Source organism: Lissotriton vulgaris, chromosome 4_1 (assembly GCF_964263255.1).
Source record: "Lissotriton vulgaris chromosome 4_1, aLisVul1.2, whole genome shotgun sequence".
Classification (NCBI taxonomy): domain Eukaryota; kingdom Metazoa; phylum Chordata; class Amphibia; order Caudata; family Salamandridae; genus Lissotriton; species Lissotriton vulgaris.
The window spans coordinates 963,494,533-963,638,711 of NC_141691.1; the positions used below are offsets into that span (position 1 = coordinate 963,494,533).

Here is a 144,179-nt window from a genome sequence, read left to right on the forward strand (position 1 = left end):
CCCAGGCACAGGAACAGGATACCTCTCTGACTCTAGCACCACCTCCTCTAGACGAGGCTCTAACAGTGAAAGCAATTTGAGTGGTGATGAGTGGCAACCAGGACCCCGCAAGGGGAACAGAGGGTCTAGACGGGGCCAAGCCCTCTACCCACATCCCCCATATCAGGGGCCGCCAATGTGGCAATATCCACATTTCCAACACCCCATGACACCGTTCGTACCCCAATACCCCCCTCGTTTTGCCCCACATGGCATCAACCAGCAACATTTTTTAGACAGAGGCTGGGGCAGAGGGTGCGGGCGCAGGCGAGGAAACGCTCCAGAAAAGAGGGTGCAGTGGGAGGATGCACAGGCCCAAGGGATGGAACCCAGGAGCAAGACAGGACGAAAGTAAGTTTGGTAGTGAACCTTTCATCACGTCAACTTACAGCACCTGAGGAAAAAGTCCTACAGAAAGGGCTGGGCTTTGTCTCGACTCCCAAAGTAGACAATTTCGAACTAAACTGCGAAATTCAAACTTTTTTCAGAAAGATCAGATTGAGATCGTTCTTTGACGGCAGACCAATTGAGACCCCTACTGACTCAGGTCTCCACAACCCCTCTACCTTCACGCTACACAGCGGGATGGTTCCAAATGAAATCCTGACGTTTGAGCAGGCAGTACTGAAGGACATTGGAACATTAAGACCTGTCCAGAGACATCAGAACCTGTCCAAAACAGAAATGCAGCTGCTGAACTCCCTGGCTAATGATGGAACCATCACCAGTAAACAGGCAGACAAGGGTGGGGCTACAGTGATAATGGACACCACAGATTACGAAACAGAGTGTCTAAGGCAACTAGGAGATACACCCTAATTCCATCTAACCCTTCTGAACGAATCAAAACCGCAATCACTGGAATTGTTGAATCCGCAGAATGCCAGGAATGGATCTCGAAGAAAGAGGCTGAGTTCCTTGTGCAAAAAGATACGAGAGTGCCCTACTTCTACACTCTGCCTAAAATTCACAAGGGGACCACCCCAGTGCCTGGACGCCCTATTGTGTCAGGCATAGGCTCTGTGCTAGAGCCCATCTCGCAATTTTGTGATCACTTCCTACAACCACTGGTGAAGAGAATCCCGTCCTACGTCCAAGATACTAAGGATGTTCTCTGCCTCCTTGATAATCTGCAAGACAATGTCCAAATTGACTTCTTGATCACCCTCGATGTGGAGGCCCTCTACACCAACATCCCACAGAGGGCCACTCTCGGGGTGATTGAGGAAATACTCAACAATGAGGAATGGACCTCGCCCACACCGCCCTCCTTCATTATGGAGTGCGCTAACCTTGCCCTAACAGAAAATTTCTTCGAATTCAAAGGGCAACATTACCATCAGACCCAGGGAACTTCTATGGGCAGTACTTTTGCCCCCTCGGTGGCCTGCCTCTACATGGCTGACTTCGAGGATAAACACATCAATGGCCCTATGAACCCCTACCATTCCAACATCCAACTTTGGAGGCGGTTCATTGATGACATCCTCATACTCTGGAAATGGACCTCTATCTAGAGTTATTTAATTGGTTGAATACCTTGAACAACTACCTCACCTTTACCATCACTGCCTCTAACTCCAAGATAGCGTTCCTGGACTTGACTATCAGACTAGAGGGGGGTAAAATTGATACTACTATGTATCGTAAACCTACGGACCGAAACAGCCTACTCCTGTTCACGAGCCACCACCCCAGAGCCCTCAGGCTTAACCTTCCCTTTGGTCAATTTCTGCGAGTTAGGCGCAAATGCACCCATCTCAGAGATTACAAAAACGAGTCCAAAATCCTATCTCGTAACCTGAGAGAGAGAGGTTACCCAGCTAGAGAGGTCTATAAAGCACAAAAACGAGTACAGAACAACCACAGAGGGGCCCTCTTGGAGATCAATACCCCTACTCCACAAGACAAGGATCTGCTGACCTGTGTTACAACTTTCTCACCAGCCTCTACAGAAATCAAGAAAATAATAAAGAGACACTGGCAGATCCTCAACACAGGAGACCTCAACCTTGCAACCCCTAGGTTTGCCTTCAAAATGTCCAAAAATGTTAAAGACTTCTTGGTCCACACCAGGCCAAAACAAGCAGATACAGACAGACAAAACACACTCTGGCAACTTCCACCAGTGAAAGGTCACTACCCCTGCGGGTCTTGTAGTGTATGTCCTTTTACCAGTATCACTAAATCCATTCAACTAACAGAGACATTCCTGTGGGAACTTCGATGTCACACTAATTGCAATACCCCCAATTGCATCTACTTACTTAGATGCCCCTGTGACCTCCAATACGTGGGCATGACCACGCGCCCTATCAAGATCCGCATCGCGGAACACAGAAGCAACTTCCGCTGCAAGAAAACCAACACAAAGATGTGCAAGCACTTTGTAGACCTTAATCACACTGCTGACTCACTGAGATGGCTTATCTTAGAGACACCAAGTAACAAATCCAAACAGAACCTGTTCCAGAAGGAACAGAGGTGGATTCACAGGCTTTCTTCTGACAGGTGGGGTCTCAATGAGGACATTCCGTGGAGTGCACTGTAAGAACGACTACTATATCAACATACTATATAAACATAACACTAACCTTAGTGGTTTGCCCCCTTGGCCGTTTATGGTATAAGATATATGAAACATTGATTATACATTAGTTGTTACTCTTGTGAATTGTTTTATTCAACAAAGGATCTATCCATAAACCCACCCTCCATGTAACTGCATTGTGCTCATCGAAATTGGGTCCCTTCCAAGATGGCCCTCTTGGTAACTCCCATTCACACATGACCTCCTAGGAGAATTGACCACGCCCCCAACAAATCACTCATTAAGGTGCCTGCCCGTTGTCTCGGAGCTATCCGGATCCCGGTAGGATGGGTAGGCAGACGGCGCTGACCAAGGCAGCAGGAAGTAAGTGACTCCCCCTTTAGCCGCTTCTACCCCCGCGCTGATGCGACAATTTACACCGCGCTTAGCTCCCTAGCGCTTTAACATTGTGCCCCGGAGCTTAAATATGTCAGTTTTGCTACTCGCTTAACCTTTCACATAGGTCCTACACCGTGCTTAACTCCCTAGCCCTATGATATTGCGCCCCGTAGCTGGCCATTTCACATAACAATAACATGGCAATGCGTCCGCATTACCAACAACACTTGATAACTACAAAAGCATCGAGCTAAGACCGGCGTGTGCTATTACACCTGGCAAACCACCACAGAACACTTTGGCAGAGCTTCCAACTCGTCGGCATTTGAGCGCCTTCCATGCCGTCCGGGGATTGCTATGGGAAAGCGTTTAACTGGGCAATGTGTCCAACCCTGCAACGCGCTATTAAATAACGAGGACATTCCTCGAGCCCCATCATTTTATTTCCTTCAAATCGTTAACATGTACGATCTAGTTCATGGTATGTGGGCATTATAAAAGGATTTGATAACACTCGAATACGGGCACAATGAGGAGGAACTTTAATTGACCCATGTCCTCTGTTTAAGTTACTGTTGTTAGTATGATCACTACTAAGTGGTCGAAGGGACACAAAGACAGCCAAACATGATGGGCAGAGAGAGGTAGCCATAAAATGAACCCTCTTTAACATGGGGCTGCTAAGATCTGACTGTAACCTATGCAAGTTTAACCAGAGCTTATACCATTTGTTACTATGGGCTATAGTAGGGCTGGAGTCACAGCCGACCTACTTAATTTTCCCCACACCTCTGACACCATTAGGCGACTGTGTGATAAGATGACTACTGGAAATGATTCATACAGTTTGCTGTTGTGCTTGTTCCTCCTTTTTAGCCTTAAACCCCTATGGTTCTTTCCCCTTGAAGTAAAACCTACCGGGTACTGTTGACACCTAGACACTTTGACTATTAGGTGAGTAAACATGTTACCCTGTCCACAGGTTTTAGACGGAAGATGTTCTTTAATTGCTGCTGTTTTTAAATGTTACCTTTTGTTTTTAGTTAGTAGTGCGGTGCAAAGTAGCCATGTGATATGTAGTCAAATGCATACTGGTCACCAATGTTTCACTGGTATGTCACTACCTTTATGTCACTGCACCCATCACAGCACTGGGTGTTCACGGTCACCACAAGGCGTTTGTTGTAACGTAACCATGGTATTGATCTCTTTTGTCTCCATAGGCAAGAGCTGTCCCATACAGGTAGTACAACCTTTAAACTGACACTTAACTAGGTCATGTTTGTTTGAGGATAGATGTAAACCACTAGCTCCTGAAGAATCGCAGCCAGAGGGCTAAAGCGAGAAACATGTTGACCTCACGATAAAATCTGTAGCCCTGGATTGTCACGTGGAATCCTAATTTCCAGCGATCATAGGCTACCCACTGTTTTTAACTGTGACAGGGGACCACCAGAATAAATTGATCTCAGGTACCTCATGTCACATTTTAACTCACATACATACACTATCCGTTCCTTTCTGGCCCCTCACCCGCACTTCACCCGAGGCAGTTGGTAAAAAGATCTCCGCTAAAGAGCCCCTCTTTGAGGTGAGCCCGTGGGGCATTACACCACCTGCCCGACGAGGAGCAACCGTCAATGATGAAGCATGACACTCGCAAGGGTGTGTGAGGCCATTAATACCAACATATTGGATGCCCAGGGAAGCCCTCCACTGAGCACTACCTTCTCTCCCCTTGTGACCGTATCTTTACTTCCTATAACTCACTAGTCTATAGGAACAGCCTAGTCTGTCTTTGCCTTACATTGTCCCTTTGGGCTCCGACTGTGGCTGGACCTTCCATTCTGAGGTTTCCTGAATGGTAAACTGAGCCCTAGGATCTTGACGTGATCCGCCCTTTCCCCCTTTTTTGATACACAGTGTTTTCTGTAAGATCACGTAGTCTTTCTATACCTTTCAAGGTGTTTGATAATTCCTGCGACATGATACTGATTTGTGTTTGAATCTCGAGAATTTTTCTCATGACCTTAGGTGACTGAGTGTGATTATTCCTCCGTATGATTCGATCTTCACGTTTTCTGTTCCTGAGTTTCCGTTCGGACCCATGTCTCATTTTCTTCTTATTTCTCTCCTTTGGTCTGTTTTCTCCTCGGACCTTAATTGCTGAGTTGGAAGTTCTGTCTAGGCTTGGCGATCCACTGTTGTTGAAGTTGTTTGTATTTCGCGTTCTTTCGTCTTCATTCCTGGCCAGCGTACTTTCTGTTCCGCATAAAGCTCCTGGTTGATTTGGTCTGTTCCTGGAGGTCTCTAGATGGAGTGCTGATTTGTTCAGGTTCCTGTTGGTCCCTGGTTGGGGTACTAATTGTGGAGATAGCGTCGGATGAGACTGTGATGTTTTCTGACGGACTCTGGAGTTGTAAAGGCCTATTGACTCTTGATTGCATGACTTGAACAGGTTCCTGGCGGACCCAAGTTGCGGTGCTTATTATATTGGTGTAGTTGGGTGTGACCAGGTTGACTTCTGTGTTTCTCCGGTGTATTAGTGGCTTTGTGGCCTCTATGTTTCTTTTTAAGGATGCAAAAAAGTTGTCGAATTTTTCCAGGTCGTTGTTAGATGCTTGGATCATCACTATCCCAGTCTTGAAGATAGTAATGCAGAGGTCCGCTCTCAGGTTGGGTGATGCTTTTGTCATATATTTTGTACCATGAGGGATGTTAGTTGTGGATTTTATATAGAGCAACGTTGTAAAGGCAATGCACCATTTCGCCCTTTTTCTGATGAAGAATATCATATCTTTCGTGATGACTCCTTTGGCCATGCACACAGAAGTGTCACATATTAATGTGTCAGGGTTTTTCCTCATGATGTTATGCTTAAATGTTTTGGCTGCATTCTTAGAAAAATAGGTTGGGTATTTTATGATGTAGGCGTTCCCACTTATTAGTTTCAGGTAGTTTTTCTCCATATTTGTGGTTAATTAAATACCTTTTCTTCTTTTGTTGTGCTTTATATTTAATTGTGAGGACTTTTCAAGATGTCCGCCGTGATTGTATCACTTTTGTGCTGATGCCTTCCTCTGTTTCTGTAGTTTTAATCCTCTTTCACTTCCCATGGCTTGGTTTAGACCAAGGGATAAGCTCCTTTCTTTGTTTTTGTAGTTTTGGTCCTTTTCACTTTCCATAGATTTGTTTGGACCATGGGATTTGCTCCTTTCTCCTTGCCCCTGTTAGGAGTCCTCTTTTACTTTCTCCTGTTGTAGATGGTTTACACTCTTTATATGCCCACTTTCGTTATCTATGAGTTGTTTTCCGCCATTTTGGGATCTATTTTCAATTATTTTTGGTCCCTGGTCGTACTAGACAGAAGGAACTGCACTATGCTTATGTATTTCGACTGAGTGTCTGTTGCGGCCGCCATCTTAAGGTCAGGCACGCCACTTCGTGGTTTCACCTCGTCTACAGCGAAGCAACAATTCCTCAGTGATTCTCCAATGCATCATGTATCTTGAAGGCACATCATGGATCTTGTCTCTGGCCACTTCTGATGGATGCCTCTTGATATCGCCACGATCCCTCACCTCTGCTCACTACAGCCTCTCCTCTATTTCCATCATCGCCCTACGCCTCCGCGCTGTGCTGCGGACTTCATTCCATTCCGGTTCCTACTTTGCAGCCTCTCCAGCCGCCTCGTGTCCACCGAACCACGGTTCCAAGTTGGCGCGCTCTCCCGCCTCACTCCGTATCGCGAAGCTGGTCCGGCTCCACGTCGTTCCTCCACTCCTCCGCACCTCGGACCCCCAACTCGGTGATCTCGTCGCTGGACCTATGTCTCCGCATCAGTTGCTTCTCGCTGAGTTCCGGTAAGCCGCTTCGCCCCTGTGGCAGATTCCTGATCGTTTCAGTCGCCGCAGGGCTCTCACGCCTCACCATAACCCACCGTGCACGTGACTTATGAAAATCATGTATTCACAATGAATATAACAAGAAAGCCACAACGAGCACTTGAAACACTCCATTACACCATATTAAGAGCACGACGTGCCCTAAAATAAGCATGTGAATTCCACCATGAGAAATGTTATAAACACCAATTACCGGTTACAGTTATGAGCACCAATGAACAGTATAGCATAATCACCTCACGCTGATAAGGCATGAGAATGGATGAGTTGACGCCTGAAATGAGAGTGATTCTGCGCTAAGTATTGCCATTTTACAGTTTCTTTATTCGAAATCAAGCAAGTTTGAATGTGTACATATTTGTACCTTACCAAGTTCTTTTCTCCCCCTTCCCCTATTCTCCCATTTGGTTTGTATTTTGTGTGTATGTTTTTCATTTACAGGTACAATGAGACCTCTCAACACTTGAAGAATCAGGTTAAAATGTACCTATTCCTTCACTTATTCTTTATCACTTTCACTCCCTGGTCCTGAAAAAAGCTGTCTGACAAATTGTCGCCTATAGCTGAAACATGTCGACCATTTTAGCAGACCATTAAGTGCGCTAGAATTCATAACAAATTCCAGAGCTGCAGGAACTTACCTCTTTTTAACAATAACCCGATTCCAAATTTAATAAATTTTTCGTTCTTGGATATCTGGACTATTTTGTAAACCACTTATCACCAGCCTAATCACTTTTTTCCACGATCACTACTGCCTTAAAACTTAAGGTAAAACCTCCTGGTGGAGGGTGCACACAAATGACTTGACCCTGTGATTACGCACGCACGTGTGATACAAGCGGGTACACCTCATATACCGCTAACGAAAACAAACAAGAGAGAAACACACGTGTATGAGGGTCATTTTATTGGGAGACACCCAGTTGCCAACCTGCAGACCTGAGTTTTTCGCAGGACAAGTGATCCTTTCCCCCTTTTTGATGAAATACAATATTGTACTCCAGCAGGTGCCTCTTGCTTCTCCAGTGTCACACCCTGTTGTTTTGGAATCATACAGATTATTTTTAACAATGTGAAACAGGCCTGATAAATGTCAGTCCTAGGGGTCGATTACAATCTCGGTCGAAACGGAAGCTTTCCGACCGAGATGGTTGGTTTCACTATTGACCCCCTAAATACAATTTCGGTTGTCGGAAATGAAACTGGCCAGTCATTCCAGCTGGCCCGTAATTCATATGGATGCATTTTTATACTGTCCATATTATGATTAGGGTTCCCTGATTTCCGCTTTGTCTGATTTTTACAGATAAACGCAGACAGAAAACACTGTCTCCCCTGTCTGTATTTATTTTTGAAAGTTGAAAAATACAGATAATTTAGCTTCTTTTGAGTGATTCATCATGCTGAGATTAATCACTTTCAGGCCAGTAGCTGTACATAATGACAGGAAGCTACAAAACTCAATGATATGTCCTTTAATTACTGCATATCTCAACATGTATATGTGTTATTACACTATTTCTTTAATGTGGGTTTATTATGTTTATATTTTTTACTGTGTAATGTGCTAGAACCTGACAGGCATTTAAGTATGAGGCCACATTTATCTGTTAAATAAATGCAGAAATACACGAGTTATTACCTCATCTATTTAAACAACACAAATTAAATATGGATAAATACCAATCAGCTGGCCAAAAAATAAATATGGACAAATACAGACGGAAATGTTCAAATAATAAATACCATAAAACCGTGAGACCTAATTATGATGCACGATTTCCGGGGCATACTTTCCATGCCAGCTTCCGACATGGAAAGCCTGTTGGAAAGCGTGTTTGGGGGTCTCTAGCTGGGCCCCTTCTGTTGCGGCCTCCGGTTGGGGTCCAATGGGGCACTTTGATCCCAGCACTGTGTGGCAGGCACCTTGAGGTGCCTGCCACAAGGTGCCGGGAGGAACACGGCCTCCCATTTCTCTATGGGAGTTTGTGCAACAGCTGATTTATAGCCACAACACATGCTCTCATCCGGAAATGTAAGTATGTGACCGCACCATGTGTGGTTGCATCATAATTAGGCGGTCGGGACTGCCAACTAGAGGTCAGTCGGTCCATGTTTCCATGACAGTGTTGGGCGGACTCAAGGGGGCAGATAACGATGCTTACTCATGGCCCCCCCCTTTGCATCTGTACCACATTTGCAGAATTATTTTGCTCTTCTGTGCAATCACAAAGCATCCATAGAGGAATTACAGCCACGCTCTTGGTGGCTTTATTCTCACATGATGAATCTCTGAATTGGTAAAGTAGTTCTCTTCTAAAAGGTTTTACACCCAGTCTTCCCCAAAATAGAGGTGTTTCTTTTATGATGATGAGTGCTTTGGACAACCCTACCCCGAAATCTCTCCTCCTCCAGCACCAATAGGATGTGATCGCTCAGTCTCGCTAGTTCCATTGTTGGTTACATATTTCCCTAGGCTCTTGAAAACCTATGTATTTCGTTCCTTTTCAACCCTCATAACTGTAATGTAATTTAAAACAGTAACCAAAGGCCTTATATTAGAAGTGGCTCTGGAATTATGAGACTAAGAAGGGCCGATTGTACTCTTGAACGTCTAGTACAAGAATATTGTGGTACAGTAATACTGTGGACAAAATATCGAGGGACAAAATATTAAAGGGTAAATGCACAAAGGGACATATGCATTTGCCATTCTTAACTCCAAATAAATAAAGATATATGTATATGTATTTTGGTACACATAAGTTGAATTAGGTACAGAAAATCGTTACATACTTACCTTTTGATATTTTGTCCGTTGATTTTTTTATCAATGATATTAGTGTCCCACAATATTGTTATTCATGAGACACATAGGAAGGCCAAATTATGGAACACAATGCAAATTATGCAGCATAATGTAGTACATTCTGTGACAATACTTTTTTGCTTTTTTATCAAATATTAATGTTGTTCTCGCAAAATGTTTTGCCTCTCTAGTACCAGTATAACACATGGGTGATAAATTCAGGTGAGTAGTTAACGTTTGCCACAGAGCAACACCATGTGTAATTTGATTCTTCTAAACTAGCAAAACATTTATTTGTAAAAAAAATGTAAACTATGTAGCATAGGGTGGGTTGTTTGGTAAGTATAGTAAACCCATTATTGTATGGAAGAAGTGCCTTGGGACCCTCACGGGTGACAAGCAGCTCTCTACAGATCCACCCTACATTTACATTACATTCCAGTGACCCCCATCGATAAGTGATGGTTTGTTGTGTGATCCTTTTAGTCTGATAGTACTCACACTCTCACATTGACAGGAAAAAAGCATCAAAATCTTACCTCACCCTACTTAGAAAGTATGAACTCGCACAACCTGAGCGTGCTTTTCATCATTTGGATCATGTCCTCAAGCTGGTAGATAGAGAGAATGGAAACAAGAAGGCTATTTAGACATGACAACATGTATAACAGTTGACTTATTTTTCTCAAAAAATGCAAATAGTGGGCATTGCCAGTAAATGGTTGACCCCAAGGAATAGGAGCTTTTTTCTCTATTGATTAAAGCCAAGGCCAGCCAAATTCTTTGTCTAGTCTAGAAGTGAGGATAGAAAAAGCTAAATTTGCTCCTATTGTGAAAGGGAATTTTTAGCCCATAGATCCTTGCTCGCCCACAAATTGGATCAACCCCAGTGTATTTTGTTTTGCAGAAGAGGTTAGTCTTGTAGTCAGAAGGGTAATTGTTTAAAATAATCTATTTTTCCTTTAGGAGATAAATTCCACCTCTGTACATTTACACTATGCACTAAAACCAGTTTTGAAGTTAAGAAATCAGCTCTAGCTCTCTAAGGGTACCAGTGGATGAGAGACGGATTGAGTTGCTACACCATTCACTCCTTGTTAATAACGTAAAGAATTCCTTGATTTTCTGAGAATGGAGTATAGTTTCCATGGGAAGTTATTCGTGTGATATCATGTGGATGTACTTTGTTTGTGAAGATGGTATGGAAGAAACAGAATTTGAGAGAGAAGGCACATGAACATGATGGTATTGTATTTTAAAGAAAACTCACATGTTTCTCAGGTGAAAAGTTGGGGATCTGGAAGTCATCCCTGTATTCTGGTAGTGGTACTTCTTCAAGCAGATTGTCTGGATCCTGAAAATATAATATAAAAGATCAGCATTACCAAGACCGTTGTAAACAAATATAGACTGTCATGAGTCTTGAAGATGAAAGGCTGCACACCTCAAACAAATAAAAAACATATGTACAAGAAACAGCATACTATGTTCACTCCTATTTTGGCATTTCACATCCTTAGCACCTTGTACTCATCACCTAAAAGCCGAACATATGTGTGAGTGAAGTATTGCTTTTGTGAGTAATGGATCAAACATGCAGTAACAGTGAATAATAGTGATTTGGCAGTGTATACGTGTGCTGCTACCATACGTGCTCACTCTGCTCTTTACCTAAGAAATCTTGTATGGCTCTTTCAAAACAATACAGTTTCTACCTAATCTGATAAATACCATCCTGGCTCCCAAAGGGTTCGCCTACCATTGACAGATCACTCACCTCCACTACATTGTAAAGAAATCAAGAAAGAAATTACTGAGGGGTGTGGCCAAGCAGCCTTAGATGGGAGCCGCATTTTGAGCGAGCTACATGCCAGCTCCTAGAACCTTGCTGAATCCGAACCTTAGGTGACCTATTTTCAGTTGCAGGCACCAGTGCAGTGGCCCTATAATCACCCCCTTTGGCCCACCCGAACCTATCCAGGGAGCCCTGGATGGGAGAGCCAATTTCTGCAATCGACGACCTGTAGATGGGCCTGCCAGAGGCAAACACCACCTGGAGCTGTGAACCCACAGTGGCAAACCCTCTCTGTATCGACTCCTGGAGCGTGAGAGGAAGAGAAGACAGGCTCGTGGCTGAGGTGTGGCACATTGCTGCTTTCACTTCCAGGTGGTGGCCCGTAACAATGTTAGAGTGGAGGAGATGGACTGGTTACCACACATGGCTAGGACTGAAACTGCAGCCTGGTTGAGCCAACTATGGGGCAACCTTTTCTTGGATGCAAACATCCATGTGGTGCCCACTACACTTGTCCCCTTTGGCCAACCTAAGCCCATGTAGGGAGTCGGGGATGAGAGAAACTTATGAGGCAAACAACGACCTGCCGGGAGATGGACATTCCGCCAACAGACACAACCTGGAGCTACAATCTCACTGCAGCGACTTACCTCTACCTCTGCATTGACTCTTGACTCTCAATGGAGAGGATACAGCCAAATGGGAGGGGAGTGATAGGGACCACCTTTCATTTTAAGCAACCCCCCATGGGCTTGTGACAGCCCAGCTGATTTGGTGGCCCAGAGTAGAAAAGAGGGGGTGGGCAACATGAGAGAAATTGCCCACAGAATACTTCAGAACCTGCATCATGGATTGTGAGCTATCCTCCTACTTCATTCTGGAAAGGGTGCACAGGGCACTGGCCCTAAGGCCACAGCCAGGAAGACCGCCTAGAGGCATTACCATCAGTATACTATACCTTATGTACAGACTATATCCTGCGGCAGGCACAACAACGTCCATTGCACCAACGCTCTGACCCGATTACGCAGGTAAAGTGCAGCCCCTTCTTACATCTTTCTTAGAGGTTAAGTGAAAAGTTAGGGCTAAGGACATTCAATATATGCTGATGTACCCTGCCAAACTGAAAGTAATGTATCAGTGGAGAACCATTTTGTTTAAGAGTCCGGAAGAGCTCTGGGACTGAGCGGCGGAGAGGAAATAACTGCCCATATCAACTAAGGAGCCAATGACAATTTGGGAGGCCGAAGGGGGTCAACCATCCCACTCTAGGAGGAAACTCAGCAGACTGGTAGGAGGCCAACTGTGGTCACAACTGGAGGACAGACATAGGGCATCCTACTTAGAGAGCTCTGGTGATCATGGGGGAGGGGACGCTACCAGTGGATGATGAGATGTTATTCAGTGGTATAGAGTTTGGTCCCTTTCCTTCCTTTCTTCCATGTAGAGCTACAAGTTTATTCTCATTCACTGACAAAGAAGAGACGCATTGCATCTGTAAAAAGGGGCTGTCTTGGGGCAAATCACTCCCTGCTACACAAGACTATGGTGATTACTTTATTTTGATAGAGTACTATGTTGTATTGTATGTTGTTCCTATTCAGGTTGCTTGTTTTTGGGGCAACAGATGCTTCCTCTTTAGTTAGGTCACAATACTACGTCTCATGCAAGACATATTGCACAGGCCTTAGTCAAACGGGCTCTTTTTAGTCTTTATTTATTTACAGCACTATTAGAAAGTAGACATTGCACTTACTGCTTTTTGTGCGTGACAGCCCGTCTCTAATATACGTCTGGGGTGGGTGACAGCGACACTTTGTGCATTCAAGCAAGACCGCCACAACACATAAAGGATAGATGGATCTGAGTACCCATCTAAATATATCTGCATTCTGATGGTCTTGCTTGGGCGGGGTGGAAGGGAGGTTCTAACACGTCACTTGAATAGGCAGTGTCCTGTCTTCACAAAAAGGACAGATTATCCCTGATGGCCAGGACTGAGTTGAAAGGAGAACCTATGCACTTCAGAGGGCTGCTTTGAAGTCACACCCTCAGATCAAAGGCACTTTTGGGTATAAGTACTGGGTCTTTGACCCCCACCCCGAAAATCAGACACTTCTAGATCTTGAACTGAATCTATCAGAAGGACTGTTGTGGTGCTGAAATGACTCATTTTTAGACTGCAAGCTTGAAAGGCCTGCTTCTATCTTGCGTTGCCCTGCTGTCTCTGTCTTACCGCCAAGTGATCTCCAGGTGCTTGTGGCTTGCCTCCTGTTGCTTGAAACTCAGGGATATCAAAGTCCTTACCCCTGCTCCTGTGCCTTAACTTACTGAAAGTGGTCCGGTTAGAGGCTACACGCAGGTATCGAACGGGTGCCAGGCGTTGCGGGCGGTGTGCCATTTTTGCCTCCACCCCCCTCCCAAGACCTAGTAAATTGTAAAAAAAAATTGATACTTGTATAGCGCACTACTCACCCGCAAGGGTCTCAAGGCGCTTGTACGAATACCGCTGTGGAACCCATCCTGGCTTTCCCTGTGAGGCATCCACTCCTGGGCACCCCCAAGGTGGAGGCCAGGCATCCTTAGCGTTGTGGGGGCCGTTGTGGAGATTAAGCAAGCTATTGCCCGGAGTTGCAGAGTGGGACTCTATGATTGGAATAGGCACCGAGGCGAGAATGATCAGGTCCGTGGAATTTTGAGCCCAAGACCCACCGAGGCAGGGAATTGAACTCTGGTCCTGGGCTAGACCTCTGCATCAGGGTCTGCCGCTCTAACCATTGAGCCACACTTCTAGTGGATCTTTTATTTTTCAAACTATACAGGTTCCTCTGATTATGAGGTAATTTTCCCACAACTTGTTGGTTTGTTCATTTTGCACCTTTTTTTACACTGATTTTTACCTTTCACGTGGGGTGGGCCTTAGCGTGCCCATACAGCTGAGGTACACTCCCCATGGTCCTGACAAATGCCCAGTAAATCACACATCAAGGGCAGAAACATGTTGACCCCACTTTAAGTGGAAATAGCCAAACAATTAACTTGGTAGTTTCCTAAACACATTGCTTTTAATATGTCAGATTGGCCACAGAATAAAGTTTTTATGTGAGACACAATCTGGACATTTTTAAACCCTTTTCACATTTACATAATCTTCACAACTATCCAGCTCCGCAGTAATCCTGGCGTTGTAGCACACCGTGGAGGCATTCGGGTTTTCCCGGTGGGCCCGATGATGAAGCATGTCACCAACCAGGGTGGTGAGTGAGGGCTTCCTATACAAATATAATAAGACTTGCATACTCATCTTCTCTCCTTTTGTGCTTCTATACATTTATTGATTTACACTCTTTCATTGTTTGAAGCTTACTGGAAGTGGCCCAGATACTTGCAACATGGAATTTGGCGCATCTCTTGTCTGTGTGTAATAGAACCGGCGATCAACACTGTTGCTGGAGTTTAATTGCCACATCATATTTGAACCAGCACTTTGCCTCTAGAGATTAATGCATCGGACAGCGCATCTCCGCCACTGCAGCTTGGTGAGATTGAGGCATCCCTGCGACTGTGTGGCAGAATCTGGTGAGGCACATCACTCAACACCTCTCGACTCAAGCACCCATCTTCCGAACTGACACATCGCCATCACTACGTGGAACAGATCGACCCATCTCACTGTTTGTGACCAGGAAAGGTACTTTGATCACTTGGTCCTGCATGGGTCCTGTAGCTGGCCTGCCCTTCCACGCGGTCAGCCTGAACGTTGACCCGGTCCAGCACGATGTAAAGTAACTTTTTTAATGCTACTTGCTTCTAAGCGCTTCACTGCATGTATTCCTTTAACATTTAATATCTCAACATCTATACATTGGATTTTTGTCATTCTGGTCTTGTTTTGTTTATAATAGTGTTAGTATTTCTAAACCTGTATGGAGTCTTTTTGTGGAGTATTATTTCTGTTGGTGTGTGTTGCCTCTTTATATAAGCCTCACTGCTCTGTGCCAAGCTACCAGAGGGTGAACACAGGTTATCTTTTAGTGTGGATCTAGCTTACCCTGGCTAGGATTACCGCTTCTGCTTGGACCGGCTGCATTCTTTTGCCAACCAGACACCCAATTTCTAACACATGAGACCAATAGGAAAGCTGGGACAGGAATATGACCCCGTTGACATGCAAAATTAAGGGAAATATGGTGGGATAGATCTCCCCCCGATCATGATGGAGTATAGAGCCAGTCAAGTCAAGAATAACTTTATTTCAGCTCAGAGAACCATGAAAAGATTTACAAATTAATATGATTAAAATACAATATATCTAATCAACAAGAGAGACAGGGTCAGGACGTTACTCTTTTACCCTTGGGATAATCATTTTCAACAACAAAAGAGAAACAATGAAAGATGCATAACAGAGACAGATAAAAGGTTTTAAATACTTATATCCCAAATAATTAGTGCGAAATGGTGGTGGAAAAGACTATGACACAGAAAAGAACCCTCATCTACCAACAAAGTTGGCGATTGGTTTCATCATTGGGTTCTGTCCGGTCAGAGAAGGCATAGTGAATGTGCCTAAAGAAAAAAGTGCCAGTGAAGTTAAAAGGAAGCCAACAATTCTCTATACCAATTTTAATAGAGGACCGGGGGGACCCAGCCACGAAACTTAAGCAGACTCCCTTTACCGGGTAAGCAACAGGGTTAGGCTGTATGGGGAGTTTCTCCTGCCCACTGTTCCAGCCATTTTAGCAGTTCCAGCCATTCCATTGATTAACTGGAGGTTGCCTACTAGGAAGAAGCTGTTGTACCGGGTACATGCCCAACGGAGACGGTAGGGCTGCAGGGCACTGAGATAAGTTTGGGATCTGTAAATAGGGAGACATCTGGCAGACATACCATATGATGTTCTATGACCAACTTGAAGCTAAAGAGGATTTACAGAGATCCCAGTTGTTTATTTACCTACTGTGCGGACATGCACTGGTTAGGCACACAGGCCACATAACAGCGCTCACAAGAGTACAGTCCATTAGAAATCTGACTCATGATGTTAGCTATTGGTAGGAAAGGCAGATCTTGCTTATACAGAATTCTGGTGCTAAATGTCCCAGACCGGCTAAACAAATTGCAGGAAAGATATGAGTCAGACCTGCAGCCCTTGGATGATGATAAATGGATTAAGGTAAACAATGGCAGCCGAAAATGGGTAATATTGCCTCACCTGAGATTAGACCAGGTTAAAGAATATATTAAACCCCTGAGAGGCTATGAAGGATGGGGTGGGACAGCTGCCCTGAATATTTTCGTTATGGACAGGCCAGAAGCTCCTTCATGCATGTGATGTGGAAATGCCAGGTGATTCAGGTGTATTGGATCCTGCTATAGCCTAACCTACAAAGGGTATGCCAATTTCTGATAGAACACAATCCCACGTTGGCTATCATGGAAGTATTTCTGGGATGGGATGGGTAAGGGGACAAAAACTGATGATTGGGACCGGTTGTGTTTTGCTAAACGTCACAAAGCAGGCCCTTGGAGATGCTGGCCCCCACAATCTCAAAGTAGCCAAGAGGGATGGTATAACTGCTCGTTAGCTGCGGAAGCAGTGTACAGATCCAGAGGGTAACCACAAAAGTATGATAGAATCTGGGCACAGTGGAAAGTACAGCACAAAACACCCAGAGCTGGCCACCCATAGGAAGTTCTTGGTGGAAAGTGCACAGTTGTCCATGGCACATATCCATCTATAGTGAACCGGATTGGTAGCAGCAGACTTAACTGACGTCTACTTCATGGTATTCCAGAACTAAATGGGATATTGTGCAAGGGGGGAATGGGATGGAGTGCTATGGAGTGATACAGTAGTGTGATCTTAAATGTGTTGAAAACTCAATATTTTTTTTAAAAAAAAATAAAGAAATTACTATCCAGCTACAGGAAAACTCAACAAGAATTTCCTCTTGTGCAATAACTGCTCTTGAACCAGTGTGAAATTGCAGCAATGAAACTCAACCAATCTCTTCACTTTGCTGTCAAAGCTGAACCTGCAGTTGTGCCAGCTGGACTTTTCCCCAACTTTTAATATTATTGACTGAAGTCCTACAACCTATCATGGGATTTTCAGGCTGTCAGAAATCCCTCAATACGGTGAGCTGTATGGCTACCAGGTCAGTGGAGTACATGCTTCCACTGCCCAGCCCAAATGGAGTTCATTATTTGATGGGCTGGCCCATCTATCAACACTCCAATATTTCTGAAGTTCAGATTATACAAATATCTATGCAAACATACATGCAATACCAGTGTAAAATGTTAGAGTAACTAGCTAGAGCTGGGACTGCTGTTGGTGCTGTTGCATTTCTCTAAGCTATTCATCTAATCTGAGCCTTTCTTTGTCTTGCTTTTGTTAGCCACTGATCATCTTAATCACCATTGTCATACCCCCAGCCAATGAGCAGAGACCTTCACATATATTAGCTTGCATGATTTTACAATAGGTCTCGAATTTGCAAGGGTTAGAGCTATAGACGTAAATGGCAATTTCTTTTACTTATGTTTTTTGGTTTGGAGTGTAGTGGATGTGTGTGGTGTCCAGTGGAATTATGTTGGTTGTATTCAAGTTGTTAGTTTTGAAATTGTGTGGGGTGGAAGTGTGTGGTGTATTTGTGTAGTGGAATTGTGGTGTATTGTGAATAGATAGGGGTGAGAGCTGCACAAAATAGATAGAAATGGATGATAGTTAGAGAGGGATAGGTAGTTTGTGCAGGAAATGGTGATTGAATTTGAGAGAGAAGAGCAGAAAGAGTATGTGAGAAAGAAGGGGAGAGCAGGCCACAGATGCATAAAAGGGAGCACATGTGTATGCGGAAAACACCTGAAGAATAAGAGGAGAGTGTGGGTTTGAGCAACAGAAATTTGAGATAGAGGAGCAGAAAGTGTATGTGAGAAAGAAGGGGAGAGGAGGCCATAGATGCATAAAGTGGGGGCACATATGTATACAGGAAAGTAAAACACTTAAAGAATAAGAGGAGAGTGTGGGTTTGAGTGACAGAAATTTGTGAAAAGGCATGGTATGGAAACAGTGCTTGAGAACTCAAGTGAACCGTATGAGAGAGGCGGGAAGAGTGCATGAGAGAGCGAGAGAGAGCAGTGAGAGAGAGTAAGAGAGAGAGAGATAGAGGTACAAGTGGAAGGGGCACTAATAATAGGGGGGAGGCGAGAGGTGGACCAGTGAAGAGCGTGAGGAGGTACAGGAAGGTAGCGGATGTGAGCAGGCAGTATAGAGAGAAGACAGGGAGCGTGAGGGAGGGATGGGAGAGATCAGCGGTATTGTAAGATGAGAGGGGGTACTGGGAGTCTGAGGGAGAGATGAGAGAGGCAGTGGGTGCGTAGGGAAGTGATGACAGGGTTGATGATAGTGCAAGGGAGTGAGTGATGTGTTAGATTGGAATTGTTTGTTGTGGAATTGTATGGCATGGTGTGAAGTTGTGTAGAGGAAATATGTGGCATGGTGTGCTCTGGAATATGTGGATATAACTGAAGAGTGATGATGGTGGCAGCAAATGGGAAGCCCATGGGCTGGCTAAAGCCCTTCCAGTAGATGCAGCATGTCTCGGTTTGAGACAACCCATATGCTCCGTCTAGAGCTGAGGCCTAAAAAACATGACTTTATCCAGCTGCGTGTTTACCATCAGAGAGATACTAAATAGTGCTGCAATGCTTTGCCTGTACAAGGGCATATGTGTTCTCTTCCGTGTTCTCAGAGTGAGACAGAGAGCAAGATTGAATGAGCAAGCAGACATTGTAGTTTATGAATAGGTCGTAGCAGCATTCCCGACAAACAAAATGGCTGTGTGTGTTTTGACCACGGTGTGGGGGCAGTTGACAGATTTGTAGATGCAGAAAATATGGGTGTCACTAAATATTCTATATGTCATCCTGCCCTTGGAAGAATGCCCACAAAGGTAATCCTAGAAAAATCACATGTACATGCAATTACGGTATAATCGATATAATAACAGAAACATATGTAACAGGTTTCATTGGATCAGATAATGAGTGTAAAATGACTTTGACAGTTACCAAAATGTTTATTGTGTAGCACCTTACAGTTTGCCACTGATTTCCATACACATACTAACTGTTTGACCTACATTTACTTTCTGAGAAAAATAGGCAATGTTCATGTTTTATTGACCAGGCAGTGCACAGAGTGGGAGGCCACTTCAGTGCGGGCCACACTTTGCAGGAAAAGGCCCTACCTGCAGAGCCCAGGTGGGCGGTGTAAAGGGACAATTAAATGCTCACACTTTCAATTCCACTACAGTGTGAGGGGTGCAAGGCCAGAGGAGTTAGAATCATAGAATAATGAACAAGACTAGCCTCAAAAGAATTGAAACAAAGATTCCAGCAATTTGCGGCAGCCCCGGCTGCCAGGGCGTGTTATACACATTTCCAACATGATACAACTAATGCTGAATTACCATAAACATAAAAGTCTACCACAGTTGGCAGCTCATCATGCTCAGAAAGAAAAAAAATCAATGTAGAAAGTTACTGTTTGTAGCATGCTTCATTAAATAAACCCTGGCCTACGACGAAAGGCCTATGCAGGGCTTCAAGTGGTATAAAAAAACTGGTGGGTCCCTCAAAGGGGCATGGCAAGAAGATTATGGATGTGGCTTAAAACATGTAAGCTAAAAATATGTGCTTATGTATAGTGTGCCTCCCCACTAGTATTTTGGAGCTGCTGTCATTGTACCCAGATATATAATACAGCAAGTTACATGGCTAATACAACAAGCCCAGGTTGTCAGCTTTGTCAATGGTGTGTATTTCCATTGGCTATATCTGAGGGGGAACATTTCCATGCCCTTTTCAAATAATGTGTTTCCTTTTAAGTCTTTTCTCTCTCAATGGGGGCTGGTTATCAAAGGGAGGATTTGAAAAGGTTAGTTTAAATAGGCCATCTTCTGTTTTTCCTGAGTTTAACGCAGGATATCCAAGTAAAGCCCTTGCCTTTCTCTCAAAACTTTTTTTCCTGCACAACTTATTTTTAACAACCTTGGTGTTTAACAAAATATATGCTTCAATACCTCGATTACACACTCAAAGCATTTCTTCCTGCAAAACAGTTGTCATGTAAAAATATATGGTTTACATGTAAAGCCCTTTAGTGCCCTAGGGCCAAGTTTACACTATTTAAACTGCCAGAAAAAAAAGAAAGAAAAAAGCATAACGTGACTTTGGTGTGGCCTGGCAAGTCATATGTCCTTTTGTGCAACAACAGCATGTAAGCATAATCGTTGCCTTAATTGCAGAAGTATACAAGCACATGAAGGGCAGAAACCTTCCCTAGTAGAGGACAATGACAGTTAATGTCATTTGTAGTGAACACTGTATAATGCACTCTGCATTATATTGCTGTTCTGCAGAGTATGTTGCAATGGTAAAAGACCCATGCTTCCCTGTAGCAAGGAACTTCCCCTAAGCAGCGGGATCAGAGCAGACATTCCAGTTAAAAAGAGGAATCAGACAAAACAGAGGTTTCTGCCTGGAGGGTGCGGGCAAAAATGGAGACTCCGTTAAGGACCAGTCCCAGCACTTGCTTTTTAGACCTGCTGGTGCACCAGCAAGACCCAGCCCACTTAAAGCCATCGGCCTATGTGATATCTATTTGTGCCTGGGTTGTTAAAAACATTATCTGCAAGACGTGCGGCAATGCTATGAAACTACAAAAATGCAGTTACATGAGCTATAAATGAAAACATACAATATTAATATTACGGTGTTCTGGCTGTTAAACATGAACATGTGCGCAGAGTCAGAAGGAGGAGAGCAGAAAGAAAGTATACGAGTAAACTGAATGTTTCTGCTGGGTGAGAACGAAACCTGCAGAGAAGACTGCAGCCCTATGTAGCGTGTACCCCATGTTTTCACATCTTGCTTGGTCCCATCTATGATCTTACTACCAGGTCATATAGGCAGGCTTGCTTCCAATATGATCTGACTGAGCGCTCCTATTTGATTTTCACAACTTAGAAGCGGTGTTTTAGCCAACACAGCATTGGGCATTGTCAGAATTATGCTCTCACTACAGAAAAACAGCTTTTTACACGACAGGCATTGTGCTGTTGAAATTCCAATTTCTTTGCGATACCCCTTAGATCAATGAAGCAGCGGCCATAAAGGGGCACCTGCTGAACAACGGAAACACCACAAACGGAAAACAAACCTGAGCCAATAATGTGTTGAGATAAAAGCACAAGATAACAATAAAAAAGAAGCATTTGCAAGATCAACGAGAGAGTGCGCCTGTAACCACCGTGCACAGTAGCTCTAACCAATGGAAAAAGTATTCCCAAAATGAGTACCTAAATTGGCCACTGTGTTAACACATAAGTAATTGGCTGGTGCTTTCAGGGGGGGTTCAATACAGGAAGAGGCATGATGTATTCATGCCACGGACGAATGGAGTGACGATTGGGGCAGCTAAAGGGAGGCCTATGGGCAGGCTGGTTAGAGCAGTGCACACGCGCTGTCTAGAGCAAAGACCTATGAAGTAACCACTTTTGTAAGTTAAGAGCTTTGCAAGAAAGCGGATCTTTAACCTGTCGGAAAAAGTAATTTCATCCATCTAGTGACGGCTTCATGCAGCTTCTGGGCACTGCTAAACTTCAAATGAAAAACCTAAATTTCATCACACTTAATATCATTTATGAACTTATACAGCTTATTTTTATTTCATTTAAAGGGTGCAGCTCATAGGTTTCATGCCTTAACAAACACATTTTTTGTCATAGCTATTGGCGCATTTATTGGAGTGCAGCTTCCACTTGCCCTGGTACGCAATGTACTGTGAAATAAGTGAGGGATGTGTAATGGCTGTTGGTTATGATAAAGTTTAAACACAATTCTTTTTCTGTGCTAGACAATTGTGGTGGCGCAGGAAACATAAATTATTCACTCAAAGTTGAATTATGGTGTCAAAGAACTTTTGGGCAGCACTACCTTATTGCCCTTGTCTGCTCAAAAGACTCTTGTCCCCTGCCAGTGGTATTTAGGTTAAAATTTAGAAATTAAATATTGAGGAAAAAAAAATTGAGGAAAAAAAAAAAGAAAAGTGAGAAACTGATATTTCAAATGTTAATGCTGTATAAGTATCTGAAAATGATTTTATAGGATTTTATTCTTGTTGTAAGGTACACAAATCCAAAATCCTATGCCTAACCATAATGCTATCACTATCACTTGCCCATTACTATTATGTACTATAACCGAAACCCAAACCCCCTAACACTAGGAGGATAATATTCCCACCACTTTTCATAGACCGGAACCTACTTCATTCCAGCAAAGTATGCTGAACAAAATTGTTTACCCTAACCCTGTATCATGCCCATACTTCATCTCTAGCCATAAAGTTATCCCTCAGACTAACATTAAACAAGAACTGTTCAGTAACTGGCACAATATGCGCAGCCTGAAGTCAATCTCTATCCTTTATGCTTACATTAACTCTACACCTAACTTTAATGTGTACCATTACCCTAACCCTAACTCTTATTCACACACACACACACACACACACACACACAACTTCAAAGGCGGCAGGAAGGCCACGAAGAAAATGCCCATCAAAACCAATGATCCAGTGAATATTGCCTTACCCGGCTGCCTAAATCAACCCTGGCCTCAGTGTCACCCAGCCCCCAAATACAATGATCCTCCCTGGCCTTGTCCTAGGCATAGGGGATATGTGTGGTTCTCTGCCCCTACAATGCAATCACACTGCCGTGTGTCAGGGTGGGTTGTTCACGTTGGCCTCATGAAGGCCCATCCTCAGACAGGAGAGGTAGTCCTGTAACACAACACAACAGTGCTGGTGCCGGTTGCCTCCTGGCCCAGGCCAGTCACCATTTCAGTAGGAGTTTAGAATACAGTAAGCTGTGCTATAGAATATGGACTCAGCTGTATACCTTTCCTCAATGTAACTGTATTCTGTAGATACAGAGCCCAGCCTTTACCCAGGCCTGTTGTTTGATATCGAGTACCACTCCCCCCTTGAGTCCAGGGCCTGGTCTTAGACCCGGTCTTGTATTGAACACCCACATTCCTAAATGTAAGTTGTCTTGGAGGGTGGCATTTCCGTTGGTGCTCTATTACTTCTGAAGTCATGAGTAAATCAAAGGAGAAAGTAAAGGTTGAATGGCTTGTTTTTATGGTAAATTTAAGAGATTCTTGCATTTGGTATCATTAGCCCCTTCAAAATAAATTTTCTAAACAAATTTCTAAATTTCTTCAACAAATGTTATATACACATGAGGAATGGAAGCTGCACTGGCCATTTATTTGATACAGTTTTGTTTTCGGAATTGTAGACTGCCTACGTCTTTAGACATATTTTAGCTTTTCTTTCTCGTAAACTTTTATCTAATTGTAAAATACATTTAATAAATGTGAACCGCCGCTGCTGAGAAAAGTTTGAAATATGAGACAGAAAGAGATGCATGGTTCTTACCAGCTCAATATCAGAAAGACAACCCTTGTACGCTTCAAGTACCTGTCGGCATGCAAAAGGATGAACCTTGGCACATGTTTGGAAACCAATTACTATGCCCTGCAAATAGGGAAAGACAACTCTCAGCCTCAGGGAGACAATAGACATTAACCAAACACAGACATTTAGTACAAGAGATTTCAGCTTGTATTGGTGAATGATTGTCAACTAGTAAAGCAAATATATTCAGTGGCCTGAAAGCATGATTTAAGGATACCTTTATACAGCTATGCTGGAGGGCCATTACCATGCTACTTAAAAAGCATCTTTGGACAATAAGATGAGAGTTTCGTCACTATTTGTTTTCTGTCACTTTGTTCTCTCTGGTGTTTCACATAAAGGAACTGCAAGGACAGTTCAATACACAAGCCTTCTTTACAACAAAGGAGTGCGATTTCTTTAGAAGTGGTGCTTATCCTTTCTTCCTCATGTCTACTGTTGTCTATTTTGAAGGCCTTTCTGAGAGAGTCATTTCAAAGCCATCACATAGCTTTATGTCTTTCACCGCTTTATCTGCTACATTGATTAAACTTGATTTATCTTGTTCAAACACTGGCTTCTATCAAGAGAGATCACCTAAAGAGGCTCCTAACTATTTCTGATGAAATGCATTATTAGTCACCTGAAAAAAGGAGCTCTACATTCAGTTTCTGCTAACTTAGTCCTCATCTACTCTGTAGAGGGGTTTCACTCTACTATAATTTGCCTATGCACGGAGTACAAAATCACACTTTTGGGTGAGAGGAAGTACTGAGTGAGGAATGTTTCACCGGTCATCAATAATTTACCATCAAGCTCTATGAATGAAGTTACAAATCTACACAATGTCCATCCAAATGCTCCACAGCCCCATATGACTACCTTCTCAACTTGTTTTTGTTGTGGTCGTACAGGGTGAAAAACCCTAGGGAAATAAATCTATGATAATTGTAAGAATTGCACTTGGTACTCACTGCATGGTAAGGCGTAGCGATGAACCTAGTAGATTCGAACATGCCTCGAAGGCAGGGTAAGATCAGTGCAGTATCATCACAGCTGGCCATGCACTTACCAAGGCACTGGAAAATAAAACCCTAATATGGGAGTGAATTAAAGACAGTCTGAGTTAAAAATAAACAGCATCTCCTGCTCACTCTATAAAAGTCTTACTTATCTTGGAGTATTCATCTTTGATTCACTCCATGCACATATTTGTCTCACACTTTCAAATAGCACTTAATAAGTTGAGTGAAATGTTTGTTATCTTATATATAGTATAGTTATATTTTCTGGACATTGTAGAGATTTGTATATGGTCCTGAATATGACTCAAAACAAGGAAGTGAGGGGTAATGTGAGCCAATGAAGGTCCATTACCTAGGCTCTGAAAGTGCTAATGCAGAAACCAGTGGAAATACTGCTCCTTTCAGAAAGCAAAGTAGAAAGAAAGGCGGACAAAGAAAGGGGAATCCTAAGGATTTTTTCTTGCTGCCTTCACAAATCCATGAGCATGTAATGTCTCATCATCAAGGGTGTTCTTCATAGGGCTGGCAATGCAATGCCCTGTGGGCCCCACGAAGGGTCGCTTTAGCAGAGATCTTTTTATTTTTGCCATCTGATGAAAGTGCCAGTGTGAGGGCGTTTTGAATGTGTGAGGTTGAGTGAATGTGTATAGTGAAATGAAGAGAGACTAAAAAGAGGTATTCAACTGGACTTTAAACTGATGGTTTCCTTGGCAGGTTTAAATAAAACATAATTTGGTACGGGAGACTACAGGGAGGTTATGTATCCAAGTAGCCTAAATCTGTGAATGTGGTCAGGTCAACGTGTTTCTTGCCTGTTAGCCCAAAAAGTATCTGTACCACATCTTCAGGACCTAAAAAAGGGAGAGCTAACCCTACCCCACATCTAAGATGTGATATAAAGTGTAGGTAATCCCCTAAAAGAAAATACCTTTGTTCAAAAAGTTTAAAATTGATCGTCCAACTTAGAAAAAAAATGAGAAAATGAAGAAAACACACAGTAAACAAATGTTTTGCATGTATGGGTCAATGTGTCTCCAGGATCGCTTTTCCGGGACACTGTATGTGCATGCTATTGTTATGGCTGATCAGTCGCCACAATGTGAAGGAAGTAAAAACACACTAGTACATGCAATATAACAGAACAGGCAAGTGGACATACCGGTAACAGACAACATAAAACCAATCTGTGTTGATGTTACACAGTGTATCACAAGTCGTCCTCAGGAGTGAGTGAAGGGTCTTACCCTTTGGATCAGTGACCTATAGGTCAAAAGAAGAGTGTAGTACTCAGCTGCTAACTGTGGAAAGAACAATAAAGAAACAGCAAGTCAAGGGGACCCAAATTGCCTTGGGGTGAGAAAAAAAAGAAAAAACAGAGAGTTTTCAAGAGATGCAACCATACTCATGTGGTTTCTGTACAGAGAGCGCAGTAGACCTACCATCCTCTGTTCATCTGGATTGAGACTGAGCAGGGGAGAAGACCCGTCTTTTAAGGTGCAGGTAATTGTAGTGATTGTCCTTGGGTGGGGTGCATGCGACCGTGGGAAGGAGTGATGACGCACTGGGCCCCTTGAGATTCCAGAGCCATGATTCGCTTTTAAGTGTATCCAGAAACTGAAGGACCTCCTGGTAAACACCAGACCTCATATTCAACAGTCTCACATGCCGAACACCTTGTGGGCCTTACCACCTGTCACAGGGCACTATCCCTGTGGGTCCTACGGGGTATGCCCACTGACTAAACATTCCTAAGAGGTCAGGTTGGGTCCCTAATTCACCTGGAAACAGAAAAGTCACAGTAACTGCAGTACAAAAAACTGTGTTTACCTGATCACCTGCCTTTGTGGCCTTCATTACGCGGGAATGACCACGAGCGCTATCGAACCAAGAATAATGGAGCACTGGGGCAATATATGCTGCAGACACAGCACTACAAAAATGTGCCATCACTTTTCCAACTCTAACCACTCTCCAGATGACCTCCGGCAGATAATTTTGGAAGCAATTAATTCATGAAGCCCTTTAAACCTTTTCAGAATGGAGCAAGGGTGGATTTTATGCCTCTCCACCAACAGCAAAGGTTTGAAAGTTGAAATCCTCTAGTGCGAGGTGTAATTCAGTCCCCTGTGAAATCAGATACTCTCTTACTATAGCTGGATTGACATTTTCTTCATACATGGGATACTGGTATACCATATCACCATTGACACCACGTCACATATGTAATGCCTGGCTATGGAGTCCCAGACACCACACTAAGCAGTGCTTATGATAAGCATTTTGCGACTTGGCATTGGTATCTTCTTCAGTAACACAAATGATTCTGTTGATACCAATGAGGTGGTACCCTCCAATAAGAAACCATTTAACTGTCTTAGTCTACTGTTTGAGATGAACAAGTTACTTACCTTCGGTAACGCTTTTTCTGGTGGATACAGTATCTGCCTGTGGATTCCTCACCTTGTGAATATCCCCCTACGTCAGCAACGTTCGGAAAATTCTTGGTAGCTCGCCGGCGTAGACAACGTCACAGGAACGCATAACATCGCGCGCGGCTCCGCTGACGTCACCGACTCCATAATAGGCCTACGCCGGCGTGATGACATCAGTTCCGCCCTTTTTTCCGTGCCTTCGAGGCACACGGACGGACCAAAACAATAGATATATACACAGTATACACAGTACAAACTAGTCAAGTTAACACACATAGTGTGAATATAACATAGTAAATCATGTACAAGAACACACTTCCTTTGAGGATAACATGTATACATTAAAAAAACATTACCAGAAATTCAGGTATGGAAGAGTGGACAACGGGGAGGCGGGTGGGCCTGTGAGGAATACACAGGCAGATACTGTATCCACCAGAAAAAGCGTTACCGAAGGTAAGTAACTTGTTCTTCTGATGGATACATCTGACAGTGGATTCCTCACCTTGTGAATGGATTCCCACAGCAGTCCCCACTCCCGGAGGAGGGTGTCCACTCCTCTATACCAGAAAGTCCTGAAGGACAGTACGCGCAAAGTGGCCGTCCCTCCTCACTTCGGTATCCAAGCAGTAATGCTTTGCGAAAGTGTGGAGGGAGGCCCAAGTTGCCTCTCTACAAATGTCCTCTACAGCAACACCCCTAGACAAAGCAGATGTTGATGACTTTGCTCTAGTAGAGTGAGCTCTTATACCCTCTGGAGGTTCCTTACCAGCCAGGTTGTAGCAGATCTTGATGCATAGAATAATCCATCTTGAAAGTGTGCGCTTGTGCACAGCTCTTCCTTTTCTACAGCCATCAAATCCAACAAACAACTGGTCATCCACTCGATAGTCCTTTGTCTTATCAAGATAAAACCTCACCGCCCACTTAGGGTCCAGACAGGGAAGCCGTTCCTCCTCCTTGGAAGGGTGAGAGGGAGGATAGAAGGTAGGAAGGGTAATAGACTGTACTAGATGGAAGGGAGTTACCACCTTAGGCAGAAAAGCAACCCTGGTCCTAAGAACCATTCGTTCAGCATGAATGGTCAAGAATGGGGGCTTCGAACTAAGAGCTTGAAGCTCACTTACCCTCCTTGCCGAGGTAATAGCAACCAGGAAGACCGTCTTAAAAGACAAAAGTCTCAAGGGACTATTGTGCAAAGGTTCGAAAGGAGAACCCAGTAAGCACCAGATTCAAGTCCCATTGAGGTACAATAAAGGGAGTAGGAGGAAATGTATTCGTAAGGCCCTTTAGAAATCTTAAAACAACAGGAGACTTAAATAAGGATGGCTAATCCGGCAGGCAGAGAAATGCCGACAAAGCCGAAAGATAACAATTGACTGTAGCAACAGCAAACCCTTGCTGCGCTAAAGAAAGAGCAAATTGAAGTATAGCTGATAAACGAGCCCTCAAAGGATCGATGGATTTCTCCCCACACCAGGAAACAAACCGAGACCACCTATAAGAATAGATAGACTTGGTGGAGTCACGTCTGGCCGATAGAATGACATCCACCTCATCATGTGGGAGAGAAAAGGAATTCAGGTTGCCCCGTTCAATCTCCAGGCATGAAGGTGTAATGTCTGGAGGTGGGGGTGTAGAACCTGCCCCTCCATCTGAGAGAGGAGATCTGCCCTGAGAGGGAGACGGAGCGGCGGGCACGAGGAGATGTGGAGAAGATCTGTGTACCACACTCTTCTTCGCCAATCTGGGGCGATCAATATGACTTGGGCCCGGTCTTGGCGAATCTTTCTCAGAACCCGAGGAATCAAGGGTATGGGAGGAAACTTGCAAAGGAGTTGTGAGCCCCAACTCAACTGAAACGCGTCCCCCAAAGCTCCGGGCATCGGATACTGGAGACTGCAGAATGACGGGCAGTGAGCATTCTCGTGGGTAGTGAACAGGTCCACCTGAGGACTTCCCCACGTCCGAAAGACGTGACAAACTACCTCTGGATGAAGCCTCCACTCGTGGTCGGCCTAGAACTGCAGACTGAGACTGTCTGCACGCACGTTCAGAACTCCGGCCAGATGATTTGCCATCAGACAAATCTGATGGTCCTGAACCCAGGACCAGTGACGCAGAGCCTCTCTGCAGAGACACTGCGACCCGACTCCTCCCTGTTTGTTGACATACCACATCGCGGTGGTGTTGTCCGTCAGGACTTGAACCGACCACCCACGAAGGGCAGGGAGAAAGGCCTTGAGTGCTAAACGTATCACCCGCAATTCTAGAAGGTTGATGTGAAGCAACCTTTCCTCTGGAGACCAAAGACCCTTGATCTCCAGATCCCCCATATGAGCACCCCACCGTAGAGTGGATGCATCCGTTATCACCGTGGCAACCGATGGAGGTAGATGGAAAGGCTTTCCTTGAGACAGATTGCCTTCCACGCTCCACCAAGATACATCCGCTGCAGCTTCTCTGTAGATCCTCACAGACTCCCTGGGCCCGATTCACAGAACTAACTTAAGAGAAAATCCTAAACTTAGTACTTTTGGTATTCACAGAAGTTAGGACTTTGTCTTAAGTTTGTCTTAAGACAGACTTAAGACTGACTTAAGACAAAATCCTAACTTAAGTCTGTCTTAAGTCTGTCCTAAGTCTCTCTTAAGACAAACTTAAGACAAAATCCTAACTTCTGTGAACACCAAAAGTAGTACGTTTAGGATTTTGTCTTAAGTTAGTTCTGTGAATCGGTCCCCCTGAGATCTCTGTTGTGTTGATACCACTGCCTGCGGAGACACAACTGGAGGGCCCTCATGTGCCAGCGTGCATGGTTGACCAACAGTATGCAGGAAGGCATCAGACCGAGCAGGCGAAGGACCTTCAGGACTGGAACGACTGCTCCATTGTGAAAAAAAGGAATCATTCCCTGTATGTCGAGAATCCTTTGAGGTGGAGGGAATGCTCGACATACAGTTGTGTCCAGTACCGCACCTATGAACAGGTTGCGCTGGGAGGGCACCAGGTGAGATTTGGGTACATTCATTGAAAAACCCAACCTGTACAACAACTGAGTTGTGACTTGCAGATGATGGAGCACTGTCTCTGGAGATTCTGCTTTGATCAATCAATCGTCCAGATACGGGAATACAGGTATCCCCGACCTTCTGAGATGTGCTGCCACCACAGCCATGACCTTGGTGAAAACTCGAGGTGCAGTAGTAAGACCAAACGGAAGGACCGCAAACTGGTAATGTTGCGATCCCACCGTGAAACGGAGATACTTTCTGTGCGACTTCAGGATAGGAATATGGAAATAAGCATCCTGCAAGTCGATCGACACCATTCAGTCCTCTTCCAGCAACGCCTGAAGAACCTGAGCAAGGGTGAGCATCTTGAACTTCTCCTGTTTGAGGTAAAGGTTCAAGATACTAAGATCCAAGATTGGACGAAGTCTGCCACCCTTCTTGGGAATCAGGAAATACTGGGAGTAGCATCCCTGACCCCTTTCCTGCTCCGGAACCACCTCTATCGTACCCTTTCGTAACAGTGACAGGACTTCCTCCTGCAGGAGAAGTAGGTGGTCCTCTGAGCAAAATCCTTGGCAAGGAGGGTAATCTGGAGGAAATTCCCGAAAGGGAAGAGCATACCTATTCTCTACAAGATTGAGAACCCAAAGATGTAACCGATTCCCAATCCCGTAGAAAATGGTAAGCCGACCCCCTGCAGGACCCGCATGATCCAGAATGGCGGATCTCGGGCTGCTTTGCTGATGGTAAAGGGGGTTGGGCAGAGGAGGAGGAAGATTGACGTCCTCGAGGACGAGCTCTTTGTTTGCCCCTGTAGTATTTATATAGTGGATTTTGCTGTTGCTGCTACTGTTGAGTTTGACGGTAGGGATGAAAGGACGAACGTCCAAAACCTCTATACCTCTTAGTCGCAGAGCCTCTGGACTGCAGCCCCAAAGATCTGGCAGTAGCCCTACTGTCCTTAAATCTTTCCAAAGCTGCATCAGATTTTTTGCCAAATAGTCCAGCACCATCAAATGGCAAATCCAACAAGGCTGCCTGAACGTCCACAGAAAAGTCAGATGACTTCAGCCAGGCAGCTCTTCTAGAGGCAACAGAAATTCACATAATGCGAGCAACTGAATCAGCAGTGTCAAGACCACTTTGAATCACTTGACGTGCAGCCGCCTGTGTATCGGCCAACACCTCATTAAATTCCTTCCTGCTGTCCTCAGGAATTTTAGGATCCAATTGCCGTACAGAGTCCATCAGGGCATGTATATATCTCCCCAAGAGACATGTGGCATTGGTCGATTTTAGAGCCATACTTGCCGAAGAGAAAATCTTCTTCGCAGTCTGATCCTGTTTCTTGGACTCCTTATCCCCAGGCACTTGAGGGAAAGCACCAACAGTCTTCTTCGAACAGGCTGCCTGTATAACCAGACTTTCAGGCAAATGATGCGAGGATAGAAACTCAGTATCACCAGGTGCTACCCTATACCTCCTTGCAACACCCTTAGCCACTGCAGGGGCTGTAAGAGACCTGTTCCAAACCTCCAATATAGGCTCAGTCAAAGCCTCATTAAAAGGAAGCAATGGTTCCACAACTGAAGATGGGGCATGGAGGACCTAAGTCAAAAGATTAAACTTGTATTCAGCTGTAGGCAAAGTCAAATTTAAAAGATCCGCAGCTCTTTTGATGACCACATGGTATGGTGCAACGTCCTTTGAAGGGGCATCGGATACAGAGGACAGCTCCCATTCAGGGGAAAGCTCCAAACCACTAGCATCCCTAAAATCATCAAAATAGTCCTCCTGAAGCTCACCTTCTTCCACCTCAGCCTCAGCCTCTCTAAATCTTTGCTCCTCTATAAGGCGCTGAGCTTCTCGCCTCGATCTCTCCTTCCAGAGTTGCGCCGTCGGATCCGTGACCGACTCCGACGGAGCCGGTGCCGAAGTTGAGATCGGATCCGGAAGCCCAGGTCGCTGCTCACGAGGTCGAGCCGGAGCCGGCGACGATGGAATTGGCATCGACGACCTCGGAGGCGCCGAGAAATGCCAAGGCGGAGCCGGCACCGGCATAAATGGCATAAAAGGAGCTGGAGCATAGGAGTGGGGAACTACTAAATCATATGCCAATGGACCCATGGGACCCGGAGGTGCACCATAGGGGTACAAAGCTCTCGAGTAGACTCCATACATTGTGTTTAAAAACGAAGTAGGGTCTTGACCTGGAGCTGGGAAGGGTGGGTAAGGACCCACAGGATGCTCTCTCGGAGGTTCCAGATTCGCCTCCTCTTCCACAGGCGGATGGACTGGAGTCATCGAGCCCTCAGGTAATGGAGCCTCTTCTTCCTCTCGAGCCGGGGACGGCGCGGAGAGGGATCCGATACCGGAGCCAGAGAATGCACTGGCGACTCCAAGGGCGAAGCCTCACCTTCTGGAACACCAGGTGAAGGAGACACCTCATCTTTTCTATGCCTCCTCTTAGGCAACTTCGGTCTCGACTCCAAGACCTTACTGGAGTGATGTGATCCATGCCTTCGCTTCTTATGCTTCTTCTTCGTTGACCTCGAAGCATGACCAGATGATGACCTCGAAGGCGACGCCTTGCGGGACCTCGACCTCGACTTCGACCTCGCCCTACTCGAACGCGATCTCGAAGTCTTCTTTTCCTTTCTACCTTTCAACTTCGCCACCAGAAGTTTTGCTTCCCTCTCTCGAAGAGCCTTCAGGTTCATCTTCTTACACGAAGAACAGCCTTTGACATTGTGGTCCGAACTCAGGCACCAGATACAATCCTCGCACGGGTCCGTAATCGACATCATCTTGCTTCACTCCCCACATGGCTTGAACCCGGTCTTCTTGGACGACATCTTCAGCGAGAAACAAAGAAGCAAGAAGACACCAAACAGAGAAAACAGTAACAAAGTTACTAACAGCTACAGAGGTTCCCCGAAACCGTTAGCATCGACGATGTGGAAAAAAGGGAACTGATGTCATCACGCCGGCGTAGGCCTATAATGGAGTCGGTGACGTCAGCTGAGCCGCGCGCAATGTCGTGCGTTCTTGTAACGTCGTCCACGCCGGCGAGCTACAAAGAATTTTCTGAACATTGCTGATGCAGGGGGATATTCACAAGGTGAGGAATCCACTGGCAGTTGTATCCATCAGAAGCCGCCTTACTAATACCATTGACAACTTTGGTCGGCATGCATTTGACCGCTACACACTCCAAGATGTCCACCACGGAGGGATGATACTTTTGCTACACAAGCACATGAGGGGCTTGCTCCAATTGGCTCCAGCCTACCTCTTCTCTTTCCTCTTCTCCTCATTTGACATTTCCCAATAGTGCTCACCAAGCATCCTAATCTATTGGGAATAGACCACTTGGCCGCCTCATGTTACTTACTACATGAGGTGGCCTAGATTTCCAACATGAACACAGATGCCAATATGCCTAGATTCCACCATGAGGGATCGCTAGGAGTTATGTGCACCTGATTTGCTCTCCATCACTGTATATGCAAGAGTACTTAGGTTAACTATACTTTTCTCTTACCATTACCCTTGATTAACAAAACATTCAACTGTCTTAGTTTACTACTTAGAGGCCACCTTACAAAAACCATGGATGACTTTGGGATGCCCACCTTTTAACCATTGCACACTCTGGGATAGGCGCCACTGAGGCATGATACCTCTGTTACATCAGCACGTGAGAAGCTTACTCCTTTTGGCTCAAGCTCGCCCCTCCCCTCCTCTCCTCATTGTCCACTAGGTCATCACTCCTTCCAGCTGCTGTCCACACCACACCTGAGGACAATCGCTCCAATTTCCCGTACCTTCAATGACAGGTCTTCTCCTCTGCTCAGTCTCGAGCCAGGTGAGCAGAGGAGGGTAGGCCTCTTGTGCTCTCCGTGCAGAAACCTTGTGAGTATGGTTGCTTCTCTTTAAAACTTTTTCTTTTTCTTTTAACACTAAGTCATTTGGGTCCCCTTGATTTACTGTTTCTCTTTACTGACCATCATAGCTCTTTCCACTGCCAGCAGCTGAGCACTACCCTCTGCTTTTGACCTATAGGGCATAATTAATTGATCCAAAGGGTAAGACCCGTCACTCACAATGGAGGACAACCAATAACTTATGATACGCTGAGTAACGCAAACACAGATTGGTTTATTTTGTCTGTTCCATGTATGTTCACTTGCTTATTCTGTTATATTATATGTACTTGTGTGTTTTTCACTTCTTTCACGTTGTGGTGACTGGTCAGCATGCACATGTCTACCTTTAGAGACACTATGATACAGTGAGTTGGAAAATCGATTCTGGTGACACATTGAACCAAACATACAAAACATTTGTTTACTGAGTGTTTTCTTTATTTTTTCATTTATTTTCTAGGTTAGATGATCAATTCTAAACATTTTTAACCAGGTATTTTCTTCTAAAGGAATACCTTAGCAGCATATCATGTCTTAGGTGTGGGGTCGGACTATCCCCCATATTTTTGGTCCTGACCAATCATTGTGGAACCTTTTTAGGCCATCGAAACCTGACCATGCTCACAGATTTAGTCTACTTGGGTACATCACGCCCCTGTCTTAGCCCCAACCAAATTATATTTTTTTAATCCTACCAAGGGAACCATTACATTACACTTCAGTTCGGTATCTCTTAGATAGTTTTAGTCTCCCTTTACTTCACTGTACACATTTACTCCACCCCTCACATTCAAAATGCCCTTGCACAAGCACTTCTCATCAGACAGGAAAAATAAAAAGATCTCCCTTAAAGTGACCCTTCGTGGGGCCTGTAGGGCATTATAGCGCTAGACCTATGAGAAGCAAGCCAACTATGAAGCATTACATCCTCAGTGATGTGTGAGGGCACCAAGAAATAATCCTTAAGATTCCCCCTTCTTTGCCCGCCTTCCTTTCTTCTTTGCTTTTTGATAGGAACAATATCTCCACTGCTTTTTGCATGAATATGGCCTCACATCCCCTGAATGGGGATTGACTCTAACATGAAGGCTACTTATTGGCAAAAGGAGATCCATTAGGGAAATGACTATAGCCCTGAAATGTTGTGGCTTTTATTGATTCAAGTGGAGAGGATTACCTCAGGGAGTTAATCTCCATCTTCTTCTTAGTAGGTCAGTCCTTCCAGGGAGTGGGAGAACCATCCCTGATTTTCCCAACAGGCTAAGCCCAATGCTGTGTACCCATATTATAAAAATTACCTTTACTAATGGAATATACAGTTCTACCCTTCTCCGACTTTGTGTTAAATTGACTTCCCCAATGGTTCAGTACTGACCCTTGAGAGCACTAACCTCCTCATTCACATGATGGGCAAAACTGTCAATCTGTTCGGTGAGTTCTTCCATAAAAGAGACATGCCATTCTCTGTTTGGGGCTTGTTTTAGGATAGTCCCCAGGAACTGCAAGGAAAACAGTGAGAGACTTTAATGCAGTAATAGAAACGTAAATGCAGTATCCACGGCTGGCGTCTGCAGTGATTTTGAGAAGATACATTTGTAGCCCTGTGCAACAACAGTCAGATTTATGAGTAATGCAATGATCACTGTAGAGCCTGTAATTTCCCTGGGTAAAACATGCAGATAAACTCTGATACATGTAGGACTAGGTGTCGTAAGCATGCAATTTCCAGTTTTATGAATGTCAACTTGGGCCAATAAGGTTTTTAATGCTTCTGGTAAATATTGCATATTATGGAAATGTTATGTACCGAGTACGGCTGCTTCCCCTCTGTGCCCAATCATAATCAACACCATAGTAACAATCATAATCCATAGAAATAATAGGGATATGGGGCGAATAGTGCAACCTCATAGCAGAACAGCACTATGATGGGGTGAATTTAATATCTGCATATATTCACGCTGAATGAGTGGCTATGGAAAACAAAGAGACAAGCGTCATGTGTGACATTCATTAGCAATTCATCCTTACTGAAACAAGCGTGCATTTCCACTTTGCCAAGTCAAAGGTTCTTTCCGTGGAAGCTGAAATAGTAGTTGGTAAAAAAGAAATATATGTAAGTAAAAGTGAATAGCAAGCAACATTTCAAAGGCAATGTGCTTACATACCAAGCACTAGCAGAAGTAGATTTACACAGTTCAAAGTGTGAAAAATGTGTTTGTTGGCTCAGCCTGTCCTGGGAATTGAGTTCAAGGTCATTAGTTGCTCATGTGCCCTTGATGTCATTCTTAGCTCCTTATATCTGGTTGTAATTTTAGGTTTATATATTCTGGTTTCCTTTCTTATATAACAGGAAGGTCACCACACCACTTGTTTGCAGAAAATCAGTTTATTACAGAGCTACTGCCAATAAGCATTTCAGCTGTCAGATGAAGCCTTGATCACATAGGGGATCGCCGTTGTGGTTCAGAGTAAAAAGGTGCATATGTGCTCTAAAATTACATACACATAGAAAAATACTCCTTTATTATATCAAAGACCAAAATATTTGGAACACTTCTTAATTTGCTATAATACCCAATGTACCCCAATATTGTCCTAGGTCGTCGAACAAGCTTTTACCGACATTTGTCCTACCTTGCTCTACATAACAGTTCTGGCCCTGACCTTTTACCTAGTTAGGTGCTGCATAAATGTTGTGTAGTTTTCTCAAAAAACTAGCCTAATTTATTATGCATGAGGATTCTTAGTATCACAGCAGGATTACAATCTTGTGCATAATAACTCTGTATAAGGGTCACCACTATCGTCATCTTTGGCTGACATGCCCACAGTACCATGGAACATCTAGGTAGAACCCCTGATGGTACCTTTCAGGTATATAAGTAGAACATCTTTGCTGGGCAAGCCGGAGGAGAAAAAGATTCTATGCTGACATGCTGACACGAGACGCTGAAGTCCCTGCATGCAGATACTCCAGTTAGCAGTCGTCTGACATTACTTGTGGGTTGTCCACTCGAGACCAAGATAGGGTCCTTTGCTTTCTCACATCAGGTATTGGGTTTTGCTCTTTCCTAGGAGGTTCTTGGCTATACACCAACATACATGCTAGGTACACTTAGGTACATCTAGTTAGGGTTTGCATCGTAGGAGTACACACTATTAACTTCATGTATTTATATGTCTGCATATATTCACTATTTTAGCACCATGGTAGAATTCTACTTTTTATTTACTCTATTGGTGCTTGTAATCGTCTATATCTGTTTCTGTCTCGTGGTTGTTGCAGCACATGTATTTTATGCTAGATGACTCTGGTTCAATAAATACTTATTGAAAACGCCCCCACCATTTAGTCTGTGTATCTCTCTGAGATAAAGTGAGCACAAGTGACCAAGCAAAAAGTATTGTACTGTTTCCATGATCCCCGAGGGGTCAGGGTTCTCATGTTCGATAGTTGCCAGAAACTATTTTCTCCTTGGTAAGGTTGTGGGGCTTATAGTGGCACTGTGAGCTAGCTGGTCTACATACTAACATATCCTTTGGGGGTGTCTGGAATCAGTCTGGACACCGATCCCTTAGTTTATGTTGTCTAAAACGTGGAGATCCTTTATAGATTTGTAGGAACTACCCGACTAATTCACATAAGTGACATTATAATTTGCAATTAATTCTACCTTAAAAACACAATAAAACACTTCCGCATGATATCTGCTACACAGGCTGAAATATAAATCTTGTTTTTCAGAAAACAAGGGTGTCCAACCTTACAGAAATATGTATCAATCAATTTATTAACAACATAATATCACCAACTTTTCTAAATGTTCCTCCATGTGAACTTCTCACATAGTAGGATTCAATTATGCAACATTTAAAACATTACTTTTAACTGCAACATATGGTTGTACCAGAGTTCTAACATTTTATTTCATATTAATTGCTGTGAAATACCCTGTTCATCCTTAGTCATCACACAAACAACTGAGTAGACTAATCTAACCTACCATGTACCCTACCATGTACCCGGACTCAGCCTCGGGCTCAGGACTTAGGGTCCAGGCTGGGTAGAGAGAGCGGGTGCAGCTGGGTGCGGCGTGGTGCGAGTGAGGACCTGGCTTCCCAGCCTCTAAGTCTGCTCCTAAGCCTGCCCAGTCTGCCCAGTCTGCTCAGTTGGGGGGTGCGGCTGCACAAACCAGTGGCATAATTCAGCGACACCCCGTGCAGTGGTCAGGCAGGGGCCAGTAACTTGGGGGTGAGGCCCCAGGGGCTGTGCGCGCCCCAATTGCTGCCAAGAGTACAAGCAGATAAGTGGCCCATCAACTGTCCAGCAGAGCATCAACAGCGGCCCATAATCGCAGGACACTTAACATCAACAACAAGCTCAACTGTGATTCCTGCAATCATCTACCTACGCACCTAGTTAACCACCGAACAATCATAGGCAACCTATCCATCTTATCTATCCTTGACCCGGAGTGTGACCCAAAGAGTGAGTGGGCCAGCGGCAAGTGACCGCAAGAAGTGTAAGAAGTGTGAGCGCTGAACGCCCACGGATGCGAAAGGATAGCGCTGTGACAACACTTCCACCTACTCCCTTACATACATTCTAACTGCTGTTTCATCAGTCGCTGTGGCTCCAGGCTGCAGGTAGTGTGAGCGCTGGTTCCAACAGGAAGCGCTGTGATAACAACACTCCTGCATGCGATCTGAACGCCGCCCCTGCTACCAAAGTCACCACCACTCTCAGCGGGGAGAGAGTACGAAAACACGAACAACAGCCCTAACCCATAAGAACAACAAAGTTATCCACCCGGGTCCACCCGTGGGGTAAAATGAGATCAGGGAGGCTGAGAGTAAATTCTCCCAGGAAAATTAGGAAGAAGACCAAGGCCAAGACAAATTTGCCTGCGCAGATCCAGCCATCCGACCAACCTCCTAGTCTAATACCTCCCATCTATTCGATCTTTGGAGCAGCGAAACCCTTGGGGAAGTTCACTTTTATGAAAGATCCGATGTCAGTAATTTACTCAACGCCGGCGAGCCTAACCGGCCTACAGAAGCCGATGACTCCGAATAACTGTAGCACAACGACGGAGACAAAGGTATTATCAGGAGATCGATTAACCCAATCACTCACATCTACAACGTCAAACGGAATTGAGATGAATTACAACTATACAGAAGAAGCTCACAATCCAACAAAACACACCATGCAATGTCAAGCCCAAGTTCACAGGGACAGCAATACGCATAAACTCCCAGTACGAGCTGATGTAGAGGAACATCCACCAGCAACACGAGCTCTAAGCCCAGTCCCAGACATTACGCCTGAAGGCCTAACAAACAACGTACTACCAAACGCTAGCGAACCGAACTCAATTACGCCTACAAACCAGCGATCAGACTGTAAAAGTGACAGTCCCATTAATAACAACCAACGTGACCCATTGGACAAAGCTCACCTAAATAATCACTCAACTCCTAGACCGGTTTCACGTTCAAATAAAAGCCTAGATTTGAAAACCGCCAAATCAAAAGACTCACACCTGGTTCGGAAAATGGAAACTGTCACAACAATTACCAACGACAAGTCCATAAGATATAGGGATCGCCTATCCATTAACACAACTCAAAGTACTACGGATCAACCTAATACAAGTGACAAAATATTGCTTGCAGCGCTGGAGGATCTAGTCATAACAATCCATGACTCACAGCCTGATATCCTTCCCATTTCGCCAATCATAGGCCCATTGACCAACAGTTTGGCGAAGATCCTTGGCACAACAAAACCTGGACAAGGGAACGAACCCTTCACTCATTCAAGTAACTGTGGCAAGGATAAGGGGAATGCAAAGGAAATGTCCATATTAGAGATCGCAAGCTCCCTGACACCTGATAAAGTAACCACCGAAAGAAACTCCAACATCAAACAAAAATCATTTCAAGAACAGATTGACAGCATATTATCCAGCGATCAGATCACACTGGAGCCGGCAACCGCTCCTAACAACAACATTGAACAAAGTACGCAACTAGACGTCGAGCCGGACATCAAAATCAACTTAGAATCAATAATCACATTACACAAAGCACTGGGAGGCATACTGGAAACATCGATAAAAACTTTAAACATGCAGTCGGACAAGCTTGACGTACAAATATACTTAATGGGATCAATGGCCGAACATATAGCCGGCATAAACAAAAAACTTGACACAATGGCTGGCTTCTTTAACATCTTAACGGAACAAATTGGCTCAAGTCTGCCGGTACACTCCTGCACCTGCCATCCAATACTGGAAAAACTCCAGGATTTGCCACTCATCTTGAAAGACATTCTGCAGGAATGTAAGCAGACCAATTCAACTGCCACTAGAATTCAACTGAACGACGATTTGATTTCCTTTGACGACAACGCAATTCAGATAAGCAACACCTGCAAATCTATGATTCTAGAGGCAGTAAACATAACCGTTCCCCACCAACAGCCGGCAGAAGGTAACGATATACACACCAACCTGAGCATTATTTTAAAATCTGATATCGCCTTGACCACTCAACAGAACAGTGCTAAACCTGTTACCACGCTCCAACCACCAGACGCAGAGAATGGAACAAAATTAACCAAACGTCAGAAAAAAAGGGCCAGAAAAAACAGAAATCAACGCCCAAGTAGTAAACTTGAGCACAAGCAGACGTCATCACTCTTCCCTATTTTCACACAAGTCAAAGCTAAAAACAAGAGTGTCACAACGACCGACTCAACCCAGATGGCGACACCCAAAGACAGAAAAACCAAGGACCCGACGACACTCGCAAAAACAAAGGCTCGAACAGTGAGAACAGATCCATCCAATAAGCAACAGCGTTAAATCTCGCCAAATAAATCACTCCACCTACAGGAGGTCACTCCTGCAAAAGCCCTGTGCAAAGGGCTCCCGGTGGGTGCAGAACTCCGCAACCAAACGGAACCAAACATTTCCATTGATCAAGATGACTTTATTGACGGCTATTCAAACAAGCCGTTAGTAATCAGTCAACCTACATTGAGAAAATTCGATCTTTCCCCTAAACAGATATTAAGCATACAGAATCGGAGCAAGCATCCCACAACAACTGGGAAAGAACTAATAAACGAAAACCATGGAAAAAAAGGACTCACTAGCCAGGTCGTGGAAATGACAATCATTAACGACACAGCACCCCCATCCTCAATCACCATCCCCAGTCTGGCCACTGACCCCGATAGACGCTCGGCAACAGTCGCGACTAGGGAAAACCTTGACCTCATTAGAATAACCTTCCAAACTGACTATAAGGGCCCCAACCCGGAAACCAGTAGGAAAGCAGGGGGTAGTCGCCGCCCGGAGAACTCGTACGATGCAAAAGAGTCCCCGCCAGTAATGAGGCAAACAAGTAAATTACGAAAAGAGAATCTACCAATCGTACCACACAAGGGTCCCTTGCATAGCGTGCAATCTCCCGCTGGAAATCGCAACTCTAGCAACATGAATGTTTTAGGGTCTTGGAACCAAACGCACCTTCGCCAAATCGTCAAATTTGGTGACAATTTTCCAATGGCAAAGGAGGGTGCCCCCAACACAGGGAAACTTCTTTTTGTCCCCGAATTTGAGCAACAAGGTCCGCAAGACCACCTAAACCGTGGGAACATACTCCGTCTAACCTCAGCCATCCCTAGTCTTGGTTACCTCACCTCAGCAGACCTCCTGTCGGTTGAGTTCACAACATCGGAGGATTATCCAAAAAAAGAATGTACAGTTACGACATGGAGGGAGGCTGGAATGGTAACCCACATCCTCTCTGAAATGACTAAATTTAACGAATGGGGAATCCTCTTGAAGGAAATAGTCAAGGCAGCGTACCCATCCCCTCTCCGGAAAAGGCAGACCAAGAGCGTAAACTTACCATCAAGGAGTGCACCAACGCACTCGGTCCTACAAGGAGCAAGGAGAGCTGGAGCAGCAGATCACGAGCACCCTCAGTCGCAATTGCTACTTCCAAATTGAAAGCCCAGCAAGACAACTAATACTGCAAGCCACGTTATAAACATTTTGTCTTGGAATATTGCGGGTGCTAAAGACATCATGAACAAAAATGGCAAAGCTGCCAACTGGGATTCCTACGCAATTATAGCCTTACAGGAAACGTGGCAAACCGACCCAATTGACATACCTGGCCGCCTGGGCTATCATGTAAGCGCGACACGCCTCCAGCGCTTTGGGCGCGCCCGCGGGGGCCTCTCTGTCTACATATCAACATCTTTAAATGTCAGAGCAACCCAATCCCCAGACTCAACTGCGGACATGCAAATCGTAAAAATAGAGAGTATAACAACGGCCATAACCAGAACCCTAATTCTAATGAACATATATGCAAACCCAAAAAAATCTTCCAAAAAATTACTATTCCAACGTATTACCCTGGTAATCACCAACATGCGTTCAGAACACCCAGACTGGGAGATAATCCTCACGGGCGACTTCAACGCAAACCTCCTACAAGCACCGGAGGCCGAAGTCAACATCAACGCCGCAAATGAAGTCTGGAATGTCCTGCCGCAAGCAATTCCTCAAGTAGTGAAAAAGGACAAGGAGGGTAAACAACTCATGTGGGACCTCGAAAACCTCGGTCTCCGAGCACTAAATGGAAGAACCAATCAAGATAACCCCCCTTCAATGACCTACATCGGCCACAAATCCTGTTCGGTACTGGATTATACATTCGTTACCTTACCCCTGCTCAGCCAAATGCAAAGCTTCCACATCATCTGTTCTTTGGATAGCGATTACTCCAAACAACATCTTGAGATCGCAACGGAAATACCCGAGCTCGAACTAGCTCCTGCGCTAAAAGGCAACCTTATGACGACTAACTTGAAGCGACTCAAGTGGACAAGTGAATCCCTCCCACAAGTAGCTAATGACGCTAAAAAACTATTAGAAGATCTTCTGACTGAGAATGTCCTGAGCCCGATCATCTGGAATAACTACTTGATGCAGCTCCCCAGGGCCAACTTAAGCAGCGTAACAAGATCCACTGCTAAGTTTAGGAACCAATTTAACAGATCAGCACTACCTTTAAAGAGACACCTGAAAAAACTCATACGCCAGGCACGCGAACACACAAAAAACGCTAGCGTTTGGACAGCCGTACGCAAGGTCAGGACCCAATACAAGAAACTAATATGGACCGAAAAACAAACCCTCCAAAATGAGTTCTGGTCTAAGTTATTGCATAACATCAAGAAAGCTGACTCGCGGGCCTTCTGGCTGCAAGTTAACTCTGTAAACCGGACAGCCCAACTAATAGGCATGGCCTGCATAACCGAATCCCAATGGTCCCAACATCTAACGGACACATTCTCAATTAACAACAAGAGCGCAGTTACCTTCTTGCCCCCCGAAGCAACAGACAACACAGTGTGGGAAGTCACCTCTTCAGTCCATCAAGGGACCAGTATAAAGGCAAATGGTCCAATAGCTTCACGGCCTAGGCATGATGGCGAACAAAGTATCTTAAAAATAATTGGGAAAAGCAAGCAAGACAGCGCCCCAGGCCCAAATGGAGTTCCACAAGCCATCTACAAAACTGACCCGCAGTATTGGGCTAGCAAATTCAGCTCACTGTTTCGAACAGTAATCAATACAGGCAGTATTCCTGAGAGCTGGAGGGGAGCTATTATATCCCCAATCTATAAAGGTGGTGAGCGCAAGGACCCAAATAACTATCGCCTGATTGCTCTCCTCGACGCAGAATCAAAATATTACGCGTCACGGATACTTGAGGACCTGACCGAATGGTCAGAAACAAACAGCAAAATACCATTGAACCAAACCGGCTTCCGGCGCGGCATGGGTACAACGACGAATGCTATGGCCCTATGCCTTATTGCTGAGAAAAGCCTACAGAACTCCCACGATCTCCATACCTGTTTTGTAGACTTTAAAGCGGCATTTGACCGTGTCAACAGGCAAATGCTTTGGGCGAAATTAAAGCACCAGGGCCTACCGGACTCAATTCTTTTACCTATTGTTAACCTTTACACTGAAACCTGGATGCAGGTAAAAGTCGACAATGGACGACGTCTGACTAGGAAGATCTACACCAATGACGGACTAAAGCAAGGATGCGTCTTGGCCCCACACCTATTTAATTTATTTATGAGCGATTTGACAGAAAGTCTAGATAAGGTTAACGCACATCCTCCCAAGTTAGGCACTCTTCGCCTAACGCACTTATCGTATGCGGACGATGTGGTACTCCTGAGTCAGACAAGAATCGGCCTCCAACGTCTGTTAGACGACTTGTCTGCCTATACAAAAAGGAACCTGCTAACCATAAACATTAAGAAAACAAAGACAATGCTCATATCACGCCGACGCAAAACCCCGCCAATCTTTCAAATAAACAACGACCAGCTGGAATCCGTCAACGACTATAGATACCTGGGGGTACACCTAGACAAGCATTTAAATTTCATGGTGCACTTCAAAGCCATGGAAAGAAAGGGGGCAGCATTATTGCACGCCTTCACCATCTTGGCAGCTGAGCTAAAGGGCCCTCTTGTCTCCCCCCTGCTAATTGTAATGAAAGCCAAACTACTGCCTACAATAGCGTACGGGAGCATTTTGCACCATGGGAAAAGTGCCACCCTCTTGGAGAAAATACAAACTAAAGTTTATAAGCGAGTCTTCTTCTTACCGAACAACTCTTCCCCAGCACAAGTCAGACTTGAATTTGGTCTACAATCTCAAGTCTTACTGAAAAAGTATGAGGTCATCAAATTCTGGTACCACGTCTGGAGGAACAAGGAGAATAAAATGAATGATGCACTTTGGGGAGCGATCCAGACAAGCCCGAACTCTGAGTACTCAAAATATTTAAAGCTCTCACTAGAGGAAACTGAGCTCGGCGCATTGTGGGAAACAAAACTCCAAGCCCCTTCATTTAACCAGGTAGTCAAAAGGACTGCCAAGAAGCATTCTTTCCTCAACGACAAAATAATTTTCAGTTCCCGGTCCCACGCCTGGATGACTATTAAATCGTATACAAAGCCAGCGCCAGCCCCTTATCTAGACACGGCATTCTCGTTGAACCTTAAACGCAAATTCCTCCATTTAAGGCTGGGCATTTTACCTACACGACTAGACCAACCTAGATGGAGACCACAAGCAACAACTGAATGCGATCTCTGCGGTGCAGTTAACCAAGACTTTACACATATAGTCTGCATCTGCCCAGCTATGCACTACGGACGGCAGCACTGGCTCAAGGACAAATTCAACGAGCTAGGAGTCCGTACCTGCCGGTCCGCGATAGTCAAGGCTTTAGGCTCAGCGGACGCTCAATTGATCTGCAGACTGGTAAAATTCCTGGACAGCTTCGCGGAGAAAACAAGGCACGCTGCCGCTTGCCGGACCCCCATCGAGGCTTAAGATCACTGTTGATAGATAAATCTGTCTTATAGCAAATCCTGCTACGACTGGTCGGACTCTTTTGTATCGCAAACCTTTTACAATGTAAACCCTCCTTTTACCTTCTTCCTTTTCCTTTTCTTATTTATTTCCTTGCTAATATTTTAAGAATTCTGTTTTAAATGCTGTAGCATGTCACAAATTGTAATGGTTTTAATTAACCGAACAATAAAGAAATTTACTTACTTACTTACTTATAATACAAACGCAGAGAGAGCGTTTGGTGTTTATGAATGTGTGTGCAAAATCTCTTCTGTATTGAGGCCACCAGGGGTCTTTGTTTCAAGTTTAGTCATTAGAAGAGTTGGTGCTACTTAGTTGTTACAATAAGTCACAATTGAAATAAAAGAAAAGGTGCCAAAACAGGTAGTGCTCTAAAATAATGTTGACCTTGGATATACTGAAGACATTTTTTCTATGTTTATGGAGTTTTTTGGCACATATGTACTTTAAAACACTGAATCAAGATGCCGCATTCTTATGTGATCAAGGCTGCGTCTGACAGATGAAGCGCTTCATGGCTGAAGCTTTGTATTAAACGGATTTTTTCGGCAAACCAATGTGTCAACTGCCTTTCTGTTATATGCGGAAGTAACCCAGAACTTGCAAGAAGATACCTGACTCCGTTTCTGTTATTGCCTCATTCGGTTTGGAGTATGGCATCGGCCAGCTACAAAGAAAGACTGTGACTATTTATTTTTTTGCTTACTTATACAAGCCTTCAGCCAGACCTCCTCATCTGCTGGTCTAACGTGTCCTATCATTCACATTCTCTTTTGTCCTCCGCAGCATACATCATGGGCCAATTCTGCCGTTGGCTAACTTCACTGTGAACAATGACGTTCTACTTTTTCACAAGAAGCACCTCCACACACAAATTATTTTCATTTAGTTCCAGGGACAACAATAAGAATGTGACCTTTTGAGACCAAAACACTATTTTTTATCTTGGTATGTACCTGGCATCACCTCCCACAATACAAGTTTATAAAAACCGTGAAAAAAACATGAGTGGACAAGGTTTAAAAGCTACGAGCCAACACCAGACTTAATGGCTTTGTCATTGGTCAATGGTTGTTTGAAATGCCATTAATACTTGTTTAAATTGTGTGCTCACTGGTTCATGCTTTGGGGTCTCACCTTCTAAATATGTTATCAGCGGTGGGATCTTCATTTTGAGGAGTTTTGCTAGAAATGGGTAATTTGCAGGAATCAGGCGCTTGAGAAAAGCCAAGACTGAAGTTCCCCTTTCGACATCCCAGCGAGGATATGAAGAAATTACCTGAAAACCCACAACAAAGAATTCAGAAATTGATTCTTTCATGAGTTCCTATTCTCTAGCCTTTAAAACTTCTGGAAATACTACCTTGTCCTCTACACAGTACTTAGTAGCAACCACATTTTGGCTGTTTCTGTACAATGTAAGTAGCATGTCGTACTGATAACCAATTTACTGGAAATAAAACCATCAAATTAAAAAGGATAAAAGCGTTGAATTTAAGATCTCTATTAGTAGGTTGCTTAGAAATGGCAGCAAACAACTTGGGAAGAGGGATCTGGTGGAATATGATGGGGGTGGAATGTGATACTCACCAGCAATCTTATGAAGAGTCTGTGTATTGGAATTTCTTTAGCTGTTTAGGTACAAAAGAACGAAGACATGTCATACTCAATCCATAAATTACTGAGCAATACTTGCCAAAGAAAGACATATGGCTGACACACACACTTAAGACACCCAGTAGTACCTGTAAAGAAGATGATGGGTGGCATTTCAATGAGCCTCTAGCGGTCATGAGGATGCTTTGAAATTCCTGCAAATACTGGCAAAGGCACCCCTACCACTAAGGAGCACCCAGGGGTGTACAGTACCTTGACAGCCTATGCTGCAATTCTCTTCCTCCCTCCCTTAGCGGTTGCTGTCAAGAAATGAAAGCTGGAGGAGGAGCTACCTAAGCTGCCATGCACAGGTTCCTGCTACAGCTTTCATTGAGGGATAGAAGACTCCAGTGGGATAAGAGAGGATGCGTCATGAGCCGTGGACGTGCTTTACACCCTGAAGGACCATGGAAAAATAGGAGCCATTTTCTGACAGCGGAAACCCCAGAAGAAAAGATGACTCCAGAACATGTTCTTGCATATCTCTTTTCTAATAAGGTTAACGACCTGGGGCAAGCAAGAACGAGCACATATTTTGCCTGTTCGATTCTGCTCAGGATCCTAACATGAGTGACAAATAAATAGACTATGATACCACCTGCCCAGGTCACTTGCACTTTATCAACACATCCACTGGAAAGTTGAGCGGGGAGAGCTAATTGGATCCCTGGAATTATAGCAATTACAGGTATTCACCACCAGATGCGAATATCCTTCGTAACCTTGGAGTCAGTCAAAATATTTATTTTCACTTACCATCATTGAGCATGCATCCCTGCTTACAAGTGAGGGCCAATAACTAGCATTTTATTATGGAGCTGAAGTACAAAATGTTGAACCAGAAACATTGCAGAGACAAGTATCCTAGCTAAAAGTAACTCCATGGAGAAATAAAATACATCCCTGTAGCGGTCTGCAAAAGTAACAACACATAAATAGGTACCATACCCAGCACGGCATGATCAACTTACTAGACAGAAGTAACATCACGGAGAGCAAGAATACTCCATGGTTTGAAGAGGAGCGTTAGAGCCCTGAGTAGCCTCATGGTGTGTGGAAACCTGGGACAGTTAGTACATTGCATTTAGGGGGTAGGAGCATTAACCAGACTAAGAGCTGAAACAAACAGGAAAGTCACTTTATGTCTGTCAAACTACAAAAAGTATATAGGGACTATTTACAAGCCCCTTGTGCCACCCGTGCATCACATTTTGAGACACACCAGCAGTGCAACCTGCTGCTCCATATTTACAAGGACAGGTAAAGCCACCCTGCGTGGCTTTTAATGCCCTTGTAAATATGGCCCCTTTACACGCAACACTTTGTGTGGAACAGTTGTGCCATGGGTTTTGCTGTGAGATTTCCTGCCCAACACCCAAGGCTTCTGTCGCATTTCCAGATTTACAAGAAATAGTACACCTGGAAATGTGTCAGAATGCTACACCTCCCCAGGGGGAGGTATAGGGAGGTGCAACAAGAACAAATATTTTTTTTTCTCCTCGTTGCTTACCTCTTTTTTAGCGTACTTCATACTGCAGCACATTTAGGAAGAGGAAATTACCTGTTGTGATTGTTTTTGTGCACAAAGGTATGCCTAACTGCATAAAAACAAAGATATGCCTTACTGCACAAAAACAATCATCCCTGTGACGCAGCCACCCTTCCACCATGGTACAAGGGTGCCTTCATAGGTGTATGGCAGCTAATTATGCACCAGCACTGGGAGAGCAAAGGGATCCATTATTTCATTGAAGATATGAAGCATCCCGGTGGTTCGGAATTAACACAGTCTGGCACAGCCAAATGGCTTGAGACACAGCAATTAGTTAATTCCTTGTGAATAAGGCTCACCGCGAGCAGCAACATCAGCACAGACACATATATCTCTAAAAGGATAGCAATAAATGTTATTTGAAATATTGACACCCACATTCTATAGTAACTCAACCATAACATCCTGAGCTAATGGACTGGTTCTTCAACTCATGCCTGATCATGACAAAGTAAGAGGGGATCTGGGGAGTGGAGGAGGAAGCATTAACCGCCTTCAATGGTAGATCCCACTGTGTCAATGAGTAGGATGCTTAAGACTCACCACATTCATGAAAGTTGATGCTTGCTCTCTTATCTACAACAAGTAGCATCTGGCACAGTGCTGGCACGGATGAAGTATAGTCATCTTCCAGCATGTAGCTCAAAATCTCTTTCCAAAATCCCTGCAAGAAAGAGCAGCGAATGTGGTATTAGTAACATTAGCATTCAATAAGGCTGCATTCCCACAGATAAACTGTCATAGCCGGTGGGAGGGTTTCTGGTGGGTCTTCTGGAGATGGGGCTACATTTGTATTATCCCCTTCCTGATACCATTCCTTGCTGATGGGGTCCAAGACAGATTGCTGGTATTACACTGATGTACCACCAACCCTGTTCAATGCTACAATCCGTGATTCTATATCCGAGCAATTATTTGCAGAGAATGAGTGAAACATTTATTCTCCAAAAACCCTCTGAGTGAGCTGCATTGTAAATTATCTCATTATCTGCTGTTATGCTCATAACAATCACAAAACAGAACTATCTTTATAAATGTGCCAGAGTGTGTAAAGCTATGGCTGGGAATGAACGACCCTGTTGATATCAAATATTGGTGCTCGATGTATCATCGGGCAAGTAGCAAACTGGAGATGCAGATTGAGTAGCTATGTTTTGCAATGCGACATATGTGCCATTCAATCTCGTTTCAAAGTGGCTATTTAGAATAATTTGGAAAACCTCTTGCCTCATTAAAAAAAGTGAGGTAGGATTCGACAATCTTCTATGAATGCCGGAAATGCTGGGAATGAGGACTGCATGTGACAGCAGACCTCTATCCCTGCAGCAGAGGAAACAGACTTTACATCGCGTCTCAAATCACGCTGTGCCTTAACAAGATGGTCCAAACCACTAATAATAACAATAATAATGAGATTTATAAAGCACATAGCTGCGTCAGCTGCGTGTCCCAGCACTGGGGTATCAGTCCTATTATACAGAGTAAGAATATGAATTCCCCTAATCTAAGTTAGCGTGAAAAAACATGTTTTTAAATTCTTGCGATATCGCATTTCACATTTTTCTTGCCTAAGCCAAAGTGGTAGGGAGTTCCACATCTTGCCTGCCAAGTAGTTGAAGGAATGGCCTCCAATGTGAGCACTTTTGATTCTGGGGATAGATGCAAGAGAGGCATCAGCTGATCTCAGATTTCTTTTAGGAAGATAAGGTGTGATCAGAGGTGAAGATATTTAGGGCCTTTATGATTGAGAATCTTCTGACAGTAGCACATGGCTTCGAAATATACCCAAAGCCTTAACGGAAGCCAGAGCAGCCTTGGTAGAGCTGGGGCTGATGGTGAGTGTCTAGGCAGATGAAATAGCAGCCAAGCTGCCATATTCTGCACCCACTGTCGCCTTCTTCATCATGTCTGTGACACTCCGAGATACAGAACAATGCAGTAATACAGTCTCAACATGATTAAAGACTGGACCACTGTCTTTCTGGCAGCTTCTGGCAGGAAGACAAGATGTTTTTAAGGTATTTAAGATCCCAAAAAATTGCCCTGCAAGACTCGTAATTGCTGTACGTGCCCTAGTGTGTCTTTTCAATGCATTCCTTTATCAAGCAAGCCAATACAACCACTTCCCTGAAGGAAAGCGTTGTTGGACTAATGTTGTACTTTAAGTCCAACTCTTTCCCTACAGTTGCACAGACTGGAGTTGGAATAGTAAATACTATTCCAAAGTCCAGTGCTTTCCCGAAGGCAAATCATGGTATTTTTTATTTATTTTTATTTCAGAAGTTTTCTATAGCGCTGGCCAGACCCGAGGGTGTTGGAGCGCTTTACAACAAGATGAGGAGGTGACAAAAATAAATGATAAGGCAAGGAAAGAGGGTGGAAAAGGAATGCATTTTAAACATGCATTCATGGTTCAGATCAATATGTGCATATTTCCCACATACAAACCTGCAGCAGAGAGAGCTTTACTAAAACATGCTATTATGTGAGTTAGAGGATAATGAAGATAACCTGGGAATTGAGGAGTCTTTGGACATTCTGCAATTTATATTTTGTACACTTCTAGTTTATTGACCCACCTTATTTCACATTCTTCTCACTTACCTCATCAGTATTTTTATGGCGTAATGCAATTTTATTGAGGAGCTGAGAGATTTGGATGTGGATGGTCTCTTCTTCAACATCAGATTTAGGATCCATGTGACTAGTGCCCTGTGAAAATGTGGAAAAGCAAGAGAAGTAAAGTAGCATATATTTTCGCATCATTTTCACTGTGTTTTCTCTCCTCATGGAGGGTCAAGAGATTTGAGAGTGAAAACATCACAATTTTCAGCACAGAGAGAACCTCTTGGCTCAAATCCAAATGTGAAATTAAAACCACTAGCCGCAAACATGTAAATAAAAATGTATACATGAGGTTATGCACCCATGCTCCGCTCTACAGAGAATAAAAGTATATGGTCATTTGGCGTAGAAGTGTATAGCATTCATATACAGTCAAAATACCGGTGGACTAACTTATCATATGTAAGGTTCTGATGCACTGGACACTACATCTGAGACATTGCACCTCTGGCACCACAAGGTAGTCTCTCTTGCTCACTACAAAGATTGTGATGCCCCATGAGCCCTCCCCTTGCTGCTTGATGGGGAAGTATGTGCTACATTATGGTACTTCTTACACTCAATAAGACAAAACCGGGAACTGCATTTTTGGGAGGCAGTGTTGATATGAAAAACTGATTTGAAGTATGTTTGTGCTACTTTGTGTAGGATTTGGTAGTTTGCTAACTCAGACCCCACAATAGTAAGGGTATTCTAGGTTAAACTTTTCACAATAATGGAAAAACCATAGACTGGGTGTACTGGAAGAATAACTCTTAAGGTGAAAGCTAGAAGTAAATTCGCTTGAGGGGTTTGGTTCACATCATGGGCACCCTGGAATAACAAGACATGAAGAAAAGGCATGTACAGTGTTGGCACTGATGGGCAGCTGCTGAATTTCAGGTGCAAATGTAAGCAGACAAATGGATAAGGGACACCCATAAAAGTGACGGAGGGAGAAAGACGCACTGGAGTGGAAGTAGGGAACATCAAGCTCAAATGAAGAACATAGAATGTCAAGGTGAGACTATGGGAACTAACGAGAGGGACATGAGGTCTATATTCCACCACCAGGGGCAAATATGTGACACTGCCGATGTATATTATATGGCAAAGTAACTACATTGGGACACAAGGGGGCTAAAAGGTCCACTTATTTCTTGTGTGCTGACTACTGTTGCTGTTCCCTAACACATTCACCTACCCAAATATGTACCTCTGCCACTTACCTGCTCTTTGATAAGGAGGTTGGTTTTTTTAAGCACATAATCCATCACAGCTCTTCCGTTCACATCATAAAAACCTTTGGCTGTTAAACTGGACATTAAACTTAAAGTGGCAAGAATAACCTATAATTGAGAAAAAAGGTAAGCATGGTTAGTGAGAAAACCTTTTGGTGTATGAATAGGAGAAAATCACACATTCCAGTGAGAAAGTAGCAAGGGAGTGTGAGAAAACCATGCATTCTCTCCTTCCTTTTGTCCACAGAGTAGACAGATATACATTTTTATGTGTGGAAAGCCAGTACCTGGATACAACCTTTTAAAGTATGTTGCAAAAAGGGCTATTATGACAATCTGAGAATGAAACTAGAGTCAATTTAATTAAACTGTTTTTACAGAGTGTCTGACTGAAGTGTGATTGAGGGAATATTCAAATATTCCAGGTGGGCTACACCTTCTATAGGTGCCTGAGATTTGATAAAATATTTACAAAAAACATTGCAAAATATGCCTAGGTAGGTTACAACCAACAAAAAAGCTCTCAGGACCTGATATTGATTACATACACGCAAATGAGAATTCAATAGGCTGTGGATTCCACTGCTGAGGGAATAAAAAAAAAACTAGAGTCGTCTGTGGGAAGAATGATGGCCGCTGTCTAACTCCACCTGTAAGATTGAGCAGACAGACATCCCCACACGCACAGCAGATAACAAATGGGATGCAGTACTTAGAGTTCATTGTCCCACACCTTCTTGTTTGGTTGATCCATATCACTTTCAAGAAGTCGTTTTGGCTCAAGACCGTAAATAGTCACAGTCTCCTGTATCCAGTATTGAGTTAAAATTGACATCCCTAACATGGTTCTGTACGCTGTATATTTGCACAATCTGGCCACTATGGCTTCAACTACCAAAGAATATATCCATGCTTGATTTCTGTGATTCTAGCATTCCTAGCAGAGTCCTGTCTCTGATGTTCCTGGTTTAATCTGAAAAATATCTAAGGATAACTTGGTTTATATCGTGCCCTGAGGTTAAAAATGACAAACCCAATACACCTCTCAAAGAGAATCCAATAGAGACAAAGTTATGGCAATACAGCCTTTTGTTCGTTATCAAAAGAAAACAGCTTTGTTGAATTTCCTTTGTGCCTATGTCCTGTGCTTGCTAAAATGCTGAACATGGTGATTCTGATACTGAGTTACTTGCTTTCTCCATGGCACTGAAGTCAGGCACCTTGTGGACATACATGGCATCAAGAAATTCACATATATTCCAATTTCTACATAAAATACATCTTTTATATCACAATCAGACTTTTCAAACGTGCACATTGAATATTATCTTGTATCATCGATCCACGTTTGGTGAGATTTCGCTGAGACATAGCCCAAATATTATTCTTGGTAGAGACATTTGAAATACCTTACACCACGGTTGTTAAAGATTTGAAGAGATATTAATATTCTGAACTTCAAAACCCCTTATTTGATCATCAACATTCTCCTCCTCAGTGAGGGGTATTACAGATCAATTCAATGTGAAATACAGACCAAATATGTTAACAGCATACATAAACTTTCTTTTAACACACATTTATTAAACAATTAGGGATCAGCAACCTCTGGGATTGGGTCTGAAAATAATGCATTGACACAGACTAAGGCAGGAAAATTGGGATATGTCTACTTGGATAGGGAAACAATGGAACACAAGACACACTGAACTGACAGAAATGGCTGGAGGTTGCATGACCCAACACCTTCACTGAAGACTTGCCTTGGGGAAAGTCAACAGATTGTGGTGTGCAAACCACAGCTCTGAGTCCATGTAAGTAGGACTACTGCACTATGCAAAAAACTGCATAACTTTAATTAGATTGAGTTGCTAATTATGAAAGTGCTTTAACACACGTATAATAGCTTGATGGTACCTTGCGATTGTCATCCTCAAGCACGTGACGGACAGCATCCAGATAAAAGGCACCTTCTGAATCTATTAAATAAAGCCATACACCAAATGTTCATAACACATAGATATTGACTTTGTCTAGTAAGATCAAGATTAATACATAAGTAGTGAAGTTTCCACTATCAACTGTGATTACCACCCTGACGGTCCTGTCTTTCAGTTTTGGTTTGTGAGTCTGTGACTGTGAGCCCCATGGGGCTATCAATGCCTTCCTGTTTTGCCGTGCATGTCTGTGTCATCATGTACCACTGAGCGTGTCTGTCTCGACCTGCTCCATATTTTATTTCCCTTTTTGTTCCTGTCCAGTGTCTATGTCCGGATCGGTTTTCACAGTGTCCCTGTCCCATCAATGGCTCACAATGGGAACAAATAACCGAAAAGAAAACAGTGGCACTCCTTTATTTCTTCACCATGATTCACATAATTGAAGTTGATGTAAGCAAGACTTTATTCGTAAATTGCAGTGCTCTACCAGGAAAAGTTGGCAGTTAATGTAGCTGAAGAATATAAAATTGAAGAATTCTGCTTATAGCTGCACCATGTTGGACAAGTAAGGGAGTACGTTGGGAATACAACTTAGGGCTCCCGATTCTATGACAAGCATTATATCCCTTTAACTATTTTCCCTGCCTAAATCACACACTGCCACCCACCCACTGACAGTCTTACCAGTTTCCGAAAGGAGCTTGCAGAGCAGCTGTAATGTTGTGGCACGGGACTCTGCACCTATCTGCATCAAGCTACTTTCGAAATATTTAAGGACCTCACTAGAGTGAGAATGGGCTGCAAGAGTAAAGTGAAAAGATAAAATAGACATAATTGAAAAATAACACAACATAAAATTATGCAAGAAGGAACTCAACGCTAGGGAGCAGCCCATCAAGGCCATTCTTCAACGCATGTCCAGGAGGTATATTATCAATGGTCTGCAACATTTAATGATGATCTTACGAGCACATGGTACTCACGTGACTACTATAGCTGTATATAGTAAACTGGGCACCATATTCCAGTAGCAAGCCAACCAATGTACTGGGGGGGAGATAAATACTGAAGCAATAGTAGCTTTTTAGACGATCAAGTTACGTGCAGGGCAGTGTACAGAAATTAATGTTACGGAGGACCTGATCCCTAGTAAAGGCCGATATATACTTGCAGTATCACAAATATATACATACATACATTTATGACCAACTCACCCAGTGACAGGATAATATCCGTGGACAACTTGAGTGGCTCTTCTGTTTCATCGGAAACCCCACTTGAGGGTGTGCAGATCTGCCAATAACAAAGCCATAATAAATAATAATGGAAGCTAGGCTATCTGAAAGCCAATCCCATACATCCAGACAGCAAATAACTTCCAGTGGGGGAATGAGAGCATAGGAGTTTGTCAGGACTTATGGGGCCAAGATCCATACCACACGACAGAAAAATTAATTGTGTGGAATACAGCATATTCAGGGTGCCTGATATTGGTGGAAGTGCAAATTCTCAGTTACCGCTCTAAGATGGATGCCTTAGTTTCCTATGTTTTTTGGATAGTTTGTAGACTCAGAAGTCTGGCAAGATAGCAGAAGGTAGTGGTTCTTAATGCTTTTAACAAAACTGGCACTAGTGGCAGCTATTCAACGTAATCAAGACGAAGGCTGTTGTTACACTTCATCTTGGTTTATCTCTGGGGACGGTAAAGCTGTTCCCCTTTTGCGTCCTACGGTGTCTGGCCAGCATAGTGGGTTGCATGATTTTCAGAGCAGGCCTTTTTTGCTTCACTTTTTGCCCATTTAGCGTCCCAGTTCTCTAGTCAGCAGAGTGGGGAGCGATTGTTTCTGTCGGTGGCTTCATTAGGGCCTTTTTCTGTTCTCACCGCCACTCGCTGTTTCTGCTGTACCACTTCATTTTTTTTTCTGTACCGGCATTCAGTTCTAGCACTTTGGTCCTCATCAGAGATGCTTGTCTTTTGTTTCCCATTCATTCCAGATTCCACGTGCCAGCATTGCTATTTGGAATTTCATGCTTATGGCCATCAAGTTGTGCACCTGTTTTCAGAGGGCCTTCTTATATGTGGACTGGGGTCTTGAATGCTTCAAGTTTGGATTGTAAGGATATTCCAGAAATGTTGTGTTTTTGGATTATTTGAACTAAATTGTGGGGTAGTTTCGGCACATATTGACTTTAGGAACCTTAGTGGTATAAATACTGAATTTCCCTTGATTGATGGCATTATTCAAATGTATATGATATAGCCTTATTATTATTAAATATAAAGATTTAAGATTGGGTGTACTGTTGTTTGGAATGTCATGAAGATTCCAGTATATGTTATATAGTAAAGTCTAACTGGACAATTGAACCTCTGAGATAAGCTTTGTTAGTATTATGTCTCTGTTGTAAACCATTGTTATTCGGTACAGTTTTTTTTTTCTTTCAGGTCTCCATCCTTGGTGTTCCCCCTGGGTCCCTTCCCTTTCCCTGTCACTCTGTTCCTCTTTTACCTATTATCAGAGCCAGAGCTGCCGGGAGGCAGAGTTATGGGGGGTTCTGTCAGAGGAGCTCTCAACACTGACATATTTATATCCATTGTCTTCTTTCTTTGCATCCTAGAAGCAAATTGGTTCATATAGGATTTTTATGGATTATAATTTAATATTTTATGCAAGAGAGTTCCCAAATGTTGCCCTTTAAAAACACTCCTACTATAAATTGGATTAAGGTAGAAACTTTATTTGTTACAATATGTTACACAGGAAATGTCTGGCGCCTCCCAATGAAATACTTTGTTTGTCCTCATGTATATACTTACCAGGTGATGCAGGACGGCAAGCACGGTTGGCACAGTTCCATTCAGCGCTCTGCAACTCTTAGTAACAGCTGCCTTGATGCATAACTCAAGGGTCTGCAAGGAGATAAGAAAATTGAGATGAGGCCAAAGGTCAGTGTGTGCAAATGATGATGGTCAGTGGTGAATTACAAACTTCAAAGTGCAAATTCTGTCTGAATGCAAGAGTGAGTTGGTGTGTGAATGAGCTCTCTTGTGTACTAATTCTAAACACATATGACCACAAGTAGATTTGACAGATGACCGTGCTTATGTCCATTTTTTTCTTTCCTGGTTGCTCTGTTTTCTTGACTCACAGTGCCTTAAGATCTCTCAGATCCACATAGTGATTTCTATAGAGGTTATCTGTTGGAGTCAGATGTTGGATTTTAGTCCATCAAGGAACCAGAAGAGAACATGTTCAGCATTTAACAGGGGCATGCCCTAACACATGTAGCCTAGACTCACTTGTCATCGTAGGCCCTGTATTCTTAGCCACTGTTGATGATGGCCCTTGCCTTGGTTGTCCTAGTTCTCTTGGTGGTTCTAGTTCTCTTGGTTGTCTGCTACTCCTTCTTATGGCACTGTATAGATCCTCTTGGCCATCTTAGTCCCTTCCTTCATGGCCTTGGTCTTCCTGCTGGTCTTGGTCTTAATGGTACCCATCAGTTTTGTTGGGATGTACGTTGTTACGACGATGTTCTTCTGGTGCTCTTGCCCTGGTGTTCTTCAATCTTTTCATTCTTCTGGTCCCAGCCCTGCTGGTCCTCATGATCTTCATTGTCCTTATGTTCATGGTCCAGCTAATCTTGGTCATCCTCTTCCAAGATTCTCTGGATCCTCTGGTGCTGTTACTCCTAGTAATCCTGGTGTTGGCCTTCAGGTTTTTCATGGTGGTCATGGTGGTGGCTGCTGTTCTGGACCTCCTAGCCTCCGCTTTCTCTTCATGGTCTTCTTCCTCTTACTGGTCTCCCTCCTCCTGGTTTTCCTCCTTATTTTCCTAGTCCTCTTAGAAATCCTTTTCCTAGTCTTCCTGGTCTTGATACTCTTGGTTTTCCTAGTTCTTGGACATGGTATTGGTCCCCTGTTGGTTCAAGTTTTCTAAATCCTTCTGGTGGTCCTGGAGTTTCTAAACTTCTTGGCTGTCCTGGACCCTCACCTCCCCTTCTACTCATCCTCATGGCCATCTTCCTCCTCCTCATTCTGTGTAGGGTCTTCACAGTGGTGTAGGTTCTCCATGTTGACCTGCCCATCTTCTTCCTTCTTGTTCTGGTGGTACTGGTGCTCCTGATGACCCTCCCTTTCCACTTGCACATCCTTCTTCTCCATTCCATTCCATTTCAAAGTAGCTTTATTCGAAGTATACTCATAAAAGCACAAAACAAACAACATTTAGATATAGTTAAAAATGCCTTGGCTGGATAGTTAAAAATGTTTGATAAAACTTAGATCTCAGAGCAAATGGACGAGATAAAAGTTACACCCAGTTAAAATAATCAATCACGTTCAGTGGCCAGGCTAGGGAAGTTCAAATTAATGCTCACCAAAGAATGACCCAGATTTAGGTTTCAGCCTTATAGCCCACGCCCATCCTAGGTATTTGGCTACCGCTATTGTGATACATTGTAAAGTGCTGGTGCGCATAAGCCTTTCTGCTTCGGCGCTCCTAAATGTGCAAAGTAGTTTGCACACTAGAGCCAGCCAAACTCGCCTAGGGAGTGCATAGGCGGAACAGGCAAAAAGCAGGTGGGCAACTGTTTCGCTATGACTCCCACAGGCAGGACAGATGTTATCACCTGTGGGAGTCCACCTGGACATAAGGGACTTTAAAGGTAAGGAGCCTGCCCTGAGTTGGAAGTAAAGCTTCCTATCTCTCGGCCTGGTGATATTATCCCAATAGGATTCTAATCTGGGTGTGAGTTTTGTTTCTAAGAAGATTCCCACCATAGAAGATGAGTCAGAGTTACTCCAAGCATTAAAAGCAGCCCACTCCCAATACTTCTCTTTTAGGATGTTTTCAGAGGGAAAAGAAGCCTCTAATGGGTTCTCCCATAGCATTCTCATTCCCAGGCCAATCAGGCTATTCCTAACACCTCTTAACCAACCGATTTCGTGGAAGGCATCAGATTTTATTACATCCAGAAAACCTGAGGCATATGATAAGAGTTCAGGTGTCGTTCACAACCTGCGCCAATATAAAATCGGACGCAACTTGGCGACATCAATAATAGCTTTTCTACCCAAATCAAATCTAAATGGCTTAAGAGGGGTGCTTTGTGGGAGATTAGTAATGCTACGGAGGAACTTATTTTCAGAAAGAGTTAAAGGAGCTGCTTTCTCAAACCCCCATAATTCGGCGCCATAAAGCGCGGAGCTAACAGTTTTAGATTCATGAACTTGGAGGACTGTTCTAATTGGTTTTGTTAGAGACGTTTTATGCTCCAGACTTAAAGCTCCCGTAACTTGTCGATGTTTCAGGGCTGCTAAATCTATATGGCAGTCCCACTTAAGGTTCTTCTCTAACTGTATACCCAAATAGGTAAAAGCCCTGACCAGTTCAAGTGGTTTTTTTATTCATAAAAGCCCTCCCCTTAAAACTTCGATGGGGATTAAAAGCCATTAATTTCATTTTTGACACATTAACTTCCAGGCCTCGAGCAGCAGAAAAATCTTCAAAAATTGATAGAGCTCGCTGGAGGCCATTAGGTGTCTTGGAAATAATTAATGTGTCATCTGCAAACATTAAAATCGGAATTTGTACACCTGCTAGAGAAGGGGCATCCGTATTCACTGGCAACAAACGGTCCACTATTCCATTAATATACAAATAGAATAACGTTGGTGCCATGGCACAGCCTTGCCATACCCCTCGTTCAACCAGAAACTGGGTGGTGACCCTACCCTGCCCTCCCCAGCGGATTCTAGCATGATTGCCCTTGTGTGGCCTCATTACGAAGGTTAAGATGTCGTCCGAAAGGCCTAATTCCCTCAACGTCACCCATAACCGGGAACGGGGGCAAGGTCAAAAGCTGAACGTAGATCAACAAGGCAGCATAAAGGCTGCCCTTGCCCAATGTCACAGTCTTCCACTATAAAAGAATAAAATTAATGACTTGATCAATGGTGCTAGTGTATTTACGGAAACCCTCTTGGAAAGGGGACAATACACTATTCTCTTCAATCCAGTCTAAGATATTGTTCAGGATCAACCTCCCAACTACCTTCTGAATCGTATCTATCAAGCTGATAGGTCTGTAATTCCTCGGTTGAATTTAACTCCTTTTTTATATACTGGAATTATCACGGCCCTTTTCCAGGAAATTGGGATCGGGCACCCTGGGCTGTTGCATTTGCCATCAACAAGATGTATCTACCCCATCGTATTTTGTCGTAGAGGAACACATCCGCAGGGACACCATCGGCTCCTGGCGCTCTACCTCCAGCAAGTGCACTAAGAGCTGCTAAAACTTCTTTGTCATTAAAAGCCTCATCAGTATAAAAAACATAACTAACTTCTTCCATTTGATCCTCTAAAGGGTTACGCGCATATTGGGGCCTAAAGTAATTAACCCATCCTTCATGAGAGACATGACTTAGGGGCTGATCAGGTTGACCCCCTCTGCCTCACTTAATGATATTCCAGAATAATTTGCTTCTTTTAGGTCCTGCCATCTAAGCTCATCCCATAGTCACTTGGCTTTATGGATAGCTTTTTTGTATTCATATCTTGCAGTACAGACAGTACCCATTTCCCCAACCCTGATAGCATTGCCAAGGGCAATTCTTGCTTGCATACATTCATTGTTATACCGCCGAAAGGGTTTGGAGTCAGCTAGTTTCTGGCTTCTATGGCGCTTAATAAAGTGGCTACTTGTACTTCTTCTCCTCTTTGGCTTCCTGGTTCTGGTCCTTCTGGTCTACTTCATTCTACTTATTCTCCTGGTTTTACTGATCCTCCTCTTTGTCTTGGGCATGCTGGGCCTTATGTCCGTGGGGTCTCAGTCATCCTGGTCGACTGTGGTTTTTGGCTGCCTGATCCTCCAGGTTTTTCCCATGGTCCTCCTGCTATTGCTTTCTCTTCATTATCTTGGAAATCCAGTTCTGTGTGTTCCTTTTTTAAATTCTCTTTATTGAGTTTTTACAGAGGTAATATTGTCCCACCCTCCCCGCCCCTGAGCGCCCCCCCCCTCGATACAGGCAACTATCTACAATTGCAGAAGCAACATTTTGGTATTGTCACAAATAAGATAATATCGAATAAGGCTACACAAAAACCAAAGGATAAGAAAAGAAAAAATAGAAAAGCAAAAAAAATAAAAAAGAAACAAGAAGATCAAAGGACTTCTCCATTTTAGTAATTACATTCATTACTAATTAGTGGTTTCATTGTTAGTCTGTCTGGTCTCCGCGCCCATAGTCGGACCGGCTCCCAGATTTCTAATCCCTTTTTTTTCCTCTTCAAGCCCTTCCGACTATAAATCGCTATTTCGAGGTTGTATGCCGCTAACAAGCGCGCCCGCCATTGTAAAAATGTAGGTGGATATTGATACAACCAAGCTGATGTCAAACAAATTCTTAGTACAGCCATCGAGATAAACATGAGTCCCTGTATGGCGCTAGGTCTAGTAACCCTGTCCACCCCTATTACTATTTCTGCTGTGGTAATCTCTATATTAGTCTCTAAAATTCCAGATAGGAAAATAGAGATTTCTCGTTTAATCGTATCTAATGTGTGACATGTGGCCAGCATATGTATCAAATCAGCCTTGGGCATAGCACATCTAGGGCAAAGTGTACCTTTACCCTCACACCATTTGGATATCTTTTTAGGGGTGTAATAGAGTCGGAAAAAGGTTTTGTAGAATTGGGCTTGTAGCTTAGTGGACATTAATATAGAGCTGGACAATTCTAATGCTTTACGAGCTAGTTCCTCTGTAATAGCTATTTTGTTTTGCCATTTACATGCATGTTTGTCCACGTCATCTGGTAAAGCTGCAGTTAAGTCTTTATAGATATCTCCAATTTTAACCATTTCTGATCTAACCACAGTATCGATTGCTGGAATTTTCTTAAAACCACCGCTGCCACCCCCCTTTTTTAAGATGAAATCCCTGATCTGCAGATATTTGAAAAAGTCATGGGAGTCTAACCCATATTTGGTTTTTAGGGATTCAAAGGAACAAAAACCCATAGAATCATATAACGAGCCGAACTGTGAAATTCCACATCGGACCCATCGCCTCATAACTGAATCCATAAAAATTCCAGGAAGATTAGTGTTATTCTCTAACGTTGTATAATAGGAAAACCTTCCAATCCCCAAAAGTTTTCGAACCTGGTTCCAAACGGTATAAATACCCTTGAGTGTTTTAAAACGCTCTTTTTTGAGATGGCAATCGTATGATAGTTTCCATAAATGATTATTGGCCTTATTGCCCAGGATAAGTTCCTGTGGAGTTAGTACTGAATAGATGGAATTAGAATCTTGCCTGGGGGTTAGGAGTAGACGACTGTATTTAATAGTTGTAGCCCACCAATACAGTTTGAAGTTAGGCAGGGCTAAGCCACCTCTTTCCCTAGAGTGTGTAATAAATCTATGGGCTCTTCGTGTTTGCCCGTATCCCCATATAAAGCGAGAGAAAACGTTGTTTATTTCCTTGAAAAGCGAGGGATCAAAATTGAGACAAATTGCACGGAAGAAGTACAAAAATTTTGGGAAGAATACCATTTTAATTAAGTTACACCTTCCAATGATAGTTAAATGTAGATTATGTAACCTAGTTAGATTTTTTTTTGTTTGTTTCAATAGTGGGGCCAAATTCAGGGTCACTAAGTTATTTAGGTCGGATGTAATATTTACACCAAGATATGATGCATTGTCCACAACTCTACCATCGGCAAAGTTAATCTTATTATTGATTACAATCTGGGTTTTAGTTTGGTTTAATTTATACCCAGAGATCTCCCCGAACCTCTTCGCTTCTTCCTCCATTTCCTTGATAGTTATATCGGGATCGGCCGTAACAATTGCAATGTCATCTGCGAAAGCTAGGGTCTTAGTTTCGCCATTGGATGTTTTGATGGGTTGTATTGTTTGGTTCATTTCCAGCTTTGTGATAAATGGGTCGATAAATATGGCGAAGAGTAGGGGAGAGCAGGGGCATCCCTGCCTTGTACCTCTCGTCACTTTAATGGTATCAGAGGTGTCCCCATTTACCATAGCCACTGCTTCGGGTGTGATGTACATTTTCCGAACAGCTTGAATGAATTGGTCCCCGATCCCGCTCTTCGACATGGCCGACCATAGATACTGCCAGGAGACCCTATCAAATGCTTTTTCTGCATCCAGCAATATTAGGCCCATAGGGTCTCCTGCTACCTCTGCCATGTCGAAGAGAGTGATCACCCGCTGGACATGGTCCGGGGTTGATCTCCCTGGGACAAACCCATGCTGCCTAACAGAAATAATTTTATGAATTATGGGTGCCAAACTACTTGCTAACAGTTTTGAATATATTTTGGAGTCGCTATTAATTAGGGTGATTGGGCGATATGCACCTAATTCGGTTGGATCTTTGTTTTTTTTAGGGAAAACAATGATTTTAGCTCGTGCCCAAGATGCCGGGGGATGTCCCCTCAGAAACACATGAGTAAACAACTTAGTTAAGATGTCTTTTAATACACTACTGAATCTGGCATAAAATTCCACAGGGATTCCATCTAAACCGGATGCTTTACCAGAGGGGAGACTGCGTATAGATAATAGTATTTCAACCCAATCTGGAGTTTCAGCAAGAGTTTCTTGATCTATTTGGGATAGGCATGTCCTTGTAGCTAAATCTAGATATTCATCTATTTTATCCTGACTATTGCCAGTTTCGGTATAAAGCTCTGCATAATATCTCTTAAAGGCCTCCCTGATCTCTTTTGGATCTTGAGTTAAACCGTGAACAGGATCTCTGATTGCTGTAATCATAGTTTTGGAGTTTTGTTGTCTTGTAGTAATTGCCAAATGGTGCCCCACCTGTTCGCTCCATTCGTAAAATTTTTCTTGTTTGTTCCTAATCATGCTAGTGATCTTGGTCCTCCTCCTCCTCCTCCTCCTCCTCCATTCAGTTGGACTGAACTTTTTGGCGAGTCTTGTTCCTTTGTCCTCCTCCTCTGTTTGACCTCCCTTTCACCCTCCTGTTTCTCCCTATTCATCCTACAGGTCCTCTAGGTATCTGCCTGCTTCTCCAAGTGATCCACACTCCACTAATGTAGTCTCATCTAAAGTCAGCAAAATACACCCTCAAGCCAAAGGGTACACTTAGATGCAGCATGGGTGGATGAACACTATTGGAAATACATTTTCCCCTTTTTTCCTGTTAGACAGTAAAATACAGACATAATTGGGGTGCTCCTCTAAAACCTGGATCCATGTATGCGCCGCTACATCTGTTTCACTATTAACAGTTGTGGACCAGGATTGCTCAATGTCCCTCTTGCACCCCTGCACACTGTGAACCATGGGAGTACAGAGGAGCTAAAAGGATAGTGTTTGCTTATGAGAATCAAAGGCAATTTGGAGGCAGGAGCTGCAACACAGAAGATGGGTGATGACTAAAAGCAGTTTTAGGAACACATTTAGCTACACAGATGCTAATGAGGAGAATGATCACCTGCAATGAAGGCTTGGAAGACTCATTGGGGGAACAACCTCAAATTATGTATATGGTCAATATGCCATACAACAAAATTCTGTCATGTTTTTATGTTTGTAGCTGGTATTCAATTGTTATTACAAGTGGAGACTGTCAAAAGAAGGACTTGTAAGGGAATTTGAACATCCTGTCCTTTTAACTGTAAGTGCTCAGACCTAGCAGAAACTGTTCCACTTAGATCCTCAACATTAATCTACAATTTTCAAGCCTCAAAAACAATAGTTCTGTGGAAATGAAAATTGGCAGATTGGAGACGTAATGATTCTAATAGTGTGTCCACCAAGGTCTACGTCACTCTTGCTTTTTCAGCTAATACAGTTCGTACGTCTCTAACTACGGACTCTTTCCTTTGCTAATATTTGTTTTTATATCAACTAAAAGTAGTATTCTATAATTCCAACACATTATTGATTACTAACGTGATACATTTCCAGTGCTCCTCTTAAGACTTCACTGTTTTACCTGTATGTTCGGTCACCTTAGTGAAGGTCATTTGTAAATTTACTTGTATTTCACAGGGTGTAAGCAGCCTCTCAGACTAGAGAAAGTGCAATGGCACACTGTTTGTTATAAGAGGTCACTAGGGCTTTAGTAAGCCCAATTACTGCTTGGGACCTATGTCAGGGCTCTAGTGACTGAAGATCTGCTGTTTTGTTATGATTAACGCATCAAGATGGAGCGTCAGTATGCTCAATTTCACTTCCATAACCAATGTTACTTACCCAGTATCACAACAACAGGTGAAGCAAATTTCAGCACTGTTGATGTTTATTTAAATTCTAGCACAATTGCTTTGGTACACATTTCTCCTTTATTACTCCCGATTTCATATGTAACAAATACAAATGTGCATTTTGCTTCTCTGGCTGACTTCATGGATTGTGTACTAATCACAATTGAGCTGGTTCAGTATTTGGAATTAATGTTGGAAAACTATATTCCCTGTAATCCCTTCATCTCCCAAAACAATACACCAGCTCAAAACTGAAATAATTACCAGGCATGAATGTGTCAAATAGTGGGGAATTACTGTTCAAATTGGTGTGGTGGTTCTATTTCTCAGGGGTACCTAAGGGGCAAACTTGGAATCATACATTTTTCCTACATCCCAAAATTTCTGATACCCACAACATTGGTACTGTCGGGAGCAGAATGCCAATATGTTGGCCCAATGTACACATGATGGAGGCCTGAACCATCTCACAACTCCACCTGTGGTGTAACTAACTCACCAATGGAATCCTGTAGTTCTGTATTCAACCCTAATTTCTCAATAATGTAGTGTTTCATTGCAGCTAATCTCTCATTATGGGATACAGTGTTCATTATGAGTGGATCATTTGGGATTCGTTGAAGTGGCAAGCATGGACAGCAAATAAAGGTCACACTCACCGTGAGCAAACAAAATGCCATATCAGCAGGCAGCTGGGACTGGAGCCTTTCAACTTCATTGACCAACCAAGGAAGCTCCTTATCTAGTTGCTCCTCTGGCAGAACGGAGGCCAAATGTCCCAGAGTGGTGATGACCTGCTCCCAGACCTGTTAAGATAAATTACACCAGGTTTTCAGTTCCACACACTAGACATTAACAACTAAGAAAAGATGAGCCACATGTGGAAGTAGAGGGTTCCCTGGAGAGGCAGCTGCACTTGACATCTGTTCACTAGGAAGTGATTCTGTCATGCAAAGGCAGTGGTTTGTTTCACTGGCAGAATATTCCAATAGACAAAACTGATTCTCTAAAATAGAAATGTTATCCATGAATTTGTTTCACTCTTGTCTTATTTGGTTGAGGGTTCCCCACCCACTCTCTCTATTTTCTCCCTCTCCCCAGCTCTTTAAAAAAAATATATTTACCCTGCCTCCTATTCATGGACAGGTTGTGGTAGACATAGAAAATACACTACTGCAGCTGCGATTTTATTAAATTGCCCTAGAATCTAATTCTGTCACTTTCTTTTTCAAAAATACTTATTACACTTACTGTTCCCTAATACTTAAGTATTATAGCATGGTTTAGCTTTAATTTTGTTTTATATATCTGACCTGATAGGAATTTGATACTTGGTCGGGTACAATAAAGGTTTTTACACATTTTATTCAGCTACATAAATAGAGATCACAAGTCTGGGTCAAGAGAATGAATTTCATATTTTTTTGTATTTCATCAAATGAAGTATATATGCAAAGGCAGAGGAAGGGGCAGTCAATGTGTATGCATTAGTTATTTCACAAAACGTAACAGCTCTAAACCTTCATCCACTGCACTCTGTTCTTTCCCCACTTTACCAACTCACCTCCTGGACACTGGGGATGGTTTCAAGAAGAAATACCTTACAGGTTGAGTAGGCTTCAAAGAAAAGTGTGACTAGAGGAGTGTCTACACTGGAAGCAAACTGGCCTGATAACATCTCAATGACTGCACAAAAACAAAAACATTACAGTTAATTTCAAAGGCTTAAGTGTTGCATTAATCTACATATGTACCACCTTGTCTGGTAGTGCATAGGACATGCTGAGCAAAAACAGTGCAATGCGTCTGCTGATAGGAAATTATTTTTAGCAGGTATTAGACTCAATTCACATAGGACTTTTCTGAATCTCATAGATACTGTAAAGGTATCCATTTCGATGATGCATCCTATTGCACTTTTGAAGCATTCTGATAATAATGCCACATTACTGCAACTCATTGTATTGAACTAAAATGAAGGAAAGGCAGAATATGTGTCAACAGAGTACCTTTTACATTCAATTAGCAACAAAGCAATTTAGTTTGTACAGTTTTGTTGTTTATGAAATAAGAGTGGAGAAATCAGATTTTGGAAAAGTTATTACTGTATGACGATATTTGCCCTCTTGGCAAATGAAAAAAAAGTATGTAAAAATATAAAAGATGATGCATCCGAGCATTCCTTATCAATAATTTTGTGAATCATTTTATGGGGTTAACAAAGAAGTGCTGGTTCAGATATCACCAGAGTAAAAAAGTGGTGTAATGATTTTGCACTATTCTGCTAATCAGGCAGGAAGACACTACACTGGTTTTAATCTCACATCTAAATAAACACTGATTCATTCAATTTCCTATATTAAGCATAGCAAAACGTGTGAAATCACATTGCCCCTTTTTTCTGTCCTAATATTGAGAATGTTTAGTTGGGAGCAAATCTTGCTTCCTGCATTCTCTATTTTTCAAGAGGCAAAAATGGTAAAAATATATTTACTCCATGATTTGCACCAGTCTTCTTTACTTAACACGGTGACTAGTTTGCAATTGTGTGAGCTCTAGGTTGCAACAAGATGTCTGTGCCATTGAAGTGAACAATTACCTCTGGGAAATGATGTACAATTTCTACAGGTTTTAATGCTCCACTTCCTAGGGAGGTAAGTTCACAACATAAGGCCTGATTCAGGCTGTGGCAGATGGGTATCCCGTCACACACGTGATGGGATAGCCCGTCCCTCTTATTACACATACAATAGGATACAACTTGTCCACCAAACTCTAAATCACGCCCTCAGTTTTTTATTACTGAAAAGAATAGGGTGTTTCCCGGGGGTGCACTATACAGATTAGAGATGTGTTCCAGTCGTTATATGGCAACCTTGACACAGCAGCTCAGCATGCCAGTTCAATTGGCAAATATACCAGAAAGTAGTGGAGTTACACATTATGCAGACCAATGTTGCAGTTAAGGTCTGATTTGTGCCTCAAATTAAAGTTTAATGCAGATAAGTAATCAGTTGTTGAAAACAATGGGATGAATAGGGACTGTTATTCTCTGCACCAATCAGACATAAGAAATTGCATCTCTTTGCATGAAGAGTGCTCCCAGGAAATGTCACAAAAGTGAACTTAATAAAGGTGTCCTCTCCCCACACTCTCCCAACCATCAAACCGAACCCGACCGCTCCACCAGCGCAGGTGCACACCAAGGCTAAACCAATATTTCTGGTTGATTGTAGAAGCCGTCTTCATTACAGGAACGAACGTTCTGAGCATCAGATCTAGATATGGTTCCATTTCTGGTCCTGTAAGAGAAAATAGGATAAACAATATTAATTAAACTAAAGACTAATACCAACTTAAGATGATGAGCGTGCTGCAAAGGTGGTGTTGGTCATGAAACATATTGTAAAAAAATCTTGATGCATAGCTTTGTATATTTTCCACCCAGCAGAACATAAAACGTAATGCAATAAGCATTAAAGAACGTTTCACATTGTCTTTTCCCAGGATTCACTCGCACCTTTTTATGACGTGATGAAGGAGTTCAGCATTATAGCAAAGTTGCTGCATTACAGAAATTCTAAATCCTTGTACAAATAAAGGCTTAATAGTTAAGTAGCTGGTTGGTGTAGAGCTGTTTCAGTTTTTAACAGTTTTTCCTCAAGAGACATAATGAAACAAAACCTGTAAGGGACATCTGGTGCTGGTATGTGGTGCTAAAATGTGAATCTACAATGTGAAATTACTATATTTCAACAAATCTAAAATAATATGTATCATTTGAACATAATAACCAAAATAGCAGCAATACATTTGCATCTTTCAAAAGTGGCTGTCAGTGGACCTGTATTTAAGATGCAACCATTCACTTCTAAGGCCGCTTGCTGGAGTTCCATATTTTGAAGCCTTCTGATGGCATAAGCACGGAGATGCTTGTTTCTTTAATTAGCACTGTACAGAAAGTAATCATTTTAGAGCTTATTTGAATTACCATTATGACATGGGATTGCAACACATAGTGGTGCTGTTGTATTTCCTTCCAATTAATTGTCACTTCCTTAAAAAATTAATCGTTTGAACTATACGGGCTGAAATGGCAAAAGCATGGGCATGGGACTCTATTCTGAATGCCACAATCAGTTTGAAATATATGTGGAAAATAACTTAAATATACCCTGTGGCTTCTTTCCACTTTCAATTTGCATTGTATATGCAATGCTAGTGATTAATCCATTCTCAATCACCACTGTAAAATGCATACATTCACCATACTGTTATGGGTTTTGTACAAAATGTAGAAATACTTTAAACAAGCAATGGAGTAAGGGAACTGAAAGAACATGTTGCCGCATGCTTCAGAGCCCACTCTGTGTATTTGAGTGTTGTGATGACATGAGCCATAGACAGATAAAACTATTTGCAGACAGACCTAAAATGAATGTAGAATCCAGTAGACTGCCACAGAGCACAGTGTTTGACAACAACATAGCATTTTTTCAAATTACCGTATTGAATTGCCATTTGATGAATGGCCCAAAACACAATCTCCTCTCGAATAGAAGGCACCGTAAACAGATTTACAATCTTAGATGATATTGACTGTGGTATCCACTTGGTAAGTGTAATTTGACACATTAAAGCCATCCTTTCAAGTTCAGGCGCATTCTCCTAAATTTGCAGAAATAGGAAATATTGGTAATTTGAAACATTTGTGACGAACAAGAGGAGAAAAACAAATCCAAAACAAGTATTAAGTACCATGGATCAGGTATAGAGGGAATATTGTGAAACAGGGGATGCCTGAACAAATCAATACCGGCTTGATTATGAGTTTGGCGGATGGGATACGCCGTCACAAACGTGACGGATATCCTGTCCGCCATATTACATGTTCCAGCCATAGGATATAATGGAATTGTAATAAAGCGGACAGGATATCCCTCACGTTTGTTATGGAGTAAACCTGTCCTCCAAACTCCTAATCAGACCCTAAGACTCAATTATCAATAAGATAGAAGCGGAGCAAATGACAACAATGTAATCACTCCTTGAAATAGACCAAGTAGAACCAGCAGTTGCCAAAACAGATTGAAAATAAGGCTGTAGCCTGGGATTTCTTGACCCCTAGCAGCAAGAATGTTTACAGGATAAAAATGGGTCATAAGAAAATTATAAATATATTGGTACCTCCAATGAATGAATAAATAAGTCCATTAAAATATCAGAAATTCTTGTCTTTTCTTAATTTCACATCAAAAAGGCTTTTCTTTTCTATAAATGCATGTCTTTCTGCACTGCAGAGGTATCCAAAAGTGACTGATACCATTTAGGATGTGCACCAAATGTATTGCTTGGTACAGGCTGAGAGGTGCGACCTAGTCGCCTTCTGTATTGGCATGGGTCATATATCATCAGAAATAATTAATTATATTTGGCTATTCTCTAGACCTGGATTACCTTAGTGTTTTCTACTTATAACATATCTGTACTAGTGGTATGAGTTTGTGAAATATTTAACCTCTTTTCAACACAATACTGGCCTTAGAGACTGCAATATCTTTTTGAGCGGAACAAAAGGTAAACTGACTCTAAAAACACTGAATGATTATATTTACAAATATTTTACCTATTTTAAGACTAACACAAATGTATTTTAATTACTCTAATTAGGACCGGCTGTCTTAGATAAAAATACATGGAAATACATGATAAAGCACAATGTCAATAAATCAACAGTACTGTAATGGTATAATATATGAACTACATGCTAATAACAATGTGGTGTGTTACGAAATAGGTCTACAGTTGTTTCATCTCCTTGTATATCTTGATAAAAACATGACCTTGCTAGTGAAGTCCTGAAGTGTCAGAGGCCAAAGAGGGTGCAACAGTGAAAGATGTGTGGCACTTCCAAGCTGCTGTTCTGTTTTGTACTGCCAGCATATCGGAACACATTTGGAGGTGGGTATATTACTTAACTTCATCTTCACGGGGATGACTAGGTTTCTGAGACTCTCCGTAGCACCTCCCAAAGTGTGCCTCGGTAGGTGTGCTACCTTTGCACCGCTTCCCTTAGAGTTAGACATCTTCTGCGATCCAGTTTGCCTTTGCCAGTGCTTAGTAATTTAACAGAAACACCTGGACAAAAGTGTTCCCTCATTTGTATAGGCCCTAACCTCCTAGCAAATGGTGTAATGCATCTTGACACAGTGTGGGGGTGAAATGGGTGCAAGTACAATGCTTGTTACAAAAGGCCCAGCACATGTCTTGGCAGAATCTGCTGCAAAACAAACACCACCTACCTCCTGTGGTTTTTGCCAATCTAGTCCATGATTTTAAATCAGTGCAGCCCCGAACTCTCCTCCCCTTTCTTACTCTCTCTTCTCTCAGTTTCTCACAGAGATAAACAACTACACACACAAACCAGTACAGACATGCACACACATTTCTGTGTGTAAATGAGGTACTAAAATAGGAAATTCATTCTACAAAATACAAATCAAGATCTATGAGAGAGTTTTACCCTGTGAATCTATTAGTTTGTTATATACAGATTGACTCTATTTTGTGTTCTCAGTCTGCCTACCTGTGGTATGTAAAGAAGAATCCGAGTCTCGGTGTTACAATATTGCTACATTTGTCAAGATATTTCAGAAGTTCTTTAGGAGTGAAAATATGGAATTTGGGGCCTGATTTTGTATTTGACAGGCAAAGCAGTGTCCTCCAGGATGTCAGAGGACATTGTGTCCACCACCCCAATGGTATTTGAGTTGTTATGTTTCAAGCTGACCTCTTGCCCAGCGATCATCTCTGTACTTTGAAAGTAACCACTGTCACAACGGTTTCCGTCAAGGTACAAAAGGTTTGGTGGATGGCCATCCTCAGTTTGACAGCCGTTCACCAACTATTTAACTTTTTTTTCAGAAACCCATGAAGCAGCAGTTTCTGAAAAACAAAAGATTCATTACCTCCCAAGGTGTGGAGATCATTATTGTTTTTTCCTGTCCCTCACAGGCAAGTGTTTTTGCAGTGATGGGCAAAAGAAAATGATTCTAGGCTTTGGTCGACTGAGCCATCAAGAAATCCACTGATTGAAAAGTTGTAGTCTGCCCACCTGTAAATAAGGCAGGTGGACAAAAGCTTGGAGGGCAGGGTACTCCGTCATATTTGCAACGGTATAACCTGTACGCCAACCTCTAAATCAGGGGCCTAATGTTTGTTATAGTCTTATTAATACCTTCAGCGCGGCGCGAATTTTCGCGCTGAGCTGAAGGTTCTAATGAGCCAACGAGCTCATGACGGAACGGTTCCGTCATGAGCACAGCTCAACCGATGCTCATGACGGAACCGTTCCGTCATGAGAATCGAAGGGGTTAAAGGCTCTGCAAAATATATAAAGAGGTGAAACAATCATAGACCTACGTTGAAATCCACCGGTTTCTCTCCTAGATATATATTGAGCATCATATTGTTACAAAGAAATATTTACTTTGATGAATACTCATTTACTTTTTAATTGATCTATGTATTTACAGCTTTCTTTTGCCGTTAGTTGTGAAATAAACCTCTCTTTCTTTTACTGTCAATGTGCAGCAAAAATAGAGTGGATAACATTTGAGATTTTATGACTTTTTCCGTTTGACCAGATGAATGTTTTTCTAATGTATAAGGTGTGTTAGATGTATTCATAATTCAAAAACTCTGAACACAATATGCAAAAAATGTATTTAATAGTTACAAAAATCACAACCAAGTATACCATTATTTTGCAAAAGAATCAGAGATAAAGCAGAACAGTTTTATTGTTGCATTTTTTATGGGTATCGGTGTGGGATGTTGTGTTTATGTTTGAGATAAGCTGTATAGAGTAAAGTTTGTGAGACTTATGATTTGGCGGGTATTGAGAGTGACAGTGGTGGTGCAGGAGTTGTTGGTCAGTATGTAGGTATAAATTATAGGATACAAAAACAATGGAGGAGTTACCCCTCAAATAATTAGAAGGAGAGAATCTCTCACAGAGGGTGAAAGTGCTCAATTCAGCACAGTCTATCCCAACCTGTCAGTGGATAATGCATATCCTTGTAGAAGACCCCTCACTCACCAACCTGGTTGGTGACATGCTTCATCATCGGGGTCCCACCCCATAGGCCGAGTGCCTATAGGGTGTGCTGCGACTCCTGATTACAGAGGAGCGGGTTGTTTTCTTTTATGTGTTCAGGGCGAAAAATAAGTGAATTTAAAAAGGGCCAATACTACTCACTGCAAGTTTTATTCTTGAGTGCTTGAACCCTAATAAAAATGTGTAACACCTATGCCTAATTAGGTAGACTTCGGTGTGAAAAAAGAAGTATCTTTAAAAATAGCTAAGTGTGCTATGTGAAGTGTAATTAGTGCTATAGGTTAAAAAGGTCTACATGTTTCAACCATTGTATTAAGTCAAAGGTTTTCGTCAGGACCGTGAAAATGAACTGGGTGGTCCGCACACGCTAAGGTGCGTCCTGCCCTAGTCCACGATAGAGTACACAAATTGTGAACTCGTGTGAAAAAAGGGTGCAATTTCTTTGATTCAAAGAAAAAAACCTGTAAAGAAACAGGGAAAACAGAAAGACAGGGAGGGGTTACATACAGGGGATGACTACACACATGTAATACATTTAACATACATAGCCAGTGTGTTTCATCAGTCAATACATGGGATGATGCCCATGTTGCAGTCAGACAGTAGGATCCATCTGTTAAGCGGCAGTACTACAGTGCTGTTACCGGACTGTGACTAATGAGCCATGAATCAGTGCCAAAGGAGTGGTGTCGATATGGTTTTGGCATCTGCTAATGACTAGTGACAAAAAAGGGGGGAAAACGTACTATGGGCCAGTGATCATACTGGTGCTGCGGGGTGATCGGATGCACAGAACTGTGAGCACTCGTGAAGGCGTTTAAACTTGAGACTGGTATAAGGTTGATTTCTTACACTCCCTTTGCGGAATTACCGCATCATGGGCGCCAATGCTTCCAAGACGGCAAGAGTCCGTCTCCTGAAAGTGGGTAAAAAGCAAATACAAATACCCGGTTTTAGTTCTGCTGGCTGCTGTTTACAAAGTATTGCCAGCGGTGAGCGCCCGAAGAGAAACCGGTGTTCTCATTCAGGATTTGGATTACATTTCACTTACTTGCAGCTTCTGCTCTTCCGACCGTAAACCTACTTGGCAAGACCGGCGGCGCCCCGAGGAGTGACCGGCTAGTTCTGAATGCCGGTAAAGTAACCCGGATCCGTTCCTGGATGGGCGTGGCTACGTCACGTGATGTGGTCACGTGGATCGTAATCGGCCAATCCGATTCGGGTAGAAGGTGGGGCCTTCTGATGTTTGTTTTACTACCGGGAAACAGAGTAAGTTGATGTTTCCATGGTGATGAGAGAGGTTTTTTGCTTTAAAGGAGAAGCATTACACAAGCGTGTAGTTACACGAGCAACAGAACCATTTAAGCAGTTTTTAAGGTGTTATTGATGGTATAGAGGGCAGATTCAGAATTAACAACCAACGGAATTAATATACTGGTAATTAGGTATTTTTAGCACATAGGGCTGAGGCTATTAGGTCATTACACTGTTCCACGGAATATTGTCGTTTAAGCCCGACTTGTGGGTGGATAATCTGTAGACCCACCTCTGTTCTTTTTCAAATAGGCGTTGTGTCAGAAACATGTAGACCTTTTTAACCTATAGCACTAATTACACTTCACATAGCACACTTAGCTATTTTTAAAGACACTTCTTTTTTCACACCGAAGTCTACCTAATTAGGCATAGGTGTTACACATTTTTATTAGGGTTCAAGCACTCAAGAATAAAACTTGCAGTGAGTAGTATTGGCCCTTTTTAAATTCACTTATTTTTCGCCCTGAACACATAAAAGAAAACAACCCGCTCCTCTGTAATCAGGAGTCGCAGCACACCCTATAGGCACTCGGCCTATGGGGTGGGACCCCGATGATGAATCATGTCACCAACCAGGTTGGTGAGTGAGGGGTCTTCTACAAGGATATGCATTATCCACTGACAGGTTGGGATAGACTGTGCTGAATTGAGCACTTTCACCCTCTGTGAGAGATTCTCTCCTTCTAATTATTTGAGGGGTAACTCCTCCATTGTTTTTGTAACTTAATCCCGGGGACCAGGAGTTCCCAACTCACATTGATCAAGTGTAAACTCCCTGACTCTCTCTTTTGTTATTTAATATTTAGGCAGCGCACAGCTGCGAGAGTATCAACACAATAGATACCACCTCACAACACCGGCAATATCCATTGTAAACATGAGTGAAAATCAGGGCCTCTCTTACACCTCGGCTGAGGTTGACGAGATAATGAGTGATCTATCGGTGTTTGCGGATGTAAACATAGCACAGAGCATTTCCACAACAAAAGACTGGGAAAACCTAACAGAACTAAAAAGGAACAGAATCAGAACCATCCTACACGGGACTATACTGAAGCAGTACTTGAATAACAACATGGCACCCAAGGGGCTATTAGTTTCTAATGCACCTCGCATCTTCCTTGAAGACGAAGCATTTCGAAAAGACTGGGCAGCCATAGCGTGGCATTGCACGCATGACTGGATAGTCTTAATTCTGAAAACAGCCTTAAGACTCTCAGAAAAAATCCAGGTAGAGATCCAGTTAGCAGAGGGAAATATGAAAACAACCATCACAGGCTTCAAGAAGAAGCTTGACGAACTAAACAAGGAGATGACAGATTATAAGGAGAATCTGTCACAACAGAAAGTGCAGAAATTCCAAAAAGATCTGAAGAGGTTCTCGATGATAAAAGCATACCCGTACTCGGATCCAGAGTATGCACCCCCTGCGAAAGGAGAAGACAACTCAGATACCGCCAGTAATGCATCTAGTAATTCATCCAACTCCAGTGTGAACTCAAGTGGAGGGAACACGAAACAAAAGGGACGAGGACGTGGGAGAGGACAAGGAAACTGGCCTTCCTTTAACCCAGTACCAATGCAAGGGTTTGCTGACCCCTATTATCATCCGCATAACATGGGGATGTATGGTTGGCAACCACCTTTCCAACCACCATTCTACCAACCGAATGCCTACAGGCCGCCTTTTTTATACCGGGGCGGAAAGGGCCGGGGAAGAAGAAAAACCCAGAACCAAGGGGGCCAAGTGCATTGGGCACCGGAGGATCAGAGTGCGAACACGAACAGGCACAACCCCCAGCAAGCAGGACCAAGCAACCGGAGAACTTAGTTACCAATCTCTCAAACAGACCACTAAGCATAACTGAGGATTTAGTTTTAAATAAGGGTCTGGGCTTCGTACCTACTGCAAACTTGGACAAATTCAAATTGCATTGTGAAATCTCATCTTTCTTTCGCAAATTGCGACTGAAAGCCTTTTTTGAAAAACGAACCAATACAGATGAAAATCTGGACCCGAATGAAACAGGACTTAGGAGTAAGTCCACGTTCACGCCACCACCACATTTGATTCCGGTGGAAATTTCTACCTTTGAGCAGGCTGTGTTCAATGAGATCGAGAATACGACCCCTAAAAAAACGTTTATGAACCTTACCAAACAGGAGAGGAGTGCCCTGGATAACCTGCGAAATTGTGAAACCATTGTGATTAAGCCTGCGGATAAAGGCGGAGGCATTGTTGTACAAGATCGCACAGCATATCAAACAGAATGTCTGCGATTACTAGCAGATCACAACAGTTATCGCAGATTGCCAGAGGACCCTACAGAAGATCTGAGAAGTGAGATAAAGTCACTAGTGGAATATGGCGAATCTGAAGGCTTTATATCAAAACAAGAAGCTGAGTTCCTGTGTAGAAGTGAAGGGAAAATTCCCTACTTCTATACTCTACCTAAAATGCATAAAAATAAAACACCACCACCTGGGAGACCAATAGTGTCCGGAATAGGATCAGTACTAGAACCACTCTCGCAATTTTGCGATGTATTCTTCAAAAAAATGGTACAAAAGACCAGCACGTATCTTCAAGATACTAAAAGTCTACTGCAGATCCTGGACCAACTCACAGTGGAGAATGACACCATATTGGTGAGTTTTGACATTGAGAGCTTGTACACCAGCATCCCTCAAGATGCTACACTTGATGTATTGGGGCGAGCACTAGACAAGGAAGAGTGGACTTCAAGAACCCCGAGGCAATTCATTCTGGAATGTGCCAGACTGGCACTAAAAAGGAATTATTTCGAATTTGAAGACAAGATCTTTTTACAAACAGGGGGGACATCCATGGGAAGTTCCTTCGCGCCGAGCATAGCGGGACTGTATGTCTATGATTTTGAGGAAAAGTACATTCTCAGTCAAACAAACACCTATAGCTCAAATATCCTAATATGGCGCAGATACATCGACGATGTGCTGGCAATATGGAAAGGAACGGAGGAGTCTCTAACTGCTTTTTTCAATTGGATTAATACTTGTGATGAACACCTACGGTTTACCTACGAGAAGAATCAAGAAACACTTGTATTCCTGGATGTAACAATCACAAAAAAAGAAGGAAGATTAAAAACTACCACCCACTACAAACCAACCTCCAAAAATAATTTACTGCGTTTTGAGAGTTTCCACCCCAGACCTCTACGTGAGAATTTACCTTATGGTCAATACCTGAGGATCCGGAGAAATTGCAGTGAATTGGGAGATTATAAAAATCAAGCCCAAGATCTCACCGAGAAGTTGCAGTCTCGGGGATATCCAAACAAAATCCTCCAAAAAAGTCAAAAGCGTGCACGGAACCAACCCCGCTCTGCTTTATTGGAACAGACTGAAAAAACAACAGAAGGAATCCCCTTAACATGTGTTACTACCTATAACACTATATCTAATGACGTCTCCAGAATAATAAAAAAACACTGGAGCATCTTGAACACAGGCAACCTGAAGTGGGAAAAACCACTGTTCTCCTTCAAAAAAGCACAAAGCATAAGAGACAAAGTAGTCAATACAAGACCAATAAAGACAACCCCAGAAAAAGAAACACAAACAAATTTATGGGGTTTACCAAGAGTCACTGGCCACTATAAATGTGGTAATTGCAGCGTCTGCCCATTCACTGCAAACACAAAAACATTGCAGTTGGAACCCGATAAAATCTGGACAATTAAGGGACAGACTAATTGCAACAGTGAGAATGTCATCTATATGCTCACATGCCCGTGCAATTTGCGTTATATAGGGATGACAAGCCGCAAGATCAAATTGCGGATTGGTGAACATAGAAGCACCATTAGGTGTAAAAAAAACAATACCAGACTGACAGAACATTTTTTGTCTGCAGGCCATACACCAGATGACCTTCACTGGATAATTATCGAACAAATACAGCCAGGGGCTAATCTGACACAACGCCTATTTGAAAAAGAACAGAGGTGGGTCTACAGATTATCCACCCACAAGTCGGGCTTAAACGACAATATTCCGTGGAACAGTGTAATGACCTAATAGCCTCAGCCCTATGTGCTAAAAATACCTAATTACCAGTATATTAATTCCGTTGGTTGTTAATTCTGAATCTGCCCTCTATACCATCAATAACACCTTAAAAACTGCTTAAATGGTTCTGTTGCTCGTGTAACTACACGCTTGTGTAATGCTTCTCCTTTAAAGCAAAAAACCTCTCTCATCACCATGGAAACATCAACTTACTCTGTTTCCCGGTAGTAAAACAAACATCAGAAGGCCCCACCTTCTACCCGAATCGGATTGGCCGATTACGATCCACGTGACCACATCACGTGACGTAGCCACGCCCATCCAGGAACGGATCCGGGTTACTTTACCGGCATTCAGAACTAGCCGGTCACTCCTCGGGGCGCCGCCGGTCTTGCCAAGTAGGTTTACGGTCGGAAGAGCAGAAGCTGCAAGTAAGTGAAATGTAATCCAAATCCTGAATGAGAACACCGGTTTCTCTTCGGGCGCTCACCGCTGGCAATACTTTGTAAACAGCAGCCAGCAGAACTAAAACCGGGTATTTGTATTTGCTTTTTACCCACTTTCAGGAGACGGACTCTTGCCGTCTTGGAAGCATTGGCGCCCATGATGCGGTAATTCCGCAAAGGGAGTGTAAGAAATCAACCTTATACCAGTCTCAAGTTTAAACGCCTTCACGAGTGCTCACAGTTCTGTGCATCCGATCACCCCGCAGCACCAGTATGATCACTGGCCCATAGTACGTTTTCCCCCCTTTTTTGTCACTAGTCATTAGCAGATGCCAAAACCATATCGACACCACTCCTTTGGCACTGATTCATGGCTCATTAGTCACAGTCCGGTAACAGCACTGTAGTACTGCCGCTTAACAGATGGATCCTACTGTCTGACTGCAACATGGGCATCATCCCATGTATTGACTGATGAAACACACTGGCTATGTATGTTAAATGTATTACATGTGTGTAGTCATCCCCTGTATGTAACCCCTCCCTGTCTTTCTGTTTTCCCTGTTTCTTTACAGGTTTTTTTCTTTGAATCAAAGAAATTGCACCCTTTTTTCACACGAGTTCACAATTTGTGTACTCTATCGTGGACTAGGGCAGGACGCACCTTAGCGTGTGCGGACCACCCAGTTCATTTTCACGGTCCTGACGAAAACCTTTGACTTAATACAATTGTTGAAACATGTAGACCTTTTTAACCTATAGCACTAATTACACTTCACATAGCACACTTAGCTATTTTTAAAGACACTTCTTTTTTCACACCGAAGTCTACCTAATTAGGCATAGGTGTTACACATTTTTATTAGGGTTCAAGCACTCAAGAATAAAACTTGCAGTGAGTAGTATTGGCCCTTTTTAAATTCACTTATTTTTCGCCCTGAACACATAAAAGAAAACAACCCGCTCCTCTGTAATCAGGAGTCGCAGCACACCCTATAGGCACTCGGCCTATGGGGTGGGACCCCGATGATGAAGCATGTCACCAACCAGGTTGGTGAGTGAGGGGTCTTCTACAAGGATATGCATTATCCACTGACAGGTTGGGATAGACTGTGCTGAATTGAGCACTTTCACCCTCTGTGAGAGATTCTCTCCTTCTAATTATTTGAGGGGTAACTCCTCCATTGTTTTTGTAACTTAATCCCGGGGACCAGGAGTTCCCAACTCACATTGATCAAGTGTAAACTCCCTGACTCTCTCTTTTGTTATTTAATAAATTATAGGATGTCTGATCTGGGGGTTAGAATTTAGCACGAGGCAGTTGATTTATTTGAGGGTAACATCGGAAGGGCTCTGCATTCAACCAGGAGTAACCTTGACTTCTGGGCCTCCCTGCCTTTGTCGGTTGCGGGGCGTGTGGCATTATTAAAAATGATAACCCTCCCCCGTTTACTTTATTACTTTGTTACCCTGCCGATTTGGATACCTGTAAAGTGCTTTGCCCAATTCAACTCCATGGTTTCGAGCTTCCTGTGGGGAACAAGATGAAGAAGAGTGTCTCTGCCGACCATGATGCGCCCGCGTCGGGAGGAAGGCTTTGCAGTGCCGGATTTTGAGGCCTACTACAATGCGGCCCAGTTCCAATGGTTCGCACAACGGCTGGCAGGGAAGCTAAGAATGGAGACAAACCAGAGAAGAAGGGACCTAGAGCTTCGTCACTTGAGTCGGATTTTGCTACAGCTCACGATGCGGGAACATGAGGTATCCAGGGATCTATGGGTCCTGAGGCAATGTTGGTATGGGGCTATACGACGCAATAAAGGGAGCCCGGCATATGCCCCTGAGATCCCGGTGTGGTTCTGTGAGGAGCTCCCCCATGGAGGAGATTGACAGCGGCTACATGACTGGGAGGAATCGGGGATCTCCTCCATTGGAGATCTGTATGAAGATGGTGCACTTTTACCATTTCAAGACCTCATTTGATTCAATAACTCTGACGGACACCCTCCTTAAATGCACACAATTGCTTAATACCCATGGTGATTTGGATCAGGAGTATGCGAACATTATGCAAAATCTTAGCCAGGCCATCGATCAGATAGCACCCAAAAGGAAACATAAGATCAACAGAGAAGTTAATGGGGCCCCCTGGTTCAACTCTTCTCTGAGGGAATGTAAAAGAAAGCTCCGCCATTTAGAGAGATGCTGGAGGAAAACAAACGATCATATAGAACGGGACCATTATAAAGCATCTCTTAAGCTTTATACAAAGTGCATTCTGTTAGCCAAAGCGGAATACTATGAATCCTGAATTAACAACGCAGAAAATACACAGAAAGAAACTTTTAAAATTTTGACAGAGCTAAGCAAGAAAGCAAGAAAATCAGAAACACCAATAGACTGTAACACCCTCCAACACTACTTCCTCGACAAAGTGAAAACTATACTCTCTGACATTAATAATACCTCCAGCAGTTGCTCCTTAATGCTGCACTCTCAAATCCCCCCCTCAGAACATACCATCTCTAAGTTTCCCCAAATAGACACAACAGCTCTTGGGCAGCTTATGAGTCTCCTTCGTTAGTGAATCTAGACTGAGTGACTCTGTCCCTTTAAGAGCCCCAGCCAAGCCAACCGAGTCATTTTTGCTTCTAACCGCAATGTTATTATCATTACAAAGCTTCTGTGGTACAACTGGTTCAGTATCATGGCAACCCAGTTCAAGGGGTTCACCCCACTGTTGTTCACTCCTGCAGGATTGCGCCCATCCTTTTTACCAGCGCCGTTAGCCAGATCCATATTGATGCCAGATATTAAATTGTCCACTGCAACAGCGCCATACAGAGAAATCTGCTGAGCACCTGAACTCTCCTTCATGATGACCGGGGGGACCAACAACAGCTTCAACACCCAATGTTCATAGGAGCTTGTCTGTTTGGGTATTCGGAATACCCTGAACACCCGTTTTCCCACTCTTCCCACCTTTGCCTTGTGAGAACTTTTGCGGGATAGTGAATTTTGCAGGACTGACCATGCCTGTAGAGTTACCACGGGCACAGCTCTCGCCTTTATTTTTTTTACCATTGAGATTAGAGGCTTTCTTATGGCTCAGCTGCTCCGCGGTTTTTTCTATCGTTCCGGAGACAGTTCCAACGGCTGCCACTGTAGCAGCAGCGGTAGCACCATCAGCCAGGGCTTGGGCTTTCCCTCTAGCTCCTTTAGGCGGCATTATCGGTGTTCTGCGATATCCTGTTCTCGACTCTCCAGTAGTTTTGCCTGCAACAGTTGCTGCTTCTCGGCTCAGCGTCTACGCCCGGCCCCTTGCGGCTACAATGTATCCAAATCGGATTTTGCTGAGATAATGAAAAATAGCTGTCGCAGCAAACCTGAACATGCCAATAGTACCAGGACTGAGCTACGCACACCTCGGTAAGTGCTCAGACCCACTTTCACCCTCTCGTCCTCTCACTATCCACAGTACATCTTCCTCACGGGTGTAGGAGTACAGGAGATCTAGCGTGGCTACAACACAATTGTTGTGTTACACCTGGTCCTGTCATTCGACCTAGACCCAAATAACTATATGAGAAACAGTTTTAACTACTCGAGGTCAGCTAAACATCATAAACTAAAAATAAAAATAAAACAGATATAATTCATGTGGCATTCAAGAAAGGGATCTAACTGTAATTGGGTAAATTAAAAACAATCATTTATTAAAATTTCATCACATTACAGTACATCACAAATTGCATCATTGTACAAAAACATTACGATAAAAACCAAAGAGTCGACGCAGCGTTTCGGTGTCTTGACCAGTGTGTCACACCTTCTTCAGGACAGGTTTTTAAAATCACTAAAAAGAGAATGCCACAATTATACACAGTTTATAACAAGACCTCGAGCTATGCCTATACATATTGTTCTCATAATTTAAAATACATTACACATTTATTAAAAAAACAAGTCATAACCGCACCAACTTTCCTATACTCATTCATTACAGTTGTTCATCAATTAACTCTAGATTTACACATACAGGGAATAATTTTATTAAAAATTATGCCATTCCCTTTCGAATTTAACCTGGTGTCCAAGGATCTTTTGTTTTCTTGTTTGCATAGATAATTTCAACATATCTCTCATTTGCATTTGGATTGCTATTATATGTTAGATCTTTCTAGTCTTTTCTCGAATGTTATCTTGGACAAGTAAGTACTTTTCTAAATTTCATAAATCCTAGGGTTGTTTGTGCATACTCCAAAGTTATACATACCTTGGAAATCAAGTGAGACAGATTTATAATATAATGTCTTGTTTTACCCTCTATTTCTCAATCTCATAGGGGTATGTTCTCCATATCATAAAAGGATTTGTCACCTACAAAAATACAGATGGCATCATCTATCATGTTACTCCCCTTTCTTTTACAACAAATACTTTTATTCATCTGTTTAATATTGCTTGTTGTAATACCTTAATCCAGAAATACATATGTTGAATAGGTTTGCTGCACCAGGAATGACCACCGTTCTGATAGGTTCTATATACTTCTACTGCAAATAGACAGAAATACACACAGTTGCCAAATTGTAAGAAGGTTATGGTCTTCTATTAATGGTTAAAAAACGACAATTAGATGGTCTTGAGTGTTTCATACCTTTCGTTATGTAGTTTGAGGTCACCTCATGGGGTCTAGAGGAGTTTCAATTACTTCCTTCTATGTCCGATTTTGATAATCGCTTTTAAACTTCTTATTTTCCTTCTTTTAGAAGGTATGAAACACTCAAGACCATCTAATTGTCGTTTTTTAACCATTAATAGAAGACCATAACCTTCTTACAATTTGGCAACTGTGTGTATTTCTGTCTATTTGCAGTAGAAGTATATAGAACCTATCAGAACGGTGGTCATTCCTGGTGCAGCAAACCTATTCAACATATGTATTTCTGGATTAAGGTATTACAACAAGCAATATTAAACAGATGAATAAAAGTATTTGTTGTAAAAGAAAGGGGAGTAACATGATAGATGATGCCATCTGTATTTTTGTAGGTGACAAATCCTTTTATGATATGGAGAACATACCCCTATGAGATTGAGAAATAGAGGGTAAAACAAGACATTATATTATAAATCTGTCTCACTTGATTTCCAAGGTATGTATAACTTTGGAGTATGCACAAACAACCCTAGGATTTATGAAATTTAGAAAAGTACTTACTTGTCCAAGATAACATTCGAGAAAAGACTAGAAAGATCTAACATATAATAGCAATCCAAATGCAAATGAGAGATATGTTGAAATTAGCTATGCAAACAAGAAAACAAAAGATCCTTGGACACCAGGTTAAATTCGAAAGGGAATGGCATAATTTTTAATAAAATTATTCCCTGTATGTGTAAATCTAGAGTTAATTGATGAACAACTGTAATGAATGAGTATAGGAAAGTTGGTGCGGTTATGACTTGTTTTTTTAATAAATGTGTAATGTATTTTAAATTATGAGAACAATATGTATAGGCATAGCTCGAGGTCTTGTTATAAACTGTGTATAATTGTGGCATTCTCTTTTTAGTGATTTTAAAAACCTGTCCTGAAGAAGGTGTGACACACTGGTCAAGACACCGAAACGCTGCGTCGACTCTTTGGTTTTTATCGTAATGTTTTTGTACAATGATGCAATTTGTGATGTACTGTAATGTGATGAAATTTTAATAAATGATTGTTTTTAATTTACCCAATTACAGTTAGATCCCTTTCTTGAATGCCACATGAATTATATCTGTTTTATTTTTATTTTTAGTTTATGATGTTTAGCTGACCTCGAGTAGTTAAAACTGTTTCTCATATAGTTATTTGGGTCTAGGTCGAATGACAGGACCAGGTGTAACACAACAATTGTGTTGTAGCCACGCTAGGTCCTTTGGGAACAAGGGGCTGTGACAGAGGATATTTCCTGACAACTAGGGACTTTCTTGTGTTTTAACATTACTCTACCCTGTCCCATATTGACATTTAGGGGATCTCCCTCTTTTTTCTTGTTCTTGGAGTACAGGAGATACCAGCTCACACGACTGAGCTGGCGGCCGCCATCTTGCCTCTGTCAAATGATATTCTATATGTAATATTCTGATATATAGTTCTGTTGATTTCTACATTCCCACCCACTGTAAAACTAAGACAGTGTTCTCGTTATAAGAGCTGCTATATTTCTTGTAGCTCCCATGATATCCCCAATCCAACACAATCCCTTCTATTTCCTTTGGGTAACTGATTAGACTTTTTCATGTCAGTAATATCTTGTTTTTTTTGTGCTCCATTGCGTCTCCCATGCACTACGTCTGCCAGGCTCTCTACTCACATCCATTGTGGCGACAATTTAATCATCCTGTGCAAAATTTTTCAGATACTTTGAGAGAGCCATCTTTATAAGCCTGTTAACCATTCAATTGCAACACTGCTAGTTTCCATACCGGCTGCAGACCATGATGGAACTATCTGGAATACCAAAGTTCTGACTGAATGATCAGAAGTAATTCTGCTTTGCCCTGAAGGTTCTGAGGTTTTCCAAGACTGAATGAACGATCACCATCTGTCGGTGGGAACCTGTTGCTTACCGAGTCCGTCAAGATGCTATCCAGAGTGTCAGCAGTCACCAACATGTTGCTCATTGTCACCTCCCTTTGAGTGATGGTAGTATACATACAATGTACAATGGCTAGTTCCTTCAGGGGTGTTAACTGGAAGAAAAAGTACATTTCATACATGTGATTAACAGAGTCAATCAGGAACATATTCACAAACTGCAACATACTGCAAAATGCTTATCCCAAAACCTTTGTATGAAGACCTCTGCCTCCACCTCTCTTATCTTTACTACGAGATCTTAGCCCTACACATACAACTATAATTTTGTACTACCCGTGGGAGGGATGGGAGTGAGTGGCTGGAAAACAAGTAATAGTTATTACTAAATGGGAGAGCTTTAGGTAAAGGTAGATTGGGTATATATATTCATTAAAAACCAAAGGTTATAGGGAGGTTACAGTTAGGTTCAGATTTTTCACACTCAAAACCATAGAAATTCAGCAGTTATAGCTAGAGTTATCTCAAGTAACTATAACTTGTGCCTAAGTTAATTATAACTCAACCCCACCATGAACTGTTATCTCATCCACAATTTGACAGCAAAAGTTACACTGATATTATCAATAATATCGGAGAAGATGTCACAAGTGAAGTAAAATGTGAGGTGCATGGTGACCTTGCGAGTTATAGTTGCCCTAGGGCACAAGGTATAGTTACTCCCCATTAGTAACAGGGCCGGGCCATGGGGTCCCTAGGGCTTGAATCAGCCCGGGGAGGGGGTCTGCGTGCCCACTCGCCCTTCTTACCTATATATGTACCCTAGAAGATGGGGTCCGAGGCTGAAAACAGTACGGGGCCTATGTGCTGCCCTCTCAATATTTTATAAAGCTGGGCCCCGGGAAATGGGGACATCAGGGTTGGCTCATCCTTGGGAAGTGGGCCACGTACGCCCCTGACCTATATGCATATGCAAAAATTACTGTGCCCTCAAGTAATACAACTGGTGCTATGTAAAGCGCTTTGATACCTGATTCGGGCCAGGTTCGCACTATATAAAACTCTGTAAAAAAACAAAAAACATGGGACCTTACCCGCCATGGGAATTAAAGAAAACAAGCACAGGAGACTGTACTTGTCTATTTTTTTGGGATTTGGCCACAGATCCTCTGGAAAATCAGAGAACAATTTAAATCTAAACATTTTTGCCAAGACACGGTTACCTGGGGCCCCCCGCAACCAGTCCTAGGGGGTCAGAGTATTCCTACCCCACCCCATTGCATTTTTTTCCCATTTTGTTTGTGAGTTTGGCCAAGTCCTGAGTCCCAAAATGTCTACCACTACTTTCTAGTAGAAGTGTTGGCAGCCAATCAGATCTCACTATGAGAACTGTCGGATCTGCAGACCCTCTACGTCTCTATATATACATATATATTTGTTTTACTTAAAAACTACTGAACAGATTTAAACCAAATTCCGAGAGCATGCTTTCTGCCAAATTTGGTGTAATTCCATTCAGCAGTTCGGGCTATAGTCAGGTTCAAAATTCCTATGGGAAATTACATGAGGAAAAGTTGTTTTGGGTCCTCCTACCTAATGGCAACTGCCAGTAGGTGATTTAAAAATATATGTAAATAAACAAACAACGGATCCCTATACTCTCAGTCCTTTTTGCAATGGTTGTCTCTTCAGATTTCAAGCCGTGCAGTGTCTCTGGCCATTTTTTGTTGCTCAAGTGAATATGGAGAGTGGATAGATCTATGGATAGATCTATTATTCACTATAAAAACAAAGGGTACAGGAACGTTATAGTTCGGCTCAGATTCCACTTATACAAAATCTGATCTAACTATAACTTACGGGCCCGCAATGCACTGTGTATTACCTCACATATTACATCACTTATGACATGGCCAGTGACATCACTGAGGACATCACTAATGACATTATCCACAGAACTACTCACACACCCTCTCACACTCCTATATAACCTCTCATGCACCCACTCACACCCCCACACAATCACTCACAGACCCATGCAAGTACTCACACAACCACTTACTCATCAATAAAGCCACTCACACACCCACTTATAGTGAAGATTCGTCAAACTACGCCAAATATATAAACAAGTTACAAAACCCTTTTCCTATGGAAACATGGTCCAATTGTCCAAACTACAACTACCTACTGGCATCTGCCAGTAGGTAACATGGCATACATCTATATATACATATTGTCAGCATACAAACATTTATTCGGCTATAATCACAACCGTACAAGAACATAAAATTATGTTTCTAAAATGGTAAAAACTAGTAGGCTTAACATTTTTTAAAGAAATACGGATGTGTCAACAGTAACAATACATTATATAATCTCATGCATCACATCAAGGTTAATCAGGTCTAGATTGTCTTGATCTCAAAGCAGCATGTAGAAAGCATGAAACAGCAAAAAGATAATGCTTGATCATCAGGAGCTGCAGATACATAAGTGCCAGGTATCCTTGTGAGAAGTTCAGAACTTTTAGTAACGGGAAAAGGAACTGCTTCCTAGGCAAGCTCAAATATTTGCACAACAATATGTAGGGTAGCCTGTGGAGACATATTGTTGCATCCACAGGACCCTAAGTGCCCAAAGAGACTGACCACTAGATGTGGCCAAAAGATGATGCAGCACGTTAACCTTGAATCGTACCAACAGAAATCTATCCCTTTCATTAGATAGGAGAGAAAGGAAAGCTCCATACCCTGAACTGTTTTTAAAAATAAACGCCCCTATACAAAGCGTTTCAACAGCTCTTGGTGTTCATGTTGTAATAAGGGACTTTTGAGAAACAAGTCTCTCCGTCTTTTGAGTTCCAGGGGGTACGGGGAGAAATAATTGCAGTATATGTACATCCAACCCATGCTGGTAAAAGCTGCCTTCATATAAGCAATCCAAGGGATTTGATGCATGTTGTCAAGGGTCAGACAATCAGACAAAATCAGTCTATTTATTTGGCATCCCTCCCCAGTCTATATCTTGATCCAGCACAGCAAGGGTCTGAGAGCAACAAGGTCACCAATGTATCTAAAACACAGTTCCTGACTAACAAAAAAAGCTGGGCTACTTTGTGGACCCGCAGAATACACCTTAAAATGTATTTTCTGTGAGTTCAATTTTATCGACCGTCATGTAACCCCATACATCACTGTCATATAGCTCCTTGGAGATGCACTTGGACTTAAAATACTTAACTAGAGGGTCCAGTCACCATGAGCCCAACCTCTCTGCAACGCTAGCTACAGTCCCCGTGGTCTTGACCAAATCACAAGTCTTACCCTCAACTAGGTGTTTAAAACTCATATTAGCATCAAATAGCACCAGCAGGTAAGAGAAAGCTGGGACCTTACCCAGGGTATGACTCCCCACTTTGAAGGTTTTGAAACTGGTGGAAATTCAGCGATGTTAAGAACTCTCTCCGCAAGTTGGGCTTTAAATATGATATGCTCTACCCTGCCTGTCTATGAGTTAAGGTCAATGGGAAACCTCGCTCCTTTGACAACCCAGCAGAGGCAAACGAATTTTGCAAACACTTTGCTTTCAAGTCCTCCTCTTCTAGACAGAACATGCTACAAAGTACTGGATCACCGACTCCTGCTCCTTAGTCCCCTTAGAGCTGATATGGCCTGCAGTACTTGGATTCTCCCTCAAAATAGGGACTACTTCTGCATAACACCTGTGGACTGCCTCAGACAGTATGCTTTGCTCATCATTGCCTTCTCATTACTTTTTCCATACAAATGCTGTTTATATGTAGTTGATTCTTCCTTTCTGTTTCAGCTATTCCTCTAGGAACGGGCCACACCAAGCAAACACGTCAACTCTCCCCCATGGAGAACACTGCAGTAGCCTCATTGGGATTGTTTAGTTCTTTGTTTCTCCTTTTCGGGACTTTATGGGATGTTTTCCTATATAGTGGGGGTGGGAGGGGGGATAGGTGTGGGCCCTTTCTGCTTTTTTTCCATTCAGTTTTGTATTTGTTTGTTACAACAGGTACACTATATGCCAGTTTATAACATGGCGCTGTTCTTTTCACACCTGTTTACTCTATGCCATCTCAGAAAGGGCCTGGAGAGGTGATAGACATTACTTCCCTTACATGAAAGATATGTGGCATCAATAATCCACGTAAAGGAAAAAAGTCCTCTCATATCTGTTGCGACATAGCCTTCCTTCAGGAAACACGTCTCTTACCCAATGGCGCCCAATCATAGGTGACTACTTGGGGCCCCACGCTATTTCTCCTGTCACGGCTCCTATTCCTGTGGATTCTGCCCCCTCATGCATAAAAGCAGCCCCTATTCCCTCCATAAATGTCACTCAGACCCAAATGGATGCTATTTAATCCTACAAGTCAGCCTCACTGACAAACGAGTTCTATTAGTCAACATATACGCCCCGAACACTGAGTATCCAAAATTCTTTCAGGAGTTTTATGCCCATATGGGACATGCAGATGCCAGCTTTGCTCTTCTGAATGGGGATTTCAACATCGTACATACTCTAGCATTGACTCTAGTACCCAGCTGAGTGATTATCCCCAATCATGGGAAGCACTCCACCTTATATTGCAGACGCTTATGCTCTACAGGATATCTGATGTGGTCAACAGCCATCCACACCTGGTTATACCTTACACTCTGCCCACATGATATTTTGATATGGCTAATTTATTGGTTCTTGTCTGCTAATGTTTCACTCTGGACTACAAAGGTAAAACTTCTACCGCAAACTCTATCAGATCATAGCCCTGCTCTCTTAACCCTACAGGTCCCCTATGGATGTAGGTCAGAGCACACCTTGAGTATCCATCACTAAGCTCTACATGATCCTGTCTTCTGTAGCGAACTCCTTCATTCCATCGTCCACTACTTCGCAATTAATTCAGGCATGGTCTCCACACAGGCAACCCTCAGGAAGGCCTTTAAAGCATATATCCGTGGGGTGTGCATATCCAAGCATCTGAGTATCCTATGAGATATCCACTCCCAACCGCAATGCTTTTAAACCTCCAAGGTATAGACTTAAGTGCCTCCTAAGGCGGCGGCCTCCAACTCCATTGACGTTAAGTATTGTTGACTGAATTTCGCGATCTGGATGATAGGGAAATCGCATATCTAGGGAAACACACTAGGGCTCCGTGCTATGGTGAGGGGGCGCACCCGACCGCACTCTTGTGCGGACAATCCACCCTAATCGCCTAGGTAGTTATGTCAGTGAATTGCGCACCGTCTCTGAGTCCTCTGTTTTTGCTGGTGAAGATGTTCTGGCAGAGTCCCAACACTATTATGAACTTCTTTATACATCCTGCATGCCTGACAATGCACCAGAGATCCCATCATACTTGGTGGAGATCGCCATAGGTCTGGCCCACTGATGGCCAATGACAATTTTTAAGCAAGATCATTTTTTGCGAGGAGGTCACCCAGGTGATCGACTCTTTAGACAGGTCCAATGGCCCTGGCCTTGATGGCCTTATGAGAGCTTTCTATAAAGCTTTCAAACGACAAGTCAACTACATCTCTTTGCAGTGGTCAACAGGATCTCCTGCCAAACACCTGCTGTAGTTACCCTATTGGATCCCGAAAAGACGTTTGACCCCTTGGAGTGGCCCTTCTTGAAAGAAGCTCTGATCAAACTGGGAATCCCCACCGCACTCATCTCCTTGGTCATGCTCTTATATCCTAATCCTGTGGCACGCATGGGAGTCAATGGCTCCCTCATGGATTTGTTCCCTATATTGAGGGGGTCTAGGCAAGGCTGCCCTTTATCTCCTCTCCTCTATATTCCCTTAATGGACACTTTGGTTTGCCACCTTCTGGAGCGCCACATACATGAGGCTCCCGCGCTTCATTTTTTAAAATATTTTCGGTTGGAGTCACGCTGGGTGTGAAAGTCCAGCCCCCCCAAAAAATGCTCTTTAGGCCCTGTGGGACCCACTGATCAGGCCTATGCGGTCAGGGGGCTTTTACCCTGCCACCTTTTCTTCTTTTTTAATCATTTTTCTTTCTCCTCATACCAAGTGACAAGATGGCTGTCAACACTTCCTGGTTACAAGTGTTGGCAGCCAATCAGAGGCAAGCTCCACTGTGGCACTTACTGGATGTACCGAGTGGGCTAGTTGGACCCCACACTGAAAAAAACATAGGTTTCAGGGACGTTATAGTTAGTTGGAGATTTCACTCATACAAAACCATAGAAATAGTCAGTAGACCTAACTTTAACTTGTGCCCATGCAATGCACTGCTGATGACGTCACATATTACATCACTCATGACATGCTCAGTGACATCACTGATGACATCTCAAATTTTCCATTGGGCATACAAGTCACACAGTCCTTAAAATAACAAACGGAGATGTCGGTTCACCATCTGCCTACTGGCTCAACTACTCTCTCCCGATTGGATAGAAAATAGTCAATTGTGACAATAATTGCTTACATTCTCATGGTTCTGCCTATGTCGAACATTTACTTTTGCCACACTGATGAAGGCTGATTGCTGAAACGCGTATGTGGCCAATAAAGTTATGTTGAAAGCCCCAGGAGTGTTCCAGTTGCTTTTTTGGTTGTTGAATAAAATGGGTCACACCCCCGCTAATTGGAGGCACCAGTTGTGAGTTCGGAGGAACTGGTGCGAAACGTGTATGGATATATATATATATATATATACGTTCCAACTCCTACTCCTCGGCAAAGGTACCGACTCCTCGATGTAGGTACAGACCACAAACACTGCGCTTAATTTCAATTCAAGGGTGGTTTATTGTTCTTCTGTCCCCAGCATGACGCGTTTCGGCTGCAGCAAGGCAGCCTTGATCACATGACTTAAAAGAACCAATAAGTGTGCTTATATACTGTGAATGTCCCCAATGAGACTCAAGTACAACATGAACATGGAAGAAATACTTCGTAAACGGAGCTGCTGTCTAAAATCCCATTAACAATGTACAATGGTCCATGTGCAAAAGGCAAGTTCATTTCATATTAATATATACAATTGTAAACACTTGATAAGGCAAATTAATATATTTACACATTATTTACAAATAAATATATCATTTCATATTGATGCCTATGGAATAAAGTGCATTGCCCATCAAATTCATGATTCACTCCAATTCATGTATATATAGATTCCAAAGCTGCAGGAAGTCTCAAATATAGGGAACGTGCAAAATATGCTATTAGAAAGTGCAAAATAGTGCTGATGTGCAAAATTGTGCTTATTAAGACCGAGTGTTATACTAAAATGTTTTTAGGGAGTACATTGGTGGTGGCACGTTAATTGAATCTCTATTAATGAAGAGTTACATGCCACCCACTAACAGAGGTAAATGTGTGTAACAGTCACAGTAACGCTGAAAAACCATTTTAAGACAACACTTGTGATGTGGCACCACGGGAACATCATGGCATAGTGCCCAATGCCTGATAAAAAGCTCGCTACGGGAGGTACGGGGCCAAACAGGGATATACACTCCAGTGGATATTATGGCATAGTGCCCTTTTCACTGCTACGTGGACAGCTTGAAGGAGTGAGGTTATTAATTGGGGTGCCCAAAGTAAGTTAGACAGAATAGCCATCCTTGTCCCCTTGGTGTTATGTATGACAAAACGCTTCTACCCCTGGCTCTATCCAAACGGATACATGTTCGTGGGTGCTATGACAGAATGACTAACATAGCTCACTATGCTACTACCTCTAGAGGAAGCAATAAAGGTCCTCCCCTGTGTTTAATCCGTTTGGGATTCTGGTATCGAGTAATACGATGTACTTACTCTCAAGCTGCCTTAACGCTTTCTCCCTGTTTCCCCCTCTGATGTTTTTTGGCACCGCATCAATGATAAAATATCTTAATTCATTTAGGTTCTTATTGTGGACCAATTCGAAATGCCGGGCTACCGGATAATTGCCATCCGAATTGACAACAGCTCGTAGGTGTTGCAGAATGCGGTTAAAAGCCTGCAGTTTTGTGCTGCCAACGTACCTGAGACCACAGGTACATTGGAGCACGTATACTGCAAAGTCCGTGCGGCAGGTGAAATGATCCCTGATCTTGATAGGATTAGGGTCAAAAGCAGAGCAATACTCACTGGTGTTTACACCAAATTTGCAGGCCCTGCAAGATATACATTTGAAAAAACCGCATTTGTTGGAAATTCGATGAGGTTTCATTATTACCTCCGGACTGGATTTAACCAGCATGTCCCTCATGGACGGAGCTCTTCTAAACACCACCCCCTGGTTCAGCTGGTATAAGGGGGGCTAGAGTAATATCTGTCTTTAACAGGGGCCAATGCTTTTTCAAAATTCCTCTCACTTTTTTGTGATCTTCATTGAATGTGGTTATCAGACTGATGTTATTCGCCTGTGTCTCAACCTCCCTTTCAACTGGACTAGGAGTAACATCCACATTAATGGAGGCTAGATAATTGTCCCTGTCCAGTTGGTTGGCTCTGTCTTTCGCCTCTAATAAAAGGGCTACATCATACCCTCGAGCACAGAATCTTTCCAACGCCTCATTCTGACATCTTTCCAAATCTGATGGGGTGCTGCAGATCCTCCTCATCCTAAGAAACTCACCATAAGGGATGCTTCTAATCAAATGGTTAGGATGGGAGCTACTTGCGTGCAGTATAGCGTTGCCCGCTGTAGCTTTCCTGTGCAAGCGAGTGTGTAATCTCCCATTCTCAATGTAAATCTCCACATCAAGAAATTGGATGAGGTGTGTACTGATCTGTGAGGTGAAACCTAAATTGGGATCATTAACATTTATCATATTGACGAATTCATTAGCTGACTCCAACGACCCTCTCCAAATCATACATATGTCGTCAATGAATCGCCAGAAATGTACCAAGCAATTGGGAAAACAATCGGCGAGTGTTTTCTTGAGGACATGCTCCTCCCACCACCCCACATGCAAACATGCGTAGGTGGGAGAGAAGCATGCCCCCATAGCCACCCCTCTCAGCTGCTGGTAAACCTCCCGGTTATAAAGGAAGTAATTGTTGTTCAGACATAATTCAAGCATACTCATTAACATATTGCTATGTTGACTGTAAGATATGCTACGTTTGTTTAGATAGTATCTTACTGCATTGAAACCGTCATTATGGGAGATGCTAGTGTATAGCGAATTAATGTCTAAAGCAATCAAAATAAAGTCATTTTCCCACTTGATACTGTTAATTTTAGAGAGGAAATGGCCAGTGTCTTTTATGAAGGATGGTAAATTTTCCACATATTCGTGCAGGAATTGATCGACATATCTTGAAATAGACTCCAGTAAACTCCCTTGGGCGGAGATGATTGGACGCCCAGGGACCGGCAATGTTTGTTTGTGAATCTTAGGAATTAAATAAAAGAAAGGAGTGATAGGGAAATCGTTTTTCAAAAAGGCATGCTCTTGCTTGCTCAATAAACCAAGATGCTTCCACTGATTCAATTCTTTGTGGGTCTTCTCTTTCAAGCTCTTGATATCATTAAAGCTACCCTTTCTGTAGCAGGTGGTATCACTTAAATGTTTTTCCGCTTCTGCCATGTACAAGTCCCTTGGCCAGATGACAGTGTTGCCACCTTTGTCGGATTTGTTAATTATGAGATTCGAATCACTCATTAACTTCTTCATTAATCTTTGGTATTGCCTTTCCATGTATTTAATTCTTTTCTTTCTACGTGTAGTGCTCATTACTAATCCTTTCAAATCCTCCACAACTATGTCACAGAAAGCATCGATGTTATCTTTCGGCATAATAGGACAGAAAGTGGAAGGAGGCTTGAAGGATGTCACACATGGTTGATTCATTGAAATCCCAGCCCTGGAAAGATTCTCCTGGGTGGAGCCTGGTTCAAACTCCACATTTTGCGCCAGTTCATTTGCCACTCTCAGTGCGTTCACATCCGAGATCTGAAACACTTTTGAAGGTTGGGTCTGGTTAGTGATGTTTGTAGCCCGAACCTGAGCATTATTTAGTTTAAAATGCTTCCTCAATTTTAGTTTGCGGATGAATTTGAAGACGTCTATGCGTGTCTGCACGTAGTTAAAAGAATTTTTTGGACAATAAGACAGCCCCAAAGAGAGGAGTTGCATCTCTGCTTTGGATAAGGTGGTATCGGACAGATTGATGACAGTGTTGTCCTGTGCTGCTTGTGCTTCTGTTATGTTAGGGCTTGTGTTTAACATCTGATTCTGGGCCTCTGTTAGATTGTCTAGGGTAGGGTTGGATGCCGCCATTACCATTTCTTCCCTTGCCCTCTGCCTCTCTTTGCAAAGCCTCTGCCTTTTGAGTTTTCTCCTTGCGCTGCGCTTTTTGTTTGCTTTTCTTCGTTTAGTTTCCACTGTTGGCGGGTTAGCGGTCGCAGCGTTTTGTGTCTGTCCTCCACGAGAAAACCCAATTCCTCAGATGGTGTATATTTGGTAGGAACTAATCCTCGATTAGTGCCTCCTGCTGCCCCTTCATCTGAATCATAACTGCTGCTTCTAGAGCTCATTTCTGGTTCTGATGTCTCCAATCTCTGCTCATTACCACCTGTTGCCTCAACATTTTTTGCTGACAGTGCTTGTCTTTTTACGTTATCGAATTTACGCGCAAACGTGAAAATCCTACCGGTTTCGTAGTCATTTTTATCTCGTGCAAACTTATATTGCTTGCGCTGACTAATTGTTTCCTGGTGTTTTACCAGCCTGGCGTCTATCTCCTCTCTTTGTTTTTTGATGAATTCTTTGTCTTCTTCTGTTTCCAACTCCTTATTTAATTCCTCTATTTGCTTAATAATTTCTATGCGGTCAATCTCAGCATATTTTATAAGCAAACAAACCATGTTCATTGAGGCGTCTATATATATATATATATATATATATATATATATATATATATATATATAAACAAATTAAAGTTATTATAATTTAAATACATTTAACGACAAACAATTAGTAATTTTTAATTCAGAATTAATAAAAATATACATTTTACTTTCTGGTTGATTTTTTAAATAAATATTTAAATAAATAATTTGTATTAGCTTATTATATTTACAGGAAATATTTTAACATACTTTCAAGATAGTATTGCTGTAGAATTTATTTTCAATTTCTTTTAGGTTTAAAAAAAATATAAAATACATTAAAATATTTTCATTAACTTATTTTAAAGATTAAAAATCCCCAATACTACACCATAGGGAGAACTCTGCCCTGGTGAAATAAGAGTGAAACGTTACCAGTGGCAACTAGTCACCTATATATTTGCCTCCACCCTCTAGTTTCAAGGATCGAGGATATGCACATTTCCACTGTGTTGTAACTTTACATGTGAAAACGGTGAATAGCCAAAAGCAGTAAAGTTACTACAAAGTCTAAGAGTAAATGTGCACGTTTGCAGGTATTTCTACTTTTGAGAATAGGGATGATAGTCTGTAATTATTGACCTTTTCCTTGTGCCACATTTTTCTCAATTATCCCTATCCAGAGTAGAAACTAGCCATGTATTCTTACGTCTCACAAACGGCTCATTTAGATGACACTCAACATAATATTGTAAGGACAAAAGTAGCTGACATGAGAGCTTTCCATTCACAGATTTGCTGTAATCGGGATCAGGGTATTTCACAATAAGTCCCTCAACACAAGATTCTGGTTACATTTCTGGATAACCAGAGTGGGTAAATGATCTTCATTTCGATGAGGTTATGTACATTTGTTTTACAGGGATATCTTGAATACCTGGCATGATCCAGTCTTTCTGGTTCTAGGTTGTAGACCCCAAGATCTGAAGTATTTTTACAGCAAACTAGCAGTGTAACTGTTCTTTCTTCACTCCAAGAAAGAATTTGCCATGACATGTTTCGGTGAAGGGTTAGTGTCTGCCATTTTCTCCCACAGTCTCTGACCGAACAGATTTGAAATGTTCAAACAAAGGTTACAATACTGTTTTCTCTAATGACTCATCCATGAAGTACGATATCAATGTGCATACTTAATGGATGCTTTAGATAAAAATCTGTCATTCTAGGCACTTGCAACACAACACAGCGATGTAATGCATTACAATACATCTCTGCATCATACTACAATATAGCACCACAAAACACACATAGCTGCACTACAGCACAGCATGACACTGACAAACTACACAAGACTATAGTACACTGCACAAAATTATGATATAACACTGCAACACGACACAACTTACTTATTCTGTACACTATAGCAAAGCATTGGACTACAAGCCAAGACAACCTAACCTTATACAACTCTACTTCACACCACATAGTCCTTTGCAGTACCCTAGGGCCCAAAAACATCACACTACAACCCTACACTGTCAGGAAACAGGCTTTTTGCATGTTCCCGCCCCAGTTCTTGCCCCTATTTGAGTACTAGTTGCTGTTTTTTCGACTCAGTGCACTTAGGCCTGTCAACCTGACCCCAGTGCCAGTGTACTGACCCATTATAAAAGATTTCTTGAATTGGATGACCCCAATTTGCAAGCACTAACTTACTTGTGAGTCCCTAGTATATGGTGTAGAGTGTGACAAAAGACAAGAAGGCTACCAGCCTCCCACTGCAGACTAGAACGGTAGTGTTCACAATGCTAGTTTGACTATGGCATTGCCATTAATGGCAAAGCCACCCGTTCCCTTAATGATATATGTAATTCACCCCTAAGGAAGCCATATAGACCCCTATGGCAGGGAGCTGTATATTGTTAAGCAAGACATATAAGTTTATATAACCTTAGCAGCAAAACCCTAAAAGTTGTTGTTTTGATGAGGGAATTTAGTCCGGCTAACTTCTGAATGGGACTACCTTACATCAAATTCAACTTGATGCCCAAATCGAAATTAATGTCACTGTTAAAGTTGGGCAGCTTTTAAAAAGTTGACACTCTGTGCCCCAGCTAGTCCAGTGGCTTTGTGCAGGCCCGGGCCAACAGACAGCTTTCTGCCCACCTGGGCAGACATATGAACAACTCCAAGGCTTAAGCACAAAGGCAGTTGCCACAGAGTGAGGTGTCACCTTCTCTCCCATAAAGGCCAACTGAGGTGTTAGCCCAAAAGGCAGGCTCAAAGGAAATGCCCACCTTAAAGGGTGACAACACACCCGAGCAGGATGACTTTTGTTCCTGCAGACAAGTTGGAGGCAGGGACGGAGAGGAAAACACTGTCCTCAAACCTGTTTTCCTGTGGGCTTGATAGTAGCAAGAATATTGCACACTGGGATAGCGAAATGCCACACATAACTTGAACTTTGTCGCAAAAAAGGAGTGGGCCTACTAGCCCATTGGATAGTGACCACGTTGTCCCCGTAGGCACTTTCCCAGGATAAAATAGGCACCCCTGGCATGCTAAACCTCAGTACACATTGGATTTGGAAAAATAACCCAACAAAGACTGTCCTCCTGCCCTTGGAATAGCAGAGAGGATTCACTGTTGGAAGGACTGCACCTGCTGCACTTTGGACTAGTAAAATTTGGACTGTGCCTGCGGCTCCCGGCTTGGGAAAACATTGATCCCAGAGCCAGATTGAAGCAGTGACTCCAAGGGTTAGTTGGTTGGCCCCCTGGAACAGCACCATGGATACCAAAGTTGAGAAAGCCAAAACCGGCAAAGCAGTATCCTCTTCAGAGGAATCACCACTGACTGCTGTTGGGTGCTCCTAGAGACATCTCCGATGTAGCCAAAAGTTGCACTCGAGTCTGCTGGACCCAGGACTGCTATCAAAGGATTTCTTGCCTTAGAGGGACACTAGCCTCTACCAAGGATATTCGCAGTGATTGCTGTGATGGGAGAACAGTAGCCCAGCCGCTGCTGGCCTTCGACTGTCACAAAGAGGATGCCATGGGACCTCATATGCAGTAGCCAAAGTTTCCCCACCTCACCCATGCACCAAGGAATCACCCACAGCTCACCCTTGTCGACTGCACAGCTCCAGGATGATATTTGAACATCTTTTCTGCCTGCATCCCCAGCATAGGAACCACTTCATTGTTCTCTATGGTGGTTGTTTTCTAAAGGCTGGAACTGAACTGAAAAAGGGTCTGGTGGCCAGGTCACGCCCAAAGTGACCTTAAGTCAGGCTGAAGTTGACAAACTAACTGTTTTAAACATTAAAACATTTTACAAACTTTTGTTGACCAGTGCTGTTTTGTGGTTGTATTGAAAGTTTTTTTTATTGTTTTCAAAATACATATCTCTGGAACCTCCAATGAAATTTGATGAACATGGATTCTAAAAATGTATAAAAATATGTTCTATTTTCATAAAGTATTGTTGTATCTCTTGTGTGACTTTCTTATTCCATTGTTTGGTGCTCTTACATGATTTGCCCTAAGTTCCTTTGTCAAGCTTTGCTGCTCGAAGCCCCAGATACCCAGGGTTGAACAAAGGTGATACAAACAAGCTTCACGGGACCCAAGACAGTTTTTGTGACTGTATTCCATGATGAGGCTTCTACTGCCATATCATATAATACTCTGAAATTCTCACATACATAATATATCATACCATGAGACAACCACATGTTTAAATGAAGCACATTGCCACTTATTCCCTAGAATGCCCGGTAAAGCAATGGAGAATCACAGTTACCTTTTTTCGATGTTCCAGGATTTTACAACATAACAAGATGTTCTCATTTGAATTTGCAGAAGCAGATGTATGCAAAAAAGCCATAAAGATGTTTATGTCCATGCGCCGGACAGCTTCCATCAGTCGAACTGTAATGACAACCCAGAGAAACAGACACATGTACAAATAATGCCCAAACAGAGGTTACTTGACATTTTTTTGAAGTTTAGAAAGAAGTGTCACAAGATATTTTTATCTTGCAGCAAAATTTGCATGAAATACTAAATTATGTTTCATGTTATTTTTTTACAGATTGATTATTTCTGGAATTCAGCAGTAGGTCTTGCCACATTGAGATTGACCTTTGTATTCATTTTAGACTTTTACTCCACCTGCTGGGATCGTAATTGGTTTTTGTACCTCATTCCACATGCTTACCGGCACTTTGTTTTAGCTTGCTAATCAGGGTGGCAGCTGTTGTGATCTTCCCTACCCGCCCGTTCTGCCGTGGCTTGTGCCGTTTGTTGCGGAGGGCTAAGGGACCGGACATACCTGACTAGTACTTCTTGGTTGGAAACAACTGATGTGTGCGCGAGACGCCAGACTCACTGCTATTTAAGCAGCATGACAGAGCGGATGCACAGAGGGCGTGCCGCTGGCACGCCAAAGGCAAGCCTCTCTGCGTCCATCCGTGCCTCGATCGGGCACAGGGCCACCCCCCGTGTCCGTTACCTACTGATCTTGGGCCCAAGTTTAAAATATACAAGAGATACTCTCGTAAGTCTTAACCCCCAGATGAAGGATTCCTGTCTGCAACTCGATCCTCTGAAAGAGCCTAAGGTGTGCCCTTTGTGTGACATGAAGTTCCTCTTCACCAAAACAAAATGCAGCTTTAACTCGCATCAAGTCCTTTACCCGCAAACAGTTTTGCAAAAGTCCCTCCAGGGCCTACTCCTGAATACACGCTCTTTAATTAAACACAACATTGAATTCACCGAGCTGCTGGAACCTCACAATATAGATATGGCATTTGTCACGGAGACGTGGGCAGATGGATACTTATTAATCAGGAATGACAGACAGGATAAGCGGGGAGGATAAATAGTGATTATTATCAAGGACACCTTGTTGATGAAAAGCTCTACTTGAGGAAGCGGTCCTGATTAAGAACTGCTTTCATTTAGAATCACCATCAGTGAAAACTGTATATTTAACGGCATACTGCTGTATAGACCACCAGGGGCTAAGAACAAGTTTGTAGAGACAAAAGGTCATATCATCGAGTCTAGTGTTGACTTTCAGGAATTTTCTATCTTAGGTGACTTCAACTACCATTTAGAAAATATAAATGACCAATATACAATCTCGCTTCTAGAGCTGATGGCCACTGTCTTGATGGAACAACTGATCAAGCATCCTGCCCACGAGGATGGACACACCCTAGATGGAATATTCATATCTAATCCTCAATTGAAAGTGCAGGAGAGGTTGCCAATCCCATGTTCTGATCATAAGGCCATTCGGTTGGTACTTACCTCGTCCCATCATCTTACTCGTCCTCATTCTGCTCTTAGGACTTTTAAAGGGAGAAATTGGAAGGAAATCAGCCCACAGCAGCTGCAATTAACATTAGCTGCCTCTAAACCGACACTAATGCCCGAAGTAAATACATCCACCAATATTTTACTAATTGGATAGCAACCGTAGTAAATATTCTAGCTCCAGAAAAAACATTTACTAGCAAATGGTTAAAGAAATCTGAACCTTGGTCTGGGACTCACTGCGCATCCAGAAGCAACTATGCAGACAAGCTGAAAGGCGCTGGAGAAAAACTTATACAGAAGCCAAAAAAAACGTTTATACACAGTCACTGACCTAATATAAAAAGATGATTCTGGAGAAAAAAAGCAGCTATTACTCTGATAAATTGAGCAGGCGGGCAACTCAAGTAAATTACTTTTCTCAACTTTAAAGGAATTAGTGACACTTCCCACCCCACTAGCACTGAATAGCAATGTTACTTTCTGCAATTAACTTGCAGATTCCTTTAGGGACACAGTGCTTTCTATCTATGATTTCTTCAGTGGAAAAGGCAATGAGCCTCAAGTGAATCAACCCTCTTCACCTACGCGACATCCTGGCCATGGCTTGAATGCTTTTATCCCCCAAATGTAGAACAGGTTTCGCAGATAGTCAGATTGGTGAAAGCAGGGGCTCCTAAAATATTCCAACAGGCAGCTGATGAGATCAGCGAGCAACTCTGTCTGATTTTCAACGAGATCCTTATGTCCAGCATTTTCCCAGAGGCTTGGAGGAAGGTCTTCATCCTCCCCCTGCTGAAACAACCTAGACACCAGCAATCACAATAATTATCGGCCCATAGCAAGGATTCCGTTCCCAGCTAAAGTTTTGGAAAAAATAATAAATCTCCAACTTACGACCTTTGTTTCCTCAGAAAATCTGCTGGACTCTTCACAATACGGCTTCCGGCAAGGGCATGGTACAGAGACGGCTTTGGTCATGGCAGCAGAGGAGCTTCGCTCTATGCTGGTTTCCGGTGCAAAGGCCGCCTTGATCCTTTTGGATCTTTCAGCGGCCTTTGACACCGTGAACCATGGCATCCTCATTCTAAGGCTTCAGAAGTTGGGAGTGTCAAGCTTAGCACTAAGCTTAATCAAATCCTACATTAACAATATGCGACAGTAGGTTCAGATTGATGATTCTTGTTCAAAACATTTTTTCACTTCCTTGTGGGGTACCGCAGGGCTCATCTTTAAGCCCTAAGCTGTTCAATCAGTATGTCACCCCCCTAGCTGACATCATCAGGCAGTTTGGCTTCTCGCTAGTGTCCTACGCTGATGATACCCAGATTGTAGTATCCATCTGAGTCAATCTGGAAGAAACGGCGGCCAGCTTTAATCAGTGCATGACCTGCATGGATCACTGGATGCGGGCAAAGTGCCTAAAGCTTAATGGAAGTAAAACAGAGGTGCTTCTGCTGGGCTCAGACTCCACCATTTGGTCTCAGAAATGGTGGCCCCCAGCTATGGGAATACTTCCCACCCCAGTGCATAAAGCTACAAATCTAGGTTCATCTTCGATGACAGTCTCACCTTCCAACATCAAACCAAGGTCGCCTCTCAGGTACATTTAACTCTAAAACTAATTCAGAAGGTGAAACCTTGTATTCCCCCACCTGCAGTAAAAACATTGGTAACAACGTTGTCATTGGCCAGACTGGACTATGGAAACGCCCTTTATCTGGGCCTTCAGAAACAGCACTTGCTTAAACTGCAGCGTCAAGTCAAAATTGTCAGAACAGAAGGTAAGTAGTGTTAGGGGTAACAGATGCTGAAAACAAGAGCAGTGAGATAAAGCAGCATTAGACAATGTGCAGGTAGGTGTGGCTCCCCGAGGGCCCTGTATATCCAGGTTGACACATGACAAGTATTTCATTAAGAAGAAAGCAACGATTAGGTCAGGTGGGGGGACATTAGGTCCTGTCTAAGAAGTGAACACCAGGTCACTTGACAAAATATATCCGCTTAACCTGACCCACCACCAGTAGGTACCAAAAAAATGGGGCGAGGCCTAAAAGGTGAAAACATATATGTGGAAAGGGGACCAAATGAGATAGCAAAATAATGGTGGAATTATTTGCTCACTTCTAATAAATGTTGATGACCAACTCCAAGGATCTACTTAAAAGCTTCCCTTCATACATTTCATATATCAACCTTTTCTAAACTCAAAACCTAAATTGAGATACAAAGCTAAATGTTTGGTATTTTGCATCATTGCTCTATAGGTTGTCTCATATTTCAAATTTATTCAAATGTATCAGTGACAGCTTAGTTTATCTGCATGTTAAACTATATTTCGAGCATTTGCATAGTGCACATTTTGCCTTTGGCTTTGTCCTATGGTGCTGTCCGCAATCTGGTGGCTTTCCACGTGATGCAAGTGTTAACAAAGCAGACCAGCCTCTGCTTTGCTTTATGGAGTAAAGATGTGTTATTGGTATTGTGGTCTGGTCATACTTTGGGTGAACTGGATAGTTAAGGGTTAAGGCTGTATGTGTTCACCAACAGCGCATACATTCTCTAAATAGTTAAGTATAGGTGTGCATGTGCTTCTGTGTATGTGCTGTGTGTGTAGTGTTTGTAATGTTGGTGCTTTTGATTGTATAGTGTATCTGAATCTGTGTTCAATGTATGCTAATGTTTTCAGTTGGAGGAGCTACTGTGATAGCCATCGTACTGCATGCCTGCAGTGTGTGGCATGCGTAATATGTGGGTGGTGTTCTATTTAATATGTTGTGGAACTCTGTGAGTTTCGTAATCAGTAGGGCTACTGTAACTCACATGCTGGCCAGCTAAATTACATATCTTGTCTGTGTTGAGTTTGTGAAACATGTTCCGTCTTATGTGTTCTGTTGGAGTTGTGTGGCGTTTCCTAAGTGCAGTTGAGACCCCCATGATAACTGATCATAGATTCATCTTGAATGTGTTGAATTTATGTGATAGAGTGCTTGGTTTTAGTTCGGAGCATTCTGTGGGAGAAAGACAGACTGTCTTGCTCAGGTTTGGTTATTTCCTGTATCCTACTTCTATGTAAATCTAACTGCTTGAACTACACCTTGCACGTGAGGAAGCCTACGGAGGGAAATGTAAAGAGAATTAGCAATCCCAACAAAGCTTCCATAACTATGCAGACGTAATAAAAGTGCCTCTCATGATAAATTCTAGAGCTGTTTTATAATTAGACTCCTCAAATGTTATGCTGTGTTAAAACCCCTGGCATACAAGACAGCATATCCAGGAGCTCTCTAACCTATCCAAAAGGACACCAATGGCATTTGATAATCACAAAGAGCCTTTGGTCAGAAATTAGGGTTACTTTTAGTGCACAAGTATCTCTCGATTGAATGTCAATTTCGATTACAGAGTCCCATATGTCTGCACAAACAGAAGAAAGCGTCTCCTCAGATGGTCCTACGTTCATGCCCCAAGTTGCTGCTGATTAAAATTATAACATTAAATACAATATAATAACATAGTATAAACTAACATAACATAACATAACCTATTAATCTACTAGAGTTTAAAAGCCATGTTTGCTTGAAAACTAATCAGTTTAAAGATGGATACAAAAATGTCCTGAAACTCGGTAGCTGCACGTTTCACTGCCAGTCCTGTAATGCTCCTGGTGAAAAAGGCCCTCCAACTTGGGTCTCCCTATTCCCCCAGTTGTATAGTTGTTGCCTGCCTTTCTCTGTTTGCAAAATGTGAATATTTGAGTCAGGATGGGTGATGGGGGACCATGCATGGTCAATTCAACTCATCTATGTTTGACTTCAGATACAGCTGAACAATTGTTCATGTTATGTGACTATACATGTGAATTCATGATAAGGTTTTTTTTTACCCAGGAATGGTGCAGCTGTTTGTGACTTTTGTATCAAATATAAGAGATTAATATATATAGATTTAGAAGGCACTGCTATGGCAGGCACTTCTAATTTGCACATGTAGCAAATCACTGCATTTTGTTAGTGAGGCTTACAAGTTGTGTTCCTGCTCCTATGCTCCCCATTGGAATGTATTTTCTCCAGGTCACTGTTTTGGACAATAACTTCTGAAGCTATTTGCCACAGCTATGAAAGTTCTAAAATGTCAGCATTTTTGGTGGCCCAGCCTACAACTGTTCATTTTGCTTTATATGTCTGGGGTTAGGTACCTCCTATCCACAGCCTAGGAGTTCTGTAAAAATGTGTCCTTACTGAACAAAGATTCTATTTGTGAGCGAGCCCAGGCTTCTCCTTTTGCCATCAGCATACACTGTCCCTCGGTCTCTGTGTGCCAGGTACTTCCAAAGACACCTGCCGTCTAACGTAACTCTGCGGCCACCACCAGCATTTGGCTGCACATTTTCGCAGCCCACACTACACTTGATCATCTTTATTGTCCTCATAAGGATTTGGGGGGCCCTGGGTAAGAGATAATTTGAGGGCATCTGTACAGTACAAATTTGAAATGTATTACCCATTTCCTACTATTTCAATCCTGCTTGATGCCAAACAATACTAAATCATATGTCACACTATAACAGGAGCACACAATAACAGATTCAATATGTCCTGACAGGGATCCCAAAAGTCCTTAAAATGACTCATAAGAGTCAGTAGTGGCATGAGGTAGAGAGTTTTAACAGAGAAACAGAATAGTCAAAGATCAAATAGTGAGAAAGTTCACTTTCCCATGGGGCCTCTTGGAAGGTGGGGGCCCTGGGCAATTGCCTAATTTGCCTACGCCTTAAAATGTCTTTGACCATCTTGCCTGGTGATCCAGTGGCCTCCAAGCCTACCACGCCCATGCAATAAGGCTCCAATAATTTGTCAGTGCTGTGTTTGGTTGTTGAATGGCCATTCTGCCGAGGTGGTGCCAGGATTTGAAACACAGCCAGTACCTCCCACCACAATGACTGTGGCCCAACACGCTCAGAAATGAAATACTAAATGATCAATGCCGGCGCCATACATTGTAACATTGAGTGACTGCTGCCTCCATATCCGCATGTACTTGAATATTGAGGGGTTGATTCACCTGCATTTCACGTACTATATTTTTACATATTAGCTTCAAGGACAGTGTGTTCATTGGTGAAAATGTACTTTTTACAGAAATGCATCCCTTCATTTCATTAAAACTATAAACAATCAAAGAACTCACTCAAAGGGGAAAACTCAGGGGCAAATTTACAAGAAAGTGACCCAGGGGCATATTATCAAGGACCGGTGTTAAAATTATCGCCGTTTTATCGGCAGAAAATGGGCTTGATAATACGCCCTTGTTGATTCTCATAAAAGCCCATGTTCTGGTATTAACATGGGCTTCTATGGGAATTAACAAGGGCGTATTATAAAAAGCCCATTATCGCCGTTTTATCGGCAGTTTCCTGCCGATAAAATGGCGATAATTTTAACACCAGTCCTTGATAATATGCCCCTCAGTGCCTAACGCAAGCCACATTGAGTCACTTTCAAAGCACAGGGATGCAACATATTTACAACAATATGTCGCATCTCAGTGCTTCCCTCTGCGCTGGCGTACAAACTGCACCCGTGAGCCGTGCATCATGGGGAAGATTGTTTTTGTTCAGGAAGGGTTCCCTTCCTGCACAAAAACAATCTGAAATGCCGTTTTTCAACTTCTATGTGCGCTGCATTAGCACCCATAGAAGTTGAAAGACTGCATTGTTTCAATGATTGTTGATGTGCCGGAAGGTAACCCTTCCTGAACATAAACAATCATTAGAGGTGATTTTCTCTTTCTATGTGTGCTGCAAAATGCAGCACACATAGAAAGAGGAAAATAAAACGAGGAGAAATTAATACATTTCTCCTTGTTGTGCCTCCCTACGCCTCCGCTGGGGAGGAATAGAATTCACACTCAATTCCAGATTTATGATTCCTTGTGAATCTGAAAATGTGTCTGGTTCCATGGGTGCTGCGTGTGAACACCCATAGCAAAACCCATGGAAAGTCCCTTTCATGCAAAATGCTGCGTGTAAAGGGGTCATATTTACAAGGACAAGCAATGTCACACAGGGTGGCTTTTCCTGTCCTTGTAAATATGGAGCGTTACCATGCGCCACAGGTACAACACAAAAAATGATGAACCGGTGTGTCAAGGGGCTTGTAAATCCGCCCCTCAGAGTACATTTATGTTTAGTGGCATGAGGTAATGAGGGGTTTTGCTTTCGACCACTTACCTCCCTCAGGGACTGGTCTGCAGCAGCAGATTACTGCCCTCAGGCGGGCTCGCATGCGGAACTACAAGAGAAACAGAAAGAATCATTTGGTCTTTCTCTCTAAAACCAGATTTCACCATTTCATCATATTGATTTACAATGTTACACCCTGTGCCGCTCAGCCATTTTCTCGTTGAAATGTAGTAGCTAACTACTAAAGGGAATCCGCTATATTCAAATGCCATGGTCGGGGAACAGTCGGAACACTGTGGTCTAAACCATGAGTGTTCCAAGTCCGCTAGATCTACAGCTCATGCCTTAACCACACATATGCCCTAAGCACGCATATGTGTGGTTAAGGCAATATGCATACTAACTGCTGCCTGCTACGGACAGAAGCAAGAAGACCTTGCAGGAAGCGGTGAGTTTATTTGTTCTGGGTGTAGTTTTGGGCTGGGGGGTGTTTTGTTGTAGTTTAGTAGGCTGGTGGGGTTGGGGTAGTTTTATAGGCTGGGAGTGAGTCAGATTTTGTTTTGCCGGCTGGAGGAGGTGGGTCGGGTTGGTTTGTTGGCTGGTGGGTGGGTCAGGAGTAGTTTTGTGGGCTGGGGTTGATTCGGTGTTGTTTCACGTTCTATGAGTTTGAGTTTGAGTTTAAAAGTACTTTTAAAGCGCACGTATACCGGCGGTTTCTTGGCGCTGTAGCTAGTGGGGACTGAGGGTTAAGAGCAGGGAGAGAGGAATGGGCATTTTATTCAAAGGATTTTGTGAATAGGTAGGTTTTAAGACTTTTGCGGAATTGGGGATAGAGGGTGATGGCACGGAGATGAAGGGGAAGGGAATTCCAAAGGGTTGGTGCTAGAATGGCAAATTTGGAGCCGCCCCACTTCTTTCTCCGGAAGCGAGGGATGGTGAGAAGAGACTGAGAAGAAGAGCGTAGGTCCCTGGAGGGGACATAGGGAACAATCTCAGAGGAAATGAAGGCCGGTGCAAGGTCCAATCGAGCCAGGAAAGTGATGGACGCGAGCTTGAATTGGATTCTAGCCCGCACTGGGAGCCAGTGGAGAGTTTTCAGAAGTGGGGTGGAGTGGTGGAATTTGGGAAGGTTGAAGGCTAGGCGGGCCGCCTGGTTTTGGATCTGTTGTAGGCGGCGCAAACTGTATGCAGGAATACCGGCATACAGAGCGTTCCCGTAGTCCAGGCGGGACACCACCATGGCCAGAATGATAAATTTGAGGGCGGAAAAAGTAAAGAAGCGGGACACCTTGCGGATAGTACGCAGTGAGAGGAAAGAAGAAGAGACCACAGAGCTAACCTGGGAGTGGAGAGTGAGTTGGGAATTGAGCTTAATGCCTAGTGTTTTAACTGAGGAGGAGGGGACAGGAGGAGGACCAAGAGAGGGAGGCCAGAAAAGGGGGGACCAGGGGCTGGATGAACCGTCCGTCAATACCAACTCGGTTTTGTCCGGGTTAAGTTTGAGGTGATTGTGGCTCATCCAGTCCCTGATGTGAAACATGACAGTTTGAAAGTTGAGGACAGCAGAAGGAGAGGAAAGATCAAAGACCAGCTGGAGGTCATCCGCATAATTAAATACGGCGACCTCCATCTGTTGGAGAGAAAAGATAAGAGGGGCGATATATAGATTAAACAGAAGAGGGGAGAGAGATGAACCTTGAGGAACCCCGCACTGGACTTTCCGGAAGTCCGCTGTGAAGTCACCCAGGCGACCAGCCTGGGTGCGGTCGCTCAGGAAGGAGGACAACCAGACCAGGGCAGTCCCCTCGATCCCCGCCGCCCTGACACGGGAGAGTAAGATGTTGTGGTCCACCGTATCAAAGGCGGCTGAGAGGTCGAGGAGCACAAGGGCCTGGTGATGATTGGTGTCCATACCCTCCCTGAGGGTGTCGAGGACCGACATGACCACGGACTCCGTGGAGTGTGCGGGGCGGAAACCAGCTTGGCGGGGGGCAAGGGCTCCATGTTTCTCCACAAAGGAGCTCAGAGCGCAGGTGACGTGGCGCTCGAGCACCTTAGCTAGAAATGGCAGGAGGGAGATGGGGCGGAAATTGGCAGGGACAGAAGGATCTGCCCCAGGTTTTTTCAAGATGGGCACAATTACCGCAGACTTCAAGGAGCTAGGAACTATGCCTTGCGCGAGGGAGCTGTTGAGGAGGTGAAGGGGGGGATCTGGGCATGAGACGAAGATGTGGCGGAGGATATGGGCAGGACAAGGGTCAAGAGGGGAGCCAGATTTGATCAAAGGCACCAATGACGTCAGGTTTTCCCGAGTGATAGGGGGAAAGGTGGTTAGTTTGCCTTTGGGAGGGGGACATTGGGGATCCACAAAAGAAGGGGGAGGTGGGGGGATGTTGGCCTTGATGGTGATAATTTTCTGGATGAAATAATTGTTGAGAGAAAGACAGAGGTCATTTGACGGGGCAGGTTTAAGCGTAGTTCTGTCCGAGAATGCCAGGTTGTGAATGATGGAGAAGATCTCTTTAGACTGGTTCTCCGCTGCTAAGATTTTGGAGGAGAAATAAGCTGTTTTGGCCTCCAGGATGTTTTTTTTGTACTGGTTAAGGATATTAATATATTCCAGTTTCAAAGTGGGGCAGTAGTTTCTCCTCCAGGCCCGCTCTGCGCGGCGAACTGTTAGTTTGGTGGCTTTAAGCTCTTGGTTAAACCACCGGTTGGCGTCTTTGTCGCGTTTAGAGGTAATGCGCTTGAGCGGGGCGACGGAGTCGCAGCTGCGGGAGAGCCACTGGTCTATAGAGTCAGCCTGGGAAACGGTGGTGAGGCCCTGAAGAGGCGGGAGAGAACCAGCGAGAAGGGAGGAGAGATTCTCAAGATTGACCCGGCCCCATGATCGGACCCAGGTGTTTTTGGGTCGGGGGGGCATAGCTGGGGGAAGAATAGGAAGGAGAAATGAAATCAAATGATGGTCAGACCAGGTGCAAGGGGAAATAGATAAGGATTCCACAGGGCAGTTCAGGGACCAGATTTGGTCAAGCTGGTGACCCTTGATGTGAGTGGGGGTGTGAACATGGGGTGTGAAGTTAAGGGAGTGGAGGGTTTCGGAAAAATCCTTAGATGACAGACATTCGGCAGGATCGGAAGGCCAGAAATTGAAGTCGCCGAGGAGCAGGATGGAGGAGTTGTTAATTGCAATGGTAGCCAAGACATCCAAAAAGTCTGGAAGAAACTGCAGGGGGGACTGAGGAGGACGATAAGTAAGGAAACAGGTAAGAGGAGGGGAGGTGGATACTGTGCGAATCACCAGGAATTCGGTGGTAGCAATGTTAGGTGAAGGGAGAATTTGAAAAGGGAAATCAGTACGTGCAATGACTGCCACGCCGCCCCCGGCTCTGCCCGACGGGCAGTCAGCCCTGAGGGCGTAGTAGGAGGCTGGAAGGGTGGATAGGAGTGCAGGGAGGGAGTCATCGCAAAACCAGGTCTCGGTTAAGAAGAGGAGATCTGGGGCCTGTGAGTCCAGCAAGACCGAGAGTTCGTGCGAGTGGGCAACAGCAGAACGGGTGTTGAGGTAGAAAGCTGTGATGGGTTTAGAGTTTTGCGGAGGAGCAGGTCTACAGGCCGTAGGCGGGGTATCCAGAATGGGAGGAGGGTGAGGGAGGGGAGAGAGGGAGGCTATGCCGAGAGCAGAGATGCGAGAGCTGGTACTGGTCGTGATGGGCCAGGGGCCCTGGTAGCTGCGAAGTAGGTCCGGGCTGTAGGTGATGAGTGGGGCAGAGTGTACGGCCCCTAGTCCCGGCCGGTCGCGGACGGGCGCAGACGGGCTTGCCCTCGGCGCGCCTTCGGCGCGCAATCGTCGCGCCCGCTGCGCTCGTCCGCTGCGCTTCCTACCAAGACACATATTTATGGTCGTGAGGCGGGGAGTTGAAAGGGGCGTGGCCAACAGAGTGGGCGTGTCTGTGGCGCGCCTCGCGCTCGAGAATGGCGTCTGGAGGTGAGGGGTCATTGCAGCGTGGAGCGCTGTTTAAAGTGAAGCCAAGAAGTGCTGGTAGGAGGGGAGGTGATAGAAACACGTTATCACAGTTTTAAAATTTTTAAAAAACAAGGTTATGCATTCTCCCGGCTTCCGCCTCAGGAGTCCAATAGCTAATGAAGCGCCTCGGTTCCGCGCTCGCTATTTATACAAGAGGTCGAGGGGGCGTGGCCAACAGAGTGGGCGTGTCTGTGGCGCGCCTCGCGCTCGAGAATGGCGTCTGGAGGTGAGGGGTCGTTGCAGCGTGGAGCGCTGTTTAAAGTGAAGCCAAGAAGTGCTGGTAGGAGGGGAGGTGATAGAAACACGTTATCACAGTTTTAAAATTTTTAAAAAACAAGGTTATGCATTCTCCCGGCTTCCGCCTCAGGAGTCCAATAGCTAATGACTTATTCAGTCTATATTTGTTAGTTGAAATTATTCTAGAAAGGATCAATGGATCATCCTTGGGGTGAATTAATCAAAACTGATCAATTTATATTATCAACATATAACATATAAACAAAGACACAAGGTGTATACGAAAAGGTTTTTATCAAATAGTTCATTAAATCAACTTCATATACAGATAAATAAACAAATAAGATTTTAGGACTGTGGGTACACATATAAATAAATTGCTAAGTGACTCAACAGAACCTAAAAAACACCTATCCCAAAACACATTGAGTAAAACAAAGAGGGGGATGAGATGTATTGTCGACGTTTCGGTTTCTTAATAATGATTTGATGAAACCATCCTCAGGACCATTATCAGTGCTGATCTGTATAGAAATATTGTAATCTGCTCGCAAATCGCAATCACAGTTTCACGCAGTGAAAACGTTGGTGGATCACAGTATCCTAATACCTTAACTAGTGGATGTGGAAAGCACTCATCAAGGCTGGATATGAAGTCAAATCTTCACTCCCATGCATGTATATATAACGCAGAAATCGCCCGGTGCCACTCGTGCGGAGTCTTATCTGCTTTTTAGACACAGTCTGAAGTAATTCATTTCAGACGGGACGTGTTTGTGATTCCACTTCGCCAGAATCCTAGGCGCTGCAGGACAAATGACTGTTTACTGACCTGTTTAAAATTCATACTGGTCACAATTACTTCTAAAAGAAACTAATGCAGCGCGATAAAGCAAGTCATTTTGCTGTGCTGCACTGCGTTAGTTTCAAAGCACAGGGATGCAACATATTTACAACAGTAGGTTGCATCTCTCTGCATCTCTCTGCTTCCCCTTGCGCTGGCACACAAACAGCTGCCATGCGCCGGCGCAGGCATCCTTGCACAGTGGTGCAAGGATGCCTGCGTCATGGGGAGATTGTTCTTGTGCAGGAAGGGGCACCTTCTGACATTCTGACACATTTCCAGATTTACAATTTCTTGTAAATCTGGAAATGCATCAGTGGACATGGGTGTTGCGTGGGAACACCCATATCAACACCCATGTCCCGCCCCTAACACGCAAAGTGTTGCATGAACTGGGGCGATACTGAAGAGCACAGGTTAAGTCACGCAGAATGACTTTACCTGTGCTTGTAAATATCACTCAGCAGGCTACGCCACAAGTGCCTCATGCAACTAGATGCACCGCGGCACATGGGGATTGTAAATCTGCTCCCATATATTTAGGTCCGATCATTTCTCAGTCATCAAACAAAAACATAGTTCAAAGGTCACTACAAAAACTCTTCTCGCTCCCTGTGTTTTTAGTAGGTGACGCTATATTGTTTCCTCTCCTGTTTTGAAAGATTGCATGTCTTATGTTTTACCTTTGTTCACCTGCAGCTTTTTTTAGAATCGGGACTTAACATGTGAATTTTCACTCAAATAGCAGTACTCATCTCTATTTCAGAAACTCAAACCCTGATAATGACAACTAAGCATAATACCTCATTTACACTTACAGGCATGAAATCAAAACTCACATTGCTGGACATCCTGAATTGAGTAAAATTCAAATTTCAACTGTGGTTGATGGTGCTCACTCAACCAGACTGTAGACAATTAACTAGGAATCAAGAAAGAAAAGTAATGAGTTGAGTCAAGAACTTCAGTTGTCACAATAATTTCAGAGCAAAGGATTCCATGAGCTGTGAAAGTCGGAGGTCAGTGGCATAGCCTCCCATAGTAGGAAACAGTATACAATATATGCTTTATAAACACTGGAGATTCAAGACGGGTCTGTGAACTACAACCTTATTTTTTAACATGAATAATTTTTGATGTCTAAAAGGGATAATAAGAGAAAGAACATTATCTCTATATCCAGGGTTCAGTTCAGGGGAGGCGAGAGGAGAAAAGAAAACTTGACTCTCACCTATGCTGTCGTTATACTAAATCCCCAAATACCAAAATATTTCAATATCATTTCACCAAAGAGAATGAGAAAACACCTTCACTGCAATGTGCTGTACAAAAGAATTCCTCACTTCTCATCCCTAAAACCCAGACCTTAAGTTACTGTTTTCATAAAAGGATTGGCCTATATCAGAAACTGTGGGGATTCACATTTTCATCAAGTCACACTTCCTTTCTATAAGTGACTACTAAAAAATTGTCTATTCTTCGGATGAAACATGTTGGCCCTATGGAACCTTGTAAATGATTTTTAACTATCGAAAGTGCTTTTGTTACATGGAATCAGCTTCATTTTGCTATATGAGAATAATGCCCTAAAAGATCACCTGCTTGTGACACAACTATTCTCTGTCTACTACAGCGTCATTGTTTAAACATATTTTTGGTTGCTTTTCAAGTTGCAAGTTAATTGTATAAGTATGAAGGAAATAGATGGTAAGAACAGCTCAAGCTGGCACCTAGGCTGTTCAAAAAGCCTTTAAAATTACCTAATCAACTAATTTATAAGTTACTGGAGTAAGTATGTAGATGAATCAAAATAAGGAATGGGCAGATCTCTTGGAGGGATTGTAGTTGGCATAAGAGACTTGTAGGGGAGCATTACACTCCTCCTGTTCGCAGAATGGATGTGTGGGTGAGAGTAAGCATGGGCGAATTTTGCCAATCTGGCATTCGCGAATTTGCGGATTTGCGAACTCGCAATCCGCAAAATCCGCGAATTTTCGTGGATTTTTTTTTTGTGTTCGCAAGGATTTCTGCCAGTTCGCGAGGGTTTTGTACCAGTTCGCAATTGCGAACTTACATGTCGGCTCGCAACGGTCGCGATTATGTTGTTTCTACGTCTGGTTCATCATCACAGGTTCCCAGCACCCTCTGTTTCACCACTGCCACCCTCTGTTTCACCCATGCCACCCTCTGGTACATCAATGCCACCCTCTGGTTCATCATCACTGTAGATTATGGGGGGAAAAAGCAAGCACACCTGTCCTGCTTCAACTGACATGAATTAATTTGGGGTTGATTTATTAATGTGTCACTGTTTTAAAATTCCAGTCTGCACCTGCTTCCTTATCTGTAATTTGCTTTCTGTTGCAGTGCAATTTTTTTTTCCAGGACCTTTGTGGCCTACTTGTAGCTATTCTATGATCCGGCTGTGAGGGTCAGAGCAGGGTCATACAATTGTTGCAACTAGCAACTGAACTCTGGAGGGGCCCCAGTCAGGAAGCACTACAGGGAATGGTTACTAATGATGAATTTGAACTTTTGCACCTGCTGCTGAGTGCTTTCAGTTTAGCAAAACTCGTTTTTCTGCAGAACAGCAAATGTAATGCCAACAAACTTACTTGTGAAAGTTTATTTCTAATCCAAAAGTGATCCAAAGAAAGTCAAAAGGCCTCAAATCCAAAAAAGGGCAGGCAAATGTCAACCTGAGGAGTTATTCTGATAAAAATCATCATTTTCAGAAGGTCTATGCTGCTTGCTAGTGGATTTCTTGTGCAGAATTGCTAATTTTATAATTTCGCGAGTGCGAGATTGTTGCTGCCCGCCGCACCTACATGTTCGCAATTGCGAACTTACACCGCACGCCACAAAATTGTATCACCAAGAAAAAAAAATCCGCTGCGTGCGAATTTGCGGATTTTCGGTAAATTCGCGAGCGTTCGCGGATTGCGAATTTACCGAAAATCCGCAAAATCCGCGAGCGGAACGGATTTTCCGCCCATGCTTAGGTGACAGTGATATTTTATGAATGCAGGCCACCCAGTGCCCCTGTATGGGTTATTTGTGTGTGTGTATATCTTTGAACTGGATGTGAGGACAGACGTATTGTGAGAGTTCAATGAGTTGGAGTTGGAGGGTGGAGTTGGAGGGTGGAGATGGAGTTGGAGGGCGGAGTTGGAGTTGGAGGGTGGAGTTGGAGGGTGGAGTTGGAGATGGAGGGTGGAGTTGGAGGGTGGATTTGGAGGTTTCATCTGAGTCAATCTGGAAGAAACGGCGGCCAGCTTTAATCAGTGCATGACCTGCATGGATCACTGGATGCGGGCAAAGTGCCTAAAGCTTAATGGAAGTAAAACAGAGGTGCTTCTGCTGGGCTCAGACTCCACCATTTGGTCTCAGAAATGGTGGCCCCCAGCTATGGGAATACTTCCCACCCCAGTGCATAAAGCTACAAATCTAGGTTCATCTTCGATGACAGTCTCACCTTCCAACATCAAACCAAGGTCGCCTCTCAGGTACATTTAACTCTAAAACTAATTCAGAAGGTGAAACCTTGTATTCCCCCACCTGCAGTAAAAACATTGGTAACAACGTTGTCATTGGCCAGACTGGACTATGGAAACGCCCTTTATCTGGGCCTTCAGAAACAGCACTTGCTTAAACTGCAGCGTCAAGTCAAAATTGTCAGAACAGAAGGTAAGTAGTGTTAGGGGTAACAGATGCTGAAAACAAGAGCAGTGAGATAAAGCAGCATTAGACAATGTGCAGGTAGGTGTGGCTCCCCGAGGGCCCTGTATATCCAGGTTGACACATGACAAGTATTTCATTAAGAAGAAAGCAACGATTAGGTCAGGTGGGGGGACATTAGGTCCTGTCTAAGAAGTGAACACCAGGTCACTTGACAAAATATATCCGCTTAACCTGACCCACCACCAGTAGGTACCAAAAAAATGGGGCGAGGCCTAAAAGGTGAAAACATATATGTGGAAAGGGGACCAAATGAGATAGCAAAATAATGGTGGAATTATTTGCTCACTTCTAATAAATGTTGATGACCAACTCCAAGGATCTACTTAAAAGCTTCCCTTCATACATTTCATATATCAACCTTTTCTAAACTCAAAACCTAAATTGAGATACAAAGCTAAATGTTTGGTATTTTGCATCATTGCTCTATAGGTTGTCTCATATTTCAAATTTATTCAAATGTATCAGTGACAGCTTAGTTTATCTGCATGTTAAACTATATTTCGAGCATTTGCATAGTGCACATTTTGCCTTTGGCTTTGTCCTATGGTGCTGTCCGCAATCTGGTGGCTTTCCACGTGATGCAAGTGTTAACAAAGCAGACCAGCCTCTGCTTTGCTTTATGGAGTAAAGATGTGTTATTGGTATTGTGGTCTGGTCATACTTTGGGTGAACTGGATAGTTAAGGGTTAAGGCTGTATGTGTTCACCAACAGCGCATACATTCTCTAAATAGTTAAGTATAGGTGTGCATGTGCTTCTGTGTATGTGCTGTGTGTGTAGTGTTTGTAATGTTGGTGCTTTTGATTGTATAGTGTATCTGAATCTGTGTTCAATGTATGCTAATGTTTTCAGTTGGAGGAGCTACTGTGATAGCCATCGTACTGCATGCCTGCAGTGTGTGGCATGCGTAATATGTGGGTGGTGTTCTATTTAATATGTTGTGGAACTCTGTGAGTTTCGTAATCAGTAGGGCTACTGTAACTCACATGCTGGCCAGCTAAATTACATATCTTGTCTGTGTTGAGTTTGTGAAACATGTTCCGTCTTATGTGTTCTGTTGGAGTTGTGTGGCGTTTCCTAAGTGCAGTTGAGACCCCCATGATAACTGATCATAGATTCATCTTGAATGTGTTGAATTTATGTGATAGAGTGCTTGGTTTTAGTTCGGAGCATTCTGTGGGAGAAAGACAGACTGTCTTGCTCAGGTTTGGTTATTTCCTGTATCCTACTTCTATGTAAATCTAACTGCTTGAACTACACCTTGCACGTGAGGAAGCCTACGGAGGGAAATGTAAAGAGAATTAGCAATCCCAACAAAGCTTCCATAACTATGCAGACGTAATAAAAGTGCCTCTCATGATAAATTCTAGAGCTGTTTTATAATTAGACTCCTCAAATGTTATGCTGTGTTAAAACCCCTGGCATACAAGACAGCATATCCAGGAGCTCTCTAACCTATCCAAAAGGACACCAATGGCATTTGATAATCACAAAGAGCCTTTGGTCAGAAATTAGGGTTACTTTTAGTGCACAAGTATCTCTCGATTGAATGTCAATTTCGATTACAGAGTCCCATATGTCTGCACAAACAGAAGAAAGCGTCTCCTCAGATGGTCCTACGTTCATGCCCCAAGTTGCTGCTGATTAAAATTATAACATTAAATACAATATAATAACATAGTATAAACTAACATAACATAACATAACCTATTAATCTACTAGAGTTTAAAAGCCATGTTTGCTTGAAAACTAATCAGTTTAAAGATGGATACAAAAATGTCCTGAAACTCGGTAGCTGCACGTTTCACTGCCAGTCCTGTAATGCTCCTGGTGAAAAAGGCCCTCCAACTTGGGTCTCCCTATTCCCCCAGTTGTATAGTTGTTGCCTGCCTTTCTCTGTTTGCAAAATGTGAATATTTGAGTCAGGATGGGTGATGGGGGACCATGCATGGTCAATTCAACTCATCTATGTTTGACTTCAGATACAGCTGAACAATTGTTCATGTTATGTGACTATACATGTGAATTCATGATAAGGTTTTTTTTTACCCAGGAATGGTGCAGCTGTTTGTGACTTTTGTATCAAATATAAGAGATTAATATATATAGATTTAGAAGGCACTGCTATGGCAGGCACTTCTAATTTGCACATGTAGCAAATCACTGCATTTTGTTAGTGAGGCTTACAAGTTGTGTTCCTGCTCCTATGCTCCCCATTGGAATGTATTTTCTCCAGGTCACTGTTTTGGACAATAACTTCTGAAGCTATTTGCCACAGCTATGAAAGTTCTAAAATGTCAGCATTTTTGGTGGCCCAGCCTACAACTGTTCATTTTGCTTTATATTTCTGGGGTTAGGTACCTCCTATCCACAGCCTAGGAGTTCTGTAAAAATGTGTCCTTACTGAACAAAGATTCTATTTGTGAGCGAGCCCAGGCTTCTCCTTTTGCCATCAGCATACACTGTCCCTCGGTCTCTGTGTGCCAGGTACTTCCAAAGACACCTGCCGTCTAACGTAACTCTGCGGCCACCACCAGCATTTGGCTGCACATTTTCGCAGCCCACACTACACTTGATCATCTTTATTGTCCTCATAAGGATTTGGGGGGCCCTGGGTAAGAGATAATTTGAGGGCATCTGTACAGTACAAATTTGAAATGTATTACCCATTTCCTACTATTTCAATCCTGCTTGATGCCAAACAATACTAAATCATATGTCACACTATAACAGGAGCACACAATAACAGATTCAATATGTCCTGACAGGGATCCCAAAAGTCCTTAAAATGACTCATAAGAGTCAGTAGTGGCATGAGGTAGAGAGTTTTAACAGAGAAACAGAATAGTCAAAGATCAAATAGTGAGAAAGTTCACTTTCCCATGGGGCCTCTTGGAAGGTGGGGGCCCTGGGCAATTGCCTAATTTGCCTACGCCTTAAAATGTCTTTGACCATCTTGCCTGGTGATCCAGTGGCCTCCAAGCCTACCACGCCCATGCAATAAGGCTCCAATAATTTGTCAGTGCTGTGTTTGGTTGTTGAATGGCCATTCTGCCGAGGTGGTGCCAGGATTTGAAACACAGCCAGTACCTCCCACCACAATGACTGTGGCCCAACACGCTCAGAAATGAAATACTAAATGATCAATGCCGGCGCCATACATTGTAACATTGAGTGACTGCTGCCTCCATATCCGCATGTACTTGAATATTGAGGGGTTGATTCACCTGCATTTCACGTACTATATTTTTACATATTAGCTTCAAGGACAGTGTGTTCATTGGTGAAAATGTACTTTTTACAGAAATGCATCCCTTCATTTCATTAAAACTATAAACAATCAAAGAACTCACTCAAAGGGGAAAACTCAGGGGCAAATTTACAAGAAAGTGACCCAGGGGCATATTATCAAGGACCGGTGTTAAAATTATCGCCGTTTTATCGGCAGAAAATGGGCTTGATAATACGCCCTTGTTGATTCTCATAAAAGCCCATGTTCTGGTATTAACATGGGCTTCTATGGGAATTAACAAGGGCGTATTATAAAAAGCCCATTATCGCCGTTTTATCGGCAGTTTCCTGCCGATAAAATGGCGATAATTTTAACACCAGTCCTTGATAATATGCCCCTCAGTGCCTAACGCAAGCCACATTGAGTCACTTTCAAAGCACAGGGATGCAACATATTTACAACAATATGTCGCATCTCAGTGCTTCCCTCTGCGCTGGCGTACAAACTGCACCCGTGAGCCGTGCATCATGGGGAAGATTGTTTTTGTTCAGGAAGGGTTCCCTTCCTGCACAAAAACAATCTGAAATGCCGTTTTTCAACTTCTATGTGCGCTGCATTAGCACCCATAGAAGTTGAAAGACTGCATTGTTTCAATGATTGTTGATGTGCCGGAAGGTAACCCTTCCTGAACATAAACAATCATTAGAGGTGATTTTCTCTTTCTATGTGTGCTGCAAAATGCAGCACACATAGAAAGAGGAAAATAAAACGAGGAGAAATTAATACATTTCTCCTTGTTGCGCCTCCCTACGCCTCCGCTGGGGAGGAATAGAATTTACACTCAATTCCAGATTTATGATTCCTTGTGAATCTGAAAATGTGTCTGGTTCCATGGGTGCTGCGTGTGAACACCCATAGCAAAACCCATGGAAAGTCCCTTTCATGCAAAATGCTGCGTGTAAAGGGGTCATATTTACAAGGACAAGCAATGTCACACAGGGTGGCTTTTCCTGTCCTTGTAAATATGGAGCGTTACCATGCGCCACAGGTACAACACAAAAAATGATGAACCGGTGTGTCAAGGGGCTTGTAAATCCGCCCCTCAGAGTACATTTATGTTTAGTGGCATGAGGTAATGAGGGGTTTTGCTTTCGACCACTTACCTCCCTCAGGGACTGGTCTGCAGCAGCAGATTACTGCCCTCAGGCGGGCTCGCATGCGGAACTACAAGAGAAACAGAAAGAATCATTTGGTCTTTCTCTCTAAAACCAGATTTCACCATTTCATCATATTGATTTACAATGTTACACCCTGTGCCGCTCAGCCATTTTCTCGTTGAAATGTAGTAGCTAACTACTAAAGGGAATCCGCTATATTCAAATGCCATGGTCGGGGAACAGTCGGAACACTGTGGTCTAAACCATGAGTGTTCCAAGTCCGCTAGATCTACAGCTCATGCCTTAACCACACATATGCCCTAAGCACGCATATGTGTGGTTAAGGCAATATGCATACTAACTGCTGCCTGCTACGGACAGAAGCAAGAAGACCTTGCAGGAAGCGGTGAGTTTATTTGTTCTGGGTGTAGTTTTGGGCTGGGGGGTGTTTTGTTGTAGTTTAGTAGGCTGGTGGGGTTGGGGTAGTTTTATAGGCTGGGAGTGAGTCAGATTTTGTTTTGCCGGCTGGAGGAGGTGGGTCGGGTTGGTTTGTTGGCTGGTGGGTGGGTCAGGAGTAGTTTTGTGGGCTGGGGTTGATTCGGTGTTGTTTCACGTTCTATGAGTTTGAGTTTGAGTTTAAAAGTACTTTTAAAGCGCACGTATACCGGCGGTTTCTTGGCGCTGTAGCTAGTGGGGACTGAGGGTTAAGAGCAGGGAGAGAGGAATGGGCATTTTATTCAAAGGATTTTGTGAATAGGTAGGTTTTAAGACTTTTGCGGAATTGGGGATAGAGGGTGATGGCACGGAGATGAAGGGGAAGGGAATTCCAAAGGGTTGGTGCTAGAATGGCAAATTTGGAGCCGCCCCACTTCTTTCTCCGGAAGCGAGGGATGGTGAGAAGAGACTGAGAAGAAGAGCGTAGGTCCCTGGAGGGGACATAGGGAACAATCTCAGAGGAAATGAAGGCCGGTGCAAGGTCCAATCGAGCCAGGAAAGTGATGGACGCGAGCTTGAATTGGATTCTAGCCCGCACTGGGAGCCAGTGGAGAGTTTTCAGAAGTGGGGTGGAGTGGTGGAATTTGGGAAGGTTGAAGGCTAGGCGGGCCGCCTGGTTTTGGATCTGTTGTAGGCGGCGCAAACTGTATGCAGGAATACCGGCATACAGAGCGTTCCCGTAGTCCAGGCGGGACACCACCATGGCCAGAATGATAAATTTGAGGGCGGAAAAAGTAAAGAAGCGGGACACCTTGCGGATAGTACGCAGTGAGAGGAAAGAAGAAGAGACCACAGAGCTAACCTGGGAGTGGAGAGTGAGTTGGGAATTGAGCTTAATGCCTAGTGTTTTAACTGAGGAGGAGGGGACAGGAGGAGGACCAAGAGAGGGAGGCCAGAAAAGGGGGGACCAGGGGCTGGATGAACCGTCCGTCAATACCAACTCGGTTTTGTCCGGGTTAAGTTTGAGGTGATTGTGGCTCATCCAGTCCCTGATGTGAAACATGACAGTTTGAAAGTTGAGGACAGCAGAAGGAGAGGAAAGATCAAAGACCAGCTGGAGGTCATCCGCATAATTAAATACGGCGACCTCCATCTGTTGGAGAGAAAAGATAAGAGGGGCGATATATAGATTAAACAGAAGAGGGGAGAGAGATGAACCTTGAGGAACCCCGCACTGGACTTTCCGGAAGTCCGCTGTGAAGTCACCCAGGCGACCAGCCTGGGTGCGGTCGCTCAGGAAGGAGGACAACCAGACCAGGGCAGTCCCCTCGATCCCCGCCGCCCTGACACGGGAGAGTAAGATGTTGTGGTCCACCGTATCAAAGGCGGCTGAGAGGTCGAGGAGCACAAGGGCCTGGTGATGATTGGTGTCCATACCCTCCCTGAGGGTGTCGAGGACCGACATGACCACGGACTCCGTGGAGTGTGCGGGGCGGAAACCAGCTTGGCGGGGGGCAAGGGCTCCATGTTTCTCCACAAAGGAGCTCAGAGCGCAGGTGACGTGGCGCTCGAGCACCTTAGCTAGAAATGGCAGGAGGGAGATGGGGCGGAAATTGGCAGGGACAGAAGGATCTGCCCCAGGTTTTTTCAAGATGGGCACAATTACCGCAGACTTCAAGGAGCTAGGAACTATGCCTTGCGCGAGGGAGCTGTTGAGGAGGTGAAGGGGGGGATCTGGGCATGAGACGAAGATGTGGCGGAGGATATGGGCAGGACAAGGGTCAAGAGGGGAGCCAGATTTGATCAAAGGCACCAATGACGTCAGGTTTTCCCGAGTGATAGGGGGAAAGGTGGTTAGTTTGCCTTTGGGAGGGGGACATTGGGGATCCACAAAAGAAGGGGGAGGTGGGGGGATGTTGGCCTTGATGGTGATAATTTTCTGGATGAAATAATTGTTGAGAGAAAGACAGAGGTCATTTGACGGGGCAGGTTTAAGCGTAGTTCTGTCCGAGAATGCCAGGTTGTGAATGATGGAGAAGATCTCTTTAGACTGGTTCTCCGCTGCTAAGATTTTGGAGGAGAAATAAGCTGTTTTGGCCTCCAGGATGTTTTTTTTGTACTGGTTAAGGATATTAATATATTCCAGTTTCAAAGTGGGGCAGTAGTTTCTCCTCCAGGCCCGCTCTGCGCGGCGAACTGTTAGTTTGGTGGCTTTAAGCTCTTGGTTAAACCACCGGTTGGCGTCTTTGTCGCGTTTAGAGGTAATGCGCTTGAGCGGGGCGACGGAGTCGCAGCTGCGGGAGAGCCACTGGTCTATAGAGTCAGCCTGGGAAACGGTGGTGAGGCCCTGAAGAGGCGGGAGAGAACCAGCGAGAAGGGAGGAGAGATTCTCAAGATTGACCCGGCCCCATGATCGGACCCAGGTGTTTTTGGGTCGGGGGGGCATAGCTGGGGGAAGAATAGGAAGGAGAAATGAAATCAAATGATGGTCAGACCAGGTGCAAGGGGAAATAGATAAGGATTCCACAGGGCAGTTCAGGGACCAGATTTGGTCAAGCTGGTGACCCTTGATGTGAGTGGGGGTGTGAACATGGGGTGTGAAGTTAAGGGAGTGGAGGGTTTCGGAAAAATCCTTAGATGACAGACATTCGGCAGGATCGGAAGGCCAGAAATTGAAGTCGCCGAGGAGCAGGATGGAGGAGTTGTTAATTGCAATGGTAGCCAAGACATCCAAAAAGTCTGGAAGAAACTGCAGGGGGGACTGAGGAGGACGATAAGTAAGGAAACAGGTAAGAGGAGGGGAGGTGGATACTGTGCGAATCACCAGGAATTCGGTGGTAGCAATGTTAGGTGAAGGGAGAATTTGAAAAGGGAAATCAGTACGTGCAATGACTGCCACGCCGCCCCCGGCTCTGCCCGACGGGCAGTCAGCCCTGAGGGCGTAGTAGGAGGCTGGAAGGGTGGATAGGAGTGCAGGGAGGGAGTCATCGCAAAACCAGGTCTCGGTTAAGAAGAGGAGATCTGGGGCCTGTGAGTCCAGCAAGACCGAGAGTTCGTGCGAGTGGGCAACAGCAGAACGGGTGTTGAGGTAGAAAGCTGTGATGGGTTTAGAGTTTTGCGGAGGAGCAGGTCTACAGGCCGTAGGCGGGGTATCCAGAATGGGAGGAGGGTGAGGGAGGGGAGAGAGGGAGGCTATGCCGAGAGCAGAGATGCGAGAGCTGGTACTGGTCGTGATGGGCCAGGGGCCCTGGTAGCTGCGAAGTAGGTCCGGGCTGTAGGTGATGAGTGGGGCAGAGTGTACGGCCCCTAGTCCCGGCCGGTCGCGGACGGGCGCAGACGGGCTTGCCCTCGGCGCGCCTTCGGCGCGCAATCGTCGCGCCCGCTGCGCTCGTCCGCTGCGCTTCCTACCAAGACACATATTTATGGTCGTGAGGCGGGGAGTTGAAAGGGGCGTGGCCAACAGAGTGGGCGTGTCTGTGGCGCGCCTCGCGCTCGAGAATGGCGTCTGGAGGTGAGGGGTCATTGCAGCGTGGAGCGCTGTTTAAAGTGAAGCCAAGAAGTGCTGGTAGGAGGGGAGGTGATAGAAACACGTTATCACAGTTTTAAAATTTTTAAAAAACAAGGTTATGCATTCTCCCGGCTTCCGCCTCAGGAGTCCAATAGCTAATGAAGCGCCTCGGTTCCGCGCTCGCTATTTATACAAGAGGTCGAGGGGGCGTGGCCAACAGAGTGGGCGTGTCTGTGGCGCGCCTCGCGCTCGAGAATGGCGTCTGGAGGTGAGGGGTCGTTGCAGCGTGGAGCGCTGTTTAAAGTGAAGCCAAGAAGTGCTGGTAGGAGGGGAGGTGATAGAAACACGTTATCACAGTTTTAAAATTTTTAAAAAACAAGGTTATGCATTCTCCCGGCTTCCGCCTCAGGAGTCCAATAGCTAATGACTTATTCAGTCTATATTTGTTAGTTGAAATTATTCTAGAAAGGATCAATGGATCATCCTTGGGGTGAATTAATCAAAACTGATCAATTTATATTATCAACATATAACATATAAACAAAGACACAAGGTGTATACGAAAAGGTTTTTATCAAATAGTTCATTAAATCAACTTCATATACAGATAAATAAACAAATAAGATTTTAGGACTGTGGGTACACATATAAATAAATTGCTAAGTGACTCAACAGAACCTAAAAAACACCTATCCCAAAACACATTGAGTAAAACAAAGAGGGGGATGAGATGTATTGTCGACGTTTCGGTTTCTTAATAATGATTTGATGAAACCATCCTCAGGACCATTATCAGTGCTGATCTGTATAGAAATATTGTAATCTGCTCGCAAATCGCAATCACAGTTTCACGCAGTGAAAACGTTGGTGGATCACAGTATCCTAATACCTTAACTAGTGGATGTGGAAAGCACTCATCAAGGCTGGATATGAAGTCAAATCTTCACTCCCATGCATGTATATATAACGCAGAAATCGCCCGGTGCCACTCGTGCGGAGTCTTATCTGCTTTTTAGACACAGTCTGAAGTAATTCATTTCAGACGGGACGTGTTTGTGATTCCACTTCGCCAGAATCCTAGGCGCTGCAGGACAAATGACTGTTTACTGACCTGTTTAAAATTCATACTGGTCACAATTACTTCTAAAAGAAACTAATGCAGCGCGATAAAGCAAGTCATTTTGCTGTGCTGCACTGCGTTAGTTTCAAAGCACAGGGATGCAACATATTTACAACAGTAGGTTGCATCTCTCTGCATCTCTCTGCTTCCCCTTGCGCTGGCACACAAACAGCTGCCATGCGCCGGCGCAGGCATCCTTGCACAGTGGTGCAAGGATGCCTGCGTCATGGGGAGATTGTTCTTGTGCAGGAAGGGGCACCTTCTGACATTCTGACACATTTCCAGATTTACAATTTCTTGTAAATCTGGAAATGCATCAGTGGACATGGGTGTTGCGTGGGAACACCCATATCAACACCCATGTCCCGCCCCTAACACGCAAAGTGTTGCATGAACTGGGGCGATACTGAAGAGCACAGGTTAAGTCACGCAGAATGACTTTACCTGTGCTTGTAAATATCACTCAGCAGGCTACGCCACAAGTGCCTCATGCAACTAGATGCACCGCGGCACATGGGGATTGTAAATCTGCTCCCATATATTTAGGTCCGATCATTTCTCAGTCATCAAACAAAAACATAGTTCAAAGGTCACTACAAAAACTCTTCTCGCTCCCTGTGTTTTTAGTAGGTGACGCTATATTGTTTCCTCTCCTGTTTTGAAAGATTGCATGTCTTATGTTTTACCTTTGTTCACCTGCAGCTTTTTTTAGAATCGGGACTTAACATGTGAATTTTCACTCAAATAGCAGTACTCATCTCTATTTCAGAAACTCAAACCCTGATAATGACAACTAAGCATAATACCTCATTTACACTTACAGGCATGAAATCAAAACTCACATTGCTGGACATCCTGAATTGAGTAAAATTCAAATTTCAACTGTGGTTGATGGTGCTCACTCAACCAGACTGTAGACAATTAACTAGGAATCAAGAAAGAAAAGTAATGAGTTGAGTCAAGAACTTCAGTTGTCACAATAATTTCAGAGCAAAGGATTCCATGAGCTGTGAAAGTCGGAGGTCAGTGGCATAGCCTCCCATAGTAGGAAACAGTATACAATATATGCTTTATAAACACTGGAGATTCAAGACGGGTCTGTGAACTACAACCTTATTTTTTAACATGAATAATTTTTGATGTCTAAAAGGGATAATAAGAGAAAGAACATTATCTCTATATCCAGGGTTCAGTTCAGGGGAGGCGAGAGGAGAAAAGAAAACTTGACTCTCACCTATGCTGTCGTTATACTAAATCCCCAAATACCAAAATATTTCAATATCATTTCACCAAAGAGAATGAGAAAACACCTTCACTGCAATGTGCTGTACAAAAGAATTCCTCACTTCTCATCCCTAAAACCCAGACCTTAAGTTACTGTTTTCATAAAAGGATTGGCCTATATCAGAAACTGTGGGGATTCACATTTTCATCAAGTCACACTTCCTTTCTATAAGTGACTACTAAAAAATTGTCTATTCTTCGGATGAAACATGTTGGCCCTATGGAACCTTGTAAATGATTTTTAACTATCGAAAGTGCTTTTGTTACATGGAATCAGCTTCATTTTGCTATATGAGAATAATGCCCTAAAAGATCACCTGCTTGTGACACAACTATTCTCTGTCTACTACAGCGTCATTGTTTAAACATATTTTTGGTTGCTTTTCAAGTTGCAAGTTAATTGTATAAGTATGAAGGAAATAGATGGTAAGAACAGCTCAAGCTGGCACCTAGGCTGTTCAAAAAGCCTTTAAAATTACCTAATCAACTAATTTATAAGTTACTGGAGTAAGTATGTAGATGAATCAAAATAAGGAATGGGCAGATCTCTTGGAGGGATTGTAGTTGGCATAAGAGACTTGTAGGGGAGCATTACACTCCTCCTGTTCGCAGAATGGATGTGTGGGTGAGAGTAAGCATGGGCGAATTTTGCCAATCTGGCATTCGCGAATTTGCGGATTTGCGAACTCGCAATCCGCAAAATCCGCGAATTTTCGTGGATTTTTTTTTTGTGTTCGCAAGGATTTCTGCCAGTTCGCGAGGGTTTTGTACCAGTTCGCAATTGCGAACTTACATGTCGGCTCGCAACGGTCGCGATTATGTTGTTTCTACGTCTGGTTCATCATCACAGGTTCCCAGCACCCTCTGTTTCACCACTGCCACCCTCTGTTTCACCCATGCCACCCTCTGGTACATCAATGCCACCCTCTGGTTCATCATCACTGTAGATTATGGGGGGAAAAAGCAAGCACACCTGTCCTGCTTCAACTGACATGAATTAATTTGGGGTTGATTTATTAATGTGTCACTGTTTTAAAATTCCAGTCTGCACCTGCTTCCTTATCTGTAATTTGCTTTCTGTTGCAGTGCAATTTTTTTTTCCAGGACCTTTGTGGCCTACTTGTAGCTATTCTATGATCCGGCTGTGAGGGTCAGAGCAGGGTCATACAATTGTTGCAACTAGCAACTGAACTCTGGAGGGGCCCCAGTCAGGAAGCACTACAGGGAATGGTTACTAATGATGAATTTGAACTTTTGCACCTGCTGCTGAGTGCTTTCAGTTTAGCAAAACTCGTTTTTCTGCAGAACAGCAAATGTAATGCCAACAAACTTACTTGTGAAAGTTTATTTCTAATCCAAAAGTGATCCAAAGAAAGTCAAAAGGCCTCAAATCCAAAAAAGGGCAGGCAAATGTCAACCTGAGGAGTTATTCTGATAAAAATCATCATTTTCAGAAGGTCTATGCTGCTTGCTAGTGGATTTCTTGTGCAGAATTGCTAATTTTATAATTTCGCGAGTGCGAGATTGTTGCTGCCCGCCGCACCTACATGTTCGCAATTGCGAACTTACACCGCACGCCACAAAATTGTATCACCAAGAAAAAAAAATCCGCTGCGTGCGAATTTGCGGATTTTCGGTAAATTCGCGAGCGTTCGCGGATTGCGAATTTACCGAAAATCCGCAAAATCCGCGAGCGGAACGGATTTTCCGCCCATGCTTAGGTGACAGTGATATTTTATGAATGCAGGCCACCCAGTGCCCCTGTATGGGTTATTTGTGTGTGTGTATATCTTTGAACTGGATGTGAGGACAGACGTATTGTGAGAGTTCAATGAGTTGGAGTTGGAGGGTGGAGTTGGAGGGTGGAGATGGAGTTGGAGGGCGGAGTTGGAGTTGGAGGGTGGAGTTGGAGGGTGGAGTTGGAGATGGAGGGTGGAGTTGGAGGGTGGATTTGGAGGGTGGAGTTGGAGTTGGAGTTGGAGGGTGGAGTTCGAGAGTGGAGTTGGAGTTGGAGGGTCCTATTGGCTATGGCAATGCTTGTTGGTAGCAAGCAAGGACAGTGCTGTTGTGGTGCTGAGTGATGATGTGGTTGGGCTGAGTGAAGTGGTGGTGTATTAGAGTGATGTGGTGGTGTCCCAGAGTGAATTGGTGGTGCTGAGTGATGATGTGGTTGGGCTGAGTGAAGTGGTGGTGTATTAGAGTGATGTGGTGGTGTCCCAGAGTGAATTGGTGGTGTCCCAGAGTGATGTGGTGGTGTCCCTGAGTGATGTGGTGGTGTCCCCGAGTGATGTGGTGTTGTCCCAGAGTGATGTGGTAGTGTCCTTGAGTGATGTGGTGGTGTTCCTGAGTGATGTGGTGGTATTCCCAGAGTGATGTGGTGGTATTCCTAGAGTGATGTGGTGGTGTCCCTGAGTGATGTGGTGGTGTCCTCGAGTGATGTGGTGGTGTCCCTGAATGATGTTGTGGTGTTCCTGAGTGATGTGGTGGTGTCCCTGAGTGAAGTGGTGGTGTATTAGAGTGATGTGGTGGTGTCCCAGAGTGAATTGGTGGTGTCCCAGAGTGATGTGGTGGTGTCCCTGAGTGATGTGGTGGTGTCCCCGAGTGATGTGGTGTTGTCCCAGAGTGATGTGGTAGTGTCCTTGAGTGATGTGGTGGTGTTCCTGAGTGATGTGGTGGTATTCCCAGAGTGATGTGGTGGTATTCCTAGAGTGATGTGGTGGTGTCCCTGAGTGATGTGGTGGTGTCCTCGAGTGATGTGGTGGTGTCCCTGAATGATGTTGTGGTGTTCCTGAGTGATGTGGTGGTGTCCCTGAGTGATGTGTTGGTGTTCCTGAGTGATGTGGTGGTGCCCCTGAGTGATGTGGTGGTGCCCCTGAGTGATGTGGTGGTGTCCCTGAGGGATATGGTGGTGTTCCTGAGTGATGGAGGGTGGAGTTGGAGGGTGGATTTGGAGGGTGGAGTTGGGTGGTGGAGGGTGGGTTGGAGGGTGGAGGTTGGAGTTGGAGGGTGGAGTTGGAGTTGGAGGGTGGAGTTGGAGGGTGAAGTTGGAGGGTGGAGTTGGAGGGTGGAGTTGGAGGGTGCAGTTGGAGTCGGAGGGTGGAGTTGGAGTTGGCGGGTGGAGTTGGAGGGTGGAGTTGGAGTTGGAGTTGGAGGGTGGAGGGTGGAGTTGGAAGGTGGAGTTGGAGTGTGGAGTTGCAGTGTGGAGGGTGGGTTGGAGGGTGGAGGTTGCACTTTTATGCGTTTTAAGCCTATAAAATAGGAAGAGCTAATTGAGAAGCTGAAAGAGATATTATCATGATCTCTTCGGGATATCTGAAAGATGAAGATCATTCACACAGTTTGTGAAATTATTTGAATTAAACTTACAGAATAATGTATCAGGGCAGGTACCTAATGGGTGGGAAAATACTGCTGCCTTTGGAGCATAATTAAAGTTGACGTCAATTACCGACCTGTATAATTTTTATCGTTTGCCACCAAACTGATGCAAAGCCTGGCTAATAATCAGTTATCAAGTTATTTGGAAAATAATTGCTCAGCCTGCAACAATCCGGTTTTAGACCAATGCACTCCTCTGATTAAGTCTTGACGTCCCTGTTGGATGCCCTCCATCTGTTGCATTCCTGATTCTTTTAGGCCTTTTGACTTCTTTTGAGTCTGTTTCCTATCCGGTGCTTAACGCGGATAAAATCAAACTTAGTAGTGGGCAACAAACTAAACAGCTGGGCTAACAACTGTTGGCTGGATAATCAATCAATTAAGTCAAATATCACACGACTTCCTCCAAAAGTTTCTTTAACCAATAAATGATGAAGTCGGCACAATCTGGAGTGTTATCAAAGGGTAAAAAGCTTTAGAGCAAGGGGATCTGGAAAGCCCATCTTGCTGCAACGGATGTATGACGCTTCAACGCATGCTTTTACAACGCATGCCATTACGACGCAGGTTTTACAACGCAAGTCGTTACAACGACTTGCGTTGCGGGGCCCTGGATAGTGAATAGTTTAATTTACTATTCCAACTCCAGTCCCCATGGATAGTAGGGAAGGTGTTGGATAGTAATTAAACTATTCCCTATCCTAGAGCGCCCCCCAGCGCAATGCGTTGTAATAACTTGCGTTGTAAAAGTTGCATCGTAATGGTAGTGCGTTGTAAAAGTTGCGTTGTAAAGGATGTTCCCCTGCTGCAACATTAGGATTCAAGGTCTTGCTTGAGTGGGAAAAGATATTCAGACTTACATTCAGAAGCTACTCACACACATTGTGAACAACATCGTTAACATGCACTGTACATACATATGTTCGAATGTTCCTCACCCATTACTGTACCCATATGTGATGAGTTCCAACATCTACAGGAGTCCTGCACGTGTCTTGCATAATTATGTAATGATTATTTTGCCTCCCAATACTGTATCCCTCTTACCCAAAATTGTGAAGCGCTCTGATACCCGTAAGGGTCACTTTGGCGCTGTACAAAACTTTATAAATAAATGTTTGTGCCTTGCGCACCAGACTCAAACATTTTACCGCTGACCTGACTCTGTGAAATATCTAGTCTGTTATGTGACTTGTTCTCCAGCCATTTATATTTTGCTATGTATGACTATAAGGGAGAGCCATTAGCATGAATACCGAATTCCAAATCCTGTTAATGCTATGACAGAAAAACTGGGAGAAAAAAGTTGTTTCATACTGTTGCAAACTGATAAATCAGTTCCAGGTTATCCTGCCATGGCTCTCAGAGAGCCTGTCAGCATTGGATGAAGAGCAGAGAGCACAACTTGGAGCAAGGAAGGAAATGAAAGCTCTAGAGAGAAATGTGGTAGGGTAGCCAGAGGTCAGGAATAATGTTTTTATATTTTGGCAGGAGAAAGATTTAAAGAGAGGTGTGGTGGGAGGCAAAATACCAGGCTTATCAGTGAGTAAGGCAATGGCTTTTGCCTCAGGGTTCTGAGATGCACCACAGACATGGCCAGACTGGGCGTAGCGGGCACTAGTTTTTTCCCCGGGTGGCCACCAGTGTGAGCGATGGTTTTTGGCCTGTGAGGTGTTGTTTTTGTTACAGGGCCGTTTTTGCAGCACAGCTATAATATTGGACCCTGTAACAAAATCGTCCGAAACCTGCACTGGCAAACAGGTCGGTCGCACCCCTAACCCCCCAGGCGGTCCGCCAAGCACTTTGTCTTGTTTTGGTTCTCAGTCCAGTCCTGATCATAGACAACTCAAGCTTCCATCTCATCATCTATTGGATGCTACTAGGACCGCTGCGTGCAAAACATGGCAGTTGTGTTAAATGATCGCTAGTCCGAAATGTTTAGTTGATGCATGAGAAATTGCAAGAGACCTAATTCAATAATCAGCTTCAAAATGTATTAGTGGGTTAAACAGATAATTTCACTATAAATAATATTCCGCTAATAGGAACAAAACAACATGTAAAGGGTGATGGCCCTTTGTGGTTCAACTTAAATTTGAAGAACTGTTAAGTGTCCCTTATGGCTAAATTATTTTGGGGAAAATATCCAATTGATGATGGCATTTTGATGCAATAACTTTTCTTTGCAAGGTGCACATGAAATTCCTATGGTCTTGTTTAGCCTAAGAGTGTTATGTTAAAATGTCTGATTTAAGCACCATTAGCGACAATCATTTGAAAAGGTCTGGATAGAGATAATTGAAAACCCTGCGTCACTGCCCCATTCTGAGGTCATCCATGTGGGCTCATTTAAAACAATTCCTTGCACCTGAGAGACCTTCCAGGCATGTACTGATAACTCTGCTTTGGCTTCATTCATAAACAATTAATTTAAACTGACCAAGCGTTAGAAACTGAGTGAGAGGGGTGGAAGCACCACTCAAGTAATAAACAATCCTTGTCTGGTTAACCACAAAAGTCACTAAGTAAACCTGTGCTTACCCTCTGGTGCCTTGGCACAAGATCACTTATGCTTAAGATAGGGTTAATGTGTATAGTACTTATGCAGCACGCAAACAAAGTAATAAAGTGGTAACACAACGCAAGACAAATCCCAAATCTATTGATGTTGCTAGAGCTTCTCTTTGGCAGTCATTGCAGTCTACTGTGCTGATGCTGGTTATCTTGACTGGGAGTGAATGTTTGATTCATTCAGCTCTCCGTCCATCATTTGTTTGCTGAGCACTTTTGCCGTAAGTGGGATGAGTAAGCCTAGATGTGTGTCCTTTACTGACTGTGCCACTGTATTTAAGCGAGCCTAGCTGATGACGGGTGATGCTCTGAAATTGGCCCTATGATACTTTTTTTCTGGTCCAAGGAAGGCCTTGCTTGACAGTACAGGCTGGACCGTTGTCATGAGAAGCAGGATCAACACTGATTTGTATATGGCTGGATCTAAACTGGCATGGCATGGAGAGCAAAAGGGCAATGGCTTTAACCCACATTTCTTAACTGGGGATGAATGTTTGGTTCATTCAGCATTCCTTCCATCATTTGTTTGCATAGCACTTTTCACCCTAAGTGAAACGGATATGCCCAGGCATGGGTCCCTTGCTCACTGTCGCACTGGATTGAAGCTACCATGGCTGATGAGAGGTGATACTCCGAAATTGGTCCTAGGATGCTTGTGTCTGGTCCAAGGATGGCCTGGCTTTTCAGTTTGGTCTAGACTGTTACCATGAGACGCAGGTTCAAGGCTGTTTTGCAGTTGGCTTGGTCTAAACTGGGATGACATAGTGAGCACAATAACGATGGCTATAACCCAGATCACTTGACTGGGGGTCAACATTTGATTCATTCAGCATTCCGTCCATCATTTGTTTGCTCTGAACTTTTCACGTTAAGTTGGATGAGTACGCTCAGATGTGTGTTCCTTGCTGACTGTGCCACTGGATTCAAGCTAGCTTGGCTGATGAGGGGTGATACCCCGAAACCGGTCCTAGGATGCTTGCTTCTGGTCCAGAGAAGGCCTTGCTTGACAGTTCGGGCTGGACTGTTTCCATGAGGAGCAGGATCAAGACTGATTTGTATATGGTTGGGTCTAAGCAGGGGTGGCATGGTGAGAAAAGGAACAATGGATTTAACCCTTGAATGGGGCTGAATGTTTGATTAATTCAGCATTCCAGCCATCATTTGATGCATAACACTTTTCACCCAAAGTGGGACGGGTATGCCCAGACATGGGTCCCTTGCTCACTGTCGCACTGGATTGAAGCTAGCATGGCTGATGAGGGGTGATACTCCAAAATCGGTCCTAGGATGCTTGTGTCTGGTCCAAGGATGGCCTGGCTTTTCAGTTTGGTCTAGACTGTTACCATGATAAGCAGGGTCAAGACTGTTTTGCATATGGCTGTGTCTAAACTGGGATGGCATTGGGAGCAAAATATCGATAAATTTAACCTAGATCTCTTGAGTGGGTATCAATGTTTGATTCATTCAGCAGTCCATCCATCATTTGTTTGCGTGGTGCTGGATCTAGGAGCGGACATGAAGAACAGGTCGTCGCAGGAGAATCACGCTGGCAGGCATTGCAGATGATTGTCGGGTGACATGAGGAGTCCATTCGCAGTCGCACAGTGGCCAAAAACTTCAGAATCTTCACCTGGGACTCAGGACTTGCGGTTTCAGGCAAGAAGGGAACACTCTAATGCTAGCCAAGGGTCCATGACTTGGATGGGCACCTACTGGGGATCAGAGTTCACTCCAGCAGAGGCCGGCAGCAGGGCTCAGGCAGGCCCAGTTGGTGCTGGTCAGCTTTGCAGTTACAGGGAGGCTCCTGGAAGCATGCCTTGTCCCTTTAGCTCAAACAGGAGGTCAGTCACCTGACTCTTGGAGTCACTTCCATGGAGCCTGAGTCCAAGTCAAGCAGGTCCAATCTTCCATCTTCAAATGGCAGGACAGTTCTTCTTCCTAATCTTACACAGGTCAAGGAGTGTTCTGTTGAGAGGTTTTGAAGGTACCACTTTTATTTTCAGTGCCAGTCTGCAGGTGAGGGACGTCCCATTTGTCTAAATTTCACTCTTTCCTATATTTGGCTCAAAACTGTCCAGGGTGACAAAGGGGAGACAGTGAATCATGCCTTTAAGATATTTTCATTATCAGGGCATGTAAAACTGAAGTAAACCATTGCTACATGTTAAATACACTGCACCCTGCCCTATGAGCTATTAGGGCTTGCCTTAGGGGTGACTTATAAGTATTAAACAAGAATGCTTAGGCCTAGCTAAAGGCATGTTGTGCCTGGTTGAAATGACAGTTTAGTTAAAAACTGTACTACAGATTTAGTGGCAAAAGTAAGATATGTTTTGCAGTGCTACCTTAGTGGGGGAGAGGGGGGCACAATGAGTGCTACAGCCCACTAGTAGCATTTAATTTACAGGCAGTGGGTACATTTAGTACCATGTACTAGGGTTTTACAAGTAAATTAAATGTACCAGTCAGGTGTAGGCCAATTTTACTCTGTTTTAAAGGGAAAGCACAATCAGTTTACCAGTGATTATCAGGAGCAATGTGCACAAAGTCCTAAAAGCCAACATAACTGTGTTCAACGAAGGAAGGCAAAAATCTGGGGTGACCTGGCTTAGAGGGCAAGTTCGATCACCAACTCATTCTGTGGCTGCTTTTAACATTTAGAACTCATATTACCAGCCCACTAAATAGTAATATTTCTGCAGGTTGTAAGGCAGACCAAGAGATATTGAAACCCCTCACACCACCAGACACCCTCACACTCACACCCCCTCACCCTCACCCTCACCCTCACACCCCCTCACGCTCACCCCCTCACCCTCATACACCTCCTCACCCTCACCCCCTCACACGCCTACACCTTCACACACCCTCACACACCATCCCTCACCCTGACACACCCTCGCTCACCCTTACACCCTCACCCACTCACACCCTCACCCTCACAACCCTCTCACCCTCACTCACCCTCAAACCTCACACCCCCACATACCCTCACACTCACATCCCCTCACCCTCACCCCTCACCCTCATACACCTCCTCACCCCACCCCCTCACACCCCTACACCTTCACACACCCTCACAACCTCTCACCCTCACACACCCTCACTGACCTCACACCCACACACCCTTACCCTCACAACCCTCTCACCCTCACCCCATCACACCCCAACACCCCCTCACCCTCACACCCCCTCACCCTCACCCTCACACCCCCTCACCCCTCACACCCCCTCATGCTAACCCTCACACACTCTCACCCTCACACACCCTCACAAACCCTCTCACGCCCACATCCCCTCACCCTGCCTCACATCCTCACACCCCCTCACCCTCACACCCCATCACAGCCCCTCACCCTCACACACCCTCACACCCACACCCTCACCCTTAAACACCCTTACTCACCCTCTCACCCTCACACACCCTCTCACCCTCAGGCACCCTCTCACCCTCACACCCCCTCACCCTCACACCCTCACAGCCCTTATCACCCTCACACCCCCTCACCCTCATACACACTCACCCTCACACACCCTCACCCTCACACCCCCTCACCCTCACACACCCTAACCCTTGTCACCCTCTCCCTCCCTCACCCTCACACCCCCTCACCCTCACACACCCTCAGACACCCTCACACCCCTCACCATCACACAACCTCACCTTCACTCAGCCTCACACACCCTCTCACCCTCACACACCCTCACCCTCACACCCCCAGACCCTCACCCTCAAACTCCCTCACTCACCCTCTCATCCTCACACACCCTCTCACCCTCACACCTCCTCACCTTGACACCCTCACACCCCCTCACACCCCTCACACCCTCACCCTCACACACCCTCATCCCTGTTACCCTCACCCTCCCTCACCCTCACACCTCCTCACCCTCACACCCTCACCCTCACACCCCCTCACCCTTACACCCTCACCCTCACACCCCCTCACCCTCAGAACCCCACATGCTCACCCTCACAATCCCACACCCACACCCTCACCCCCTCACCCTCACCCCCCTAACCCTCACACCCCACACCCTCGCACCCCTCACCCTCTACACACACCCTCACCCTCACACCCCCTCCCCCTCACTCCCCCTCACCCTCAAACTCACATTTACACCCCCACACTCCCTCACCCTCACACCCCCTCACCCTCACATCCCCTCACCCTCACACCACCTCACGCCCCTCACCCTCACACACTCTCACCCTCACACACCCTCACACACCTGCACACACCCTCACACACCCTCACTCACCCTCACACACCCTCACTCACCCTCACACCCCCTCACCCTCACACCTTCACCCCCCTGTCTTGGCAGGGTTTTTGGCTCTATTTAGCAGTGATATAGACTTTAATCTTGCTAACATCTAGGATAGGTATTCTTAGCTTGTGTTGGCCCTTTTAAGCCCTTTCTTCCAGACCTAGAAGAGGATAGCTGCTTAATATGATGATAGATCCCTTATTCTTGACTCTAATCTGTCTATTGCCTATTGGCTTTGACATACTTGCTTATAGTAGAGGTTGGATCCTGTGGTCCTAACTTTATATTATGGTTTATGTAGGTATTCTGACAGAGCTAAGAGGTATTTCATCCCTTTCAGGCCTACAGGCCTAGAATTAGAGGGACTCCATCTTGGTGGAGCTGAGAGGCTTTTAGAGTAAAGGTAAAGTTTATAGTTAAAGCTGTTGTTCGCCATAAGCGAACCGGAGAGAACCGGCCAGAGCTGAATCTAATCAGGAATTGTTCCTGGGCTCAGGTCTCTAGACGAAACAAGCAGACTGGTCACTGTGGGAGCGTCTAGCGCAAGGAGCCTGGTGCATGGGATTGGTGGGAGGAAGCTGCTGGCTGGAACTTTCCATGAGGAAACAGCATTCTATATCAGTGAAGTGCAGAGGCGGAGTCAGAGAGTCGAGTGGAATTGGAGGAGCGGAGAGGAGTCAAGCTGGAGTGGTAGAAGAGTGAGGAGCTGTTGGAGTAGGAGAGAGAGGGGGTTCAAGCTAGAGAGAGCTGAGTTGAATTGGAGGAGCAGAGAGTGTTTGTAGAGTTGGAGGAGTGGAATTGCAAGAGGAGAAGAGACAGGACATGCTTGGAACAGAGAGAAGACAAACAGCCAGTCAGTGAGCTGGAACTGAAGGAAGCAGTCAGAAGCAGTAACTTATCAGGAGGAGGTGTGAATAGCTGGAGTCTGAAGTAATGCCTTTTAGAAGAGACTGAGAAGAGATCGTGGATTAACCTGTGGGAGCAGCTGGAGTTAATTGGACATTGGCACAGAGACATTTAAAACAGAGTGAACAAGCTAGTGGAGCGAACGAGTCAGAGCGGCAGAAACCATTAGACTGAAGTTGGAAGGTGGAGACAGTTCGTGGGGGAGAGGAGTCCAGTGCAAAGTGATCAGCGCAGAGGTGTATCCAAGAGTGCAGGAGAGAGAGAGAGTCTGAGATGAGCCAAGGCACAGACGAGAGAGGAACCCAGATGACAGCTAGAACAAGACTTCACACTAATCAGGTGATATCGGTCCTGTCATATTAGTTTACTTTACACTTACATCTTAATCTTGTCTTTATTCCCTAGGCTATTGTATTGCTAATCTTTTCCCTTTCAGCGGTGTGTTAAAAGTTCCTGTTACCCCGCAGATAAATTGTATGTCTAATCCTTTTCTTTCAGCGGTGTGTTAAAGTTACTGCTAGTTATAGAGACCCCATAGTTTTGTATATGTGTACTTTATTATTGTTACAATAAATGACCCCATTTAATTAGTGAACTAGTGTGGTGTATATCCTTTGTCCCCATACAGTGGGGGGAGCTTCGTCTGAACAGATGTTACCCCTGATCAGGTAAGTAGGGAGATAGGAAACCTGCAACTAAGGGATAAAGTTTATACCAATTTCTATTAGTGTAGTAGCAAACCCTTAGTGAATAGAGAGAGATACTTCCCAACATAGAGAGACAGAGAGCTGAAGGTATTCATAGGAAAGTGGTCGTCATTGGTAAGTGGCGTTAATGAGAGCACTGATTGTGGTCAGTGTGTATAGCCACAGGATTGTGGCTTGTGTTAAGTGAGAGCACCGGAAGGAGACGGTGTGGAGGTCTGCCAGATTGCGGGCCGTGTGTAAGTGAGAGCGCTGGGGGGGAATACCAGCGTGGAAGTCTGCCGGATTGTAGACCAGATATAAATGAGAGCACTGGGGCTGCAGACCCATGTGTGTAATGAGAACACCAGGGAGGATACTGGTGCGTAATGGTAGATAATCAGAACTGCCCCAGGGTAGGTTAGTCTGGACCCATGTGGTCGCGAGACTATAAGGTATGAGTGTGGTGTAGGGCATAGATGTCCTTAGTAATCAGTGAGTATTCTTAGTATCCCTATAGATTTAGTGGTGTTTCTGATGATATGAGCTTGTATATTGCGAGTTCCCCATCCTCAGGTAGGTACCCATGTGCCTGGATAGATGGTCCTGAGGAGGGAGGTGGTTGCGTTTTGGCCAGGTTGGTGTTGCTCAGTGAGCTGGTTCTATCTGGTCTGAGAATCTGGCCATTACACCCCCTCACCCTCACATATCCTCACACCACCTCACCCCCTCTCACCCTCACAAACCCTAACTCACTCTCACACCCTCACCCTCGCACAACCTCACCCCCTCACCCTTACACCCCCTCACCCTCACACCCTCACCCTCACACCCCATCACCCTCACACCCTCACTCACACACCCTCAACCTCACACACCCTCACCCTGACACACTCTCACCCTCACACACCCCCACCATCACACCCCCTCACTCGCCTTCACACACACCCTCACCAGCACAGCATAACAAAACATAGCATAGCATAACAAAACAAATCATAGGATAGAAAAACAAAACATAGCATAGCAAAACACAACAAAACATAGCATAGCATAACAAAACATAGCATACCAAAACATAGCATAGCAAAACACAACAAAACATAGCATAGTATAACAAAACATAGCATAGCATAACAAAACACAACAAAACATAGCAGAACAAAACATAGCATAACAACAAAACATAGCATAGTATAACAAAACATTCCATAGCATAACAAAACCCCACAAAACATAGCATACATAACAAAACGTAGCATTGCAAAGCATAGCAAAACATAGCATAGCATAACAAAATGCAACAAAACATAGCATAGCATAAAAAACACAACATAGCATAGCATAACAAAACAAAGCTTAGCATAGCATAACAAAACATAGCATAACAAAGCTTAGCATAGCATAGCATAACAAAACATAGCAAAACAGAACATAGCATAGCAAAACAAAGCATAGTATAATAAAACACAACAAAACGTAGCATAGCATAACAAAACATAGCATAACAAAACATAACAAAACACAACAAAACATAGCATAGCATAACAAAAGAAAGCAGAGGACAGCAAAACTAAACATAGCATAGCATAACAAAACAAAGCATAGGATAGCAAAACTAAACATAGCATAGCATAACAAAACAAAGCATAGGATAACAAAACAAAACATAGCATAGCATAACAAAACATAGCATAACACAACAAAACATAGTATAACAAAACACAACAACACATAGCATAACAAAACATAGCATAGCTTAACAAAACACAACAAAGCATAGCATAGCAAAACAAAACATATAATAGCATAGCAAAACATAGCTTACCAACACAAAAAAGCTGCATAGCATAGTATATCGAAACATAGCATAGCAAAACAAAGCATAGCGTAATAAAACACAACAAAACATAGCATAGCATAACAAAACATAGCATAGCATGACAAAGAATTGCATAGCAAAACACAGCATAGCATAACAAAACATAGCATAGCATAAAAAAACACAGCATAGCATAACAAATCAAAGCATAGGATAGCATGACAAAACAAAACATAGCATAGCATAACAAAACACCGCAAAACATAGCATACATAACAAAACATAGCATTGCAAAGCATAGCAAAACATAGCATAGCATAACAAAACGCAACAAAACATAGCATAGCATAACAAAACACAACATAGCATAGCATAACAAAACAAAGCTTAGCATAGCATAACAAAACATAGCATAACAAAGCATAGCATAGCATAGCATAGCATAACAAAACATAGCATAACAGAACATAGCATAGCAAAACAAAGCATAGTATAATAAAACACAACAAAACGTAGCATAGCATAACAAAACATAGCATAACAAAACATAACAAAACAAAACACAACAAAACATAGCATAGCATAACAAAAGAAAGCAGAGGACAGCAAAACTAAACATAGCATAGCATAAAAAACACAGCATAGCATAACAAATCAAAGCATAGGATAGCAAAACATAGCATAGCATGACAAAACAAAACATTGGTTAGCAAAACAAAACATAGCATAGCATACAGCATCACTCCGCACCACCACAGCATCACTCATGGGCACCACAACATCACTATGCGCTACCACAGCATCACTGAACGCCACAGCATCACACGTTCGCCATCACAACATCACTCAGCGCCACCACAGCATGAATCTGTGCAACCATTCAACAACACCTGGTTCAAATATGTTCGCTCAATGTTTCAAGCTTTATTACAATTGTAACAAAAAGATGTTAATATTTCACTTCTGTTCTTGGATTTTCGTCACAATAAAATGCACTGAACATAATCTTCACAAAAGTTATTTACAAAATTTTAAGCTATTGCCATTATAAGGTACAATAACTTTCATTTAAGTATTAATTAATGAAAAAAAACTTAAAAGCCATTGTTATTTGTAATATCAACACATGTAAGTCACGTAAATACAACACATATTGCATTACAAATGCTATAGGTGTCACATTTGCAAAAGTTATAACTATTGTCATTGTAAATGACAAAGCTATTAATTTCGCTATTTTCAAAAACAAAACATAAATTAAAAAAAATTGTAATTTACAATACCAATACCTCAAACTTTCCTAATGCGAGACCTATTGCATTGCAAATGCTTGTTCTAATTGATAGGTCGACAAGCCCAGCCTTAATGTCAACACATATAAGATATCTCTAGATGGTAAATAGTGTTTGAACAGAACACAAATAATTTTTCTTCTTTTCCCCACAGCCTGTATGTTTTTCTCCTATACCTCACCAATACCCAAGTTCATAACACAGGTGTACAGCCTGACAGCCCTCAAACACAAGGCTCACATGAACAGACAGAAGGAAGAGCAGAGTTTAATAACAACAATACCAGCCCAACAGTGCAGCAGCAAACACAATTTACCAGAAAACAAAATAGCTAAGCAAAAACTAGAGATGCCTGTAAAATTTTGAGGACAATAAATCAACAAAAGTAGTTTTCACTTCAAAACATCAACTGTGAACCACTAAGGAAATGTTTGACAATGAAAGAATTTCATAAATTAGGTATGTCGTAATATGTACAGACTTCAGCCCGTAACAATTAAAACACTTCAAGCTCAATTACCACCTTTATAGATGTTTTGAAAATACACAAGCAAACACAACCAATCACAAAAAAATTAAACATGCAAACATAAATAATATACTTTTTTTGAAATGAGAAA

At 43.5% G+C, this 144,179-nt stretch overlaps 1 protein-coding gene and 2 long non-coding RNA genes across 3 annotated transcripts; 1 reads left to right on the forward strand and 2 right to left on the reverse strand.

Annotated features, from left to right (window-relative positions):
* Positions 1-10,230: 10,230 nt before the first annotated feature.
* LOC147722759 (maestro heat-like repeat-containing protein family member 1) lies at positions 10,231-115,010 on the reverse strand. Its single transcript, XM_086966889.1, has 22 exons — positions 114,999-115,010; positions 109,100-109,160; positions 101,348-101,475; positions 86,735-86,857; positions 70,684-70,846; positions 69,382-69,480; positions 67,743-67,864; positions 66,838-66,984; positions 57,728-57,820; positions 56,124-56,202; positions 55,594-55,707; positions 54,887-54,948; positions 52,958-53,077; positions 49,668-49,788; positions 47,507-47,547; positions 47,054-47,195; positions 36,444-36,496; positions 35,804-35,911; positions 24,987-25,106; positions 23,995-24,093; positions 10,956-11,039; positions 10,231-10,296 (listed from the first exon to the last, which is right to left on the reverse strand). The coding sequence occupies exons 1-22, from the start codon at positions 115,008-115,010 to the stop codon at positions 10,231-10,233; spliced, it is 2,157 nt and encodes a 718-aa protein (XP_086823015.1).
* LOC147722760 (uncharacterized) lies at positions 83,809-84,858 on the reverse strand. Its single transcript, XR_015310042.1, has 2 exons — positions 84,390-84,858; positions 83,809-83,969 (listed from the first exon to the last, which is right to left on the reverse strand). It is a non-coding gene; the product is annotated as an uncharacterized LOC147722760 (long non-coding RNA).
* LOC147722761 (uncharacterized) lies at positions 85,001-85,853 on the forward strand. Its single transcript, XR_015310043.1, has 2 exons — positions 85,001-85,272; positions 85,693-85,853. It is a non-coding gene; the product is annotated as an uncharacterized LOC147722761 (long non-coding RNA).
* Positions 115,011-144,179: the final 29,169 nt, after the last annotated feature.

What these genes read in the sequence shown, in the direction of transcription:
- LOC147722759 (XM_086966889.1), bottom strand. An exon ending in TGGCATTTTGTTTGCTCACG is followed by an intron (nt 57,821 to 66,837) that starts GTGAGTGTGACC and finishes ATCTCCTTGCAG; the next exon opens with ACCCTTGAGTTATGCATCAA. An exon ending in GTCTTTCTGATATTGAGCTG is followed by an intron (nt 11,040 to 23,994) that starts GTAAGAACCATG and finishes TTATATTTTCAG; the next exon opens with GATCCAGACAATCTGCTTGA.